At 41.2% G+C, this 144,179-nt stretch overlaps 3 protein-coding genes across 11 annotated transcripts; 1 reads left to right on the top strand and 2 right to left on the bottom strand.

Moving 5' to 3' along the window:
* Positions 1–37,931: 37,931 nt before the first annotated feature.
* LOC134419940 (astacin-like metalloendopeptidase) lies at positions 37,932–47,947 on the bottom strand. Its single transcript, XM_063159542.1, has 13 exons — positions 47,879–47,947; positions 47,651–47,675; positions 45,393–45,409; positions 44,990–45,014; positions 44,068–44,139; positions 43,137–43,271; positions 42,394–42,511; positions 41,486–41,664; positions 41,274–41,358; positions 40,756–40,883; positions 39,666–39,781; positions 39,024–39,249; positions 37,932–38,034 (listed from the first exon to the last, which is right to left on the bottom strand). Exons 1-13 carry the CDS (start codon positions 47,945–47,947, stop codon positions 38,000–38,002), a joined length of 1,230 nt encoding a protein of 409 aa, XP_063015612.1. The 3' UTR covers positions 37,932–37,999.
* Positions 47,948–66,089: 18,142 nt separating this feature from the next.
* On the top strand, positions 66,090–86,689 carry SYT13 (synaptotagmin 13). Of its 3 annotated transcripts, XR_010028075.1 has the most exons (7): positions 66,090–66,629; positions 71,624–71,846; positions 73,769–73,909; positions 75,441–75,754; positions 79,975–80,104; positions 80,829–83,414; positions 84,471–86,689. XR_010028075.1 is itself a non-coding variant. In XM_063158859.1 (6 exons), exons 1-6 carry the CDS (start codon positions 66,447–66,449, stop codon positions 81,131–81,133), a joined length of 1,290 nt encoding a protein of 429 aa, XP_063014929.1. In that variant the 5' UTR covers positions 66,090–66,446; the 3' UTR covers positions 81,134–86,689. The 3 variants fall into 3 exon arrangements, 2 of the variants coding, with proteins under 2 accessions (XP_063014929.1, XP_063014928.1); XM_063158859.1 differs by having other exon boundaries at positions 73,775–73,909; positions 80,829–86,689; XM_063158858.1 differs by having other exon boundaries at positions 80,829–86,689.
* A 10,710-nt stretch (positions 86,690–97,399) lies between these two features.
* PRDM11 (PR/SET domain 11) lies at positions 97,400–139,447 on the bottom strand. Of its 7 annotated transcripts, XM_063158850.1 has the most exons (9): positions 139,372–139,447; positions 121,596–121,714; positions 121,118–121,221; positions 119,977–120,239; positions 119,113–119,180; positions 108,524–108,643; positions 104,479–104,666; positions 100,734–101,384; positions 97,400–99,897 (listed from the first exon to the last, which is right to left on the bottom strand). In XM_063158850.1, exons 2-9 carry the CDS (start codon positions 121,709–121,711, stop codon positions 97,733–97,735), a joined length of 3,675 nt encoding a protein of 1,224 aa, XP_063014920.1. In that variant the 5' UTR covers positions 121,712–121,714; positions 139,372–139,447; the 3' UTR covers positions 97,400–97,732. The 7 variants fall into 7 exon arrangements, with proteins under 7 accessions (XP_063014920.1, XP_063014921.1, XP_063014922.1 ...); XM_063158851.1 differs by lacking the exon at positions 108,524–108,643; XM_063158852.1 differs by lacking the exons at positions 121,118–121,221; positions 121,596–121,714; positions 139,372–139,447 and adding an exon at positions 117,273–117,336 and having other exon boundaries at positions 119,977–120,045.
* Between the last annotated feature and the right edge of the window lie 4,732 nt (positions 139,448–144,179).

Here is a 144,179-nt window from a genome sequence, read left to right as displayed (position 1 = left end):
TAGGCATTGTGCTGGAACATGCCACTTTCAGGCCTCCATGGCAGGACTGGGGCATGGCTCTCCCAGGGCCCTGAGCGAGCACATCTCGTGGGCTTGGGAGCTGAGTCTGAGCTCTGACAGGAACAAATGGGAGCATTTTCCCCTTTTGGTGCTCAGTCTCTTTCCTGAAAGATGCCTATTTCACGCTAATGTCTGACTTCAAATGGATGAATTTAATATTGTACAAAGAGGGAAAAAAAAACCATTGGCATTTAAGTCTCAGTGATTCCTAAGAGCAGGGAAAAAAAGGGATGCTAAAAAAGACAGAACACAATGACACACATAAAAAACATTTTCAATCCAAAATGAAGTGGAGAAAGAAGGTGTCTTACATCTGTGCTTAGGGAAGGTGGGGGTTATGAAGAGTATCTGGAACCAAGGAACATTTAATGGTGCCTGGGAGCCACATATGTTCTGCTTTATCTGTCACTACACAGGAAACAAAATGAATTGCAACAATTTTACAAATATATACCTAACAATATTAGGTTGTAACCTGACACTCTTAGGTTACAAAAAGCATTTTTATTTTAAACTCTCATGAAGCCAGAAAATTGACATGTAAAGATATATCTTACCATTCCCCTGATAAAATTGGGTCACTTATCTAGAGCTAAAAGCCTCTATTTTTTTTTTGTTTTGTTTTGTTTTTCTTATTTATTCAGTTGTTTTCATTTTATGATGGTTTCTGCTTATGGGAATAACAAAGAAAAAGAATTGCCTTTTCTTAAACCTATTCAGCAGAATCTAACCTTTCAACCTTTGTTTTTGTACTGTATTTCTTATTCCTCCACTGATACTACAAGCACTTTTCATTTTTCAAACAATAGTTGGTTAACCAAAATTAGAAAGCATCACACATTCACTGAAATATATACACAAAACTAAAATTCAGATGCAGTTTTGTTGTTTTACTAATACACAGCAAGAAAACTGGCATAAGATTTTCAGTCCTAATGATTCATTTTTAAAACACTGAACACAATCCAGCACTCAGACTTTTGTCTGATGCTATCGAATTCCAGTTCAATAACCTTTCTCCATTTGCATATTTCCTACATATGCATGAAGTTAAATATCAACAGGAAGCAATACTGCTGCTTGTTTCAATTTTACTTTATCTGAAGCTTACTACTGTTTTTCCACTTTTGAGAAACAAGTTGTCTTCTATTGGAATAAAAAGTACATGCTCTTTACCAAAGAAGAAATCTGAAATCTCTGCCAAAATTGAATGAATGAAGCTATATTGCAAATTATTTTCCTTAGTAAGTTTTCTCTACTGGGGTAATGTGATAAATATATATAACATATTGCTGTAAGAAAAAAAATAGTACTCATATTCAGACAACTTTCTCCAGTGCTAAAGTATCCTGTATGAATCTTGCACATACTTCCCCTAAGCAATTTGTGTTAGAAGCCAGGCTACAATAAAGACACATCTTTTCTTGACTGAAAGTGAGCATTGTGTAAACACAAATTCAATCAGCATATTTGGGTTTGTTGCTGAGACAATTGTGAATAACTTGTGTTACGCACTGCATCACAGCACATAAAATCCATATAACTGTCATTCAGAATTCCTCACATAAACACGGATTTACTGTGGCCCTGTAGATAAAATCTCCCAAGAAGTGCTGTAGCTTTTCAGGCCAGAAGACTCTTCGCCTCTCATAAACCACTAAATTTTATCAACTAAATCCTTAAAAAAAAGCTATGTCCTCCAGCAGAGCTATGTGAAGATCTTGTCTATATTTTAAGGCCTCAGGGAGACGAATTTAGCACATTCATAAAGAAGTTTTTCTAGCAGTTAATGAACTTTTTTAGTAAAAGTTTTAGTCTAATTACTGTCTGCAGTATAGCTCTCTCTGTTAGATTGCAGAGCTCTCTTATTCTAAGATCGTACATTTATAAGGCAGACAAGCCACCCAAAAAGTATTCATTTTGTTTCTTTTTGTCACACTAACAACACTGTATTTATGCTGGTTATTCCGCTGTAGATACGTTACAAATTGGATTTTTGCCTTCTTTGAGTTACACTGCATAGTTCTGAATCATGTTCTTCACTGCTTTCCAAAGCAGAGCTTCTCATTCTAGTAGTCTGTCCTGCATTCTTGAGTCCACAATTTACTGTCTGCTATTCTGGTGTATTAAATTCTGAGCTCAAGGGGACTCTGTTTATCAGGACATTCAGAAAACTGTAGAACTGCCTTGTGTCTAGAATTTAGTATGTCACAATATATTTTTGTCATGGATAACTTTCTGAAGCTTTCTGACTTGTACTTTTATTTTAGGACCTTCAGAGCTAAGAATGAATTAGCTAATCAGCAATGAATTTTGCTGTTATCCAGTATTATGTTCTAGAATTTTTGTCTAATATTTCTGTATACTGAGAGGTATTGAAATAGAACTTACAGCAAAAAAAAAATAGGCTTTCTCTTTGGAGAAATGTCTTTTGGTTTTACTTAGCAAAATTGGAATTCAGAAATAGAGAGGAATTTTGAAATAATTCAAAATGTACAATAAAAAAATTGTAATTATGACAGTAATAAGTAATAATCCTTCATTAATCAGAGGCATATCTGAGTAATTGGCTTGGTTTCACTTTTCCCTAATTTGTTTGATAAAGATTTCACTTTCTATTGAACTTTTGACATACCCTGGAGCAGAATATCACAACAAATATCACATCTGAGGAGCTTGCCTAGAGACTGCACTTAGAGACTTTGCATTCTCCATCTCCTGGAGTTTAGAGATTTTGCTTCTTCTCCTCTAGCTGTCCCTGGGATATCTCTCAGTAAGATTTCCAGTGGTAGAGAACAGACTGTTTTACAGTGATTGTCTTTCTCCTTGAACATGGGATAGGGACCATCAAGCTCTTTCCCTAGCTTGTTCTTTGCTTTTCATGGTCTTTTGTCTCCCTCTCCCTTTCTCTCTCATACTCCATGTTAGCCCATAGAATTAGGAGATCTGCAAAACACTGAGTGTTTCACTGATACACTCTGGACTAGTTACTGAGCAAAGAACAGCATAGTGGACTCCTGCAGCAGTTCCTCCAACAGCTGTTTCTGCATCCTGTTTGTCTGCAGAAACATGACAAACCCCAATAATTAAATGGATAATTGTCTTATGGGGAAAGGCAAATAAAAAATGTCAGGGAAAAACCTGCATGGGGATTAATTACTTCCAGTCATACAAGTCTCTCATCAAATCAGATTGTCCAACTATGCACTGGACGTTTCTAAATAGTAAAATGTTTGTACAAGTTGCTAAAAAAGGTTTTTCTCCTGACAGCCTTGAGTGGGATGGAAATGTGAGATAGATGTCTGAGCAAGCAATTAGCATCCTTATTGCTTCTGTCTTCCTCAATAACCTTAGCATCATTAAAGGGCAATAACAAAGCAGATGAGTGTTATCCTTTGAAGAGGCTTAAAATACAGGAAGAATAAAAGAGTGGTAGAGTGACTACTTTAGTTTGCTTTGCACAGAAATTTGTTTACACTGAATAATTCACATTTGGTGCAGTCACAACCTTTTCATCTCTCTGAAAGCCTGCACAGCCTGCAAACAAGCCCATTACATTAGAAATTCTTGACGCCTTGAAACTGAGAGGAAATCAATGCACTTGGGCAACTCATTGCATTACAAGATAAAAGTCATATATTTTATAAGCTCATTATTGGCACAAGACCCATTAAAACATTTAGTAAACTTATCATGAGTGCAGAATTTGCAGCTGACATTATTTCAAGTAACAGGCTATTTTTTATGCAAGGCCTAATTTCTCTTGACAAATTTGTCCTATTGCTACCTAGCAGTGAAGGATTTAGGGGAGTGAGCTTCACCATGAAGGTCCTTATGTATAAAAAGTGCCACAGTCAGTTTCTCTTATTTCTTAGGGCTTTTAATGGCTTTCCTGCTGTATCAGAATGCAATTCAGAAATGCTTCCACAGGACAAATTCTTCTGGGCAGTCCTCAAGTTTGCCAAGTGGACCTCTCAAGAATGACAACTTCCCATCCTATTCCCAAGTTTTTACTATGCTCCCACCCTTATGAATATTAAAAAATGCTCCTCTTTTAGTCCTATTCTCTGAAGTTTACTTAAAGCAATCTATGCCATGCCTAACTGAAATTCAGAGGTTTAGCAATTAACTGCTTGTTCATTCTAATTTTGATCTAGGTAGATTTGGACTGTGGTCTGGACAAGAATCATTCTCTGCAGTGCACATCATCACAGCGCAGTATTAGCTGGGACAATCCTGTGGGGAATGTTGAGCCATGTCCAGTATGAGGAGCAGAGCTAAGCATGAAAAGACAAAGTTCATCTGGACTGCAACATCATCTGTGAATGGAGAAAATTATGGGATTCTCAGTGATTGTCAAAACCCTTTAAAATGCCATATATCATAACTTGCTCCATTGGCAAGTGGCATAAATAGCTCAGGCAGCTTAAGGGGCTCAGTGACAAACTGTAGTCCCTTGAGTCTATATTTGATGAACTGAAGAGTTCAGGGAGATGGGAGGGTAAAGTGACAAGGTTTCAAGGAAATCACAGAATTTCATCTTCAGGCTAAGATGCACACTCCTAAGGAGGCTGAAAATCTCTTGGCAGAAAGCAATCAGGCTAGAAAGAGGGCAAACCTGACAGAAATGCCCAGTGAAGGTGTCCTCTCACATTAACTACAGCCCCCCAAAGGCTGAGATCCCTCAGAGTGCTCTGTTGGAGTCTGTGTCCCTTGGAGACACTGCACTCAAGGAAAACAGACAAATAGCACGTTTGTGATGGCAGAAACAAACATGAGGCACTGCCCCTGCCAAATTCTACACAGCAGTCTGGGGGTAGATTCAGCTTTTAAGGAATATGGGAATCTATATAAAAGAGAGAAGGGCACATCCTGTTCTAGACTCAGAATGAAAGCTGTTAGGAAGGCTCTAAAGACCAAGAGACATTCAGATTGAAGATGAGTACTCAGTGTTTATTTTTCTCAGAAGTGAGAATGGAAGAGACCTTCTGTGCTTTCCTAATCAAGCTGGGTAAGCTACAGCAAGTTGCCCAAGACTGCATCCACTTTGAATATTTGACTGCATTGAGTTTTGAATATTTCCAAGGATGGAGACTTCACAGCTTCCCTGGGAAACATGTTCCAATGTTCAGCTACAGCAGAAAAGTGTCACATTTTACTGTCTCAAGGTTTGTGCTCATTGCTTCTTGTCACTAGGCACTAAGAAGAGTCTGGATACATCCTTTTAACATCCTCCCTTCAGATATTTATACATTCTGATAAGAAGCTCCTTGAGTCTTCCCTTCTCCAGGCTAAACGTTCCTAGTTCCCCCTCCTCACATAGAATGCCCTTGGTCATTCTTGTGGCCCTGCATGGATAGCCCCAGGATGGCCATTTTCTGGCTGGTTGGATAATTCAGCTCATCACACCAGTGTCATCTTTACCTTTCCTGAAGCACTGACAATTATAAGCTGATGCTCCTACTAGTAGCAATTTCTTGGATGTTTAGCTCATGAACTTGAGATTTAACTCCTCCTCATGCTGATGGTTAGAAAGAAATTTTATCACTGGTCTGAGTGACCAGAAGATATTTATGGGGATATCTGTTGAACCAAGTATTTATATTGAAAATATCACATACACAGACAGGACTCAGAGAATTGTTCTCTTTCCTTTTAAAGAGAAGTTCAGGTTACATGGTAACACTGAATTTTAATCCTTGTTACTCTGTGGAAACCTGACAGTCAAATTATTCTATTTTCACAAAAGTAGGAGGTATTACTGTAATTCCTTTAAACTGTTTTTCTTCTGTAGCTAATGATAATTTTAAAGTAAAATTTATATAAATTTAAATAAAATTTATGCTAACAGCAGTTAATATCAAAGAAGAGAGCAAGACCATGAGCACTGCTGCAGGCAGTAAATCACATTTAAAGCTAAGTAATTGAAAGCAGGGCTAAGTGACCCCCCATGTAAAACATCAGCAACTGTCAGAACTCTGTTTATTCTAACTTTTTCTTCTCTGATGTTTCTAGCTGAGTTCCTATATTGGCTTGCCTATACTTAAAATTATTAAAATGGAAATGAATAACAATTGTTAATAATAATTGTTAGTATAAGCCAAGAGCTATCACAAGCCCAGATTCACACCAGGAATTATTCCATAATGTCTGTGTGGTGAGCTGAAGCTTGGAGACAAGACATGGCTAGGAAATTTAAACAAACAATTCTTAAAACACTCTCTCCAGTGTTTTCATTTCCTGGAATCTTGCTGAGGAAGATTTTGTTAAATAAGAAAAATGAACACTGCCAATTTACCTGCGAAGAAAGTAAAATAAAATAAACCCAAGAACCATTGCATATGTATTGACCACATATTTTATATATACTGCTGTAACACAGAGCTGCAACAGGATGCAAAGCTATGTCCAGTTTTCAGCAAATGACTCATTCCTGCACTACTGGAAAAGAGGAGTTAACTAAAATTACAAAAAAAAAAAAAAAGCTTAGCATCTCAGAAGCTTAATTATTAAGATACCCCAGAAACTGGTAGGTAGAGGAAAAAAATCTCAAGTGGAAGCATGGCTTGGAACTTAATATTTAGAGGCTGAACTGTAAGAAACTGAATGGTTAATATCAGTTTTGTGGGTTTTTTACATTTTCACCTTTCTGGTTAGAACCTGCCAAGGTAAAAAAAAATCACAAAACCAAAAGCTCAGTTTTAGAAATGTTCCTTTTCAGTTGCATAACTGCTTGTCTTATCTTGTCAGTTTTCTTGTCAGATTCAATCTCTTGGCACTAACGAGTCCCCATCTGAAAGCTGCAATGAAAAAAGCATCAAGTAACTGAGATGTGGATAGGAAATGGAGAATAGTATAAACTTGGACAGCAATTCCACAAAATCTATCTAGTGTTTCTTAGAAATATCTGAAGGACCAAAGAAAGACAAATTTACTTGGGAAAAAACCCAAAAAGACAACTAGAACAATACAAAGGACTGGTCTAACGCATCTGGGCAGTAAAAAGGCAGTAAAATCTTTGCCATCTGGTAATGAAGAAGACAACAAAGGATAGTGGAAATCAAGAGGAACAGCTTAGTTTTGAGACAGATAATCTCAAAAACTGACCAACAAAATAAAAACAAACAACCCCCCCAAATATCAAAGGAAATAAGGAAACCATTCTATAATAAGGAAACTGTTCCATAGCACCTGCATGAATCAGTATTTGGTGCCAGTTTGTCTGGCACACCCTTCAATAAGATTAATCACTAAGGTTCAGTATTAAGTTAAATCTGGTAAATTCAGCCATTTTGGGAACTTTTCTAGACTGACTAAAATCCTGAACATTTTGTCTAGGTTTGCACCACATACATTGTAAGACCTGGAATCAATTCTTCAAGAGTCTGCCTGCTGCAATTGTTCTAAAGCAGGGTTTAACAAAGGGGGGGAGCAGGGAAAGTACGTGTTCCTAAGGATAGCTAAATCCCTGAAAATTATGTAAAAGGATGAGATGTGTGAGAGAGGGAGGGAAGCATGCAATTAGCTGTTCTCTGAACGACCCTAAGCAGAACGATTGGAGCAAGAAGACCATCGAGCAGCACTTTATAGTTACCCTCAGCAGGCACAGGGCTGTGTTGTGCTACATTCCACTTACAGCTTGGCCCTCAGGACAGTGTCATGCTGTGCATGTCCCTGTGCCACAGAAAAACTCATCCAGCTAATGGTAACAGGGGCCTGCAGGCAGACCCAGCTCAGCAGCAGCCAGTGCACCACCTGCCTGTCCCTGCCTTTATCTGAAAAGTGCAGCAACAAGTTCTCATGAGAACTTTCTGTTTGACAGTAAAAGTGATGAATGGAGTTGTTTTCTTTTGAGGAAATCCGGCAAGAGCTCAAAGGCCAAAATGCTGTGTGCTCTTGCCATGGATGGGATCTGCACAGTGTGCCACGTTCTGATCACAGCTCTGTTGATGCTGTGCAGCTCAGCATCCCCAGCATCTAAGGGGATGTAAAATGATCTGTACCATCCTCTCTTTCCATGTTAGTGTAAATGAAAAGTGTTTTAAGAGGTATTTGGCAGAGTCTGAGTCCTTTTCCTACTGGGATCACACTGAAAACCAGCACCTCCCGGAGAAAAACCATAAGAATACATCAGTGAGAAGGTGATAGGTCAGCAGGGAAACAGGTTTGTCTAAGGAGTCAATGTAATATTTATTATAATGCCACATTACATTTTAATTAAAATTATCTGCCTTCTGGATAACTAAAATCACTTCAGGGAGGTGACAAGATGTCAACATTTCTGAGTTCCACATGGAAGCACTCATGTTTTTGCCAAACCTAAACCTCAAGTCTTGCTTTGCTTAAAAAAAACTTTATGAGAAACTTTTTACTAAAGTATCATTCACTGGAAGATTGATATTATCTCCATCAGGAAAACCACAATGCATACTCTCAAGAGAGAAGGAAGGAGGCAGCCAGCCTTTGTCTCTGCTGCTTGTGAACGACCAGCCCACTGTACTAGACTCCAGTGAGGATGGCACGTTAGGAATTAAAAAATACCATGTTTTACAACTGGCTTACAGGGCCATGTTCCATGCTTCTTTCTCAGTGGCTCTGTAACTTCCTGCCTGTGCCTTTTCTGCCCCAGGCCATATTATCCATTTTTCTTTTTTTGCAAAGTGATGATGTAAGACTCAGTCTTTTGATACTTGGAAACATTCTGTACATGCCTGCAGCAGCAAACCTGAATGTGTCTGCCAGAATATGCAAGGCAGAAATGCATCTGTTCCCCAGTTATGAAGTGGCTTCTTTCTGAAGGTATTCCCAGTACCAGCTCATTTCTGTGTCGGGTTTCACATTCCAAAACCTGAAGCACTTTTCTTCCCACCAGATATATTTTAAATAATTTTCAATTTCAACTGGCGTCACTTTGGCATGATGAATACTTTTTTCTGCTCAGAGTCATTAATTTCATTTTAAATGTTTTTCAGCCTGTCCACTTTTCCTTTTATACCAACACATTTTTTCATCAAAAGGCCCCATTAAATATTTAAGTGTCCTAATGATGCAAATGCAAGTCTAGGAAGATGTAGGCAATGCATTTGCTCAGAGCTGTACCAGAGCAGCATTTTAACTACATGGTTCAGATGAAATTTGCAGCCTTCCACTCAACAGTGCGCAGCTTTCAGAACAGAAGTCTGGGTCTACATCAGTTTTCTAAGTGGGAACATTACCAAACTTGGCCAGCATTTGGATACAGCAGTTTCTATTTCAGTATTGAATTCAGCAAAACTCTGGAAACACTAACTCATGAGCTTTGAGAAGTGCACATCAGGCCAACAGCCCAGTAATTTGTAATTCTGTATTTAGTGAGAGGTGATATGCCCTTAGTGAGTAACTTTATGCCCTTTCAGAAAGTGGAATCATCCACTGGATACAGCATTCCTCTTAACAATATTTACATTACAATATTATAAGGTCACTGTCAGGGTCACCTGTGTCCCTTGGGTTGGAAATGTACACCCAAAACTGCTTCCTCAATGGATTTTCCTTTCTCATTATTTAAACAGTCTATCTCCTGTCTGTGAAATCAGTTCCTTGACTACCTCACCAAAAAAAAAAATAGTAATTCACACACTTGCCCCAAAAAGCTTCTAAATATTCCCAGTCATTTAAAAGAATTACCAAATCACTCATCTATCAACAGTGTTGCTTCCTTGCCCAGCAATAATTTCCACAATATCTGTTGCTGTGCACACTAAATCGTGCTTCTGAGCTGGTGCACCCCTCAGATGTCACCAGTGTAATCTGGGAGGCTCTTCCCATAATTTTCAAAGTCCCAGATAAAGATATAGACCTTGATATTAAACTCTTGTTCTTCATTTCTTGATCTTAGCTTTGACTGTGATGCCCTTTGAGGCTGCTCCCAGTTATTCTACAAAATACCCAGTGGCAACGAAATCTCTCTATATTTGTGTGTAAGTATACACAAAACCACATATACACACCTATATATAAACACACTATGTGAATATTTAAAAGCCTATTTTCATATATATAAAAGCAAACCTCTGTACACCAACACCTAGCTGCAAAATTTGACGGCAAAAAGCTTTTCAAAGGCTGTTTCAGATCCTTCTCTGTTTAAATGCTCTTTCCCACACTGACAGGTGGTTTCAAATTAACATCTGCAGGCCTTGCATTACTACTGGTTACACTTGCAAAGTGTTTCATTTCCTCAGGATTAGATTAAACACTTGGTCCAGAGACAGTGCAAGCAAATTCTGCATCCTGTTGAAAGAATTCTGCTGTTGCCTTGATGCATCATGAATTTTTTGTTGCTCTGTACTTGTTTACTCAACTCCCCAGTGTAAAACTAACCAATCTATCTAGACTCCTTGTCTGCTCCTTCCACCTTTTCACGTGAAATGGGTTTTTACTTCTGCTATAAACTGCAACCACTTCCCAGTTCAGGCACCTGTTGTATGATTTCTTGATCACAGCATGCTTTTATTTGCAGGGGCCTCAAATTCTACAGTTTATCTAGTTTTGTATTAATTGACTGATTAATGGGTGAGTATTCAGTTTTTCCCAAAGGTTAGCTGTTGCTCAGAGGTGGCACTGATGCCTTCTTTTGGGTCATAATGCTGGTCCTTTGCAGATTTTTAACCACAATGAGCTTTTGTTTGTTTCTCCCTGCTAGATTCTGAGCAAAGTGGCTATGATATAGTGCAATGTTATATTCTCTGTCCTTTACTGTCTCTCACTGAACAGAAACAAGCTGGAAACAATTTTTCTGTGTGTTTGAATTACAGGATTCCAGAAAAAATAAGCTGTGCTACTTTTAAAATAATTATTAGTATTAATAGTAGTAGCATCCTACTTAGTCAGTAGTTTTGTCATATAATGGTATATTTCTTTTAGCAGCTTCTCCCTTCCTCTTTATCCTGTCCTCTTATATTGCTCCTGCAGTAAAAAGAAAAAAAAAAAAAAATCAAACCAGCTGGGAATGCCCAAGAGAGTCATGGCACCAATCCACCACTATGGGAGAAGAGATTTGCTGTAGGGCAAACAGACCTGTGGCAGGGATGAACCCACTCGCTCCAGTGATGATAACTGAAGTTATTTTCAGCACAGCTGTTTCTCACATTACTTCTTTGCTGTTTTGCCATCGGGGGTAGGCAGCCATTCAGAGACATGGCATCTTCTTTGGGTTGTTATGAAAGCAGCAGGTGCCACCACTGGTTCTCCACTGGGACTGAATGAAGTGTTCAGTAAACAGAATGGTCCTACCTAAGGCAAGTTATATATTATATTGAGAGGTAAGTGCCACTCCTTTCCTGTCTTTCATCAGTTCACACTGTATGAAATAGTAAAACTGCCAACAATTTACATAACACCTTCCATCTAGAAGCATCCCAAAGCCTTTACAGAGATCAGGTTTTCCCTGATCTGTTAAAACTGTTAAAACACAAGCATCTTTAGCATCCAGTAACATTATACAAAATTCCAGGATAGGAAATGGAGCACTAAAAAAATCCCACACTCAGACTAGGCAAATATTTACTGGTTTTGGAGAAATAAACCTTCTGAACAACCCAACAGTCCCATACATGTGTGTGCTTTAAAACTGCTCTTGAGAGATCTACATTTTGGAAACAAAAGCATATTCAAGCTTCATAGCCCTTGCTTACTTAGCCTGCCAGAAAACTATTTCATACTTTGTCTTTTTGATGAACCAGCCACAAAACCACACCAAAATAGACAGCCATTTGCTAAGAATCCATCATTCAGTCAAGGATGATATTCAGATACTTTATGTACGCAAAATAAGAAGACACTCATTGCCCTGAATAAATTACAATACAAGCACAGACATAAAGCAATGCCAGTGGAAACAGAGGAGGAATAGCCAAAATATTTAAATGCAGCAAAAATATAATGGGTACCAAACTATTCCTTAAAATTAGAGGGACTACCACAAAATACAGACATCATAAACATTTACCTGCACTAGGCTCTATTTGATCATTATTCTTGCGGATTGTTTCTATCTTATTAATATTGAAGGGTAGAAATTGAAAGGAGATGAAGATGTAAAGATTATCAATACAAACTACAAGAAGGATTAGCATCGGTGAGAAAAGGGGGGAAAAAGGAGATAAAGACATTTGAGCGAGGAAGAAATAGCCTATGACAGACTGAAGAAATCACCTTAGGACCACAGAGCTAGTAAAAGTAAGGGAAACAGTATTTCATATCCAGGAAGGGATACTTTTTCATGTGTTTGAACTCATCTGTTTATTCTGTTTCTGAGGTTGTGTCTTTAGAAATAGGTATTTGCCACCTGAAAGGCTTTTTTAACAGTCACTTAAATTTTGCTATGACTAAACTGGCTATTGTAGAGATATTAGTGGGCTATGCTATTCCAATTCAGCTAGGTTCACATTCTTGCTCTAAACCTAAAGGATGAAAAATACTGAAGAAAAAACCCCACCTGCAATACATGAAACAGAGTGGTAGGGAATGTCTGCATTGGGAAATTGGAGTGATTCCAAAAGGCACAAAAAACATCCTCCTAATATTTGATAATTATAAAAACTGTTTTTTTTTTTTTTTTCTTAAAAGGCATCAGTAACACGCGGCTGGCTACCAGCAAAACATCTCGCTGGAATAGTCTATGGAAATGGGAGTTTTCTTTAGGGCTGAAGTTTAAAGCTCTGCTGCCATCTGCAGGGTCTGTCCTTCCCGTCACTGCGAGCGTTCTCTGGAACCTTCCCCATCAGAATCACGCTGCAATCAGAATGTCAGACTCCATCACGACTGCTCTTTTGCTTATATGACCCCCACTTAAACCCAAGAAGGCCAAATAAATTCAAGGTTAAACCATAAAGATGTCAAAGATAAATTTGGTCTACACTTAGCAATTTATTGCAATTGCCTTTTTCTAGATTATGTCATTTCTGTAATCTTATTTCTAGCATGGCAAAATATATCATTACCAATTATGAAAATTCCACAAACTGATCAAAAAATTAATTTATTTGAACTTCTGCTCTATAAAGAGCGGTGATTGCTTAACATGGAACAATCCTGCTCTCAGCCAGGTGACCACCTTCAACAAGTATCAGTCCAATGTAGTCTTTAGACCTCCCTCTTGCTATTAGCATACTTCAGAAAGCCCTTCATATCTGACATAAAACTGACCAGTTTCAACTCTTACTGAGCTTTGGTTTTTTTATATCTTCTCCCTGTATGTACAAACCACAGCTCTGAACCTCATATTCCACAGATTTGTTGCTGGAAAGAAAAATAAAGATTTCAAATATAAAGATGAGACTGATTTTCAGACTTGATTCCTCTACATGGCAGTCCTAAGAGCAAAATAAATGAGATAGAGGGAGCACACTCTTGCATTTGCAGAGACTAGGAAAATTTCTTCCTTTCTTTTCACCTGAAAATGCTGGCTCTTGAGGTACCCTTTTACCAAAGGAGACAAATAGATTTAGTGCTGATTCCATCAAAGTTCTGACTTACCTTTGGCATCTAAGAGATTGATTTGTTTCTAATTTGGAGAGTTCAGTTTCAGGTCATTTTCTGATTCCTCCTAATTTTTTTTTTTGGCAGGGTTCTCTGTACTACATTCAGCATGAGATCACTTTGATAACAGTAATAATTAAATATTTAGGATAGCCAGACAAGATTTTTCCTTATGTGAACTAAAGGTAAGATTAAGTAGTCCTCACCTTCAAATTTGTTTTGTTTGGAAACTGCTTTGATTCTAAAATGACTGATTCCATGAACAGCAGCAACAGCAGCTTGTAGCTGATAAATGTCTGTCTTGAGAGCATTTGAGGTTTAAAAGAGCTAGAAACTAGCACTGATATTTTATTTCCAGATTTGTTTTTTTTTTGTTTTTTTTTTTTTGTGATACAATCATTAGACACTGCAGCCTTGAACCTGCTGTCAAAAAAAGAGACTGGAATCATAGTAAACCTCAGAATGTCTCCACTGTACTGGTGACATGGGCTACAGAGCTCCTGAGTGACTGAGTTGAGTCTCAAGGTGTCATTGTTTGGCTCTGAAGCCCTCAACCCTAAGAATGCACAAGTTTACAGAGAAACTGTTACCTGGTACTCTGGTTAAAAGTGAGCATGTGTTCTGACATGTGATCACCACAACCTGCAGTTCCTTCAGGAACTTCCAGCTGTTCTGCTGTGGGTCTTCCAAGCACAGCAGTGACTATTCTTCACAGAGCATCTCCTCCGATCTTGGTGTCCCGTCTTGTTCCTCACTCTTGTTGTTTCCTTCTCGTCCCTCCCTTTAACATCTTATACTCTTTCTAAAATACATTTCCACAGAGGTGCCACCAGCTTGGCTGCTGGCTCAGCTACACACAGATCCCACCAGAACACCATTTTCTCCATCTGGCTGTGCCCAGCGTGGGGCAGCCCCTGACCTCTTCCCACCGGGGCCACCGCTGCAGCCTCTCTCTGCACTGCTACCAAAACCTTGCCACCCACACACAGCATAAAGTGACATTATAAATGACATAAAATTAACTTTAGCTCATGTACTTTTTTGTTCCTGGTCCCTTCTCTCTAGAGACAGGCTAAGGTTATGCAGTGGAGGAACGACGGCAAGAGGGGCATTGCGTGACACTTGCTACAGAAAATGGCAAGCAGATAGTGCTGGAAATAGGGGGAAGAAAAAGTCTCATTATTTGCGCAATTGACATAAACGAGTGGTTTAGGTTGTTCCAAGAATCACCAGCAAAGCGTCAGCAAAAGCAGGCTTCATGTTAAAATGAAAGTACAACAAGGTTCATTGTGGCAAGGCCCACTCTACTAGTCAGTAGGTAGTTAAAGGACACAGAGGAAAATTGGACTGAAATCTTAAAAAAAAAAAAACCCAATCAATCTAAAGCTAAAATCAACCAAAAGTTGTCTATGAGTGTGGGATTCATTTTTTCTCTTTCCGGCTCTGTTTTATGGTGATTTATGTTTCCGGTTTTCTGTTCTCTGTTTCTCTCTGCTCGGCTGTTTTATGTCCTGTGATAGCTCAGGGATGCCACTTGCTCGGTTTCTTGTGCTGTTTAGGTGCTCTGGAAAGGCCCAGAGTGGCCTTGGGCAGCCCGGCGCTTCAAAGGACGAGGAGAGGCTTCTGATCTTGTTTCGGTCTCAGTGTTTATTAATTGTTTATCTAAAAGATTTTCTTTCAGCCTGACCGAGGTCCGCACAGCAAGTCAGCCATGGGCACACTCCCCAGCCTCTGGGCGGTCACTTATCTTTATACCCGAAGTTACGTGTACAATATTTATAATTTTTCCCCAATGCCTACTACTCTTATTAACCAGTGCACTTCTAGTAAAGACCAATCCTAAAGTGCCACCATCACCACAGAAGATGGAGGTTAAGAAGAAGAAGAAGAAGGACAGGACACGCCCCAATTCCTCCATCTTACTTCTTTAGACCCCCCTGTACAGAAATCCTAAACCCAGTGTTTTACACCTTATCTAACTTATCCCTTCACCATTCACCCAGTGAAATCCTCCCATCCTCATACAGGTGTCATCTCCTGTGTAGGATCAAAGTCCAGCCACCAGACACTTCTGGCAGCATTCCAGGACTCCCGAGCCCCCCAAGGGTGGTCTCGGCCACTCTGCACCCTCATCCTGAGGTGCTGAGATCCCACATATGAGGAGTCGGCACGTGGAAAAGTGTAAGGACAGAAATGCTGAAGGATGAAAAGGAACAAGGAGACCCTCCCATTGAGTCACAATGTTCAGGACAGACTCCTCGCTAAACCTCACCCGGAACTTGGCGAGTGGTTTAGGCCGAAAGGTTTTAACAGCAATCTCTCAATAGCTCAATTGAAACAATTTAGGAAAAATTAAAAAATTAAAAAAAAAACATACAAAAACATATAAAAACATACAAAAAGATACAAAAACATACAAAAACATATATATGAAAATGTATAAAAAATAAAAAATGTATAAAAGTATATGTATAAAAAATTATATATAAAAATATACAGAAAAAATGTTTAAAAATAAAAATTAAACAATATATAAATAATATAAAAAAGTATAAAAATTAATAAAAAAATAATATAAAAATATAAAAAATAATAAAAATATAATAAATATATAATAAATAATATAAAAATATATAAAAATATTAAAAGAAATTAAAAAAATATAAAAAATTATAAAATTTATATAAAATTTATATAAAATTGATATCAAATTTATATCAAATTTATATCAAATTTATATCAAATTTATATCAAATTTATATCAAATTGATATTAAATTTATATCAAATTTATATAAAATTGATATCAAATTGATATCAAATTGATATCAAATTTATATAAAATTGATAAAAAATTTATATAAAATTTACATAAAATTAATATAAAATTGATATCAAATTTATATAAAATTTATATAAAATTAATATAAAATTAATATAAATTTTATATCAAATTTATATCAAATTTATATAAAATTGATATCAAATTGATATCAAATTGATATCAAATTGATATCAAATTTATATAAAATTGATATCAAATTGATATTAAATTGATATAAAATTGATATCAAATTTATTTTAAATTTATATCAAATTTATATCAAATTTATATTAAATTGATATCAAATTGATATCAAATTGATATCAAATTGATATTAAATTTATATCAAATTTATATAAAATGGATATCAAATTGATATCAAATTGATATGAAATTGATATCAAATTTATATTAAATTTATATTAAATTTATATCAAATTTATATCAAACTGATATCAAATTTATATCAAATTGATATCAAATTTACATAAAATTGATATCAAATTGATATCAAATTGATATCAAATTGATATCAAATTTATATCAACTTTATATCAAATTTATATCAGATTTATATAAAATTGATATCAAATTGATATTAAATTGATATCAAATTGATATTAAATTGATATTAAATTGATATAAAATTGATATCAAATTTATATCAAACTGATATTAAATTTATATAAAATTTATATAAAATTGATATCAAATTTATATAAAATTGATATAAAATTGATATCAAATTGATATTAAATTGATATCAAATTTTTATCAAATTGATATCAAATTCATAAAAAAATTATATAAAATTTATATAAAATTGATATCAAATTTATATCAAACTGATATAAAATTTATATAAAATTGATATCAAATTTATATAAAATTGATATCAAATTGATATCAAATTTATATCAAATTGATATCAAATTTATATTAAATTGATATCAAATTTATATTAAATTGATATAAAATTGATATCAAATTGATATCAAATTTATATCAAATTGATATCAAATTTATATCAAATTGATATCAATTTGATATCAAATTGATATTAAATTGATATTAAATTTATATCAAATTTATATAAAATTGATATCAAATTGATATCAAATTGATATTAAATTTATATTAAATTTATATCAAATTTATATCAAACTGATATCAAATTTATATTAAATTGATATCAAATTTATATCAAATTGATATCAAATTTATATAAAATTGATATCAAATTGATATCAAATTTATATAAAATTGATATCAAATTGATATCAAATTAATATCAAATTGATATCAAATTTATATCAGATTTATATAAAATTGATATCAAATTGATATTAAATTGATATTTAATTGATATAAAATTCATATCAAATTTATATCAAACTGATATCAAAATTATATAAAATTTATAAAAAATTGATATAAAATTGATATCAAATTTATATCAAATTGATATCAAATTTATATCAAATTGATATCAAATTGATATCAAATTGATATCAAATTTATATTAAATTGATATTAAATTGATATCAAATTGATATTAAATTGATATCAAATTTATATATATAATTGATATCAAATTGATATCAAATTGATATCAAATTTATATCAAATTTATATAAAATTGATAGCAAATTGATATCAAATTGATATCAAATTTATATAAAATTTATATAAAATTTATATAAAATTTATATAAAATTGATATCAAATTTATATCAAATTTATATCAAATTTATATAAAATTGATATCAAATTGATATATAATTGATATCAAATTTATATAAAATTAATATCAAATTTATATAAAATTGATATCAAATTGATATCAAATTGATATCAAATTGATATCAAATTTATATCAAATTTATATAAAATTGATATCAAATTGATATCAAATTTATATCAAACTGATATCAAATTTATATCAAATTTATATCAAATTTATATCAGATTTATATAAAATTGATATCAAATTTATATCAAATTGATATCAAATTTATATCAAATTGATATTAAATTTATATTAAATTTATATCAAATTTATATCAAATTGATATCAAATTGATATTAAATTGATATCAAATTTATATAAAATTGATATCAAATTGATATCAAATTCATATCAAATTGATATCAAATTTATATCAAATTTATATCAGATTTATATAAAATTGATATCAAATTTATATCAAATTTATATAAAATTTATATAAAATTTATATAAAATTGATATCAAATTGATATTAAATTGATATCAAATTGATATCAAATTGATATCAAATTTATATAAAATTGATATCAAATTGATATCAAATTCATATCAAATTGATATCAAATTTATATCAAATTTATATCAGATTTATATAAAATTGATATCAAATTTATATCAAATTTATATAAAATTTATATCAAATTTATATAAAATTGATATCAAATTGATATTAAATTGATATTAAATTGATATCAAATTGATATCAAATTGATATCAAATTTATATAAAATTGATATCAAATTGATATCAAATTTATATCAAACTGATATCAAATTGATATCAAATTTATATAAAATTTATATAAAATTGATATCAAATTGATATCAAATTCATATCAAATTGATATCAAATTTATATCAAATTTATATCAGATTTATATAAAATTGATATCAAATTTATATCAAATTGATATCAAATTTATATCAAATTTATATCAAATTTATATAAAATTGATATCAAATTTATATAAAATTGATATCAAATTGATATTAAAGTGATATTAAATTTATATCAAATTTATATCAAATTTATATAAAATTGATATAAAATTGATATCAAATTGATATAAAATTTATATAAAATTTATATAAAATTGATATCAAATTGATATCAAATTGATATTAAATTGATATAAAATTTATATAAAATTTATATAAAATTGATATCAAATTGATATCAAATTTATATCAAACTGATATCAAATTTATATCAAATTTATATCAAATTTATATCAGATTTATATAAAATTGATATCAAATTTATATCAAATTGATATCAAATTTATATAAAATTGATATCAAATTTATATAAAATTGATATCAAATTGATATTAAATTTATATTAAATTTATATCAAATTTATATCAAATTGATATCAAATTGATATTAGATTGATATCAAATTTATATAAAATTGATATCAAATTGATATCAAATTCATATCAAATTGATATCAAATTTATATCAAATTTATATCAGATTTATATAAAATTGATATCAAATTTATATCAAATTTATATAAAATTTATATAAAATTTATATAAAATTGATATCAAATTGATATTAAATTGATATTAAATTGATATCAAATTCATATCAAATTGATATCAAATTTATATCAGATTGATATCAAATTTATATCAAATTTATATAAAATTGATATCAAATTGATATCAAATTTATATCAAACTGATATCAAATTGATATCAAATTTATATAAAATTTATATAAAATTGATATCAAATTGATATCAAATTGATATCAAATTGATATCAAATTTATATCAAATTGATATCAAATTTATATCAAATTGATATCAAATTTATATAAAATTGATATCAAATTGATATCAAATTTATATCAAATTTATATAAAATTGATATCAAATTGATATCAAATTCATATCAAATTGATATCAAATTGATATCAAATTTATATCAAATTTATATAAAATTGATATCAAATTGATATCAAATTGATATTAAATTTATATCAAATTTATATCAAACTGATATCAAATTTATATAAAATTTATATAAAATTTATATCAAATTTATATAAAATTGATATCAAATTGATATAAAATTGATATTAAATTTATATCAAATTTATATCAAACTGATATCAAATTGATATCAAATTTATATCAAATTTATATCAGATTTATATAAAATTGATATCAAATTTATATCAAATTGATATCAAATTGATATCAAATTTATATCAAATTGATATCAGATTGATATTAAATTGATATAAAATTTATATCAAATTGATATCAAATTGATATCAAATTTATATAAAATTTATATAAAATTGATATCAAACTTATATCAAATTGATATCAAATTGATATCAAATTGATATTAAATTGATATAAAATTTATATCAAATTGATATCAAATTGATATCAAATTGATATCAAATTGATATCAAATTTATATCAAATTGATATCAAATTTATATAAAATTTATATAAAATTTATATAAAATTGATATCAAATTTATATCAAATTTATATCAAATTGATATAAAATTTATATAAAATTTATATAAAATTGATATCAAATTGATATTAAATTGATATCAAATTGATATCAAATTGATATCAAATTTATATAAAATTGATATCAAATTGATATCAAATTCATATCAAATTGATATCAAATTTATATCAGATTGATATCAAATTTATATCAAATTTATATAAAATTGATATCAAATTGATATCAAATTTATATAAAATTGATATCAAATTGATATTAAAGTGATATTAAATTTATATCAAATTTATATCAAATTTATATAAAATTGATATAAAATTGATATCAAATTGATATAAAATTTATATAAAATTGATATCAAATTGATATCAAATTGATATCAAATTTATATCAAATTGATATCAAATTTATATAAAATTGATATCAAATTGATATCAAATTTATATCAAATTTATATAAAATTGATATCAAATTGATATCAAATTCATATCAAATTGATATCAAATTTATATCAAATTTATATCAAATTTATATAAAATTGATATCAAATTTATATCAAATTGATATCAAATTGATATCAAATTGATATTAAATTGATATCAAATTTATATCAAATTGATATCAAATTTATATCAAATTTATATCAAATTGATATAAAATTTATATAAAATTTATATAAAATTGATATCAAATTGATATTAAATTGATATTAAATTGATATCAAATTGATATCAAATTTATATAAAATTGATATCAAATTGATATCAAATTCATATCAAATTGATATCAAATTTATATCAAATTTATATCAGATTTATATAAAATTGATATCAAATTTATATCAAATTTATATAAAATTTATATCAAATTTATATAAAATTGATATCAAATTGATATTAAATTGATATTAAATTGATATCAAATTGATATCAAATTGATATTAAATTGATATAAAATTTATATAAAATTTATATAAAATTGATATCAAATTGATATCAAATTGATATTAAATTGATATAAAATTGATATTAAATTGATATCAAATTTATATCAAATTTATATAAAATTGATATCAAATTGATATCAAATTGATATTAAATTTATATCAAATTTATATCAAACTGATATCAAATTTATATAAAATTTATATAAAATTTATATCAAATTTATATAAAATTGATATAAAATTTATATCAAATTTATATCAAATTTATATCAAACTGATATCAAATTGATATCAAATTTATATCAAATTTATATCAGATTTATATAAAATTGATATCAAATTTATATCAAATTTATATAAAATTTATATCAAATTTATATAAAATTGATATCAAATTGATATTAAATTGATATTAAATTGATATCAAATTGACATCAAATTGATATCAAATTTATATGAAATTGATATCAAATTGATATCAAATTCATATCAAATTGATATCAAATTTATATCAAATTTATATCAGATTTATATAAAATTGATATCAAATTTATATCAAATTTATATAAAATTTATATCAAATTTATATAAAATTGATATCAAATTGATATTAAATTGATATTAAATTGATATCAAATTGATATCAAATTGATATCAAATTTATATGAAATTGATATCAAATTGATATCAAATTCATATCAAATTGATATCAAATTTATATCAAATTTATATCAGATTTATATAAAATTGATATGAAATTGATATAAAATTTATATAAAATTGATATCAAATTGATATCAAATTGATATCAAATTGATATTAAATTGATATCAAATTTATATAAAATTGATATCAAATTGATATCAAATTGATATTAAATTTATATCAAATTTATATCAAACTGATATCAAATTTATATAAAATTGATATCAAATTTATATCAAATTTATATAAAATTGATATAAAATTTATATAAAATTTATATAAAATTGATATCAAATTGATATAAAATTGATATCAAATTTATATCAAATTGATATCAAATTGATATTAAATTGATATAAAATTTATATCAAATTGATATCAAATTGATATAAAATTTATATCAAATTTATATAAAATTGATATCAAATTTATATAAAATTGATATCAAATTGATATTAAATTTATATTAAATTTATATCAAATTTATATCAAATTGATATCAAATTGATATTAAATTGATATCAAATTTATATAAAATTGATATCAAATTGATATCAAATTCATATCAAATTGATATCAAATTTATATCAAATTTATATCAGATTTATATAAAATTGATATCAAATTCATATCAAATTGATATCAAATTGATATCAAATTTATATCAAATTTATATAAAATTGATATCAAATTGATATCAAATTGATATTAAATTTATATCAAATTTATATCAAACTGATATCAAATTTATATAAAATTTATATAAAATTTATATCAAATTTATATAAAATTGATATCAAATTGATATCAAATTGATATAAAATTGATATTAAATTTATATCAAATTTATATCAAACTGATATCAAATTGATATCAAATTTATATCAAATTTATATCAGATTTATATAAAATTGATATCAAATTTATATCAAATTGATATCAAATTGATATCAAATTTATATCAAATTGATATCAGATTGATATTAAATTGATATAAAATTTATATCAAATTGATATCAAATTGATATCAAATTTATATAAAATTTATATAAAATTGATATCAAACTTATATCAAATTGATATCAAATTGATATCAAATTGATATTAAATTGATATAAAATTTATATAAAATTTATATAAAATTGATATCAAATTGATATCAAATTGATATCAAATTTATATCAAATTGATATCAAATTTATATAAAATTTATATAAAATTTATATAAAATTGATATCAAATTTATATCAAATTTATATCAAATTGATATAAAATTTATATAAAATTTATATAAAATTTATATAAAATTGATATCAAATTGATATTAAATTGATATTAAATTGATATCAAATTGATATCAAATTGATATTAAATTGATATAAAATTGATATTAAATTGATATCAAATTTATATAAAATTGATATCAAATTGATATCAAATTGATATTAAATTTATATCAAATTTATATCAAACTGATATCAAATTTATATCAAATTGATATCAAATTTATATCAAATTGATATAAAATTTATATACAATTTATATAAAATTGATATCAAATTGATATAAAATTGATATAAAATTTATATCAAATTGATATCAAATTGATATAAAATTTATATAAAATTTATATAAAATTGATATCAAATTGATATCAAACTGATATAAAATTTATATAAAATTGATATCAAATTTATATCAAATTGATATCAAATTGATATCAAATTGATATCAAATTTATATCAAATTTATATCAGATTTATATAAAATTGATATCAAATTTATATCAAATTTATATAAAATTTATATAAAATTTATATAAAATTGATATCAAATTGATATTAAATTGATATCAAATTGATATCAAATTGATATCAAATTTATATAAAATTGATATCAAATTGATATCAAATTCATATCAAATTGATATCAAATTTATATCAGATTGATATCAAATTTATATCAAATTTATATAAAATTGATATCAAATTGATATCAAATTTATATCAAACTGATATCAAATTGATATCAAATTTATATCAAATTTATATCAGATTTATATAAAATTGATATCAAATTTATATCAAATTGATATCAAATTTATATCAAATTTATATCAAATTTATATAAAATTGATATCAAATTTATATAAAATTGATATCAAATTGATATTAAAGTGATATTAAATTTATATCAAATTTATATCAAATTTATAAGAAATTGATATAAAATTGATATCAAATTGATATCAAATTTATATCAAATTTATATCAAATTTATATAAAATTGATATCAAATTTATATAAAATTGATATCAAATTGATATTAAAGTGATATTAAATTTATATCAAATTTATATCAAATTTATATAAAATTGATATAAAATTGATATCAAATTTATATCAAATTTATATAAAATTGATATCAAATTGATATCAAATTGATATAAAATTGATATTAAATTTATATCAAATTTATATCAAAATGATATCAAATTGATATCAAATTTATATCAAATTTATATCAGATTTATATAAAATTGATATCAAATTTATATCAAATTGATATCAAATTGATATCAAATTGATATTAAATTGATATCAAATTTATATCAAATTTATATAAAATTGATATCAAATTGATATCAAATTGATATTAAATTTATATCAAATTTATATCAAACTGATATCAAATTTATATAAAATTTATATAAAATTTATATCAAATTTATATAAAATTGATATAAAATTTATATAAAATTTATATAAAATTTATATCAAATTTATATCAAATTTATATCAAACTGATATCAAATTGATATCAAATTTATATCAAATTTATATCAGATTTATATAAAATTGATATCAAATTTATATCAAATTTATATAAAATTTATATCAAATTTATATAAAATTGATATCAAATTGATATTAAATTGATATTAAATTGATATCAAATTGATATCAAATTGATATCAAATTTATATGAAATTGATATCAAATTGATATCAAATTCATATCAAATTGATATCAAATTTATATCAAATTTATATCAGATTTATATAAAATTGATATGAAATTGATATAAAATTTATATAAAATTGATATCAAATTGATATCAAATTGATATCAAATTGATATTAAATTGATATAAAATTTATATAAAATTGATATCAAATTGATATCAAATTGATATTAAATTGATATAAAATTGATATTAAATTGATATCAAATTTATATAAAATTGATATCAAATTGATATCAAATTGATATTAAATTTATATCAAATTTATATCAAACTGATATCAAATTTATATAAAATTGATATCAAATTTATATCAAATTTATATAAAATTGATATAAAATTTATATAAAATTTATATAAAATTGATATCAAATTGATATAAAATTGATATCAAATTTATATCAAATTGATATCAAATTGATATTAAATTGATATAAAATTTATATCAAATTGATATCAAATTGATATAAAATTTATATAAAATTTATATAAAATTGATATCAAATTTATATCAAATTGATATCAAATTGATATCAAATTGATATAAAATTTATATCAAATTTATATAAAATTGATATCAAATTGATATTAAATTGATATCAAATTGATATCAAATTCATATCAAATTGATATCAAATTTATATCAAATTTATATCAGATTTATATGAAATTGATATCAAATTTATATCAAATTTATATAAAATTGATATCAAATTGATATCAAATTGATATTAAATTGATATCAAATTGATATCAAATTGATATAAAATTTATATAAAATTTATATAAAATTGATATCAAATTGATATCAAATTGATATTAAATTGATATAAAATTGATATTAAATTGATATCAAATTTATATCAAATTGATATCAAATTGATATTAAATTGATATCAAATTTATATCAAATTGATATCAAATTGATATCAAATTTATATCAAATTTATATCAAATTGATATCAAATTTATATAAAATTCATATCAAATTGATATCAAATTTATATCAAACTGATATCGAATTTATACAAAATTGATATCAAATTTATATAAAACTGATATCGAATTTATATAAAATTGATATCAAATTTATATCAAATTGATATCAAATTTATATCAAATTGATATAAAATTTATATAAAATTGATATCAAATTTATAACAAATTGATATCAAATTGATATAAAATTTATATAAAATTGATATTAAATTTATATAAAATTTATATAAAATTGATATCAAATTGATATCAAATTGATATCAAATTTATATAAAATTGGTATCAAATTGCTATCAAATTGATATCAAATTGATATCAAATTTATATAAAATTGATATGAAATTGATATCAAATTGATATCAAATTGATATCAAATTTATATCAAATTTATATCAAATTTATATCAAATTTATATCAAATTTATATCAAATAAATATAGAATTTATATAAAATTTATATAAAATAAATATAAAATTTATATAAAATTTATATAAAATTGATATCAAATTGATACCAAATTTATATGAAATTTATATAAAATTGATATCAAATTTATATGAAATTTATATAAAATTGATATCAAATTTATATAAAATTTATATAAAATAAATATAAAATTTATATAAAATTTATATTTTAAAAATATCAAATTTATATCAAATTTATATCAAATTTATATCAAAAGTATATCAAATTTATATCAAATTTATATATCTTGACACTGATCTTGTGTCTCTGCTTCCTCAGCCTCATTAATTTGCAACCCAGATAAATCCTCCATACATCATTAACAACTGCACATCCAAGGAGGCTCAATTTGTTTCCATATCCAGGTCCCTTTTCCCTGATTTTTCATTTTTCTACACTCTCTCTGCTGCACAAAATATATCCACACTCTCCCCTCCATGCCCCAACTTGAGACTACATTTTCTACTACCATATCCAAATTGGCAACTAAAAGGTACTTGTCCAACCTTATGCACATCTTCTCTTGGACAAGACTGAGCATTTAAAATTCAAGATTTAGTAGGTGAGATTTTTCTCACTCTTACTCTGGAGAATTTGCTTAAGTTTTCCAGTGTGTTCTTTAAAAGCTGTAATGCTATTAAAGCATTTTTCCATTTTGCAAGTCAGTAGCCAGGACATCTTCAAAATGTTAAATGATTTGTTTAAATTAAAGCACTTGTTCTATGCTTGAGTTTAATGCCTTATACCAAAATCAATAGGAGCACAATGCAAATCAGGTCAGAGAACTTAAACAACTGAAGAATTTAGTTCTGCTTTTCAAGAGTTCAGATTATTTAATAATAATTTTCTTCTAAAGAGTAAATAATATTTTTACTATCCATACATTCTACACTAGCAATCCAACGAAAAATAGATCACTCACCAATCTCTGCAACTGGAACAAGCCCTGTCTATTTTAAGCAGCAGTACCTTGAGAATGTTAGGCAGATGTTGCAGTAAGGTAGAAAAATCATAAAGAAAGGTTTCAGAAAAATCAAGACTGCTCTCCTGGAATCAGTGACTGGCCTTGTCAAGCTAGCACTTTGCAAGTTCCCATTTGAAAGCAATCCTAGCATGAGCAGTTGGTTAACATAACAATCTATTCCTGGGTGAAAAACAACTAGCACCTGTATAAACTGTTTTTACACCGTTGGATAGAAAAATGACAACTATCTCTCACAAAGAACTTTTCCTGCACATACACACTGGGGGTTTGAGTGACCAATATAGGGTGGCAACTACTAGCCAATAAAGTAGTTGGCAAGAAACCTGCTAACCAGCTGGAGTTACACATGAGGTCCGTAAAACCCTATAAAAAGGAGTTACATGAATAAAGAATGGGCTTTTTCCACCCAAGAAAACTGAGTCCAGTGTGATTTATTCTCATAGGCCAATTTCCCAAATTTTCAGTTTCTGAAATAGTATCACCTATTGGCTCAATAGGTGATAAAAAGTGCAGTGTTATTTAAGTTACTTTCGAACACAAATGGCAATGCCTCTTACTGAAAATTGATTCCAAATCTGAAATCACTTACCACTTTCAATCAACTAAAACAAGCATGCTTTTCAGGAAACTCAGTTGCTCATTGAAATCTAGGTCTGGATGAATGATTTCAGGGCAGTTTCCCATTCCCAGACACTAACATTCAGATACTCATACATGTTGCCATTATAGTGCGAGGGTTCAATATTGCTAGTTTCCTACCTCCTTGATGTTTCTTGTAGGCAGCTCCTCTCAGCACAGGCTCTGCCTCATCCTCACAGCAGCCAACTAACTCCAGTTCCCCTCAACAAATCAATCCACTCTTTTATAACACTCTTCTTATTGGCAAAAGGTGTGGCCTGTTAAAATCAGGCCTGCTCCTAATCCTCAATAATTGGCTCAGCTGCAACTCTTTAGAGGGTAAGATTAATTTCTATTATACCTTTATTTACTTATTTACTTATGTTCTATCCTCCTTGCACATACATGCTACAAGCCATAATTTTTCAGCAAGTGTCAAGCTAATTTCACCGGCCACATTCACAACAAAACCCAAATGAACACGTGGCAGCACTTTACTAACCCCTCCCTGCTGCCTGTTTTTTCCATCAGGGTGGTCCTGCTTCGACGCTTCTTGTCACTGTGTAGCTTAACTTGCTGCACATGAAGAATGTCCATCATTTGTTCTACATGCCAAGATTACTGTAAATGTACTGCAGTAAATCCATTAAGAAACTCAATTTGTACTCCTTTTTGCGTAGCAGGTGCGGTGTCTCGGCAACAGTCATGCCTACTTTTCCCTCTGCAGATGCTTTGCTGACTCACCTCCTCATTGATACAGCAGCTTTCTTTGGCTGTGCAGCGCCAGTGCATACCTAAATACAGTATTTACTTCTCCTTCTGTGGAGCACTGAGCTATGCAGCTTCCAGAGGATGAAATATGATGGGTGGGTTTGCCTTTTGCTGGGTATGTGCTGCTACGGGCCCTGGAGGTAGAATTAAGGTACAGCAAGAAAATGCATGCCAGCTGTCAAGTCAATAACCTATGAAGAAATTTTTGGTTTTGTTTCACTTCTGTCAGTTGATGTTCTATACTTTTCTCCATAAACAAGCAAAATTTCCATGAATTCTTTAAAGATCATGCCATGCCAAGCACCAATAACCATATAAGCTGTTATTTGAAAAAGAGTTATGGGCAGTAAAACACTGTAAAATAACCTACATGGATTTTAGTAAAAATGTATAGATTTTAAGCTGTAAGTTGAGAAAAAAAGAGCTGTCTCAAGCTTTTAAAAATACTACTTTTATTGGAGTGCCTTTTTAAAGGCACATAACATCAGTCACTAAAAGAGAAATAGTTCTGCCAGACAGACCACATGAAAATGCAAGAACAGTCAAAGTTATACAATACAAATGCAAAACAGTAAGTAGAATGCATATCCTATTCTAATTTTCACCTTTTTTTTTAGGTTACTTCCACTTTCACTGTATGTATTGCTTCTGCTACTTCCAATCCTTCATTGCTTCTGGTAATATCAATAATCCTTACCTTGACTTAATAATCAGTTCAGTCAATAGAAAAATCAAAACAAAACAAAACAATTTATTGAATCAACTGCAGAACATTTTTCAGACTGCAGTGAACTGAAACAAGAAATAGCAGATTTAAGAGGTTAAATATAACTAATTAAATACCTCCTTATCTTTTAGTTCTGTTCACTTGTAAATTTGACTTATTAGGTATATTGTCTTTATTCATCAGATGGCACTTACCAATTCCAATAGCATAACCATTAATATGACACTCTAATACAGCTGTCAGCTTCTCTCTCTCTGACCTCAGTTTTTCTCTCAATATAAAGGGTGATGAAAATGTCTGGAATATTTTCTCATCCCCTGAAGAAATGTAAGAACTGCTCTCCCAAATGGCAAACTAAACTGCCCAGTGACATCACTATTTGGATGGAATTGCTCTGGACAACAAGACCCAGGAAACCACATTTGAGCCAGTGCTGGAGAACACTAACGTGGGGCCAATATTGCACCAGCTGTGGTATAAAGAGGTATATCCAATGCTGAATAAATGAGTAACAGATGTAGTGAATGTACTGATTTATCTCTAGAACCAGGAGAATCAGTTCTTGTACGTCAGTTCTTCATACACTGTTGTTTCAATTTCATATAATACTCCTATAAAGAGCATGAGACTTAGGGATTTCAACAAATATCTGAGAAGAAGTTGTGTGTAAATGATTGTTACAGAATGGCTTGTAATTAAAATCCTAACTCCTAAAAATGGCGTTAAAAATTGAGTCATATCATTCTGTAAATACAGCTAAATGGTTTCCTAAAAGGGCTATGGAGATCACCAAAAAACCCCCTTCTCTCTACGAGCACATAATTTTCTGTGGTGGCTCACCTGTTTACTATTCTGGATACCGATGGCAAACCTATGATGAATTTTGGAATTCAGTCAATATCCCAGTATTCTGCCCATTAAAGTTGGCTGTGAAACAATTCTCAGAGTCTAGGTTTTTAGATTAAGAGAAAAAGAAAGTGCTCCCTCGAGAAAATGGGTATTGGATAGTGTCACTTTGGTTTTGCCCAACGGGAGTGTGAGATACTTGTTCTTCCTCAAAAAATTGATCCTTTTCAGACATTGTAGAACCTCTGCAGTAAGATTAGCTCTGTCTCTGGAAAAAGAAGGTGGATCTCATCAAAAAAAAAACCAGTGTATTTCTACGTGTTCAGGAGAAGAATACACAACTTCTGTACTTATAGAAAATGTTACAGAGAGAAATTGCTCCCACAGTAATGGAATAAATAATAAGCCAATTAAAATAAGTGAAATTATGTATTTGTGTGGAGCTTGGCAACATGCCCATCTCTGCTGTATAGATGTGAGATTCATAAACAGCTCTTTCATCAAACTGACATTATCCCCCCAAATTACAAGAAGAGACAGTTAATATGTCAATTGAGATGTCACGAGAAGAGATTTTGATCAAGGATTAAAAACCCCATTTATCTACTCTACAACAGTGCTGGTAGGACTCTCAGATGGTTTTGCGGCCAAAATTTCCAAAGTGAAGTAATCAATAACTAAATCAAGTAATCAATCTCTCCAAATCATATTATACAGAAAGAAAACATTTTCAGTTACTGGACACCATAGAAGTCTAGAAAATGAAGTGAAGGGGAAAGGCTCTACTCAACTGAAACTGCTGAAACTACAGGGGAAATCTAGGTCAGCAAAATTCAATTACAAGAGTTGTGTAAGCAATTGAAAAAAACCACGCTAATGTTCATTAGAAGAAAATAGGGCTTACTTAAACTTTCAAAAATAAATTTAAATTTGAAAGCTTAAATAGTCACAAAATATATGTTTGGATGTGATTATTCACACTTTAAATTCTAAATGGGAAATGTGTGGGTAAGCTGCACAAGTGACAATTACAATGCAGAAACCATACTACTTAGGCACTGAATTAATGTTATAATTTGAATCAAGAATATCCACAACAAACTGTTCATGAAATATTCACGGAAAAACGTTTACCAAATAAATTTACAAACTCAGGCAATATTGTGAGGATTTTTCTGAGCATTTTGTCAACAGAAGAAAGAAATTAATGTATTGAATAAATTATCCTCCAGAAATAACCTCTTATTTTGTGATTACTGTGTAGATTGGCAAAAGTAACAAAAACTTTAATGAAACTGAGTATTTACATTATTGTACAATTTATTTAAATAGGAGAATTTAAGGATTTTTAAATTGCTATAACTTGGAAGCCTATCTCATTTTACACAGTTGATTTGGTCATATTATTACTACACCGAGATAGCCTTGTCACAAATAATGTTCTAGGGAGAGAAGAACTGTATATCCTCTAAAGAAGGGGGTGTTTTTTATGTTTCAAAAACTACTTGAATGCTCTTATCAATATTGCAATAGATTTTCTCACATGTCAGTTGAGGTAATATATTGTGTGAAATCTAAATGTAGGTCACCCTATCAGAAACTGGTAGAAACAGAACCAGATAGCAGAGTTCAGACAAAAGCGGACTAATGCATTTCATTTTGCAAAGATATTTACTGGCAGCTCCATTTTATTATGCAAAGCATAACTTAAAAAGTTTTGGGGTAATACCAAAAGATTTGAGGGCTGAGTATAAGTAGACGGTTACTTTTCTTTCATTTACATTATTTTATAAATATTTATTCTCAAACCAAACAATGCTAGAAATCTGTTTCCCATATATCTGGTGTAACACGCACATATCCAGCACATACATATGGTAAAAATAAATATTACTAGCTGATAGACTCTGGAACACTTTAAACTGGAGTGCTGTCCATCAGCTGAGATATTAGTATTCCTTAGGTACAAAAAACAACTCTAGACTGCTGTTAGAAATGGTATATATTTGGTTAAAAACAATGTCTTCTTGAACCAATGCAAAGAGGAGTCTGAATCCTATGGTATCAAACACACTTTGAGTTATAGCTGTAAAAATATCTTGCTAAATACCATGGAAAGAGGCAGGATCAAAACTAGAGCAGATTTAATGGACTATTTATCCTGTTTGTAAAAAGACCAGTGACTTTACTGTCTATAAAAATTGCAACTAGGTTTCATTCAGAAATGAATATTTTAAGCTCTGTTGCACATCTTCATTCCTGTGAACAGCTGTTTTAATTCCAGGAGATTAAAAGGAGTACATTTGGGAGTTTAAGTGTAACTGCAGCATCCATTTGTTTCTCCCTTTGGGGCATTCAGTGCTGCCCTCCTGTGAGCGAGTCATGCTTCAGGTTCTAATAGTAGATCTCCAGTCTAACCAGTAGCACCTTACTTGAGTCAGGTTTTGGGGTTTCATACAGCTTTTCGTGTTCCTGTAAGCAGCTTCTCTCATCTTTTACTCCTCTCATGTGATATAACCCTGAGATTGCAGTTTAATGTGGAGTTGATGGTGGGTTTCCACAAGCCAGGTCCATCAGTTACCCCTAACTCAATACTACCCTAACTTCTACTCCACAGTCCTATGTCCTCATGCCATTTCACTTCAAGTGGTAGTTTAAAAATGTGGTAAATTACATCTAAATATATTAGGAAATCTAATTACCAACACTTATACGTGGATTTGAGAGGTGGATCTATACAAGTTAGTGAAGGCAAAGTTTAAGACAATGAAGAACCATTGATGTTTAGAAGCTGAGGTCTTTCTGCCAGTTTTGGACTGCTTACTGCTAAAAATCAAATTACTTTTGAATCTTTATGTTAAAGTGATCATGCATCTTCCTAAAACCCAGAAGATTCTTAACTCCCTGTGGCTAAATCCAATAGAAATTTTTCTCCAAGTTTGCCATGGACAAGAACAACAATAAAATATATAGCAAGTGGAAGCTTAAAAGTAAACCAAAAATAATTATAAACATATATCTCCTTGTGTGAATATTCTCTCTGAGTTTCTTTCAGTTTAAATTGATTATGCACAGACAATAAAACTGAATTCAATCATTACAATCTCGTAACACTGTGAAGTAAAAGGTAATAGCTATATATTAAAAACATCCACAAAGATGTTTTTCAAGACAACTATGTAATGGAAGTACATATCCTGCACCAAGACAAAGGACTGGAAAGAAAAGCAAAAGATTCTTCCATCAAGTGCCTTGAGATAAAAGTCAAAACAGATAAGATTGATTGGGACACAAACTGCCAGCAGGACAAGGCAGCAGCAAGATCATGGAAGAAATCCTTTGACCTTGGATCTCCTTTGTCACTGGGAACTTCCCCTGATGATCACTGGGCTGTATCTGCCTATTCCTTCTGATACTGGCTTCACAATTTTCCTGAAAGAGATATGAAACAGGAAAATTCAGGCAACACCTATTTTGCCCATTAATGACAAATAAAAATGCTTTCTTTTAATTTCCATTGTTTGGTCTCTCACTCTTATATCCATCACTTCGTGTAAAAGGACAAGCATTCACTGAAGATGGAGAATGATATTACTGTTTAATGAACTTCTGATTCTGCTTTGAGTTGTAACTATTTTCTTGGATTCTCCGGGTGAAGGATGATGCCAATAGCTTTGAACCTTGAATGAGATTCAGAAGAGTTGTTATGAATGACTGTATGTGCTACAATTGAAGGGGAAAAGGGAATGTTGGGGGTTTTGGTACTTTTTTTTAACAAGTCAAAGTAGTCGAAAAGTCAGACTACAAGTTACTACTTTTCTTTAAAACAAAAAAAAATTGTTATCCCTCATATAATTGCCTGAGTCTGTGCAGTGCCTAGTGATAAAGAATTCAGACCATGAGGGGGAGACATACTAAAATATGCATGGGAATTAGAGCCTTCTGCCTCCTCATAGAAAAACCTCTCAGGTTCAAACAACCTGTTTGTCATTGCTGAGAGGATACATCTCTTTTCCTGCTGTGGTTTTGGGAAAAAGGGAAGGCACACGCAGTAGCTGCAAACTTGCTGGCACGTGAGTGTGGGATTTTCCACTGACAGGTCTTCTGTGCTGCTGCTGAATGGGGTATGGACCCTGTGGTCGTGCCATAAACACTACATTCCTCCATGATCCTCCTGAGTGCTGTGTCATGGGAATTATGTCCTTTGTTATCAATACAGGCTGTTCTTGTAACCCTTGTTTGGCTGCTTCTTCCAGTGATTTCCCACACGTGCACATTTCCATCCCTGCGGCATTCCTGGAAATCTTTGTATTTCATTCCACAAAGACTGGCCCGGCAGGATTGCTATGGATGTAGTTTGGGGGGAAAGACAGAGTCCTAAAAGAGATGTTCTGCTGCATCCCTGGGAGGCTTTGCATACATGAAGTTTTCCACATTCCCAAAGTGGTTTTGGTTCAGAAGTCTCAGCTTCACATCTCCTGGGTAGCAGCTCAGAAGTATAAACTTGTAGAGGAGCCTCAAAATGTGCCTAGGGCTCTGTCCTGCCACTATAGCTTCCAGACCAGGACTGCCTGAGGGAGATGCCCACTTCTCTCCCAGAGCAAACTGAGCACATATCTGCATATGGGTCCAGGACAATTCTGATCATTATTTGTGATGCTGCTCTCCCTGCTGAAACATTCTCTTGCTCAGCAGGTGTTTCCTTCAGCAAGATGGTGTCTCTGAAGATGTTGGTGCTGCACTACCTGGTATTTCTTCTGGAGATAGCCAAGGATGAGGAAGAGCATGCAGGTATAACTGTATGTTTGTGAGTGTGTGACAACGAGTGTTTGGAGTGAACTGGGCCAGTTCAGTGGTAGCCTTGTGAAACCACGCCTAGGCTGACACTCAGGTGTCCTGCAGCCCTGTCTGTGGGGTTCTGCATGTCCCTAGAGCTGGAGAGAGACCCCCACTTGTATGAGGGAAATGCTACACTTTGCTATAGGGCAGTAAGTAGAGATGTGATCCTACTGAACAGGGCGGCTTCTACCCTCGAGCTGGAATCGGGACAAGGGGCATTTATGGTCACAGCAAGGGGATGTTAAAGTCCTCAGGACAGAAATGGCTTTCAGACACAAACAGTGTCTGAAAAGTGATTGCCTGGGCTGCTCACCACACCCTGAGCTAATGGTATTTCAGGAGTTGTCCTGGGACAACTGGGTGGCCACATCCTTGGGTTGAACCTCGCTCTGTCCCTGTGACCACCTTTAGCCTTTTTCAGCCTGTACAATAAGGATCAGACCAACTTCACACAGACCTGGACTTTGCATCTTGGCAGGGAAGTGCCTCCTCTTCCCCTGGAATTAAAAGAAGAAACTGCAGGCTCTTAACATCAACTGGGTCTAATATTTTCTTGGCACAGATTGCTTGGTTTTCCTTAAAAAAAAGCTTCTTAACTATTGTAGCAATTTCAGCAATACACAGATGATCACAACTTTATTAATTTCTCAGCCATTGCCAACAATATTTCCAAACTCTTATCAAAATCATTATTCCCCCTTCAAGGGTAAGTACCTGAATCACCTGAGCCTGCCTTTTCACCGTTGTGTAGAACACATTATTCACAACCGAAATTCCTCTCAAAAGTAATGCTAGGATGTTAGTCCTCACCCTCTGGCTTTGCAGTATTATTTCCTCTATTTTGTTTTGCAGGAACTTAGGAATCAAAACTGGCAAAAAATTTTTCTAGACCTGCATTTTTAACAGCATTTTAGAAGGACTATTCCTTTAATGATGTGTTGATAGCAGCACTTGATTGCTCAGAGTAACTCAAACAACACGTCAGAAGCTGAACCCATCTTGCAGTGTCTGAAGAGCTGAAGAAATGCCTCTTCTAAAGCAGCTTCAGGATTGCTGTGTTCAGAGGCATTTGCACAGCCACTGTGGGTAAGGAAACAATCTTCAATGGAACTAAAGCTTCTCTCAAGAGCTGACTGTTTCTTCATCTGACAATATAAACACAGACAGGCCTTTGAGCAAATTCTTTCAGATTAAGCCTTTTGGTGCCTTCTTTAACAAAATAAAAGAATTTTTTAAAAATTCATTTTCCATGTAAATTTCACTCTGAAATTCAAATTAATTTCCCATTTGTTTTTCTAGAAATGTATTTCTCTGAGAACAATTTCAAGTTTTCTAGTGTTACAAAGTAAGAATAGGAAAAGTGTTTCCTTTTTTTCAGCCTTAAAAATACAAGTATTAAATACTCAGGTTAGTAATATATTTAACTATCTGTCTATACTACAAATTAAAATAGCAGTCTATTTTTTTCTCAGATCTCTTACAGGCTTGTCTTGGTCAAGAGAATATAATTTTAAAAGTGTGATTGCGTGCAAGGCTATAAAATGAACACTCCAGGAGTTGTGACACTCTTGCAGATCGCTTATGAGATCAGAAGAGAAGAGCTTGGATATTTTCTTGACAAAAAAGATTTCTTCTCTGAACATGTGCATGAACTCTGGCAGCATTATCTTGTCCTGTGATAGGCTTAATCATCTCTGCGGGATCAAAAATGGCTTGTGGCTAAACGAGCACCCTTAGCTGTCCCCTGCCTGCCAGAACTGTACAAGGAAAACTGCAGTAGGAAGTACCAGTCCTTTCCTGGAAGTAGATTTGTCTTGTCCACCTTTCTTGTGATTTAGGGATATAAGAGAATTTTGAAGAGAGAAGTCATTTTGAGAAGTGGAAATATTAGGCGGGTGTGGGACTCTGTCTGTCCAAGACCTTTTCATGCTCAAGACTGTGAATACCATAAAATGATTTTTTAAAGTTTGGAGCTGGTCTCTTCAGCCAACTAACTAAACCCATGATGATGTCAGTGGTATAATTAAGAGACATCCCTATGACTGAACAAAGGGGCTAAGAAGTCAGACCACATTGATGGTGTGTTTGGCTGGAAGTGACTACTGGAAAAGAGAAGCGGAAACTTCTTTTTTAATGAAGCTTTTTATTCAATTGTTAAATAGAAAGAGGTAATAACTTAACTGTGCAGACAAAAGGAGAAGTACACCAGATGTATAGAATTTGTACATTTGTATGGCTTGGTGAATAAACGTTTTCATGAAGATGTAAACTTTGATTCTTAATAGAATTAAATTTCATACTGAACCAAGCCAAGATAGGAACGAAGTAGGAAACACATAATTTCAATATTCACAGAATAGGTTCTTCTTCATTAAGTCAGTTGTGGATGCTAGATCTTCTTTGGGTCCTCACTGTAAAAGAAATGAGGGAACACTTAGCTTTCAGAAGTCTCTGGACAAACTGTAGCATCTCTGAAATACGTATATGCTAAATCACATATTATCTGGCAGCTAAGATTGCTTTATATTTGTGGACACAGCAAAGTGGCACACGCAGTTTCTTAATTTTTCTTTCCTTCCATAGCAACAGTGGACAGATATAGATATTACAAAGAGACAATGCAAAATTTCTGGTTTGGTTTGGCTATATGGTCAAGTTAGTGCATTTCAGTGGATTCGTGCAAACTCTACATGCTTGTTCTTATCCCATGGCAGATACAAGGCTGCATGACACAGCTGAGCTTCCTTTCCCCCCAACACAAGCTGCACTGCTGTGCAGTTGCCATAGGCTGCAGATACACACACAGGAATTCCTTTATTCCAGCTGGTACACGCTAAGTAGAAAGCCTGTGGTCACATAATTGTTTAGTTGCGCCCTTAGTTCTTAATTAAATGGGACTGAAGCAAATGTGTTCTAGCTGGAAAGGTTCCAGGAATCCTGACCATGGAAATGCTGCCTCTCTTCTTGTCAAGGGCCTGGGTGACTTCATTCACTGTAGATCTGTCTCACCACCTGAACCGTGTGATTGAAAACTGCACCTTTTCCAGGGGAATGATATATTCAAGTGCTGCATTACGATTTCTTATCTTTCTACTGTGCTAGTAACACTTGTAGTGTCATTAAATTGATTGGCCTTATTGACACATGCTTTGGAATGGCACATATCTGAGAGGGAAGGGGAACAGTGAATCACCTGGCTAACACCACTTAACCTGAGTGTGGCCCCATCTGCATGAATGAATGAATGGGGTCAGTGTAGAACTAATCTCTTATGTCAAAAGCAAGGAAGGATGTGATGACCCTCATGGAGAGCAGTTCTTCAATGTTTTTCCTGAGTGAATAGAAAGGTTGATTTGGCATTGACTATTTTCCTTGCCATTCCTCTTGCTCTCAGACTTACCAGCAGTAAAGGTGGCTTGGAAACCAGAAGCTGTCTGGGCACCATCTGTGATGAACTCTACGAGCATAAGATTACTGGAAGCAACTATGCCACTGGGGATCTTTGATCCACAGGTCTTGTCCATTAGAACTGGAGAAGACTTGCTGGATCCATCATAAACCTTAACATAATCACCCTGACAGCCTTTAGTTATTTGCAGCTGAAAGGCTTGAAAGTGCAGGGAAACCTGGAAGGGAAGAGAAAATTAATTTTTAATACAAAAGTATACTTCTTTCATGGAATGTCCTTTAAAACAGACAGAACCTAAACTGTAGCCAAGCACAGACTCAGAGACCAGAGCTGCTTATCCAGCTTTGTCTCTCTTCCCCTGAAGTTGCAGGGTTCAGATCTAATCACTGAATGCTCCCATGCTCAAGGAGCTTTGTCCTGACTTTTCAAACCTGAAGCCCAATTTGTGGAGATTTTTCAAAATCACAACTCTTTGAATTGTCTTTGTCTATACCTGGCTTTAGCACGTACCTCTCTAGAAGTAGAAACTATTCTGAAATTTTTCTCATCTGGTAACTGCTGTACAGAGCACAAGATGCTTAACGTTGAAAGAAGCTCAGCCATCTTTCCAGACCACTATTAACCTGTGTTTACCTTTCTGGCTCGGGTTCGGATGAGCCAGACACAGTTGGTGTTATCTGAGTAATTCCTTGGGTAGTTGGCTGATCTCAGTGACCCAGAAGGTCCATCAAGAATAGTGCTGCAGTGACCTGAGGGAAAAATGCTTGCTTTAGGATTGCAGAAGATTTCATAATAGTAGCTCATTCACAACTACAATCTCTTCAGAATGGACTGATCTCTGTTTTCTGGTCTATCACCCTTCATTTCAGAGTACTGGTACATCTTGATTAAAAGGAGCATTCATGTTGTCCTAATTTCACATAATGCATCAAAGAGGAAAGTAAAGTAGTGCTCTGAAAATCATTCAATTTATTGATTAGCTCTGTCATTTAGCAAGAGATCTCCTTCTGCACCTCTGTAAAGAGAGGTTTCAATTCACTGCAGATGGTGCCACTGTTTTCCATTGAGAAGGGGAAGTTAAGTGATGTCAGAAGAGTCAAGCACAAATACGATGCTTCTACAATGCTTAAATTCTAAGCCTAGGAGGAGCACTTGGGGTGCAAGAGGTAATAGTTTCATAATTTTTTTTCCTCTGATTGAATAAATTTCTGTGATTGTATATAAAAAATTCTTCTGGCAGAGGGTACACATAAAGAGTTTAAACATACAAACTTAGATTGACAAACTTTTGAAAACTGGACAAGGTAACATGAAACTGTTCAAGTTAAAAGGAGCATAAAACTGTTTTGTTTTGGATCAGGTCTTAAATACTAGCTGACATGAGGAGTGGTGTTATCTGGCTCTTTTGGGATTTATAGTTGTCTGCTGAACTGTAAGAAATCAAATTATTCTATTTAAGTTTAAGATGTGGTATGCAGTTAGTCTAGTTGCACAGCAGCCACTCATGCTAATAGCAAATGTGTTTGATTTAATTTAGAGGCAGTTTCCATTTTCTCACTAATCACAACGTGCCTCCGGCTTTACCTTTGCATTCCCTCCCAGAGTAACCCTAGTGGGTACCAGGAATTCATGAGAATAGTCTCACAGTCTGATGAAAAACTGCTGTCTCTGCCACGTGCCCAGATCTGAGTTGAAGATAACAGGGAAGTCTGGACATACTTACTGCAGTTGTAAAGTTTGTTGATTTTGGCCACATCCAAGTTGCTCATCCCTTGTCTCTGTCCAATATGTACTGATCTATCAGGAATTGGTACAATAGTTGCTTTCCCAGTGGTATTGCTAAATGTGTATCTGAAAAAAACCCATGAGAAACAATGCTCTCTAAGCACCATAACTTCTTTCAGGATTCAGTAGGATGCTTTGGAGGGAGAACAAGAATTGTACATAAGCTATTGCTGTGACTAATAGTGCTGTTTAAACAGGCCTCATTGAGATGTCCACCAGTAAGCAGAGTCAATGTCCAGATGGCCTCCTTTGCTCCCAAGCCCAGCAGTGGAGGGCTCCCCAATGGAAAGCCCAGGGACAGTGTATCCCAGCCCTAGTGAGCAGCTGGTCTGAACTGACTCACACTGTTTTTCTCAGAAGGGGAATTGGGGAAACTGATAGGAAAGAGTTATGATAGAAACTAATTCTGATATAAGATTTGAGTTCCTGAAATAGTAATGCCATGCTGCTACTTACGGGCCATAGTGCATTACTGAGGAATAGTCATACGGAAGATCCAGGTTATTGGAGTTTTCAAATTTCTTGAAGTCTGGTCTGTCAGCTGCAATATATGATAATGTTTTTAGAGTGTGCTTCCTCCCTTCTCCCTTCAGGGGAAAAGGGAGAGCAGGGAGCAGTAGGATGTGTCTACACCACTTCCTACATTGAGGAGTTCAAAGTGTACTTACGAGGACTGATGTACTCCCACATGATCTTTACGTGTTCATCTCTGTCACTTCGAGAGTGCTCGTGCAAAAAGCCCAAAGCATGCTCCAGTTCATGCTGAATTACTCCTTTCCACATGCAGCCTCCTTTCATCACAGAGACAGTCTGTCCACCTCCTACTCTCCCATAGTTGGACCAGCAGCTGAGAGAGGCATTGAACAATAATACTTACGGGATTTTTATTGGCAAGCAGGCAAAGAAGCAGAACAGAGAACCTCACTTCACACACCTCTTGTGGGAGTGGAATGATTCCTCTCTCCACTGTGATAGCCAGAGTGCAAAAGTGACTATGGCATATAAAGGAACAAAGTGTATGATCATTGCTAAATGGAAGACTTTTGTTAGCACAGAGGCTCCTAAATTCTGACTTCACCGTGACTTGAACTCTCTTGAAATAACAATTCTTTTTTTTTTTTTTCAAAATACTAAAGACAGTATCAGAGCTGGAGATAAGATGGAGATAACACTTCCAAGCTAAGTTTTGAACAACTTTCTCACAAGCTCTAATTCTGAGCTTGATGATCAATAGTGTGATTCAAAGAACTGTTTATTTCATATGTTGGTCTACTTTTGTAGATAGGACCTACAGTATTCAATATACGTTGTGCTGAAGTGTGCACTGTACCACACAGAAAACATGAGCTTAGACATTCTTTCCCCCTTAATGGTGCTTTTCCATGGTTTGTATTATTTCAGTGTCTGTAGTGAGTTCCTGATGTGCCTGATGAGCCCTTGCTCTAGTAAGGTACCCAAGGAAGATACCTTGGCACTGCGATAAAACAAAAGCTTTTTCGGAGGTCACACAGAATCAGTGGAGGGAAGGACTGAAAAATAGAGTAGAAGTAACTTGCTAATTTATCATTCAACTCACCCATCAACAGATCTAATACTGAGGTAGTCACGTTCTGCCTTGCGCTCCACAAAATTAATACAAGTCAGTGCTTCAAATTCTGCCATGGCATCATGAATCCCTTTTACATGGCTCTCCTCTGGGGAAGAAAGGGTTAATTTAGGGGTCACAAGCACAGATTAGCAGATGCCATTAAAATCTCACATAGTCTCAAAAACAGGATAAATGAGGGACAGAAACATTAGCCTAGGTTCTTAGGTTCCTTTTTTGCTCAGTACTGAATTTTGTTTAAGATTTTAACAGCCTGCCACAAGACCCTCTTTATCCGGATATTTGTCCAAATGTATTCAGGTGCCTCTTTTTTCAATGACTTGTTCTTAATTATAGTGGCCATTTTGATGTATCTCATTGGACACTTGGAGACAATTAAGGGAAGCTGTTTTGCTTTTGAAAAGCATATCATTGAAGCTCTACTGTAATAGCCATGAACCTTATAAAGGAAGGCATTCTGGAAGACAACATTAGAGGGAATGGTTATTGTTGTCTCCAAGAGATCAGTCCCAAAACATGATGCAGGCAAAATGCCTCAATGAATATTTCTGGTTCAGGCCCTTGTAACTTAAAATTTATCTGTGCTTGCACAGCACAAGTAAATCCTTAGAACTGATCTATTCAGCTGTTTCTTCGTGCTCACTCAATGTAAGTTTCTCTCGGAAGAACATTGGACAAAACCCATTTAAAAAATAATTTCTATTCAAACCCACCATAAGCAGGATCCAGTTCATAGGGAATACGAACAATCCCATCACTGGACTGGGGCCAGTGGCAATGGCGACAGTTGATGGCACTGCGGCTCCTCCGTGGAACTATGTCACCTTCCTGCAGGAACTGGGAGCTGTCTGGGGACAGAGAAAGGGTGGGAACATTTCAGCCATAAATTGCTGGACACCTGCTAAGCACACTTGAAAAAACAAGCAGTCTCAATAGTAAGAATGATGTTTTATTTTGGTACTATTTAATTATCCATCATGAGACACTGAGTGAATGGCATCAAATATCTCCCCAGGAAGGTGCTGGGCAAAATCAGAAGGTGCCAATAAGGAAACCCAATAAGGCGGGCAAACCAAGAAGAGGAGAGTTGTCAGGAGAAAACTGTAAGAATATTTGGTGTCTCTCTCTACAGACTACTTAAAGTCACTTGAATGACTCTTGGAGGAGAAAATGTGAGGAAAACAAGCTGATAGATCAGGGAATGTTTGGAAGGATCAGGGAAGAGGAAGTTGGGAGCAGTGAGAATGGAACTGACTGCAGCTTATCTAGGAGACTGCACTGCAAAGCCATACGATGGCTGAATGCCATTCTTCATTCCAAAAAAAGGCTGTTAAATAAGCATACAAATGCCCACATTTTCTCTTTATGTCAAAGATGACAAAGACGTTGAAAGCTAAAGATGAAGATACTGTCTGAAGTTTTCAGTTGCCTCCACACCTGGGAGCATCAGTACTGACTCAATAGTTTGAGATTCTATAGGGCTTCAGCAGACCACACCATAATCCCAGTGGTATCTCTTACATGGTTGTGTGTAAGATGGGAAAAACATTTGCACAGATTGTGGTAAGACATGGTACCTCCCACATCACCCTAAAAAAAGCAAAAAGGACAGCTCCTTTATAGACAGGAATTTGGTGGCATTACCTTTGTTAACATTCAGAATTTTGTTAAAAATGTCTTCGTCCTCCTCATCAGTCTCTGTAGGTGAAGGAGACTCTGTGCAGAAACACAAGAGTATCACTTTCTCATTCCCAGAGGAAATATGAATCCTGATTTTTTACCCTGATGATGCATGATTTTTCCAGTGACGCATGTAAAGCTTACAGAGTCTATTTAGGGACTGGAGGGATGTTCACTCATGTAGATGTTTGTTCACTGACAACCTTGAGAACTTCCTAGCTGTGGTTATTTTGGCATTAATCTAGTCCCAAGAGCCATTCTCCTTCAATTATTTCATTCTCTCCTTTTTCCTTTTCCTAGCCATCATATTTTTAGGTCTGAGATGGCACAGTTTTACTTCTTTATGAACAACTCACACTCAGATCCCCAACAGAAGATACCAGAAACAAAAATGGATGGAGAGCAGTCCTGCTACTTCTTGCTGGACATGATGACCTCCTGAAAAACCCTCAAAATCAATGACACTGGAACTGCATTCCTGTTCCACGGGTCGGACTGATGTACCCATCTAAGCCCAGCATTGGGGACTCATAGGCCTTGCTAGCAAAGTCAGCCAACTCTGTGCATTATGCAGCAAGTCTTGACATCAGTAAAAAGCAGAAACACGTGACCTCTGTGCTTCTAACCTTTAGAAGTGGCTTAATTCAGGACATGAATTAAGCAGAGCTATTTTAGCAATATAACAGCTGAGGTTTTTAGCAAGGAGAAGCAATTGGCCAAAACCAAGTGACTTTGCTTTGCATGAAACATTGTGGCGACTGCATTTATTTGAAATTCCTCATAAAGGTTAATTTGTATCAAGCCTACGTTATTTTCTGAAGTAACTGAGTAGACAACAATCAGTACATCCCCTCAAATATGTATTTGTAGATGGAGTAGTACATACCATATGTATTCTCCTGTGTAGTAACCTGCAAAGACAATATATTAATATTATCTCATAATTTATAATGTAACATTAAATTAAATAATAAAACATTTAAATTATCAACAGCATCATGCTACCATTGTCATCTTTCATCAATGCAACTTTCATGTACTTTGCCATGTGCAAAGAAGTACCATGGGGTGGTAGATACTCTTCTTTGGTACCCTGGCAACTAGGGGTATCATAAAGGCAAGTGCAATATGAAGTGTGGAATAAGGTTCAGATACACTCTGATGCACGGTTGAGCAGAGAAAACTTTGCTACACAGATGTAGATGAAAGGGGAGTCCAAGAGTCCTGGCCTTACTTTCCGCAATATTGAAGCCCAAAACGATCAGAAGGGCCGAGTTAGCTTTCCTTACCTCAGCAGGCTCTGTTGCTGCAAAAAGACAAAAAGACAAGCATCAGACTCTGAATGCAACTTCTCGGTGTGTAACAGCATGGATGCACCTCCTCAGCCATGGGAATGCCTTTGGCAGATCCCTTGGAGGAGTGCAGGAGAATGGAGAGCACCAGCTAATGCATAGGCACAGAAATTAAAAAGATACTTAATCAAACAACTATGAAAATTCCTAGTAGATTGTGCTGAGGAACAGAATCCTAAGAATTTACCATCTCAGAATCAGCAAAGCATTTTATCAGTTTCAGTGTAGAAAATTGCAAAAGAAATCAGTGACAAAAAAAATGCTTTGTCCCAAGCTTTCTCTGCAACAGGTGCAGGCTAATCAGCTCAACAATATCCCCTGGTTTCAAAGTGTCAAACAATAAGGTTATAACATGTGATGGGGGCTATAATTTAGCATGGGGAAAATAATCTCAGCTTTAGTATGCACCTGACAGCAGCTTGGTACCATTCTGAGTTCTAAGGTGCCTTTCTACTGTGATGTCTTCTGATTTTTACCAAATATGAGATTCTAGATACAAACCAGAAGTGAAAATCTGACCTGATGTATACATTTTTATCTTCATTTTTATAATATCAAAAAAGTTTAAAAGTTGGAAGGGTCTTCAAAGGTCGTCAGTTTGTCTGCTTTCCCTAAGGCAGAAACAGTGTTATCTGTATTATTCCTGACCACAGTTTGTTTGACCTGTTCTTAAGTATGATGGATATGTTGCAAGCCTATCTGGCAATCTCTTCCAGTTTCCTAATAATTGCAGTCTTCCTTGTCAAAGTATGAAACAATTTTGTTTTTCCTAGTTAACACTGAAACAGAGAACACTCATGTAAACAGTCATTATTTCTAAGCCCTTCTGTGCCCCAAATTTTACTATAATTTTTCTCAGTAAAAGATATACCAAGCTCTATCACCCCTTGCAGCACCATTCCTTTTTCATAATTATTGCTCAAAGGTAATGAGGAGATGTCTTCCTTTTCAGACTCCATCTAGCACCCGCAACAGAATCACTTTTATTGAGCCAAAAAGACTTCAAGTCTGTGTTTTCAGGCTGTTACTTCTGTTATATGGCAATGGAAGTCCACGGCAATGATGGCGGTTTATTATAGAAAAATTTGGTCAGTTCCCACCAGCTGCATCAGAGAGATCCATGGCATCTAAAAACATTCTGCAGGGAAGAACATTTTTGAGATGGGTTGACCAGATCCAGAATTTATGTACCCAAGAGGCACTAGATTAATTGAGTAGTCAAAATCAGTGGAAATTAGGCTCCAGTTTCCTAGGCACATAAAGCCTGCAACTTCTTTTTAAAACCCAAATGAGACACCACAGAAGGCGTCTGCCATCTCCTTGATGAAATGAACATCTGGTGTGATAGGGCTCTCAAAATTATACAGATCACATTTTCCCTACACTCTAAATACTGAAAGATGTCTCAAAAGGCACAAAAAGCAGTAACAACGATAAATTAAAATTCATTGCATGCATTTGTCCCAATAAACCTGCAACTTTGAGTCTGAGCAACTGACTGCCTTGAACTTGAGCAAGAGTGTCCCTTGGTCCCTTCTAAATATACTGAGCAGTAATTTTACAACATCCCTTTTTCCCCATGCCATTAATGACAGTTCAAAAGCAGAAATTGTCAATGTTCTTTTGTCACTGACTTGCTCTATGTCAAGCAAATTTTTCCAAGGTGTCTTCTTTTTGTACACATTACGCTCAGCCTGCTCTTGCTGTAGTTAGTCTGCCTACAGTTTTCTTTCCACTGACCTCTGAAGGCCTGCAATTATCTCCTTGTATTTTGCAAGTTAACAAAAGCTGTTCAGCTAAGCCTGTTCCAAACCAGAACAAAGCAAATCTTTCTTTGATGCCTGACATCTTTGTCATACAGCTGAACCCAGGTAGAAAAGGAGGGAAATGATTAGGAGTCTTATTATAACATTCAACTTAATGAAAAGGTATCAGGATGTCTAATTAAAATTTTATTTTCAAGCCTGTGAAAGCACATCCAAATTAACCTAATAAACCATGCCCCAAAGTCTGTGTAAAGCACATCTTTGTAAAAACACATCTGCATTCAGCTCAATAACAAGTTATGAAACATAGCCTTATTAAAAAGGCCTGTCAGTGCTTTCACATGCTCTAAAAACAAGTCAAAACCAAGAATGTAATAAACAGTCAAGAAATAACAGGTGCTTTTAAAATACAGTATAAATCCTACTTACTTGTTGTGCTGTTTTCATAGTTGTCCTGCAAAACCAACAGGTAAAAGGCATTATTCTTCCATAGCTGACAAACACAGCGACAAAACCAGGATGAATGGAGGAGCCAAATCATTATGTTGCCTTTATTTATTATGATATTGCTAATATTTTCTGGCAGAAAAATTTATCACAGTGGGCCTCCACAGCTGCACTCCAGGAAGACCATCCCAGCTGGAGAGCGGCTCTCACCTGAATGGGGAAGGCCCGGGCGGCGGGCAGCAGGAGCGCGGCGAGGAGCAGGCAGCCCTGTGGCCCCATGGCGCGGCGTGCGGGCCCTGCGCCCTGCCCCGGCAGATATAGCGGCCGGGAGCCCTGCCCCAGCCAATGGGAACCCCAGCAGGAAGCAAACTAGCAAACTTCTGCTGCTGCCTCAACAGCAGGTTTAGCCCCTGGGCATCTCCCGGTGCTGCGCTATCGCCGCCGCCGTGAGCATCCCTGGGCCGCCCGGGGCCATTCGTGCCGCTCTCCAGAGCTGGCTCGGCCTCATGCTTGGGCTGCCACGCATTTCCTCTGCTTCTTAGAGGATCTTTCCTGAAATGTTCGGCTTGACTGTTACTACCCTTGTTCCTGGATAACTCTCCAGAGAACTGGATTGTTAGGATTTCAGAGGGTAGGTGACTTTTTTCTTTATGTGGCTGAGATTACAGAAAGCCATGACACTATTGTGTTGCTTTGAAACATAGAACATGTCTACCCAGTGAGCTTATCAATGTGTCTTCCCTGAGACAGCTTATGGTTCTATACGTACAGATTTTTGTTTTTTCCTGTGCGTTTCTTGATGTTTCATCACACCAGGAGCATTTCCTGTGCCCCATTGTTTCTGCAGTCTGACAATTATAGGTGCGCTTATGAGTTTTGTGACCAGCAATCAGAGAAGGGGAAAAGAGAACAGCAGCATAAGCAGCACTTACTCATTTTGAGAATGATTAACAGAATTTGCTTTGCTGGAGTGCACTTGTCCAGAAGCAGAGTGCCGTTGTCTAGAGGAAGCAGTGAGCAGATGTAGCAAGAAATGCTTGTAGGAGGAAAACCAGCAACCACTGAGCTTCTTATCACAGCAACCTCTTCTCACAGCAAAGCTCTCTTACTGAACCATTTGCTGAAGCTGCTGTAGCTGGGAAAGCGTCTGGTCTCTGACACACTTTTGGTTTGTGTCAGAGCACATTTTCCATGCATGGAAAAGGAAACTGAATTATAAAACGCACTGATTCTGTCTCTAGACCATGTTGGTGCTCAGATTCCTTCAGAGTAAGTTTTAAACCCACTTATTCCTTATTTCTGTGCTGAATGAGAGGTTCTGGATACTCTCCATATTGGTCAATCAAGAAGCAACAGAAGGCTTTCCATCTATTTTTCTCCAAATCATACCCAGTCAAGAGTAGGAATTAGATATAAATGAAATCTGAATTGTGTTTGAGGCGTCCATTACTCTTTCATTTAGTGATGTAAAGTTGTGGTGCACACTGCTGACTATTTTAAGAAAGTCTGGATTGGCAAAGTCCAGGGATAAGCTTTGAGCACCCCCACAGGAAGGCAGCACAGGGGGATGTTACTTTTCCTTTTCTGTGTCTGCACACCGGCTGAAGGAAGGGCTGCCCCAGGCACCGGTTAATAAACAGCAGGGTGGCACACGGCCCTTGTGACCATGAAAGAGCATCAACATCAGCCATTGTCAGCACGTTAATCCTGTTGTGTGTCCTTTGTACACATAAATGTTCTCAATGTGCAATGCTAAGTGTCTTTTTTTAATATTTGTCTTTCAGAGGGATGAAAATCTTCCGTTTGCTAAAGCAAAGCTGTGCAGCTCTGGTCTGCAGTGGGAGAATGTTTCTCCATGTTTCTCACTCAATGTAAGGACAAAACAAAGGTCCATGATTCCAAATACTTTGGCATGCGAAACCATACCAAAACCACACTGCAACATGGAACTTGAATATAATCTGCTTTCATTAGAATTTAGGAGGAAAAAAAGAAAAATCAGACCACTCTCAGGTGGGAAAACCAGTCCAGGAGAAAAAGGAAGGATCAGAGGTAGTGAGGGGATTAAACAAACTTAAAAAGCAAGATAGGAAGGTTGGTAACCTCAGCATCTTTGTAGCATGTTACTGGGAAGATACTACTCCTGAATGTGTGATTACCTGCCTGTGCTCAGGAAAGAGTGAGGCAAAAAGGATGCAGCATGTTTTATCTTGGGTGTGTTACTATGCTGACAAACTAAACAGCTCATGAAATAGATTGCTGCATGCCATGCTTTCCATAACCTAACAAATAGTGCTGAGGGGGGGAGGTGGCTTTTTGGGCTTAAGAATGTGGCTGTAAATGCTGCAGCTGGCAAAAAAAAAAAAAAAAAAACAAAAAAACCACATAAGAGAGCGAGAGGGAGCGCTGGTACTCATGGTTCCTACCAGTTCTGAAGATCTTATCACCTCGTGCCTCTTATTTAGATTCAATATTTGGTTATTTTCCAATACTCATGGGGGAGGCATTGTCAGCAGACCTGTTTTCACTAATCAAAATACACACTAATTTATTGGGATATTGCATTAACAGGACACAGTTTTACTAGATTCAATGAAGCTGATATCTCTAGTAAAGAAAATGCCACAGAAATTGTTTCAAACCCTTAGGAGCCAAACAAGGACTTTCCAAAGAGAATCTGTCTTTGAATTTATACAAGAAAAGCCTGTGGGAAGTTTTGTCAGACCCAAGTTCTCTTCTTAGTATATCCTAGTTTCTGGTGGACAGTAGGGATTCTACAGATTTTGAACATGTGAATAATTATTAGCAGACGTCCAAAACCAACATCAGAATCTCAAGAAGTACTCGAACAGTGTCATAGTCCACAAGAAGTCTCTCAGCAAAAAATAGCACTGCTCCTAAATGAACACCACAAAACCTGGAGTTATGCCTGTTAGACTTGTTTGCAGAAATCTGTAGGCATAACCAAGAAAATAATATACAGACACACCAATTTAAAAAAAAATGTTTTCTCTTTTGATATGGGAATTCACTGCAAGTATATATAGTCAAAATCAAAACAGCAGATGCATGAAAGATAAAACAACTCTGCAAAAATCTTTCAGATTTTGCTCAGTCATATGTCATTTAGTCATATGTGTTATTCTCTTTGGAGTCTTTCACTGTAAACAGCTCCCAAAGTATAACGTAAACCATCACAATTTAATTATGGAAAGAAATTGCACTAATTGCTACTAATTGCTGTGCCATGAAATGCAGGGAAAAAATAATTCCAGGAACTAATAGAAACCTTTAGGCCAAACAGCATGTGGAAGTTATGTGATAGCTACCATAACTGATTTGTGGTAATATACTAACTAATCTTGAAAGTTTAAAATCATCTGGCTTTACTAAAACCAACCATTGAAGCAATGGTATAGACCACAACACATAACTGAAATTGCTGTGGATTGGCATCACATGAATAAACACCACACAATTACATCTGCAATCTGGGGTTAATGACAAATCTGAAGCAGGAATATATTATTTTAGGTACAATTGCTCAGTATCATTTTCCAAGAATGTCTGCTTTGTGCAACATTTCAATATTTTGGCTCACTTTCATTTGGAAAAGGAATTCTGGTTTCCACTGAGCTCTTGGTTCATGGATTCTGAACTCCCATGCTCTGGCCAGTAAACCTGCTCCTGTGCAGTGCTTTCAGCTCAGTGCTTTTTGTCTTCCTCTCACTAATTCCAAGTTCCCTAATCACACAGAAATCACTTCCTTTTCTGCGTTGTCTTTATGATCTGACACTTTTCAGATATAAATCAGTCCCCACACAAGCTTTCTCTGTGCTGGCTTAAAGGACTTTCAGCCCTTTAGTCTAATGATTCCACTCTTCTTGATTCTGCAGTTATATTTTCATTCCTTCCAAGTTGCCTGTGCCTTTTTGGAGTGCAGTGATTAGGAGTGGGCAATTTCAGAGGAATTAATGCCAGCCAGTACTGCACTTTGCTGGTTGAGAGTATTACTGAAGTGCTGGCAGCTCCTGTGGGTTTCACAAGTAACCAGCACAGACTTCAATCCCCTGTGTTGGAGACTGACGTGTGTTACGAAAGACATCTCTAGACAAGTCAAAGTGGAGTTAGAAGCTGTTTCCCAGTGCTCACAGCCATACTTGCTGCATTCATAGATTTACTTGTCCTTCGTGTCCCTCTCCACATTTCTACTTTGGATCCTACCTCCCAGAGGAGACCTGGAGTTGTTTGGGTTCCCGTTCCACTTTCTGTTTTGCTTTCCATTTTTGGGGGTTTCCATGTCATTGCCAACACCATCTGAAGCAATGAATCCACATGATTTGCAGGTTCTTTAGCAGAACACTGACACATCCTCCATGATATTAATGACTAGCTCCAGCTGCAGTCCTAGCCCTGACTGTTTATTGAAAGAATTCAAACCTAAAATGTTGAACATTGGCTTGATATTGGTTAGTCACTTCTCTATTCAAAGAGCCAAACCTAGAAACTTTGAACTTTAGTCTGTTGTCAGAAGGAGGACAATGAAGAAAAAGTTTTTTTTTGATGGGTTTCTCTTTTCAAAAGAAAAATATGGAGATAGAAAAAAAAATTAGTAAAGAAACAAGTTGGAATAGTAAAAACATTGTAACTTCTAAAATGAAAGTTGAAAACATGTTGATTTTAATTTCAAAATCAGATTTCAAGGCCAAATTTAGCAAAGCATAATTCAGCAATTAAACTAGCATTTTTAACGATATGTAATCCAATGGCTATTTGGGCTGAGGGAAGGAGAATGGAAACTGGAACTTTAATTTGGACAATTCTAATAATGAACTTCTGATTGCCTTGAAAAAAACCAAATTCCTTTCTTTTATCAGGAGAAGCCATCTGATTTGTCTGCTGCCCTTAGGTGAAGAAAGGATGGATCAAAGGGTTTACCCTGTGTTTCCAGCCTGCAGAGCAATGTTATGCTGATTACAAAGGAATCCATGTGATGGGGTAAGGTGCAAGCTGTTTGAGCAGAGCCTGGGGTCATTTTTGGTCCCTCTGCCCTCTGAAGGGAGACACCCAGTGCTGCCCCAGCTGGGGAGATCTCCTTGTGACAGATTATGCAATGCCAGACAGCTTCCCTGCTTGGTTTGATCTCCTGGGAGCAGAAGCGTCCTTTTGCCTACCGGGAAATTTTTGCTTACAGTAACCATGCCATGAAAGTTATCCTTGTGAGTGCTTGTTTGGCAGTTTAACTAAGGCAATGTCTCATGTCTGCCTCTCAGATGAGTGCATGGGAGCTGCCTGTGTGTGCTGCAAGTGGAAAGCACATCTCTGCCTCTACAGTACACAGATCTGCCCGATAAAGAATCCATTAGGGAATGGGCATTGTCCCTCACTCAAATATCACTGCACTGACTTCTGCTTCCTTTGTCCCTCATCAGAAAGGCTGTGCTCTCTGACTTTCCTGCTTGTCTCAGTACCTGTCTCAATACCTTTGTTTGTTATCCACATATTTCCTTCCCAACTGTCTCTAAGCAGGATTTTTTAATATTTCAGTGGGAGTATTGAGAAGTGGGAGTATTCACTCTTGCGGTTCTTTTCTGATGCACCAGGTTAGCTGATGGATTTGCTTCCTCTTCTGGGAGGATAATTTGTAGCTCCTCTCATGTCTCCTGAACAGGTGAGTTTGGACACTGCTACTTCTGACTTTATCTGGATCCACAGAGAAGTACTTCAGGAAAAGTTAAAGCTCAGCTCTTCCAGCCTGTCTTCTTTTAAGCGAGCTGCTATCCAGGCAGATACTAGTGGCTAAATATTAACATTGGAAAGATTAATAACAAACCTTAAAGTTATTGAAACAAAGAATCCACTTGCATGTTCCAGGAGTCTTTTGCCAAAGAGAGCATTTGCCTCCAAAGAAGCAGCCAATGATCTCTGAAGCTCTGACCACAACAATTGATGCAGTGTGGAGGATTCCTGGGCATGCAGGGCAGCCAGCAGTGTGTTTTGTCCCGTGTCTGCTGTGAGCATGTAACCAAAGCCTGGTGGGCTTCAGAGAGCCACACTGAGGGGCATGGTCTGGCCTGGGGGCCGAGGGTCCAGACTGGACCAGCAGGGTCTGCCACCCCACCAGGTGGGACAGCAGCAGAGCTGGGGACAGCAGGGAGAGTGACTGGACAAGCAGGTTTGATGCAGGGGATGCTGGACCAGCACCAGCAGAGCTGCAGCGGGCAGGGAGGAAGGGAGGAAGGGTGGGAGGCCGAAGGCTTTCCTGCTTTGTGCTGTCAAACACTCACTGGGTGGTTTGCACAGCAGAGCCTCGGCCAGGGCTAACCACCCTGCCACCTCTCATTGCTGGGCTTTAGTTTTTACAAGGAAAACAATCTACCACTGCCACTCATGATTTAACCATTTAATCTGAAAACCACCCTTAATCCCCTCTCAGTTTCTGAGGGATACCCATTTCTGCCTCTTTCTCTGTGCCATGCTAGGGCTCCTGTTAAAAGCACATCCAAAAAAAAAAAAAATGTGCCATCATGGATTTACCCTTCCACCAATTCCATCTGGAAAGGAAATAACTTTTTTCCCTATTTTGCAGCAGGAGGAGCTGAACGTGTACATTTATGTCTGCGTCTCTCTCCCCCTTCCACTAGTGATTTTATTTGGGTCTCCAGGAATTGCAGGATTTTTACCATAGGGTCTGAAAGGATCCTGGAGCATGAGTGTGCCAGTCTGTTGCTTTCACCATTCCTTCAGGGAAGAGCGGACCTAACAGGAACAGAGGGGGCTGCTACCCAGCCCATGAATTATCTATCCGTGATGCTTCCCAAGGGAGCTGTGGCTACATTAACCTTGGCTCACAGCTGCCATTACATTAAAGAAAAAGCTTCCACAGGGGCCTTTCTTTTCCACTCATCTGCAGCAACTATCCCATTAGTTACTGAACACATTAAAGGCACATTGACACATTACCTACAATTACAATTTCTGAAGTCCTTATCAGGGTTCCCTTTGTTGCTCAGTGAACACATCCCTCTCCTCAGAGCAAGTGCAGTTGAAACAAATTAGAGAGGCTGCCTTGAGATCTTCAACTAAAGAGAAAAGCCTAACTATGTTTTCATATATCATTTATTTTAAATTTATCTAACTAGCTGATAGAAACATGCATGGCCAAACTTTAATGTTAGGGCCTTCGAGCCTAGCCTTTTTGCTTTAGAGTAATCTTTTTAATTCTCCTCAGTGAACTCAGATTTGGCTCTCAGTTCACTGGTTTGTATGCAGGAAAACCATTTATTTGTACTGTAAGATTTGAACTGCAGCTTTTTTCTTACAGGGATAGTTCTGTTGTAAATCTGCACATGATGCAGTATGAGTTCAACAACAAATCAAGGTCAAGGCATTCTGAGAAATCTTCTACTTAGAGGTCTGCTTCCATCCTTTGCACATGTATTTGCCTTCTATCTCTGATAAGAATGTCATAAACAGGTTCTGTGTGGGTATTTGTATTTCTCCTTTAAATAAATAAATTCTTTTTGTAGGAAATTGAAGTAGTGAATGATGTGAAATATTCAAAGTGGTTAGTCTCTGCAAATGAGAGAAGGCTGGGGTATTTATTACTTTCTTTATTCTGATAATCTCTTTTGATCTTCAAGAGAGAGAGGCCCATGTAATACTTGTTTTGGACCATCATAAAAAGGAGAAGAGAATGTAGAGCTCGTCTCTCCAAGAATTTATGAGGGCCATAGAGGCAGTCTCTGTGGCCTGCCATTAAATGAATTATGGCTATAGCCTCGTACCATTGCAATTCTGATATCTTAAGATCTGTTGAAAGAAAAAGGACTAAGGGGCTGGTTTGTGCAATGACATAACTGAAAAGAACAGTAAAATGCAAATAGAAAAAGAAATACATATATCAAATAGTCAAGTCAACCTTTTAACCCAATAAATGAGAAAAACTCTCATTCCTTGCCCAGTCATTAAACTAAGTGGGCAGCTGACCTACTGGTCCTCACAGGAGCAGGACCACATGTGTGTCTCCTCATGGGTGTGTTTGATTAAAGCACCCACAAACTGAAATGAATGGGGATGTTCTTTGCTGTCACTGAAGACACTTGTCCTAAATTACAAGCCCTTAGGAGACAATGATATTTTTTCCATACTCCAGTGTATGGTTACTGCAGCCCATGGTTATCCTAGGGTGATTTAAAGAAGCCTTTCATTAAGCAGTATTTCCTAAATTGCCATGCGTGTGTTTGTGGCACCACATTTGGCAGGGACTGGGGTCATGTGCCTTGTCTTTTCTCTGGCTGTGACATGACACAAAGCGGGTTTGGGAGCTTCCTCATGGGGCCATTAGTATGACCCAGTAGGCCCTGTGCATTCCACTGTGTCTGGAACAAAGTTACATAGATTTTCAGGATGTTTATACCATCTACATGGTTGTTATAAAAAAAAAGGTTAGATATGACTCACAGTGTGATTTCCATGCCCTCATCATTTCCTGATCTGTGCAGAGAAAGCCAGACTGGGTAAGATGTTGTAGGCAGCCATCTCTCCTACACACCTGCCATGCAACTGCTGAAGATTACACAACTGTCCCTGTTCCACAGACAGGGGCCGACCTTTCCCTCCTACGGTCTGGTACCAAGTGTGTCACAACTTTGAACAGAAATTTTGACACAAGATTCATGTATTTTGCCACAATTTAGGTGAAATGCAAAATTTAAACTTTATTGGAACAAAACCTCTTTCTCTTCTAAAGCCTCTAAAGCACAGCTTCAGCATGATTTAAGCTTTATCAACTTTATTTTTGCCCGATATTGCCATGAAACTCCTTCAGTGGAACTTCAGAGGTACTTCAGAGGAGTTAGGCTGTACAGACAAGAGCCTGACAGTGATGAAGAAAGTGCAAACTGCTGCTGATGCGACAAGTGTGTGCCGTGTTGGGGACATCCAAGATGTACGGGCTTGAGTGATGAGGGCTTTTGATACACAGTGGTGTGAGACAAGATGTTGGATGGTAAAGGCAACTTGCGTGGGAATATCGTGATTTTTAATATGACCATGTTAGGCTTAAGCTCATTTGAAGTCTCTTGGGAAAAGACATCAGCATCAGCCTGAGATTTCAGATTGTAAGAAAATAGATCAACCAAATGTTGGTATGGGATCTGTAATCTATTTATGAAACATGACAGTGGGAATGGATCAGGAAAAGACTAAGTGGAGATAAGGTAGAGAGAAAGAAGAATCATCTATCCTCTCAATAGATAGTGGATTCTCACATGGTGAAGAAAAGGGAAGACCTACAAAATGAATAGATAAAAGGGAAAAGAGAAGGAGGGGGGAAAGGTTTATAAAAGCAGAGGGAGGATGAAACTGAGTTTTGAACGCCATAGTTGTGCTCAGGAAAAAAAGACAGTGAGCTGGCCAGTGTAAGCATGGCAGTGAAGTAGAGACTGTGGAAACCAGCATGGAAACAACTGAGTCAAGTAAGGGAATTTGCACTAAGAGTTTTACTCTTCATTGCTGTGTCAGGTTTCCTCCTACCGGACCCAGGGAAGAGCCTCTGACCCACTTTGCAGATTTGCAGCTTGCAGATTATTTACTCCAGAGTTTTGACAGCAGCTAGGGAACAGCTGAAGACACAGGGCTTCAAGTCAGTGAGCCCACTGGGGAGAGGACAGTCTTCTGAAGCATAATTTGGGCAGTTGAGAAAATTAAGGAAGCAATTTCCTAGAGTTACTGAAAGGAGCATATATGGGAGGGCTCCTTTCAAATTTGGATGTAACTTTTTATGTTGTTTTATGTTTTTTTTTGGATGTAACTTTTATGTTAGGGGAAGGTTTTGCCCCAATGTCTTTGAAGATTGTGTGCACTAAGCAAGTACAGCCCTCTGGGGCAATCACAGGCAATGCCCCTGTGATTTCTACCACGGAAGTGCCTAAATCCTGAAGGTGGTGGCTATCTCAAGATCATTTAGATTGGGCCTGACTGCAAAGCTGTCAATAAATGTGCTGGCAGTAGTGTGAAATGTGAGAGACGTATGGCTCTGTTCCTCTCTGGACAACATCAATTATGAGCAGCAAACACCTATCAAACTTGTCCAGGATGAAGTCAGATCTCATTGTGATCTCAATCTGAAAAGCTAAACATAGCATATATTTCTGCAAAAACCAAAACCAACTCCCTACCTAAACTCTTTCAAAGGAAGAAGGCATGGAGGCCAGAGGGATCAGAGCAGTAGAGGAGTAAGGATACTGTAAGCACAGATCCATGCCACTCCTGCAGTTTACTGGGTGAAAGGCATCTATCCTGATAGCTGGAGGCTGTTTTCTGAAAAGGCTGTTTTTGTAGAGGGTGTTTTTCTCTGACTGGAAGGTCTGGCTTCATGATTTTTTGTGCCAACTCATTTTATCAGAGTACTGGCTGAAATTTGTATAATAGCAGTGTCATGGAAAATATTTCAAAGCCTGACAAAATCTTATGGGTCACAAGGAATGGCTAGAGGTGAACATGAACAGAATATAATTTCTCAAGTTCAGAACTAGAAGATGCGATTCTTTCTTATCTTCACTTATTTCCTCCTCTTTGTTCTCTGCCTCTTATGTCAAGGAACAGGATCAAACAATGTCATCTTAGGGAAAAATACTCCTGTACTGTTCTTGATATTATAAGGACTAAAAGTGATTCGCCATTAGATGTTAAGAATTACCACTGCTGAGGTGCTTGCTGCTTCTACTGATTGAGGTAGCCAGCCAAAGACCCCAGTAAACATATGGAGTGACTACGTGGAGCAGCTCAGTTCCCAGTCTGTTCGCTGTGCCTTCCTGCCTGTGCCTCTTTGGCAGATGGAGGGGATACATGAAAACTTTCACCGAGACTCAAAGGAAACAGGGAAAGAAACAATGAGAGACCAACTTTACATGAGTCAGTGAGTCAAAATGCTTCCAAAAACCAAGCTGATTCTCAGAGTTTTTCCTAAAAGATGTAGGAAATAAAATTTATATGGCATGTAACATCTGCTAGAATAACCACAGGTCTCTCTGACCCTGTGGCCTCTGTCTGGCATGGGCCAAAAGTGGCTGCCTAGAAAAGCACATAAGAAAAGGGGAAACAAGTAGGATACTTCCCCCTTGTTTTGAATGTGAGTCCTACTTTAATTTTCCCTGTAGTTCTTATACTGGAATTGGGAAGCTGATCCCCAGCCAGTTTCTCCCCTACACTCAGGATCTGAGAGACCTCTGTCCTCTTCCCTTGCAGTATCTCTTTTCCAGGCTGAGGAGCTGTAATTTGCTCTTTCATTCCTTTACACAACCAGTTCCACACCTTGAGTCATCTGTTCTGATCCATCTATAAGCTTGATTTTGTTTGGTGACACTCTATTTTAGACTGGAAAGGCAAGAGCTGTATGTAACTCTTAAAGGAAAAGCAATCTGCTCTAGAACTGGAATTAACTGACACAAAAGCAGATGTTGCTTTGACCATTTTGCTGCTAGTTTGATTCTTGAAGTGCAGTGAAAGATAAGACAGCATTTTTTGATGGGTCTTCCCTATCTTTCTCTGGAAGTATTTCTGCAGTGACAGTGGAATCTGCAGTCAGAGAGGCAGTGGGATGAGGAGCCAGATGTGGAAGGCAGAGCCTCCAGGTTCTGCTGCCAGTCCTGAAGGGCTGCTTGCCTGCTTGGGCTTTCTCACACAGTGGTACCCCCTAAAGAACAGTTGTAGGTGACTTTTTTTTCAGCTTAATGCCACACAGTGCTGCTCATGTTCCAATGCAACTTCCATAGAATTTTGCCATGGAAATTAGCACACAGATCTTGCCACAAGTGCCAGGTTGGGTGTAAATTAAATGAGAAAACCCCCATGTAATTATGGTCCATATTGCTAGCTGCTTAAACTGTAATATCAGCCAGTAATTTGGAATAATATTTTTCTTTATCTACTCCTTCTTTGGGAGACACATATAAAACCCAGATGCGTTCAGTATATAACCCTGATTCATTATCAGAGTGCATCTTATCAGCAAACTATTCTCAGTTCATTTTCAAATAAAATGGTGTTGTCCTGTACTTGAAGGTTTAAAGACAAGGCTGAGATTAAAGTGGATAGAGCTAAGGCTTTACAAGTAACCATAATTCTTGAACTTTTTGGCTTTGCAGCCTTAACACAGCTGGAGATATAATTTTAACTAAAGGTACAAGATCCAAAGACTTTCTCTGCAAAGTATCCTTTACAGCATTGGTGTTGCAAAAGGTTGAAACTCTGGCAGGTTATAAACGCTAAACAGAAACTGTAAGAAAAATATTGTCACCTCTAGGAGGCAGCCGTATATTGCAAATACACAATGTGCACTCTGCTGTCTGGCACTTCGGAAGGCTTTGAAGTTTCTCAAATCTCCTGTGGTTATAAAAAAAAAATCTAGTGGAAATAAACGTACATTTGCAGTGGAAATATCTGCCCAGAAATAAGCTCTGCCTCTCCAGTCAATCAAGAGCCAGTTCTCACATTAAAATGAGTTAGACACAAAACAAGTTCTATTTTCCTGCATTTTCAATAGCAAATTAGCAGAGTTCAATGGAGAAACAGGAAATCTATCTGTGTGTTATCTGCTCTCAGCAAGATACCCTCCCCATATAGGAAAGCATTTACTCATTTGCTTAACTTCACCTGCTAACTGGCCTCACACTTAACCTTTTGTCCGCCACTTTACCAAACAACACTCCTTTCAGTTGCATTTCCAGTGATACATTCTTTCTTTCTTTCTTTCTTTCTTTCTTTCTTTCTTTCTTTCTTTCTTTCTTTCTTTCTTTCTTTCTTTCTTTCTTTCTTTCTTTCTTTCTTTCTTTCTTTCTTTCTTTCTTTCTTTCTTTCTTTCTTTCTTTCTTTCTTCTTTCTTTCTTTCTTTCTTTCTTTCTTTCTTTCTTTCTTTCTTTCTTTCTTTCTTTCTTTCTTTCTTTCTTTCTTTCTTTCTTTCTTTCTTTCTTTCTTTCTTTCTTTCTTTCTTTCTTTCTTTCTTTCTTTCTTTCTTTCTTTCTTTCTTTCTTTCTTTCTTTCTTTCTTTCTTTCTTTCTTTCTTTCTTTCTTTCTTTCTTTCTTTCTTTCTTTCTTTCTTTCTTTCTTTCTTTCTTTCTTTCTTTCTTTCTTTCTTTCTTTCTTTCTTTCTTTCTTTCTTTCTTTCTTTCTTTCTTTCTTTCTTTCTTTCTTTCTTTCTTTCTTTCTTTCTTTCTTTCTTTCTTTCTTTCTTTCTTTCTTTCACTTGGGTCTGTCCTGAGCTGGAGCTGACATTTTCTTTCTCAATCTGCATTACTGAGGTGCTGAGACCTCACCTAAAGCAATTCACATGGTAAGGCAGAGATGCAGTTTTTTTGCTGGACTATGTGGTATGATGTGACCTTCTAAAGCTACTTTTCTCTTTGCAGCTGGCCCCTTGATGCTCTCAGAGGAATTGTGATTTTTTTGAAAACTTGCCTTATACAATAATATTCTCTTCACATCCCACATGCTCCCCCATATACATATGGAACAACACAGGATAGCACATCGTGTATAACTGGTGGCTCAACTTCAGTGTAGACCACAACTGAACAAAAATAGACCAATAAAAACAATCTGCACAACTCTAATCTTGATTTCAAAACCACCTGTGATGGACAACCCTGCGCAATCCCCTAGAGACTGCTCCCACAGAAATTATGCTGGCTGTTGGAAATCTGCAACGTTTCCACTCTGAGTTTATCTGCATCAGCTTCTGGCCATTAGCTCCTGGTAACACAGTGTTTGCTCAGCAGGAGAGAACCTCTGTCATCAAAGGTTTATTTCACAACTGGGTGCTTAAGGATTTTGACCAAGACACCCCTTAGCCTTTTCATCAATAAAGAGACTCTCCTTCTTGAGGCACACTTTGATCCACTGTCTCACACCCCTTAATTCATTCATGTGGTGCTTTCCTGAACTCCCTCTAATTTTCCTACTTTTCTTATAGTGTAGCATCTCTAATAGCATCCTGCTACAGCAGTCACACCAATGCCCAATTCTCATACTACAGACCTTTCCTATTCCTCCCCAGTTTTTGCCTTTTGGCCCTTTCTCTCTACTTTCTAGTACTGAGTCTTCCACCCTCTGGCAGTATTCATCCAATGTTGCTGCAAGGGATGGAAGAGACGTACAACAGTCAGGTTTACAGTGGTTGTAGGTGACAGGAGGTACATGGCAGCCTCCTGAAACAGGTACACAGCCATATTTTTCCCACAGATCTCCTGATTCAACAGATTTTAATCTCAGGACAGTGTGGTGTCCCAGTACAGAATCATTAACCACAAACTCCACACTGCACTAGCTGGACCCTCCACGGTGCTAAATCCTTATCATCATCCTGAGGGTAGAACTGTGGCAAAAGACTACACAGACAGCTGGCAGGTGCTCCTGTAAGTCTGGAGGTTCCAGGAGTTCTACATCTCTTAACATCAGATGAAGCACCACACCCTGAAGCTCATTTTGTTGAGGCTGATTGTCTTATAGCTTCCTTTTAGAAACTGAGTCTTTGTTCTTCCCTTATTTACTTAATTTACTTGATTTATATCTATAGGTCTGCTTCAGTGACAGTGATGGAAGGACCAAGCCCACATTCCTCTCACAGATCTTCCTTCTTTATTTTCTTTTTGCATATGAATATGCAGAGACAGCTGCTTTGTCTTAGTAGTGCTGCAAAGGATTATTTCAGCGGTTTGTTAATACTTAACCATCTGGGGGAGGAACACTTCACCACTTGGAGGAAGACAGAATCTCTTTCTTAAAGATTTTACAACCTGGGGTAACAGCACACAATGGCATAAGGAGTCAGATGCAGTCATTGCAAGCACAAGCCCTTTACCTTCACTTTTGTTTTCACAATATTTCATTTCCTTATACAAAACGCATGGCAGCCTTATGTGGTCTTCTCTTACTAACTGACTATTTCAGTGCCCAAAATGGATGATGTAAACACCTTGCTATGATCTGGAAAGTTATTTTAGAGCACCGTTCTGTTCAAACTGTTCCATTTCTGAAGCACAGAATCGCATAACAAGTCAATACAAGTGAAAACATGAGCTTACACCTTCAGGCTAAATCTGGCTGTCACAAGGGTTTCCCCCCCAAAAAAAAAAAAAAAAAAAGCCTGAACAACTTTCCCATTTCCATCTGTTAACTCACACTTCTGCTTGGTGAAATGCCTCAGTGAGAAACAGAGTATCTCTGATACCAGCCCCTGATGGAGTGGAGTAGGCTGAGTCAGGGAAAGTAGTGTGCAAACATCTTTCATTCAGATGTATATCAGCTTTTCCTTCGGGATTCTGGCACTTTAATTTGTGTCTTCAGTTGTCAAAATAAAGGTTGAAAATCCCACCTGCTTATTCAAGTTGTTGGCAGTTATATTAAAGGGCTTCTTTTTTTTCCTTTTTTTTTTTTTTTTTTTTTCTGTTAAAGCATGAACTACAGCTAGGCAATGCAAAAGCTCTTGTAATTCTCCATGTGATCTGTACTACCAAGTCTTCATTCAGAGTAAGCCTCTTTTATACAGCCAATGAACAGAAAGGCCCAAAATGTCAGCAGAAGAGCTCACAGCAGGAACAAAGATTCTATAGGCACCAAAGGTTTACTGATACCTTCTGTTTTGCCATCGCAGAGTACTCCTGTCTGAAATACCAGAAGCTGAAAACCATGTATGTGCTTTTGTCATTCTTATACATACCTTACATCAGAATCTAGAGAAAATATGTGGATAGGATGACTGTGAAATATGTTGTCAGGCCTGAACCTGTCCCTAAAACCTGGATTCCAGAAACAAGCTTTCATCTTTCTGCCTTGGCAAGTCTCTTTCTTATGGCAGATGTGACAGATAAAAAAGCTATGTGATTCTGGACAGTATCAGTGTGAATGGCCAGTGAGAAAGGTTCCAATTTTATTCTACTACTGCTTTAAAGAAAAATAAGCAATTTAATTATTAGCTGTTGAAACAAGCAAAGATGACTTTGAAACACACTTCTGGCCCATTTTTTTTAGAACAGAATGTGCTAAAAATAAGCAACCATGCAGTGGCAGTACATGCCAAAGCTACAGTTAAATTATGTATCTGTACATGCATCAGTGCACACACAAAAATCTGAAATCTTTGGCCTGTCACTTGTAGAAGCTGATAATACTGATAATATTCAATGTCTGGGGAGAGCTTCTTTGTTTTCCTAGCAATAGCAGCAGAAGGCTGTTGGCTGTCTGTTACTATTAAAAAATGATATTTGACAATGGTTCTGTATCTATTGCATTTCACATCAAATACAATTTCTGGGAAGGAAAATTTAATCTGCCTATATAAGCAGGCAGAAAATATTTCAGAGATTTTGCTATTAAATTATTGTCTTGCAGAGATACTTTGCTGTGACCTTACTTCTGCAACATGTTGTAAGCAGTCTTTGCATAATTCTCAGAACAGCTTGTGGGAAACACATCAAGATTGCATTTCATGAATGGACTGAATGCCTTCTTCACTCCAAATCTCTCTCACTGTATTCTACCCTTAACAGAACCTTCTTCCTTTCCATTTGGCTTCCAAATCTCTGGGGTCTCTGACCTAGCTGTGTGAGATTTCATTGGCATTTCTAGGAAGAACCCGTCCTGTGGAGGAAATCAAAGGCATCTGAAGAGTGTGTCCATCTTTTTTGTCATCTTTCAGATTCTTCTCACTTTTGCTTCTGTTGAGTGGTGGTAGAAGTCCATAACAGCTTGGTTCAATCTCTAAACTCTAGATGAGACCTCATGGCACCATGATTACAATGTCAACTGTTCACTGTGGGCTGAATGAAACAGCTGTTAGATAAGTCAGCAAATTGTTGGAACAGTGTTCTTGTGGCAGAGAAAATTCACATCAGAAGAGGTAAGCACAAGGATGCTACTTAAGGCTATGGAATCTCCTGAGATACAAAAAACAAGAAACAAGGAGATTGTTTAGTCAGATTTCTCAGCCTCCTCTGTGTGATGTTCTTCCCACTGCTGAGCACAGGGAGAGGTGTGCCAGTGGTCCAGCCTGGTGCACACAACTTTTGTTCTTGTAGACAGAGGACAAAGCTCTAGGTTTTCCCTCTGTGGGCTGAGCTGAGAGACCATTTCCACAGGCTCAGCAGTTTGTTAGGGAACTGCCTCTGCCTAAGGAGTCCATTGGGATTTGATTCTTGATGGGGGGTCAGGGGGCTTGGAAGCGAGGGGTGAGACATGTCTGACAAGCCAGGTAGGGTGAGGAGAAGGGGAATGTTCACTGCAGCCATTAGCATGCTGCAGCGCTACAGAGGAATCTAACAATTGAAGTGAGGGAAGATGTGCGAGGGAAGTTTTGTTCCAGGGAGGTGAACATGTCATCAAGGAACAAAGGCTGCGTGAGTTGTCATGAATAAGATGCGAAGCATCAAAGAAAGAAAAAAATTAAGAACAATCTATGCAAAACCTGAGCTACAGAAGGATCAAAACACCTGAATTTCTAGACAATTCTCTGTACATAGGTAATTTGTTTTCCTGATCCATGGGCATCAGCTATATTCCAAAATAGAATTACAAACTCCTAGTAGAATCAGTAGAACTGGGTATTTTTGGAATATTTTGCATTTTGCTGACTATTTTCACTCTGGCTGAGAGATATAGTGACCAGAATTATAATCACCTTCTGGCCACTAGATCCTCCCTGTGAAGTACCCAGAAAAGGGTAGTACATGTCATGGGAAATACATCAAATGGTGGCATTTATTATCCTCCTCCCCAAGCTGGGCATTTTGAGAAATAAGGCACAAATAAATGAGTCAGAGGAAGATAATCACTCCATCACCTCAAGAGAAAACTGGGACGGACATCTAGCTCTTTAAGTCTATTCATGCAGGTTCTTCTGTGCTCAGCAGCCCACTGCCTGACACCAGTGTGGTAAGCACTATGACTAATATCTAGCATATGTTGTTTGCTTTCTCATTTTCTCCAGAGGAAGCAGCATATGCACTAGTGCATCTTGTTTGGTAGGATTTTCTGCTCTCTTTTTAAACAGAGGTGCTGCTCTGCATTTATCCTGCAGAAGCAGCTCCAAAAGGTTCAGACCCTGTGCTTTGAGGTGGTGAGGCATGGGACAGTGCCTAATTCTTGCCTGTGTTTGTTCTGCAGCCTCTGAAGGATGAGAAAGTTTTGCCTGACTTGTACAGAGGCTTTACTGTGACTACAGAGTTATTGTGCAGTGCTATCATAACACAGCTTCTCAGGCCAGCAGCTTTTGGCAGTCACTATCTTTGCCTTAAGACAGAAAAATGCAACCTCTTGAGCATATCAGCAAGCCAACCCCGAGAAATATTGCTAGAGAGATGATCAAACACTTGGATGCACTTTCTGTGAGTTAGCTAGCAAGGCCAGCCCCTTCTGCTGACGTCTTTCCTTTCTATCACACATCAGACTTTTCCCAGTGGAGCTGGAGAACAGGCTTCAATGAAAACTGCCTGTTTGCAGCTATATGGAGATTGCAGGCACCACAATTACTATTTCCTCTCCCTGACCTGGAGCAGCAACTCCATCAGCAGGATAGAAAGGTAGCCTTGTTGCCTAGCAAAGGTGGGGTGATTTATCTGTGTGTCTAGATTGGTCCCTTTGCTGCAAAGAGAATTGCTTTCAGACTTCCAAGGAGAATGAAGCCAGGCTAGAATTCGGAGTGGATGTGAGAGAGCTCCTCTCCCAGGGAGTAGAACGAGCCACAGGGGTCTCTGTGCTTTCTGTTCCTGTGCAGCACAGGACAATGGTTTTGTCTGCTCCAGTTATAGCCCTGGGGGCTACCTTAGGGACTGCAACTAGCATCCTTGCCCTCTGCGGCCTCACCTGCTTCTGCAAATGCAAGCAACCTGGGAAAGGACTCTCAGAAAAGGACCAAGAGGACGAGACGGAAAATACTAAGCCCAGTGTGCTTCAGCCAGTCCAGCAAGTAAGACACAGTCTCTAATTTACTCTGTGATTTTTCTTTAAAGGCAGAGGGTGGGAGTGCAACTTCCCTGTTAGGCTACTCAGCATGTGATTTATGCTGCCTGTTTATCTGCTTACTGTGTTTGGGATATAACAACATGCCAGTGGGAGGAGGAGTGAAGGAAAAACAGAGATGAGCTGGGTACCAGAGAATTACTGGAGCAGCTGCCACGGAGCCAGAGAGAAAGCTGCTAATGGCAGAAACAGGGGATGAGGACTGGAAATGCTGCTTAGTTGTTAAAATAGATCAAAAGAGAAATAATTTCCTAAGAACAGAAGACTGGACTGTACCAGGTGGCACGCAGCATTGTGAAGAGGAGATGGCTTCTGCTGAGATCTCATGTAGCAGCTATTTAATTCTATTCACAATATCTCATAGTTCCCTGTCAACAGCTGGTTTCTCGTGAAAACCTTCCCTCCTCCTCCTTCTGCCCTTCCAACTGAGGGGATTAATTATGTGTGAAGTTAAAACAAGGCATTGAAATCATAATAAAAAGCAAATGAGAATCTAGATTGTGATGACTGGACAGTCTCATCACATTGTGAATTTCTTTTTCAGTTATTGTAAAAGCAATGTGGAGTATGGATAGTGTCAGGGATCCCTGTGTGCTCTTTCATTTTTGTTAGAATCCAAACAGACTGATTTACTCCTGAGCCCAGGGCAAGAGGGAGTTAGGGGAATTATAGAACACTTTTAATATACTTATTAATGGGAATCTCTTCTTCAAAGGGAAGTGTTTGATGATTTCCTCGGTTCAATGTGGTCTTTAGAATAAGCTATAGCACTGGTCAGTGTCTCTGAAAGTATTGCCTGTTTGCTGTTGCTCCTGATATTTGTTTGTGCCTGTGTCCTTTCCACTTTGACCTAGCCATTCAACCAAGCGTTGTGCCATAGTAGCCCATTCCAAAGACCCATGCTCCATTGTATAACAGTCTTTGTTTGCCTTTTAATTATTTGAGCTGACTGTTATTTTTGGATTCTTAAAGAGTGTAGCTGGAGTCCTAATTGAACTCCTCTGTAATGTTTGTAATTAAATATTCAGTCTTTCTCTGGCTTCCACTCTTACCCTCAAAGCACAAAAGAACCTTGGCACCCTCGTGTTCTTGTTGCAGTTTATGCTGAGGAAAGACGACCAAATCTGTAAACAATATTGTGAGAACTGGTGCAGATTCAGAGAATGGCATTAGCAGACCTTGTGGTTGCTGGAGGGGGGAGGAGAGCTGTGAGACCATGGCTCCATTGACCATGGATTAACTTCTGCATGGAGTTTAGGACAAGAGATTGCTGCTAATTCTGAGCCTCCCTCCATGACCATGGTGAATAACTCCTAGTACCTGTTTGCATTTTCCTAGGATGAATTTCATCTGCTATTCTGTTTGATAGCTTAGTCATGTCCCTTTCATGCTCCTTTCTTGTCTTTTCTACCCCATACAGGGCATTTGCTAACACCTGTATACAAGAATGTACAATGATGCAGAGATTTTTCCAAGTTTAATGTTAATGTGAATGAAAAATGTGTAACTTTGACAGCCACATCACTTTCCAAAGCAATTTTCCTAGCTGTTGTCTGCAGCAACACAACCCACAGATAACTTTACCATCAGGCTCTTTCTATGAGAGTTTGATGTTGTAATCTCCAAGCCCAGAAACATCTCAAATCCTCCTTTTAACTCAATTCTTAAACTGGGCTTTTTTATTTTATACAGCTTTTTGGGAAACATCTTGGGAAAGTGTTAATCCATCCTGAATCTTGTCCATGGGGGTGCTATCCTGTTTGCAGGACTGAAATAAGCACTGTGTCTCCATATTGTTCAGTTAAGCTTCCAGTACTCAGCAGCTTACAGTTGTGGTCCTCAAAATACGTCTACATTCATAAGTTTTGCCATGACTTAATCCAGTATTTGACCAACAGGGGATAAAATTATTCAATCTGCCCTACTATTACCTGAGTGATTGCATTATTTCAGCATTGTAGACTGTTTAATTTGAAGTATTATTTCCAATGTTACTGGCTTTATGTTTTTTTTAAAGAAATCTGGACATATTATAGCAGCCGAGTGAACATTCTCTCACAGAAAGTGCAAAATGTTCTTAGTTTGCATATTCCATATGTTTAGCAATTCTTTCCAATTAAAATAATTTTCTTGCCAGGAACATGAATTCTCCTGTGCTGTCACTGAATCAGAATCAGTCTCTATATCTCCAAGAAATGAATTTCAGTTTGAGTTCTGAGCTTGTGAAATTTTATTATCTCTATGTTTATAAATTGTTCTGTAGGGACTTTTTTTTCTGACTGCATTAGTACACAGTATGTCCTAGTCAGTGTTGGACACATTTAATTATTGAAACCTGTCAGGGCCACTGATTCTGATAAACACAGATGACAAAAGAAAGATGTAGCAAGTCTGCATTTTATTCACTTGGCATGTCTCCCATGACAGTGATGCTTGTATTTGCTATAGACAGAGGCTCCCCATGGACATGCCCTGCATACATAAGAAGGAGAAGTTCAAACACAAACATACATCTGCAAAAATCTGCAAAACAATGAGAAATTGCTGTAAATTTGCAAAGTCTCAGCAAAGCCTGCATAATGAAGATTCCTAAACACATCTAACAATGGCAACAGTCTGGTGCTTTGAGTGACACTGGACAGGGACACAGAAGGATCATTTGCAGCCTCCTTGCTCCTTTTGGTTCACTTGCTTTCATGCATTTTTGCAGAACTCTCTGAACTCCTCTGCACTTGTCTTTATTTAAGACACAACTGCTGAGTTGCAAAGGAAGCTTCCATAGGGCACTGCTATGTAACTGGATTAGCACACAGCGCTTGGGAAAAGAGCTGGCAGCAACATAATAAACAGAGGCAGATGCAGTTGGAAGAGGGGGTGGGCTAGTCCCACTGTGCTTGCATATGTCTCTCGTCTCTAATTCTGCAGAGCAGACAGACAAGAGGAATATTTAGACCCAACAGAGTTCTTAGATGCTGTGTGCTGACGGATTTACCTGGCAAGGTATTTAGCAAGAGGAAGAAGAGATTGTACTAACAATAGCTCAAATTTGTGCGGTGTTTTTCATCCCAAAGGATCTGGAAGTGCTTTGTGTGCTGTCAGCACAGAGCAATACAGACAGGAAGCTCCAGTGTGTGGCCAGTGAGTGGTAGGACAGCAACTCCACACACTGCGTATGTGCTGGCTGTAATGCTTCTGCACAACAAAAGCAACCTGCCTTTTCTAGCTGCTGTCGGTGATTCCTCATGTGTTCTGCTTGGTTGGTTTGCTTTAATTTTAGAAGAATGGAAAACTGTATTTAAAGTTTGCATGAGTAACTTCACATTTCCTAGGTATTTTAGGACTGATGAGGCTCACATCTCTATAAGAGGGTTCTCACTTACAGCCCCACACCGTGTAATTTACATAATAGCTAAACTCAACTGCATGCTAGGTGAGGATGGCACACAATGACGTCTTTCCTTCTCAGCCCACTTCTCTTTCAAAGCCCTTAAAATCAGACAAGGCAAGATGCTATGTTGCACAGTAGACTTCCTAAACACTGGTGCACTGGCTGCCTTGAGAAGATGGAGTCACTGACCTAATTAGTTCCCTACCACTGCCGAGTGTATGCAACCAGGATCTCCATAAGCAGGATATGACTAGGCTAACATGCCAGACAGCCCTCTTTCTTCAGCTCTGTTTCTTGAGAGGTAGGTGTGCTTCCTCTGGACATACAAGCTGGGACCAGGAAATCCCAACACAGACAAGAGAATTCAGGGCACCATCTACATTCATTATTAATAGGAAACAATAAGACTAATTAAAAACTTTAATTACAGTTATGCACCTTTTCTGTCTTGCCCTCAATCTTTAGCAAAAATAGGTTAGCAGGCAGTAGGTTAGAGATAATCCCACTGCACAATAATCAACCAAAATGGCTATTTTATTTGTGGTTTTTGTCTTCCATGTTTTGGAAACATTAATAACATCTGTTGCAAGGGCTGGGGTCACTTGCTAGTCAGCTTTGGTTCTTCCCCATCAATGAATCCAACTATAAATGAATCATGAATGATTTCAATTTTAAGAAAGGCAGGATCCTTTCTTGGGACATAAGCAGAAGAGAACTGTTCTATTCCACTAACATTTTTTTTGTTGTTTTGGGAGAACAGTAATGCCTTTTCTGCCAGCCTTTGCTTGGACTACCCGAGCGTCTTGCAGGTTCTTCTGCTCATCCCATGTTCATGATTCAGCAGGGAATTGAAGTGTTAAAAACAAAATCAGACATCAATCCAAATTTCAGTGCTGGTATAATAAAGGGGGAATGTGTGTCTGATGGTCAGATGGAGCTCTGGTCCACAGAACCAAGAGCCTGAGATGACCACTGAATCAACTTCTCTTGGTTTGCCTGTCCAGGGCTCATTTGTTCAACAGCTCTCCTTAGTCTTGTTGCATCATGGTCATACTTGCTCCATGTTTGATTTATATCTTTCCACTCTTAATGCTATATACTCACATAAAATATTCTGGATTCTGGGAGATGTCTGTAGCCTCTTGCTCTTGGATTTGAATTCAAACATCAAGTAAAAACTGCCATATCTTAATCAAAGCAAAATTAACTTTGTGGTCAATTTCTTTACTAAAATGAAAGGATTAACTTACGAAAATATTAACTGATACCAGAACAGAGGAAAAATCAAATTATAAGAAACATATCTTTTTCTTATAGTAATCAAACATCTGTAGAGGAATAAATCTGAAAAGAAACACACCAAGTACAAGGTATGAGTGTTGGCAAGAAAGTCTCCAGACATACAGGCAGTGGTTTCTACAAGCCAAGAAAAAAATGATGGTAGGACTGACCAGAGGCCCTGCTTTTTTCCTGTCTCAGCTCATCTAACGTTAAGAGAATTGGAGGAGTTAATGTAATTTGTGCAAAGTAATAAACAAAGTTTAAATTTTCAGTTCAACATTAAGAAAACTGCAGAGCCAGTCCAGCCTCGAGCACTTCTGAAGTTTCCCAACATTTATGGCCCCAAACCAGAAGTAACTTCACCTGAAATTGTTAACTACACGCAGTACTCTCTGAAGACAACTGAAGAACCAGCTCCTGGGAAACATACTGCTTTGGATGAGAATAGGATGAAGATACAAGTCAATGAAGAGCTGTTTGTTCTCCCTCAAAACGGTAGGAGCTTTTGGTCTTCAAACTAACAATTGCTTTAGTGGGTATGGATCTGTAATACTTCTAAGCATAATGTGATTATTGTCAGATAAATAATGTGGAATTTATCAGATGATTTTCACTTTCTTATCATGAGCATTCTGAGTTTTGCTTTCAACACATTTATTTAGTAGAAGGTAGTAATGGAGCTCATAAGGACATTCTGATAACAAAGCTGTAGCTGTATCTTGTTGCAATTTTCGATTCTTTTTTTTTTTTCTTTTTTACCTAAACATTTTTTGTTTTGAAAAATCTGTCTCCCTGGTAGCAGACATTTTGTAGAAAAGCACATTTAGTGCAGTTGTGCTGCAAGCAGTAGCCAGAGTATGTGTGAAATATCTGGACAAAATTAGGCAGAGTATCTCCTCCAGGTCAAATGCTAGCTGTCCAACAACTGTCCTTGTCAGGGATAGTGGAGATCAAAGCTTCTGATTTTCTCTCCTCCTTTATTTCCTTGGTTTGGTAAGATGTTCTTGGCTTATTGTAATGTGCAGTGAAACTGAAGGCTGACACCTCAAAGGCTTTTGCCAAACAGAGTTCCTGTTTCCCAGCCAGCCCAAAGGGTAACACTCCCAATCCTGAAACATAAAATTTCTAGAGCCTGAGAGAAAATGCAATCTTAATTATATGCATCTGGCAACATGTTTGGATTTCTTCCATACTGATTTTTAACTTCACAGCCATATTTTAACAGGGTAATTTACTCTTATGGTTACCACTTTAATAAAACCTTCCTGAAGATTTGCCAGAGAGACAATGCCATCTGCCATTATTTTTGCAGAGTATTATTTTTAGTTGTTTTTAATTTTTTGAGATTACATTTTTGCCCTTCAGGAAGGACAATTGCTAGCTTCAACCCTCCAACCTGAGGCTTGTGAGTACAGAAAAGAAAGTGCCAAGGCAAGCAGATGCATTGGAGGAAGAGACTGTCTGAGCCACATCCTTAGGTGTCAGGGAAAAGATTATAAGGGTGGAAAGGATGAAAGATGATGGCTGCATTTAGGCTAAAGCTTTATATAAGTGTTGGTGTAAGAGCCTCTCTGCACTGCTAATGGCACAAGCAAGTTTCCTTCCTGCTCTGCCTGATTATATAGCTCAAGTGTTGCTAAAATTAAACAAGAATTGTTGCGTTCTCCTTTTGATGCCACAGTGACCTGGTCTGAACTGTGGCTGAGATTTTTAGGAGGAAGTGTGCTGGTCCCACTATTGTTTTCTGTGTGAATTGGAACTGACCTTGCAGATAACAGCTTTGGATGACAAAAATCTCTGGCTTTCTTTTAGTCTTGCAACTTGCTTTATTTCAGTATGAAATACATACTCAGCTCCAACTTTATGCATGGAGAAACTGCCTTATGGATTCCAAAGTTCATTGCCTTTAACCTGGTCAGGTGCTATGGAAATGGATGTTTTTTGCATGACAAAGACTTCATTGTTAAAATTAAAAGAGGAACAAAACGAAATGTTTAGAGAAGTCTGACCTAATGCAGAGTTGCACAGCAGTTCAAAAGCAGACTCACAGTCTCACTGCAGAGAACATAAGATTTAATTTAATAATGCCAGTTGACAGAATATAAAACAATATAACAAGTAATGGGTGTTGTTCAGACACTTTGGCCTAGTCATAAGGTAAAAGAGCAAGTGTGTGAACCATCATAGAGCACAAGGTGGTGGAGAGCAGAAGTCTTGTCCAAATGCTGTAGAAAGAGCTGAAAGTGCAAGAAAACAGAACAAAAAGGATGCATTACGATGGACGAAGAAGGAAAATAAATTATAGTCCTGCATACAAAGTGCAGAAAAAGTGTGACATTTTGAAAAGTCAAGTCAAGAGGAAGTGGATTTGCTGTCTTGGGAAGGGGAAGAGCTGCTCGCTAAAGGGTTTATTTCAGTTCCAGGTGTGGTGAAGGACGTGTGCGTCACGGAGCCCCTGAGGCCCGAGCGGGCAGGCGGCGCGCAGCAGGCCCCCGAGCTGCACTACTCCCTGCTCTACGAGCCCCAGCGCGCACAGCTGCGCGTGGCCCTCCTCCAAGGTAAGGGCCACGGCCCAACACACACGGTGACTACACTTAGAGGCACTTGGAGACACTTCCCCTCCTGTCTGAAGGCCAGCTGGTGCCCTCAGGACCACTGGAGGTGTCACTGGTGCTGGGCTTGCGGAACAGGAATAGCTGTCAATGTCACTGCTTGAAGAGAGGGTGTAGCTTGGGGAGAGTTGTTCGCACAGCTTTGTCAGGAAACAGGATGGGCTCCTCCAGTCCAAGACATGGTACAAAGAAACCTCCTCTTTTTATTTTTTCCTTTTGGGGGAAGAGGAACGGGGTTACTATCTCCTTCCTCTCCATACCTTTCATTCTTCAACCTGGTCCACTCCCTACTGCCCTTTCCTCAAGTCAAGTCAAAGCCTGAGCTGGAGATACCAGACTTATTTTAAGTCCCTGTGGCAGCGCCTGGTCAGGCAGCCAGGCTCTGTGTCTCTCTCTGACAACTGCAACAGCTTCTCCACTCAGGGCTGGAGCATCATCAGTTCCTCTGGGAGGGTAAAATAAGCTGACTGAATAATTCATGCACAGTGTAGATCTCTGTGGAAACCTAATCAAATCACACCCTCTGAGGCGAGAATTGAAAGGGTGCTGAATGGCAGCCACTGCCGCAGGCCTCCTGCCAGCAGCAAGCCCACAGCTGCCCCTCAGGATGGACACCCACGCTGGCTGGCTGCCACCCTGGCTGCCCCCTGTGCACAGGACCCGCTTGCCAGTGCTGCTCCCCTGAGAAGCCAGGAGAGCCCTGTGACCCACAGGTCCTGGCAGCTCAGGAGCAGCTGTCCTTGGACTGTCTGCAGCAAGGACAAGTTTTTCCCTCAAAGCCGTGATATTCAATGACCCCTTGGAGGAGGGTGTGTTCCTCTTGCTGCTGGAGAAGGCAGTGCAGCTCTGTTGCTGCAACTGAAGAGGAGTGTGAAATGCCATTCTCACTCTAGACTTTTCAAAATAAAGGGGATATAAAATTAGGGATGAATGTCTCTTGATGCAGGTCTTTTGGGCTGTGGAGTAGCTTCTGATGGATTCATTTACCAGAGGTTGGACCAACAGAATGCAATAACCCTTAGACATTACATTGGCCTGGAGGGATGGATGTGTGCCAAGGGAAGCTCTATCCTATCTCTGATGTCTGTGACTGACCTTCCTGCTTTTAAAGTCATTGTAAGAAGCTTTTTTTGTGTGCCAAGGTAAAAGTAAATGTGAACTGCCAACCCCTGTTTCATGCTGCCTCGCTTCAGTGCAGTTCTGCATCTTTCAACAAATGTGTTTCCTTGAACTCAGCTGTTGCTGTCCCAAACACTGGCAGCATCCTTCTGCACTGGCACTAGGACAGGGACATTGTGCAGCCTGAGGAAAACGCCACAGCATGGACTCACAGCTTAATCTGCCCCCACGCAGGCAGGAACAGGGGTCAATGTCTATGCAGCTGTTTTATTTTATGGCTGTCATGAAACAAGCAATTCAGCCACGGATATTTCAGGACTGTCTTTTGTGAGAGGTCCTTACTATCCATCTTTTCCAGCTATGCATGACGGAATGAGCGGGGACCAAGACACTGGCTGCCATTGCTACATACTGGGCACCCTGGAGAGCAAGTCTGGCATTGCTGAGGCCCAGACAGAGCTGAAGAAGAAGGTGCTTCACACCCTTTGGGAGGAGGTGCTGCAATTCCCATTAACAGAGGAGGAGATGCCAGGAGGAACACTGACTCTCACCCTGAGAAACTGTGACAAGTTCTCCAGGCACAGCATTGTGGGGGAACTGAAACTGAACCTTGCTGAAATGGAGGAATCCTTTGGGAAGGCCCAGTGGGAAAGGCTGAAGAGCCCAGAGAAGGTATGGACTCCATCTGTCGGTAGCTCAGAAACCCTAATGATTAAGAGTTTGGACAAGAGAAACCCTTTTTCTAGAGAGCTGCATGTGAGTGGGTGGCTTTATTTGTTTGGAGCAGGTTTAGAGGGCTGATGTGTGACTGCAGAGATCACTCAGCACAGCTCTGGGCTGGTCTGTAGCTCATCATATCAGAAGCCCTTCTCTCTAATGCTCCCAGCTGTTAATGTGTCGCAACTCCCTCAGCTCCTCCCCAAGTACATGACAATCTGACATTGGCATTTGTAATGCTCTGTCTAGGAAAAAGCGTGTGAGCTGCTGAGAATTACTGATACAGGACCAGAGTGGCAAGAGCTGAAGTATCAGAGTGCCTGCAGAGGAACTCTGCAAAGCTGGGTGTGGTAGGGCACCTGGTGGCACCCCATGGAGCCTTAATCTAGGAGTGAAATACATTGTTGGGACTGGAATGCTGGATTGAAGGACACTTACCAGAATCAATCCAGTGCTATTTGTTCTGGGAGATATCAAAATATCATTCATTGTATTATGTTGGTTTCCTTAAACATCAAAACCTTCCTTTCTTCCCTTACCCACATTTTGCCAGTTGCACAGATGGGAAAAAATGGAGGGAAGAATTCCAACAGTTCTTGAAGCCGGTACAGGGGATGCTTCATGCGCACATTATAATTTCTTGCACGTTTCCTCAGGAGCCTTTTCCCAGCCATGAGCTAGGTTGCTCTTGTAGCAGCAGCAATTCACTTGACATGGCAGCAGGATGCTGCTACTGCTGCTGCTCACTCATCACAACAAGTGGTTCCTCTTGTAGTCTGCTGTGGTGCGGCTGAGCAATGCAAAACAACACCAGCACCACCACTAAGCACGATGAAACAAATTATTGCCTGTCACCATCAGGGGTGAGTGCTCTCCACTGTGAGCCGGCCACAGACACAGAGTACACTGTTAGCATTCCTGATTTCCAATAGGGCTGATTTATCTGATAACCACTTGAAAATTAACAGGACTGTCCACTCTAAAAAAACATCTGTCAGGGACAGAGGCAGCAGAAACAAACGGGTGGTCTGAATGAGTTTAATAAACTTCAAGCACAGGACTCACTATTTGTCTAATAGATGTAACCCTCCCCTTCTCCCCCCAAACTGAAGTATTTGCTTATTTAGCAATACACAAGGAACAGCCTGTTCACAGCAATGATAAGTTGTTACTCCAGTGCACCTGATGGAGTCCTGGTATAGAGGGAATTCTGCCTTGGTCCAGCTTCACAACCACACACAGAAACAGTACAGCATTCATTTCTTCTCCAGGCTGACAGCAGAAGGTTAACACCAGCAGTACTGCTGAACAGTGCCCCAGTTTGAGCTGAGGATGTGCACTGAAAGCTGAATTTGCGTCATCTGGGACCTGAGAGAGCCAACCATTGCACAGATAGCTTATGTATACAGATCCTGAATCATTCGTTGAGAACCAGAGAGGGAGGGAGGGAGGAAGAGCTGATCAAAAAAGAGGAGCTATTTTTGACAGCATTCATCCAGGAACAAAGTTACTGAGCTTTGTCAAAAGTGTGACATTTCCTTGAAATGCCGGGAAGGGCAGAAATTTTGTTCTTACCTTCCCAGTAATTCTCCCACACACAAGGGAAGGAGCCCAGAGTGGAGCTTACAGCTAACCAGGTAATGCAATTAGCATTCAGGAATTCATTGAGTCCTGTGAGCAATGCAAAGAGTAGATACTGTAGACTGATATCCTTATCTTGTCTTCCTTCCCTCCCACTGCTTTGCTAATGACAGTAATGATAGTGGCTTGATGATAGTGTGTCCTTGCATAGCAACTTCCCTTTTGTGATTTCGTGGTGCCCTGCACGTAAATCATTGATGAGCCCTTGTTGCTTTTTATTCATTTTGTATAGAAAGAAAGACTGAAGCTCTGATGGTTGTATGAATTTTCAGGATTTCAGCACAAAATGTAGGTTATGGATTTAATAGGAAAAAAGAAACAAAGAAAACAAAGCCCAGAAGGGGAAGTACCTCTGGTTTGGTCTGTTCAAACAAAACTCCAGCAGAGACCAACCATTGCAGGTTTTGTTTTCATGTGGATACAGGCTGGCCAAAAACTTGATCAGCACACTAGGAGCTAGAAAGTCATAGGTACAAGATGTGATCCGAGTACAATGCGTGTGTTTGTGTGTGTGTGCACGTCTACAGAGCCCCACCCCCTGCCAATCTCCACTGCATCTATCTGTGCCTGCAGCTACAGGAACCAAATTCTAGCCAACAGCTACAGAACGGGACCTGCTGAGATGTCGTGGGGGTAAATAAACAAAAGCAGCTTGTGACAAGCCTAAACGCTGGGTTTGCATTGAGCTGGTGTTTGGGTTTGTCCCTGAGTGTACAATTCTTTTGTAGTGGGCATACAGGCATTTGAAACTGCTTTTTTTTTATGTGTGGGCTTTTCTAAGTTCCACTTCAGTTTAAGACAGGATTCATATGAGTGAAATGCATACAAGCCCTTCATTGCTACCTGAGTGCATGAAAAACATATTTACTTGGGCTGACTTGGGATTGAATTTCAGGCTTCCTTGCTAATGCCCTTCCACCTGATTTGTGCAGGACAAATTAGTCATTCGAAGCAGACAGTGATGACAGCCATGTTTTCTGGAGAGTCAATCAGCTCATGGAGAGCATACAGGGGCCTGTCCTTGCCTGTTTCGAGAAACTGGTTGAAAACTTAATTTGAAATATTTATGGCTCACTTAGTAGCGACACTGCAGAGCACAGAAATAGCCTGGAGAGAAGGGCTGTCTATCCTCGAGGATGTAGAACACGCTAAGGAGCCCAGAATGAGTCTGTTGAATTGGCATTGGCTTTCTGGGACTCTTCTGGGTCATTAACCTCACACTAAACCAGATTTCTGTCACAAGCTCCCACTCACTGAGAGAATAACTACTCCCTTTTTGTTCCTTGCCATGGGCTGTCAGCTCTGCACACAATGGTGTGGGATTTTTCTCCTTCCCTGCTGGCTCCTGAGAAGGAAATGGCATTACTCTCTTATAGGAGAGCAGGGGTGGTGTGACTGTGTCCCTAGGCTTTTCCCCCAAGGGCTGCTTATCCAGGGCAAATGGAAGTAAGGTGAAAAGGAAAGGGAAAGGGAAAGGGAAAAGGGGAGAGTCTCCCACAGGGGAAGCAGGGAGAGCTGCTCACAGTCCTGATGGAAGGCAGGTGGGAAGGAAGAGTGTGGGAATTCATAGAATCAGAGGGTTTTGGGAAAGCTGCAAAAGGCAGGCCTGAGAGACAGTAGAACTGTGATTAGAGCTAAGCAATAGCCGTGAGATAGGTCAGCAGAAAAATTATGTAAAACATGGAAAAGTAAGGACAAATAGAACAATGGTCTGTGTATTAACGCTTGTCTAGAACAACTCCCTAAGCTACAGAAAAGTTTATCTAGCAAGATATTAGGAAGTTTTAAGCTTAATAATGGAGCTCTGTGCATTGCGTTTTAAGGCTTACAAGCAGGTATTGTATTTGAAATAAGCAAGCAGTGTTGTAACTGAAGGTATGTGTGCTTATTGGTTGGATAGAACTACTGTCAATGTGCTTTTGCTTTGTGTGATTGGTCAAAAAACTTTTAAAGTAAGTTGTAGCATTAAGTTCTTGGTCTGCTGCCTGGGATGTGAGCTGATGGTATCTTTCCATTGTCATAACCATGTAATGAGACTGATGCTGAAAAATAAAACAGCTCAAGGCACGTTCTGAGCAGTTCTGTCCTGTTTGTGATTTGTACTGTGCCCAGCTTGCGGAGGATTTCAGCTGGGCTAGGTTTTTCCTCATACAAAATAGGGTGTCAGGTAAGGTGTAGTCCAGCTCCAGGTCAGACATAAATACAGAGCAGTTAGGGGGTCTCTCAAAATAGGAATTTCTGACTATTTGCACTGCATGTCAGCCCCAGATCTTCTTCTGATTAAATATTGCACTAAAAGTTGATGTCCAGAAGCAGTTACTTCCGGTGCCATAAGGATTATGTAACTCACATTATGGGAGCCTTATGAGCCTCAGGCATCTTTGCCAGGTTTATTCTCATCCAGGGTAACTGGAAAGATCTCCTGTACAGAGAGAAAACTTGGTTGGTCCATGACCTTCCACCCATCAGTTGCTTTCCTAATGTTCTGGCCAAGATTACATAAAAATTAACCCTTTCTGTGTCTCCATTTCCAGGAGCCATCCACAGGCCATGGGGAGGTTCTGCTCTCTATTAGCTACCTGCCAGCAGCTAACCGCCTGCTGGTGGTGATTATTAAGGCTAAAAACCTCCATTCCAAGCAGCTGAAAGATCTCCTCGGAAGTGGTGAGTGTTATAGCAAGGAAACAGGTACTGTTCATTCTGCTATTAGGTAAATCTAGAAAGAAAGTGGGAAGGGTGAAGTCTAGCAGGAAAAAAAAGAAGTCTGGCTTAGAAAGCCAAAGAGATCTGAATAATTTCTAAGAAGTGAAAACCAAATGCCCCCTGACCAATATTTCTACTGTGCTGTCTCAGTCTGATGTCACCAGTGTAAATTCTCTTGCAATTTTTTTGATTTTTGGGTGCAGATTCAGGCATCACAATATAAAAAATTATTAAGATATTAGAGTGTCCAAAGGGGGGCCATAAGGATGGTGAAGGGCCTGGAGTGGAAGCCTTAGGAAGAGTGGCTGAGGTCACTTGCTCTGTTCAGTTGGGAGAAGAGGGAAGGGAGCCCCTCTTCATGGTCTTCAACATCCACAAAAGGGGAAGTGAAAGGGGAGGCACTGATCTCCTCTCTTGTGGACAGGGACAGGGCCTGAGGACATAGCATGGAGCTGAGTCAAGGGAGACTTAGCTTGGTCACAGCACCGGCCTGACTGATTGAGTTCAAAAAGCATTTGGACAACACTCTTGGGCACACGACATGATTTTTGGGGTGTTCTGTGCAGGGTCCGGAGTTGAACTCCATGATCCTGATGGGTCCCTTCCAACTCAGCCTCTTCTAGTCTAGTCTAGTCTATTTGTTGCATGCCCATTAACATGATGTCTCTCTCCCCTCCTTATACAGATGTTTCTGTCAAAGTGACACTGAGGCATCAGTCACTGAAGCTGAAGAAGAAGCAGACCAAACGTGCAAAACACAAGATCAACCCTGTGTGGAACGAGATGATCATGTTTGAGGTGCCTCATGAGCTCCTGCGTGCCTCCAGCGTGGAGCTGGAAATGCTGAGCCAGGATGGAGCTGGCCAGAGCCATGTGCTTGGCAAGTGCAGTCTGGGCTTACATGTCACAGGCACAGAGAGGAGCCACTGGGAAGAAATGCTGAGGAACCCCAGGAAACAGATAGCCATGTGGCACCAGCTCCACATGTAGGCTCATCATGATTCTGACAAGATTCCCACCAGGCCACAGAGCCTGGGAGAATAAGCTGGGTTTCCTCTTCCACCTTCACCGCCATGAAATTGCTCAGCACAGCATTCTTAGTATTCCACCCTTTGCTGATCTTCCTGACCATTCTAGCCCAGGAAACTGTCTGGAAATGTATTTAATGGGCAGTCTCTCACCTAATCAAGTGGTTGTCTCAAACAATGGGTTGGCTGCCTGGATGATTTGAATTCGTTTTATTTACCTGCCCACTTTCTCTTCTGAGAGGTCGCTGTTTCTGTAGAGGAGCAGAGGGAAGGAAAGAAGAGCAAAGTTATCATGGAAATGTAAGCCCTTCATTGGCATCTAGTGCTGTCACCCAAGTCTCTTGATGAGTGTTGTGGCTCCATAATCACAAACACACAACTGTTATATCAATCACTGCTTTTCATAATGCTCCACAAGACTGAGAAATGAAGATCAGAGAACTGACTGTCGTGGCAGGCACAAAGAATGAGTATGAAAAAGAGAGTGAAGCCAAAGTGCAGTAAATGAATTCCTAAAAAAATACACAGAATGAAGGGACAGAACAGAGGAAGAAGAAAGGGAGAGACAGTCAACACCCTCATCCTGTGCAGCCTTTGAAGCAAACACTGCCGAGCAAGAAGTCAAATACCTTCCTTTACTTTAGTTTCCTGGAGAGTTTGATACCTTGTGCTTAAGATTCATGAAAACTGCTGAAAATATGAGTGTTTCAGGACCCCTTATCAGCATACCTGCACCATTTATCTTTCTATGGTGTCATCCAGGAAGATCCTAAATATGGACAAAAAGTTATTGTTGATGTTACCTCCTAAAACTTGGACCAAAACTTTCTGTTTACTGCCATATTTTCTGTCTGGGTTTATCGCAAATTTCAAATATGCTATTTATATTCCAGGCAACATCTAAAATTGGGCAAAAGAAGTGGGATCATTCCATACCTTAGCAACTGATAGATGGTTTTGGTTTGACAGTTAACTATTGCACTCAAATTCTCATACCAGCATTACTCAAAGACAACCCTTATTAACTGCCATGTATTTCATCACTTCCAGACAGAAGGAATTCACCAACCAGACAGACTCTCCAGGGCTTGTTTTTTGTGTGCAGTTTAAAGATTTGATGTGGCTTAAATGTTACTTCTGACTGTCCTTTTTTTTTTGTGTTTCCAGATGGACTGAAAGTCTGGCATTGGCAGTGATAATGTCATGACCCTATAAGCACACTGCTTGTCTTACTACTTTTTTTCAAGTAGTAGACACAACTATAGGGGACTTCCATGGGGACAAGGCATCCAAAAATCTGGAAACAGAATCATATAATTTGTAGCCCTGAAAATCTCAGAGAGCTTCATATTTGCAGGGTCAGATTGCTTCTTGTTTAAATCAAAATATTAAGCTAACCTTTAACTAGTATCCATCCCATTCTGATGGTGCAGTCTAGCAGCTTGTCAAGGGAAGGCTGCCATCCTGTTGGCAAAGAGAAAACAACAGAACCAGTGTCTGAAAACTGGCTGAAGCCCAGGCACAATGGGTTATGAACTGGGAAATGAAGTTCAGCTGGAAGTCAGTAACTAGGGGTGACTGGGACTGGTCAGGAGACTGACAGAGTTTAGCACCTTCAAAAATGACCTAGACAATGGTGCAGAGCATGGCCTCGGCAGGTTTGTACGTGATGCAAAACTTGAGTAGTGATTGATACACAAGGCAGTTGTGCTGACATTCAGCGGGATGCTGAGAGAAATGCTGGGCTAACAGGAACCTCCTGAAATTCAACAAGGAGAAGTGGCACCTGAGGAAGAACAACCTTACAGTGCACGGGTGAAGGCTGACAATCTGCAAAGGAGCTTTCCAGAAAAGGACCTGGGTGTCCTGGTGGACACCAAGTTGAACATGAGCCAGCAGTGTGGTCTTGCAGCAGAGAAGGACAACAGTGCCTTGTGCTGCGTTAAGCAATGCCAGCAGGTCAAAGGAGGGTGAGCACCATTGAGGGCACTTCTGGAATGCTGTGTCTGTTGCTGGACTTCCCCGGGCAAAAAGATACGGAGATTCTGGGAAGAGTGCAGCAAATGGCCATGAAGATGTTTAAGAGACTGGATCATCTTCTATACAACAAGAGTCTGAGAGAGCTGAAACTGTTTAGATCAATGAGTACAGATACCTGATCTGGGAGAGGACAAAAGAAGACGGAGAGAGACTCTTCACTGGTGGCCAGTGACAGGACAAGAGTCAAGATCACAAGTTGCAATGTAGGTAATTCCATTTGAACACATGAAAAATACCAAAAATAAACCCGCTTTTTTACTGTGAGTATAATAAAATACTGGAACAAGAAGAGGTTGTTGGGGGTCCCCATGCTTGGAGACAGTGAAATTTTGATGAGATACAGCGTGAACAACCTGCTTTAGTTTATCCCACTTTGAGCAGGGGTGAGTTTGGACAATATGATCTCCAGAGGCCATTTATATCCTCAGCAATGCTATGATTCTGTGAAGAAACTGACAAGGTTGATGCACACTGAAAACTGTTGTCTTTACGCCACTATTTCTTTTGTGGGTGGTGTAGCCAGGAGTTACACGATCATTTTGAAGAGAGCAATAAAATCTTCTTTGAGCAACCAGACAGACAGAAAAGCTAAGTATGCCCATGAGTTTTGCACCCAATATTTTAATCTCTGATATTGATCTGTTGGCTAGAGGGCATGCAAATGAAAAGAAAATTGGTTTCTTGTTTTGCTCTTCTTGTATAGGGTTTTGTTTACGAACAAAAAGCTGTAGGACACCGTGAGTAAACTGGACTGTGAGTGAACAGGGGTCTAGTTGATAGTGAATTCTTAATGCTTACTGTGATCCTGATTTGTCTGTATATGTACCTATAGGTATGGAGTAATCATTTCCATATAAGTGCAGAAATTATTGGAATGTTGGCCTAATTCACGTATAGGTTCCAGGCAGCACTGTTATTTTTGAAGGCTAATGATAAGAAGGATAACTTCACACAATGATGCTATTTGGCTGGCAAGGGAAAGCCTGAAGGGCCAAATATTTGCCTTGCTGCCAACTCCTCTAGTTCTGCATCCTGCTTGTTTCACTGAGCCTTTTATAACATCTTGATGACTGATTGTAAACAGCATTATCTGCCTGTGCCCTGGTGATTCTGGCACACCCTGTAATAGATATCAATCAATCCTATGGCATTTAAAAGAATAGCTCCTCAGAATCTGACTTAGCTGTGCAAAACAATGTCCTCTTTTACAGCAGACAAATACTGTGTATACACACTACTTAACCACGAATCTGTCTTAGGAGCCAAGCGGTGCCATCAGTGTTAATGAACGGCATTGTTTCCTCCTTTGCTGCGGTGGGATTTAATGGGAAAGAGAGAAAGAGTGAAAATGCATACATCTGCCCCGGATGGATCATTCTTCTTGTCCGGCATCTTAGCCTGCAAAGAATGCTCCTGGCCATCAGCACAGCCCGAACAAAGGCTGCCAGGAGCCCCAGGCTGGGAGGAGGCGGCCGCTCGCCGGGGCTGACAGCGGGCACGTAACGGGACGGGGAATGCTGCGGACGTGTGGTACCCGAGGGGCAGGGGCGCCCAGCCCGGCCCTTTGAACTCTGCTGGCGGGGGCTGTGTGTCACCCATCGCATTCCAGCGTCTGCCCTCATCCCTCACAGCAGCCTGAGCAGCAGTACCTGGCTGTGCCTGAGCCTCAGCACCCCAAGGGCCGAGGTGCGACACTGTCCCGGCAGACGAAGGGCTGGAATGGTTGTGGTAGCTGACAAAGTCATGAAGATAAATCCGAAGTATTTGGAAATGCCATTGTATCAAGCAGCTTCAGCAACTTGAGCTGCCAAAGTATCACTGAAGTGCACTAAGGACAGAGCCAGATAGACCCTCTGTTTTCAGCTCCTGAAGCTGAAAATGCAGGAGCATCAGCAAGCACTACTGTGTATTAAATTAAAGGATGCTGCTTATAAATTGTGTCATAAGAGAAGAAGCAAAAAACCCCAGTTATGGCAATTAATGTTCCTAAGACATATGTGTGACCAAAAGCAGCCACAAGAGTCCCCAGTGGCTAGTTAGTGGCTGGACTGATTATTTTGCCTGTTATAAGAATGAACATGAAGCTGGAAGCTAAGAGACTATAGGGAATAGGGAAGGAGAAAACAAACAAACAAACAAACAAAAAAACCATGGTGGGAGGCAGTCTACCTGGTTAGAATGAATTATCCTTTTCACTAAAGGTCAGAATTGTGAGTTTAAGGACAGGGATTCACAGTCCCTCATCCAGTGACAAAGCACAAACAAGCAGATTACTGTAAAAAAGCCTGAGAAACGCAGCTCCCAGTATATTACCCAGCTTTGCCTGGGAAAGGTGACCTCTGCTCAGAGGAGGGGGCTAAGAGGCCAGAGGAAATGACTTGTGACTACGTTGAGTTCCTTTGTTACAATACAGACTGTAGTCATCTGTTGTTTTGCCTCAACCTGCCCTCAGAGCTAGATCTTCCTCCCTAAAAACGATCTAGTTTGATTTTAAGCAATTTTCCTACAGTAGAAGGATTAATAAGCACAAATCATCAATAGTCACTAAAATATCTGGGATGTTTTAGACTCATTACTACTCTCAGCACCCTTCCCCAGTTGTAAGGGGAGTGGTTACAGCTGGTACCCTGTAAGGGTAATATTTTTTCCGTGCAGGGTTTTCTCCTCAATTATTGTCCCAAATATCCTTGCATGCTAATAAGAAACATGTTTGCTTTGCAAAGAGGTAATACATCAGAAAGCAATGGAAAATTCCTTTCAGCAGGACTGGGAAAATTTTCAGGCTCAATTATTTTCTGCCAGGTACTGATGGGCTTTCAATACCTTGAACGGCTGTAACTTGTATTTTGCTAATGTCTGTCTTCATTATTATCTGGCAGTAGCATTCAAAACCACTTTTTTTTTTTTTTTTTTTCCCCAGAATGAAGTAGGTTGTCATTTGGGCCCTAGAATTATAGCACAAGGTTTGCCCAAATTTTCCTAATGTCTAAGGTGAGTTGACTACAATGAGATTTATTAAGAACTGGAAGCTAAAGTGGCTTGGACCATGCTTCTTGAACTCTTTTGAAGGTCAGTTTGAAGTCTGATTGAATTAAAGGACAGAGCTTTGACAGCATTTTTATGTGTATCAGAATTTAACTAGGTATTAAAATGTATTTGGTTAATTTGTTGAAAGATAAGCATGATGAGCAAATAGTAACACTCAACACATAATATTATTTCTTCTGTTTTCAATATGCACAAGAAAAGTAGCAAAGTGAAATAGTGATTTGTGGCCTTCCAGCATGAGGGGGCTTTTCTGCTTACTTGTTCCTTTGGTGTCCCAGTGCGTTTATTGTACAAGGCCAGATATTGTTTGTCAAGACTTTATATTATTCTCACAATCCAATGCACAAAATCAGAGCATGATGCTCAGCCATTGTGTCTTATATTACAGCACAACATGTAAAACACTGCAAGTAAATAATTCCAAGCTGTACCAGTGCTGTGTCTGCATTGTTTACTCTACAGTAAGCCCCCTCTGCTTGCAGCTCATGTCAGGGTCACGGAGTGCTGGCATGAGTCTACAGAAGATGCTCTGAAGGGTGTCATCAAAGGATGGGTGTACGAAGAGAAGAGGAGGAGTCAGCAATAGAGTCCTGTCCTGGGCAAGCACAAGAAATCTATTGGCCTTTTCAGCAAGGTGGCAGCAAAACAAAGCTCTAAAGGAGCTACAAGAAGATTAGAGAATGGGATCTGGGAACCAGTTTCTTCCCAGACACTGGCTCCATCTCTGAAACAAAACTAAGAAGTGAATTTAGAGTTTTTTTTTTTTTTTTTAATTATTATTTTGTTTTTTGCCAGTCTCAGTACTTTCAAGTTGGTGTTGATGATACTCTGTAAACCATGCATTCATTAGGAGGAAATCATGCTTGGCTGACCTAATACCATCACCAGAATTAGCTGGTTCCTAACAAGACACACAGATCAAAAACCTGCACATAAAAGTAAAAGAAAAGAGATTTTTTGAGCAGGAGCAGGAAGTATTTACCTCACTGACAGTTTGGGGGCACTCACACCCATCACAGTCAGCGTTAAAGCACAAGGAGAGAAAACAAAGCCAGTCTGCAGAGCCCCAGGCTGTTGCTAGCTTTGCAAAGAGGGGTGCCTGTCAGCTGCACAGCGAGGCAGATGGCACTGAAGAATTTACTGTAGAGATGAAGGCAAAAGCTGTATTTTTGCTGCACAGTGAGCTGAATACGGGTGGTGCATCTGCCAGGGACAATCCTTCCCACCTGGGGGATTTGCACAGGGTTACTCAGTAATTCCCAGCTCAGCATATTGAACAGCAACAATAACTGCCACAGAACCATTCTTCTCTTAACCCTGCTGTTCATTGTCACTTCAGATTTATTAGAAGCTTTTTTTCCCCCCTACAGTATTTAAAATTAAACTGGGATTGTCCTGTAATCCTCTGTCTGCCAAGAGAGAGTAGCACCTAATCCAGCATCTATATCACAGTATTGCCAGTGCTAGTGAAGGTCTGCAGTCGGCTCCTCCACTTCCCTGAACCCTTAGTGATCACTGAATGTGGAATGAACCCAGAGAGGACAGAGCTCCGAGATGCCCCTGAGAAAACAAGTCACACCTAAATCCAACACACCACCCAGTTCTCCAGACAGCTCTCCTGGACACCAACAAAGTGCAGTGGTGGCCTGGAGGGCAGCTCTGCCACTGCTGACACTCTGCTGCACATGGCTCCCCATCCCAGCCCTGGCACCTCTGCGAGGCACTCCCCCCCATGTGTCTGCAGAGGTACCACCAGTGTCCCCAGAAACAGGGTGTCTGGCAGCCGTGCAGACAGCACACTTGTTTTTCTCCTTGATCAAAACAACTTCAAATAGAGGACTTCAGAGAACCAAAAAGTCTAGCTAGCACATACGCTGTGCTGTGGGAGCCTTTGATTATCCAGCAGATATTTTTAGAGCCCTTTGTAAATGAGCTGTGGCTCCATTTGTGTGGTGTATGGCAACAGCTCTGCCAGAAACAGCCTCTGGTCCTCTGTGCCACTGCAGAGCTGGACCTGGCACTGCCCAGATATCTGCCCTATGATTTAAACATCTTGGGGGCCACCTGTTTAAACCCACCCATGTGCTCCGCTGCCTGTGCTTTTCCCTCTGCCTCAGGAGAGTAAGATAGCGAAGATGGACCCCTGGAAGTGCTGCAAACCTGCTCTTGGCATCATAGGCCCCACACCTCCTGCTTCCAGGAAGAAACATGTCCAGTTTTTTTTGCTAAATGATGTTTCTAGCACCAGCTGCTAACAACAGTCAGCTCCATGGAGCATATCCAGTACACCAACAGAGCTGGGGAAGTGCGTGGCAGGCTTTAGTGCTATGACAACCATCACTAAGGAATTTTTCAATTTCCTTTTCACTCATATTGACATGAGAATCACTGCTCCTAAAAGTGAAGGGCACCTTTAGGCCTAGATCAGATTAATTTTGTGCAAGCTTCCATTCCTGATAAAAGCTCAGATAGTGCACTTTGCTTGCAGGGATCTTGCTTTTAAGTCGTTGGTTTGAAGTTACCAGCAAGGAGGCCGATCACTGCCAAGGTTGACTAACTAGAGTCCATAGCACAAAATTGCCTGTAGGAAATGAATTACAATGCAGCAATGCATTTCACAAGCAGTTCTGATTCTTTACACATGGTTGAGCTGCTGAAAGTGAAGTATTGTCCTGCCTTCATGCTGTCAATTGACTAGCAAAAGCAAAAGCCCCAGAGATGAGGCTTTCACTGCTGACTGACAGGTGCCCAGGTTCCCAACTGAAGCTAAGCCCCACCAACCACCAGGATTTTGCTGGGCTTGCTTACTGCTCAAAAATAAGCAATTTCAAATCACTACAGTGAAAGCTACCAGAAAATTACAAACTGTGTGTAATTACACTGTGTGTAACATGTGGTCTGTTCAATGAAGTGGACTTTGAGGAAGTCACTAAAACAGCCTTTCCTATTAGACCTATTGGATGACTAATTTGGGGCTATTTTCACTTCTCAGATGAGAAACTGCCACTCACTTCCAGCCCCAGGGTCTACTCTCCATTAAAATTTGGAGGCATTCACTCTGAACCCAAAATTTCTGCACAGCCCTTCACTTGTGGGAATTGATGGGTCTACATGCACAGTTCCCCTGTGCTAATTGGAAAACCAGAATTCCTTCAGACAGGATTAAAGAGCCAGTCCTGTTGATGCTTCCATCCCTACACACTGAAGCTCAGCAATACTATCAGTATCAACACTCAACAGTATGCAGTGCCACACCCAGGATCTACACCCTCAGCTGCACAGCTTGCTCCTTGTTTTCTGCTTCCCTCCACTGCCACATGGACACATTTACAGCTGAGCCAGCAACTGTTTGTGCTGGAATGGCTTTGTTTTCTGCCTGTGTTTCTCTCTAGCTATACCTGTCACCCAGGGGTGGACTAAACCTTTGCAAGGTTGTCCCTGCTTGTACTGCCGTGCAAATCTGAACCATAGTCCCTGTGGTGCCTTTGCTGCAAGGTGTATCCTTTGCTGTGAGGTGTATCCACAGCAGCAGCCAGACTCAGCCCATGGAAGCAATGTTTTCAGCTGTTTGGACAACAAACAATCCACAGCCCAGGACTAACCCATGGACCCATGTACTCATTTCAGATATTGGCTCTCTTCCCATTTTGTACATGGAAGATCTTGGGTTCAGATCTTCCATGTACAAAAATACTCTTAATACATCGAACTGTTTTAAAAGTTGCACTTTTAAAAGCCCAGTGTCCAAAAATTCAAAGTCAGCCCTCTCTTTTAAGGATAGAACAAACCTAGCTTCCCCTGGATTTAGAGCATTTAGAGATCAAGAAAAGTCTCCCCGTCCTTCAATCCAAACCAGGCACATACGTACAGCTTTGTCAATCCACTTGACAAGCCCAGCCCACCACAGCAAAGCTAAAGGTAATACCACTGTACCTGACTAGAAAGGGTGTGAGAAGCCTCAAGGGCACCCACTCTGCATCCCTACCCAAAAAGAGCATGTGCTGATGTAGCTGCCAGGGCTGACCCAGAGCAGCCCTGAGCTGCTGGGAGGTGCCAGCTCCTGGTCTGCCTGCTGCAGCCCTGGCACAGCATTGGGATAACCCAGCCCATGGGGAAACAAGGCAACTCCATCACAGGACATGCTGGACCTGCTCACCAAGGTGAGGACTTCAAAGGGCCGCAGTGGCACTCAGCATGTCAGGAGCCAGTCACTCAGGAGGGAGAACAACCAGCAGCACCCCAGGGGGCTGCAACTGACCCTTCTGGATTAATCAGCACTGGATCTGCTCTTTATAGCCCTGGGCTGAGGGAAACGGGAGTGCATCAGCTTAGATGCCCTTCATCTGTCAAAATGACATTAACCTCCAAGAACAATTCAAATAACTGGCAACCCAACTTGATAAATTTAAATGCTTTTTTTCTTTTTATTAACAATCATTTTACATTACAAGGATAATATGACAAAAGGAAAGTTCTTGTGTACATACCATGATATATCAACATAGCTCTATTCGTATCCAGTGTCCTAGGTCCTTTCACACAGGTACTATAAAGCATAGTCTGTAAAGTAATAACATTTTAATATCTCCAAAAGAGTGATATTAACATATTAATACATATATAGTAATAGACGTCTAGATATTTTTCTCTCATTTCATATGTGTGTGTGGTGGGTGAGTGGGTGGGTGAGAGATCGCTTGAAACAGTTCAGCAGGGCTGTGCTTGGACGTGGATACAGAGAGGTTTGAGACAAAACCTCATTTTCTGGAAGTAGAAATGCATTTTTGCTAACTGTCGGGTGAGTCTATGAGGATGCCATGACTGGCAGAAAACTCCGTACCCCTCCCGTAGCATTTGGGACATTACAGCATATGAGACGTGGTTCCCCGCGTAGCCCAGCGAGCTTATTCGACATGAGGTGCAGTGCATGGGAGCCCCTCGCCGGGCGGCAGCACCACCAGCAGGGCGGCTGGGAGGCGAGGCCGCGGGCCGGGCTGGCGCGGGTGTCAGTGGCTTCGGAAGGAGGGGGCTGGAGCGAGAAAACTGTCTCTGAGGTTTGTGAGGAACAGGTGCTGAGAGCTCCCCGCCGCTGAGGGGCTGCGGCAGAGCGGGGAGCCGCCGCCGGGCAGGGGCGGCTGAGGTGGATTACCAGTTGTGTGGAGGAGAGAGGCCTGGGAGAGGGCACTGAGGTGTGTGACAGGGCCTGGGGACAGCTTGCACAGCATCTGCTCATGCAAAACCAGTGTAATGATCCATTCGGATGTCGGAATTACAACTCACCCTCCTCCCAACCAAAGTCAACAAATAAAACAAACGGCAAGGAGTGCAGTGGTTGCCAGGCCTGGTGTGGAGCTGCAAAGGCAAACCTCCATGCTTTCCCTCCAACCCTTGTGGGGAAGCAGCTCGCTGACTGACCACCTGCTGTTGGACCGGCCAGAGGCACCTCTCAGATCCTCTCAGGTGTCAGCCAAAGGCTTCAGGATGCAGCAGGGCCAGAGTCCTACGTGTGGCTGAGTGAAGGGAGGGATGGAGGGATGAGAGAGCTGCCCATCCCACAGGCATCAGCAGATACTCAGGGAGGGCTGATCCACCCCCACCCCAGCACAGAAATGCTGGTCATGGGAAAGCAGGTGTCTCTTTGCAGGGGCAGGGTAAGAGGGCTGCGCCCTTTGGTGCTTCAGCCTGGCAAGGTCCGAACGCTGTGTCCTGGGGCCCAAAGGCACACGTGTGACACTGACCATGTCTTCCATACAATCACATCATTCCCCTTCCTCCAGAAAGCCTCCCTGGGCCCCTGGCCAGGCAGGCTGCTCACAGGCTGAGGAGCAGCTGTGAGACCTGAGGGAGCAGAGTGGCTCCAGCAGCAGAACAGCAGCCAGCCTGACCCAACAGAGCTGGGTGTGCCTTCCCAACCGGGATCGGGCACTCTTATCCCTATTCTGCTCTGACTTCACGATTCCTTCTCGTTTGCACTGTTCCAGCTCCATACACTATCCCTGCCAGCACCACCTGTGTGGCTGTAACCTTTCCTCTGCTCAAATCCGCCTTGGCTCTCCTGCCGCCTTTATCCCAGCGCCACGGCTGTGTCGCTGACCGTCGCCTGCAAGTGCACCCACACTCTCGCTGGGGCCGCATGAGTGCTGGCCAGCGCAGGGTCTCCCTGGCAGAGTGCTGGCAACTGCTGAAGAATGCCAGGAGGAACTGCAAAAAGCCACGTTTCCTCAGCACCAGTGCCCGCAGTTGCCAACCGTGTCCATGCAGAGAGACAAAAGTGCATGTGAGGGTGGATATGTGTCCAAGAGTGAACACACAGGCTCCCAGCAAGAGGCTTTCTTGGGAGGACACTCAAGCATTTTCCCCTACCAAGACATTCCATTATTAAACAAACCTTATTTATCACTTGGTTAACATGCCAGCAAGGAAACCCCTTGGCCTAAACACAGCCAAGCCCCTCTCCATAGAGTACTATACATGTAAATGTAGGCCTCAGTGTATGGCTAAAACCATCCCATAGTCCAAAGTCTTCAGTGTTACGTGCCTTGTGCTAGAACACAGGGCCAGCCTTACACAAGGGTGGTTGAGTCTATCTCTATATTATATTTTTATATCTATTGAAAACATAGAAATATATAAATATATAGGATTTCATTTATAGATATATAAGCATGTGATTTTAATCTTTTGTACTGTGTGTATATGTACTGGGATGTGCGTATATACAATATATAGACCATATGCATATGTACTGTATACATACACTAGCTTACATGCACACACATCATACGTGTCTCCAAGGGAGACAGGAATTGCATAGGCATTACTGCATTGGATACAATGGCTGGGGGATTAACGTACCATTTCTCTGCTTTTAAGACCTCTTTTAACAGGGGTGAATGGGGAATCTGCAAAAGCAGAGGCTGTTGCTGCTTATTTGCAAGCCAGCTGTCTAGGCACTGGTCAAAACAAACAGCAATCCTCATGACATAAGAAAGGAGGGGAACTCCAAAGACCCTGCGGGCCATCTGGTTGAGTTTGTGCTGTGAGAAAGAGATGGACTGAGCCTGAATCATGTCTGAACAATCATACCAGCAAGAGCGTCACCAGTACAGGGGACATGGGCGCAGTTGGCTCAAGACCCAAGGCAAACACCACACGAGGACCCTGCCCACTGTGTCCCCTCACAGCCCCTGTAACTTCCGTGTGCTTTTGCTGGCATGGGAAGAGCTTTGGTTTCCTGTGAGGATTATCCCTGCTGAGGTCGGTCTCGTGGCTGGAGGGCCTGGATCCCTGTGGACACAAGGTGAGCCCTGCAGAAGGACACGTCTAAATGTGCTTCACAGATTTCTGCTTCACAGCAGGGTAAAAGAGGCAAGGAGCCTGAGCAAAAAGTGGGGAAGGGAAATTGGCAACCAAAAATCCCATGGGCTAGAAATACACACCTGAGGGTTTGGAGAAGTGTGCATTATTCACAGTCAGATGCCATAGCTAAGATGCAGGGAAAGGAGACAAAAAAGAGCTCATTCAAGAAAAACTGAATCCTCTGTCTTTGTAGCCTAACCAGTTCAAGACACTGTGAGCAACACATTCAAAACAGCTCCTCTCGCTCTCTCAGCACAGCAGGAAAGGCATTGATTAAACTCGAGGCATGGCAAACTTGGAGCCACGGAGGCCTCCCTCAGCACCCTGCTAAGCCCTCCCCATTCCTGCTGCTGCCTCCTGGCCTCACTGCCACCAGGCTGGGCCCAGAAATACAGGCACAGAGTTGCACCTAGGAAAGGCTTGGGAGCCCTAGGAAGCCAGGGGTGCTCTGCATTGATATTCCTTCCTCCCCCCTATCTTGTCTATGCTGGTAGTCAAGTTTCCATCCACAGACTATCCATGAAAGTAAGAGCTACAGATCTGAGATAGGCAGGCTAACCTGGAGAAAAAGCTTGCAAAGCACCTGCATTACCCTAGGACAAAGGCCAGGTTTATTTTCTGATGTGTGGGTAACAGGGAATTGTGTTGGAGGAGCTGGGCTGGGCTGGGCCAGCTGCTCTACCAAGCTCTTGTCTATCCTCATTACCAAGGTAAAGGGTCTCTGACCTTTCCTATCACGGGTAACCACAACATCCAGTGGCAGGAAATCACTGTTTTGCAAGCAGTTATTTGCTAAAGGAACAAGTGCTCTGCCTGTGTCAGCTGGATGCCAGAGAATATCACCACATGCTGCACATTTCACTGCACCATTAGAAATAAAAGCTGCCAGTGAAAGGTGTCACTGATGAAAGCAGGATTTGCAAGTGAACCAAAGGGAAGGAGTGACAAATAGGAAGAATAATTTCTGAACAGGCCACTGGCAACTTTCACCTTGCCATTTCCTCCCCAGTAGCAAAAGTTAGGAGGCTTGGATCGAGAGTTGTAAACAGGCCTCTTGGGCTGCTCAACACAAGCCCTGGGGGAGCATTCCTCTCTCCAAAGGTGTCTGGAGACTGGAGACTGTCCCCCAATGTTCCTTCCCTCCATGTGGGCCAGGCACTTTGATGGGCCTCTATGCCAAGGAGCTTTTGCTGCTGCAAACAGAAAGGCAGGTAATTTTTCCTCTCTACCCATGAAGAGCTATGGAGTTCTATGGATTCTGTGACCTATGCTCACCTTGCCCATCTCCAGTCAGAAACTAAAGGAGCAGCAGTTTTTCTATCTTTTTACATCTCCTCAAGTTTAAAAAGGAAGGGAACCTGCCACCTCCCTAGTAGGTAGCAGCTCCAGAGCTTTGTGGCAGCACCCTGAGCAGAGCCAATTCAAACCATGCCTGGAGAGCTACGAGCCCCTTGTGTGGAGAGATCCCTACTTCATGGTCAGGCCAACAACCACCCAAGGCTGTACAGCTAGCAGGGGGTTTCCAGTTTAATTTTCACTGCTCTGGATGAATGGATCAACTTGATCATAAAATTTGTAAGAAAATACAGGAAAGCATGAAAACAAAGCCATTTTTCATGCTTCCTGGGTGTGTCATATCAATGCCCCTGTGCTGCAACTGTGGGACGCCCTGACCTAGCTTGTGCCATTTCCATGAGGCACACATGGAAGAGCACCCAGCGCCTGCACCCCTGGCGGCAGTTTGGCAGCAGCTGGGTGGCCCTGGTGCAGCTGCCCTCTCCTGCCCGAGCCAGCCTCAGGCTGCACGTGCTGTCAGAGGTAAGGCAAGGGGTAAGTGCTACAGAGGGTGCTGACCAGCCCTCACTGCTACATTCACAGGGTCCACTCTGCTCCACTCGGACCATCTGACTGGAAGGCCCTGTTTTACAGCGAAGGGGCAGTGTCAGGACACAAGGACAGGCCACCACTCATGTTTTGGGTGGGCTCAGTCCCTCCTCAGTCCGACAGGGACAGAGGCAAACACTTCCAAAACCCTGACCAACACCAGCCTGGCTGTTCCTGTGTGGTCTGAAAGTTGAACCACTCCATAGTGGCTTGGCTGCACACCTCTGCCAGTGCTGGCTGTGAAGTTCTGCTGAAGGCAAAGGGGTTAGCAGGAGGTGAGTGAGACCTAGGTAGAAGTGTGTGTTTTCCTGGGGAAGACAGTGCGTGAACCCTGGCAGTGAAAGTGACTCAGAGAGAGATCAGTTCCAAACATGCTACATCTCCATTGAAAACAAACAAAAAAGTTTAAAAAATAAAATAATATTATATATATATATATATATATATATTTATATAAATGAAAAGCTATTAACTAGCAGCAACGGTTCTAGAGATATCTTAGCACCAAGACCAAGGGCAGGGGGGTAACAGGAGAAAGGAAAGGTTCAGTGTTGCTGATACCACCATCATGTTTCCAAACAACACAGCTTGGCACAAAGCTCATCCCTCTGGGAAGTGAGAACATGTTGGCTTGGACACCTTTTGGACAACACGTCTCACTCCCACAATGGTCTGGTCAGGTTGGTGCTGTCCATGCCACATCAGCAGGGCAAGGCACTAGCATCTGTGGAGTTTTTGCACCTTTTTTGTTTGTGTGGGGTTTTTTTGGTAGGTTGGGGATTTTTTTGTGTTTTTTGTGTTTTTTTTTTTCTCTTTTCTAACCTGAAGTGATATTGTGTGGATGGAGCTTGTTTACTTCAAAAAAAAAATAAAACAAAGAAGAGCCCCAAGCCCACAGAACAATCTCTTTGTGATGGAAGGTGCAAGTCCCCCAATTCACATTTCAGCTGGACTCTGTATTCCTTCAAGAAAGGAAGAAATATTTTGCAGGAAGAAGCAGAGCATTCCTTCCTCCTGCTGTCATCAGTCTGCTGTGCTGTGGAACATGTTACCTTGGTCACAAGAGAGTAAGTGAACCTTTGTAGGACATCACACATGATTATAATCCAAGATAATCTTGCATTGATAGCTCCTGCCACCAAACTGCAGCAGGTTTTTCTTTCAGTCATTCCAAACAAAACAAAACAAAACAAAACAAAACAAAACAAAAACCCCACAACAATCTAGGATTATAAAGACATGGTATAAATAATGTAAATTAGAATATAATTTTTCAGCCTTTGAATCTCCGCCCAGAGATGGCTCTCGACTCATTGGCTGTCTAGCTTCCACAGCAGCCCTGGTTTTGAATGAATAGTTGTATATATATATATATATTTATCTCATACAATATAAAAATATAAATGCAAAAATTTCCCCCTGCCTTCTCTATTTTGCTATTTTATAGTCTGCACATGACATCATGTTATAACATATGTATGATAGACTGGTACTACGGTTATCATAAAAGGAGCTGAAAGCCAAGTATTACTCTACAGCCCAAAGGTAGGGAGAACTGAGAAAGGGGCATCACAGTTTAGTGGAGGCATTTGTTTCTAAATCAGAATAAAAACCCAAAATAATGCCCCCAGCCCTCCTCTCCTGTCGGTAATTTTTTGATTGAAAAAAGTTTCCACTCAGCTGAAGAGAACTGGGGGCAACAAAACACACGGGTTGCTCTGTCAGAAATTAGAAATCTGATGGTTGCCAACAAAAGGCTCAAATGGCTCAATAACTGGGCTGAACAATGGAAAGAGAGGCAGAGATTGAAACCGAGGGAAAAACAAACAAACAAACAAACAAACCCCAAAATGAAACAAAACAAAACAAAAAACAACCCAGCAAACTGGCAACACACATACAAAGGAAACTGCTGGGAGGATGAGGCTGACAAAGACCCGTTGTCTAGCTTATAGGTTGTTAGGTTTGAACATGTAGAGTATGGCCCCAGCACATGCTTCTAAAGAATGAAATGTTGCCACCTACATTGCAGCTGCCATGGTTGGAGACACCAGTAAATGTCTAAACATTGTCTCAATCTTTAAAATTCTGCTTAGCTTCTATCAGACGCACATCGTCTTAAATTTTCAGTGTGGGTTTTTCCTTAATATAGATAATATATATATTTTATATAATATATCAAAGTTTAGAGTATAGATTAAAAAAATTATCTGATCTGAGGCATTCCTTCCTAAATATCAGGGTAAAACTCAGAGCCGTGGTCCATGCTCTGCAACATCGGCTTCTGGTCAAGAGATGACATCCTGCTCAGCATTTCGGCCGAGAGCGCGTAACTGTTGCCTGACTTCTCCTCGAACCAGCTATCGAGAGCCCTTTTGCAATCGAAGTTGGCAATGGGCGGCCCGTTAACAGCAATCGTCAACAGGTCACTGAGCTGCTCCAGCGTCAGCCGGGAGCGGTTGTTCTTGCGCACCCTCTGCAGGGCGGTGCGCCCCTTCTCACAGCAGGCTGAAGAGGTGGGAAGGACTTTGAGGATCTGGACTATTTTATTTAGGAGGGGAAATCTCTGTTTGTATTTACAAATGTGACTGAGCAAATCTTTAAAACCATTTTTGGTATAATAATCCACCTTGAGTTCCCGCCACTCCATCAGCAGACTCCCTCGAGTGTCCATCCCTTCTCGGCAAACTTCTCTGGAAAATGATGGGACTGTCTCCAGATGTTCAAATATTTGTACCATATCCTCCTTCCCATAGCTCATGAGCTCATCAGTGCTTCTGGGCCAAGCTGCAAGGTCAAATACCTGACAGGCCTTCACAAATGTCCGGCTGCGGGAATCAAACCTTTGGGCTAGGATCACCTGGGTCTTCTGGCAGATCTTTTCTCTGATCGACTGGAATTTGGCTTCAGCCACCCGTAGATTTTTCACAGCAATGCCATTAAAGCTTTCACGGAAGTTTTCCTCAAACTCCTGCAAGTACTCCCCAGGGGAGTCTGCTAGCCGGCTGATCTCCTGGATGGCCTCCTCTATTTTATCATCCACCTGTGACACAAGAAGGTACTCCCCTTGGAAGACGTAGGCAAGGCGTGAAAGCACAGCGATCACATCCAGCAGGAAGTAGATGAGCTTAATCGACTGGTAGTCCATCAGGAACTGCAGGAGGGCCAAGGCAATGGCAGAAGCATCTGCCCTTTGGGTTTGGCCACTGACATCTTTGAGATGGGCCACAACCTCAAGGTAATCCTTGATGAGAGCGTTGAGCACGTTCTGCTCCCCAATGATCCACTTCACTGCTCGAATGTCCCCCAGGAACTCAGTCTCCTCACACAGAGTGGCAGCAGTAACCCTTAACTCGCACATGAGTCGGGGAGAATAACGATAGAAACTGAGCAGTTGCTTCAAATTGTTTTCTAGCTCCTCCAGACATGGTAGTTCCTTCCCACTAATGGCATCCAAAATTTCCAAGTGGGGCCTATGCACCATAAAGGGAAGACAGAGAAGCCAGGGCAAGGTCTTTCTGATTGTCATGAACAAGTTGGCTCTCAGGCTGGCGGTAATGTTAGCACCATCAACTCCCAAGCCGATAGTTGGCTTCTCATCCTGCAATCGTATTCCCAGGCTGGAAAAAGCCCGATCTAATGCTTGAAGGTAACTGTCTGTTGTAGAAAAGCCGAGCTCCTGAAGAGACAGGAATTCAGTTGCTGGAGGCCCATCGCTGCTGGTGTACTGCACATAGACTGCAACTGTATCTGCAAGCAAGTCGTCGCTCTGCCCATCCAGAATGATGCTGAGGAAGGGAGACTGCCGGATGCGCTCAACCAGGTCCTCTCGGAGAGCGCGGGCAATATGGTGAATTAAGATCTGGCAGTCTCCCTCATTCATGTACTGATCCACCACCTTCAGTTCACACTTTCTCAGTAGTTCTGCCAGAGGCCGAAAGTCGTAGTAGGGCCTGCCCTCCAGGGCCAGGTGGTAGGCTGTGTTGAAGAGCAGGGTCATATTTCGGCACATCTCTTCTGTCTTCTCTGGGTGCATCCTGAGCTTGTAAAGCTGCAGGCACTTCTTGTGGAGGTTGCTCTGGCTGTGAAGCTTTATCGTGTGTATCTTGAACTGCTTAGAGCCAATGATGAAGGCTGAAGTCCGAGAAGATTGCACTGTGTACTGCCTACAGACGTGGCACCACATCTCATTCAGTGTCGGGGAGTACCGCAGAAACCAAAACTTTTTAAGCCACTCTTGCTTGAACCGCCGTATCCTCCGTCCTGTTGCAGAAGACATCTTAGAAGGCTCATCTGTAGCAGCAATCATATCATTGGAAACTGATTCATCAGCAGAATCCACCTCTTGGTCATCGTCCTCCATGATGGTGGGAACTGAGATGATACTTTCTGAAGCTGTAACAAAAAAAGGAAAAAAAGGAAAAAATATGGTATTTACAAAGTTGCTGAGCTAGAGAAGCATCCTGTTGGTGACAGTAAGAGCACTGCCCAAAGAGCTGGCCACAACGTCTCTTCTCCTTCCCACAATACATTATAGATAGAATTTTAATAATGACTTTAAAAGGAAAAGAAATCAATATCTCTGCATAAGAACTTTGTCTCCAACATGCCACAATGAACAGCAAAAAAGGACACTAGATCCTGGCCACTTGAACAATACACTGTGTGACCCAAATATTCCTTTTATTGAAGGCTCCTGGCTGCTTGACAGCATGTTCCTGGAGGAAATTAAATGTATCTTCAAAAAGGCAAACGTGGTTGTGTTAAGGCAGTGGAGGAAACAAAGAGTGATTTCCAACAAGGGACACAGCAGGACATAATTTCATACACAAAGAGAGCACATTTCAGCAATACAACAGAGTCATTCATACTTTCTTGGTAGCATATGAGGCATTGTGGAAGGTCTTCCGCTGAAAGAGAATGCATCAAAAATACAGCAAACAAACTGTCTGCAATGGAATGTCTTTTTTATTGGCAGTGAATTATCAATTACAATGGCAACAAATAGAGCAAATTGTCATACAGAGTCTTTCCCAAACAGTTTTCCACTGTACCCACAGCATCAGCTCCTGGCCCACCCAGTCACAAAACCTGACAAAGAACCTTCCATGGAACCACAGGTTCACCTGAATACTCAGAGCAAAATGCTTTAGATGGGTACACAGCACACAGGCATCTCACTACTCTCCTTAGGCAGGGTTTGGAGAATGCTCTAACTCGGCAAGGCTTACCTGTGGGGTCTGAGAACTCTTGGAGCTCGGGTACCTGGGGCGGTAACACGGGTGCCTCGGGTAACTTCCCAGATCTCAGCATGTCTAACTCAGCCTGCAGCTCCCGGATTTTCTTCTTCAGCCGGATGCAGTTGGGGCAGAAGGACGTGGTGGGGATTTCATGGGAATTGCCTTGTGCAGAGGCCAGTGACAGCTCAGTGGGGCTGTCTGCTTTAAGTGACAGGGGCTCTTCTTCCTCATCTTCAAGGATGCTCATCTCCTTGGCTGAGATAAAAGAGGAACTGTGAGGGACCCTCCATTCGCTCTCCCTCTGGTTTCTGCTGAGGCTCAGGGAGCCGTGCTGCATGGCACTGCCACACTGCTCAAAGATGTCTTCAGCCTGGTATTTAGATGCTCTTCTGAGGGGAAGTGGTGTACTTGTTGTTAACTGGTTGTCTTCAAACTTGGCAGACTCCAAAGAAGCCTCCAAGACATCTTTGAAGATGAGGTCAATTTTTTTTTTCTTTGTTTGGGAGTGGGATTCCCCTTCGTCACAGCTGCGCTTGTAGGGGCTCTTCCCCTGCTTTAAGGTAGTGAACTGGAGTGCTCCTCTTGCATCCTCTTGGTTTTCTACATTCTTTTCTGAGTTTTCATTCTGTAACATTTTGTCTCCTAGAATGGAAAATGAGGGGTGGGGATTATCACTGGGAACAGAGCAACATCCCTCAATCTAAAACTCAAACAAATAAGAACAAAAAGGCAGACTGAATCCCTGCAGGTCTGCATATTATGTTACAAGCCAGGGAACTGACACAACTCTGGAAATTGAGGCTTGCAAGAGGAGAAGCCCCGCTAATGGGCATGTCTGCAAAAACAGAGACAGTCCTGGGTAACCACAGCAGAGTAGAACCCACACACTTCAGAGAAGAGAAACTACAGGCAGCTTGTTTAACCTAAAGGTATAACCAACCTGCGTTGGAAGAGGACTATGAGGTGAATGACTGATCATAGTGGAAACTATACCCAGAGCCTAAGTGCTATTTTGGCTGGCTGGAAGTCCTGTGCCTGTTTTGACTTGGTAAAAGGTATCAAGCGTACAGCAGTGCAGCGAGAGATTTACACCATTTCATGACAACCCCAGTGTCTGTGCACGCCATGGCACAAAGTTTGCAAGCCCCTTTACTCTTGTTCAGTTTGGAGGCTGCTCCAGAAATGCAAAGGTAAAGGAGTAAAAACAACTTGCACACTTAAAACCTAAGGTACACATTGCCAACTGAGCTACAACAGGTGAATGCCCTCCAAGGATGGGACATCTAGCTTGTCCTGGTGGAGTCTGAGAGCATGACCATTCAGTAATTGAAAAAAAAAATATCAAAAGTAACCTCATATAAATTATTAATTGCTTATAATAAAGGGAATAGCCAGATTTCCTTACCTGGAAATTCAAAAGACGATACGTTTGGCTCAATTTCCATCACTCTTCTATCTTGTAAATAACTTCAAGCATTGATGGCTTCCCAAACAAGACGCTGCTTTATGCTGATTTTTGATTTTGTTTGCTTAAAGTGTATTCATGCTTTCATAAGAGTTATGGAGCAAAAGCTACCATTCCCTCTCTAAGGAGAGCAATGCTAAGAATGCAGAAAAGATGCAAGACTCGAAACAGAGTAAGGCACTGTAAAAAGGGCTGGCCTGAATGGATGGGATTTTGCACTGAGTTTGGATGCTGGCTGGGAAACCCAGACACTTCTTTAGGGAATCCATAACAACAGATCTCATTTTCAACACATTGATGAGAATTTCTATGGACAAAGCTTTTACTCTCTCTCTTAGCATTTCCCCTGTTATGGACCACAGCAACTATTGTGAGAGGTAGTGATTTAGAGAACCGGTTCTTCTTTCTTGGTGATTTTGTCCCCCAGCCAGGTGAGTGCTCCAGCCCTATTGAAAAGCTAGAAATCACAAGATGATCCCTCATATTATGGTCTCAACTCCAATGATGAGGCGGCTCAAAAACAATCAGCAGAAGCAAAACCCAGGAACCATGTTATTTTTCTGTGAGTTCGTAAAGTGTGCCACTTCCTTTGACAGACTCATCTGCAAGGATTTGAAATCTTTTAAATAGAAAGTGACTCAGCAGATTTTTGTGCTGCTTTCTGACCACTTCCCAGTGCCCTCCCAGTGGAGGCTTTGATGTCTCTTGCAAGTCTAGCAATGGCCCAGGTGATGCTCCATTTTAACATCTCTGTGCCCCTTCTGTGAATGCAGGCTGAGCCCAGCTTGCAGCAGGATGAGCTCACCAAGATGTCAGGGGGTTTCTGGAATGGTCTCTGTAGCCACATGAGTCTCTACCTGAAGGTGCATTAGGCTGTGGCAGGTTCTGGAGAGTCCTGAAGCAGATCTTCACCACACTTGTAGCACAGAGCAGGCTGTGAGTTACCATTTCAGCTCCCACAAACCATGACACCATGACAATCCAGGACTAAAGGCATGTCTGCATGACAGGGCAATAGCTCGTAGCCTTGGTGGCCCTGTAGAGCAGCTGCTTCAAGGGCACAGATTGTCTCTTGCTGTACTTTCAGAAAGCACTAGGCCATCTGGATGACTAATGTGTGCATGTTACAGCAGCAAAATCACTGCAGCCTGTACCTAATCACTCACTGGTGTTCATTAACATAAAAAAGCAAATTCATACCAATGTTAATTCAGAAGTGGGAATTACCCAAGTACAGCCACCACAATGTAACACTGCAAGTGCATAACAACCCTAAGGTGATAGAGATAACCAGCTTTTTCAGGACAACTTGTCCACCCCATGACTGAAGAGGAGACACCTTTTACCAAGTCAAGGCAGCAACAGCAGCTGTGTAATAATATACTCAGGAATGATAATTACAAATTATATTTAGTGTGGCTGCCCCTCTGAGGCCCTGCCATTCTGCATCTAGCCTGGAAAGAAATGTTCCTAATTAACTTCAGGTATCAGCACTGTACAGATGAACAGATGCATTAAGAATTTTTGCTTTCCTCTAAAGCTTCCTGTATTGCTGACAATACGTGGGCCCAAAGAACTGCTGGGTTTGATTCAACATTGCTACTTTTTAGACAAGATAACAATTTTTATCCAAGGAAGAATCAGTCTGACAAGTACAAAGCCTCCTGTACGTTGTACACACATTCTAAGGTTGTGAGACTAAGGAGCTGATGTCGCGCTGATCCCAAATTATCTTTCTGAAGAAAGAGGAGATAAATTAAACGAGGAAAATGGACATACAAACACACCAAGGAAATCTCATTCATATGGACAGAAAACCAGCCACAGCTGCCTCAAACAGGGGCTGCTCACAGGAGCCAGAGAGAGCAGCATGTTCAGAGGAAAAACCTAACTCTGTCTTGTAGGATCATCAGCTTGGCAATCTTCGGGCCAAAAAGTCTTGTGACAGGGGTGCTCTGTATCCCTGGGCATTGCATCAGGCCCTTCCAGCACACACACACACAGCATGGCACAACACAACACACGACGTGACACATCACAGCACAAATCTTTCTTTCATGATCTCCATGACTGTGGGTATCTTACTCTTCTTGTACACCCATCCATCTGTGCCAGACAGAGCTGGGGGCTCTCACCCGGAGGTGCTCTGCTTCTAGAAATGCAGTTCTCCTCACACAGCCTCTGCAAAACCTACTTCACCCACCACACTTGGCCCAGCTGTGGGGCAGCCTGAGGGGATCAGGAGAGAGGATGGAAAGGGAAGGGACTCACCACTTGTGCAATTTCTGTTCATGGTTTCCTGGGACATACTGTGCAACCGCTTCATGTAATCCTCACTGTACCAGACCCGCAGCTTCTCCCCAGGGTGGATGTCGCGGCAGGCACGGAAGTAAATCCTCTCGCTGTGCTGGAAGGCCATCAGGTTCTGCTCCCTCTCCTCCCGGGAGATGATGACGTACCTGAGGGCAAGGGGACAAGGCAGGTGTGAAGCACAAACTTCTCTCCTGTGCCCCCCCTTGCATCAGAATGACAACCATGAAGAAGCCAGAATGACCTCTGGAGAGAGAACATCAACACAGCCAGGCTGGAAAGCATGGAGTTATAAGCAATGGTGTGCAAACGAGCATGGACACCCAGGGAACACTAAGCCAGTGGGGCTGTTTTTTGCTGGGGAAGGGATGACACAAATGCACATCCAGTCTGAAGGGATGTCTGCCAGCAAGGGTGACAGACTCTACCAGTCAGAAATATCTTTGCCTAGTGATGGAAACAAGGACTTCTGGACTCCTACCATCACTTCACGTCCCAGGGCTCCCTCCCTCGTTCTCAGGAATACCTGCAATACAGAAGGGTTCCTCTGCCTGCCTGCTTCCCAAAAACACTGCCTTCCTTTTTTGGTTGGTAACAGATTTGCTTGCTTCTGTCCTTTTAGGCAAGCAGAATTAAGATTCTAAGGACAGAAACATGGATACCTAATGGGCATGGGAGTACATGCTGGTTGTCCAAGGACATACCAGTATTGGAAGGTTTTGCACTTCAGAGTTCAGCAGGGTGCGACAAAAAATACCAATTCAGCTCTGCAAGTGGAAACCCCAACACCACATTGTGGGGATCTCCTGGCAGTGCTAACAAAAAGATCACTTCCAGAGCATGGGATTTATTTTCCTGATTTAAAACAGCTTCATGTCAGCTCAGCAGAAATGTATTTATTCCTACTGCAAGCAACTGGCCCTCTGTGCAATTTGCTAAGACAACGATCTATCACTAAGGTCATATTACTTGCTCTCACACTCCTCATATTCCTGCTAGAGGACATGAAAAAGGCTTGGTAATACTGGTTCCAGTTGCCACCAGCATGAGCTCACAACAGCTACCCAGGAAAGAGGCCCCATCACAGCATGTGTAGACCCCAAATCAGACATGAACAGCTCATAGCTAAAACTTATTTTTCTCTTATGCTATTTGCCTCTGTTGCTCAGCACACCCTGCTGCAGCAACCTCAGCAAAGGCAAGGAGCCTGCAGGGGAGCATATGGCTCCTCTGACATCTGCTGCAATTAGTCCTTGCCTAAGTTCCCTAATGTATATACAGGTATTTCTTTGGCTTAAGAAATCTGTCAAATGTTTTGAATTTTCTACCTTCTCTAGCCATGTGAATGCATAGATAAAGACACAAGTCCACCTGCCCGTGATCCCACTAACCCACACATATAAGGTCACAAACTTGGTGAAACTTCCCACAAAACACAGAAAAGAAGTCTGCAGTGGCAGTGTCTCAGACTGCCTGAGGCTCTGGTTTTAATGTTAAGCAACTGTGCATGTGCCTGCAAGCAGTTGTATTTTTCCTAATGTCTGCTACCCAGGATTCTCTGCCATCTTCAGTAATTATTTAAACACCAGACTGGTACTGCCAACATTGGCTTTTCTTAACCTTTATTTACTTCTGATCACAAAACAAAGGAACTTGTTTGTGTATTTGAGAAGGAAGAGAGACCTGGACCAGTGGGGTGGGAAGGAGGTCCTGCAACAGCACACAGCTGTCAGGCTATTGCTTTTGTGTGTTAGCTATCACTATTCAAAAGGTGTATGCATGCCTTCAGCCAGCCATGAGATCCACAACCCTTGAGACTGACCAGTGTGCTGATGCCTTGCAGCACAGGAGATCCTAGAGGATGCTCTCTCCAGTCCAAGCAAAATGTTAGGATGCTTCCTACCACCAGCTAAGGAGAGACCCTGCTTTGCATCCCACCATCCACAACACATCAGGCTGCCCCTGTGAAGATTTACTAATCTGAAGTCACTCAGAGATCCTTAATATAACATACATGACCTTTACATCCACAGCCAGTGGCACCAAGGAATTCAAGCAGCAGTGGCAGTATGGTATAGTGCATTTTCAGTAAACTGTGTTTGACAGTGACATGTAGAAAATACTTTGAATGGGAAGTTAACTATTCCCACAAGGGCTCACTTTTATTATGAAGTATTTTGTTAAGCATGAGCTTTTCTGTTCACTGTTCTCCTTCTGCTTCTCCATGTTTCTGCTGGAGTATCCTTCAGTTCTGCTGCCCGCATCCTGTGGCTCTGGCCACCTGCTGGAGCAACAAGGGGCTGGGAGGAGAGTGCAGGCAGGAGGGCATGAGCTGCAGCACTGCTGCAACACTGCAGCAAATGCTGCCTGGCTGCTCATCCAGCCTCCTGCAGCCACTGGCACAGCCACTCCCATCAGAAGGCCCCAACAGAGATTTCTGGGATAATCCAGTCACAAACATGTTTCTTCTCAGCTGCACCCAGCTAGCAAGTGGTTCACACTCCTAGTGAGGAAGCTTTCCATCTGTGATACTTCCCTGAGGTAAGGTAAATGGGATGAGATCATCCACACAGAAGACACAGTTTTGAATCAGTGCTGCCCAGCCCCAGGCTCCAGTTTCTCCAGAGGCACAAAAGACACAGGTTACAAAGGACTGCATAAACCCCACATTCCAGCTGTTGGTCTGAGACACTTAGTGCCACCACCGCACACCACAGCTAAGAGGCAGATACTTTCCAAGGATGGAGAAAATCATTCCACAAAAGTGCAGCCAGCTTGGTGACCCAGGGGCACAAACCACCTGCTGAGGAGAGGCTGCATGATCAGCCTTCACTGACACACATCCCAAGGCCAAAGTGCTCACACCCTGAAAAACCCAGCCCTTCCTGCAAAGGCTGCGCAGTGTCCAGTCCCCTTCCCAATGCCAAATACTCCATTTGGACTGAAGCAAGGAGGCTACCTTGGTTTGGACACCCAGGACAGGCATGGTTAGGCTGACCCAAGCACTGCATACTGATGGGCAAGGCCCTGCTTGCAGAGCAGGTGTCCCAAGGGAGGATCCTGTGATCCTGAGAGGAGGAGCAGTCATACTGCTCCTTCAGCAGACCCAGACATCCTCAGCTGCACCTGGTCCTGCAGAGAGGCATTGCCACCACAAATCCATCATTTCATGTCCTGGCTAGTCCTTGGGACAGGCCAGCCTCCAGAATACCACAGTTCCTGACCAGGCTACTCAGGACCAAACATAGCACCAATGGAGACTACTTCTGACCCACCTGCAGCTATTGGGGCTGGCATCACCCCCACAGCTGTCAGAGGCACAGCTCCTTGCTCTGCAGGACCACCTTTCCCACAGGCTCTCTAGATAGCAGCAAATAAAAATCATTGTTTCATTTTTACTCAGGCCCAGCCCACTCAGGACACCAAATTCCCAAGTTCTGGGATGGGAAGTAAGCACACCCAGAAAAAAAGTCAAGTTATTTTTCTGCAGCTGGGATCATTCCTCCCCAGGAGGGAACAGAGCGTCTGGTGAGGATCCAAAGAGACGGTGAGGATGGAGGAGACTTCTGCAGCTGGAGGAAGGCTCAGGCTTCTCCCCTTTTCCTCACCACTATTGCCCTGGACTTGCCTCATGGCTTTCTGCTGCCACTCCATAGCCACTGGCCTTTCCCAAACCGACTCTGGGCACAGAGCCGGGGCAGGAGATCCCATGCAAGACAGCAGCCACCAGCCCAGCTGATGCCATGGGATGCCATACCTGTGAACCCTGCCTCCGTGCTCTGATGCCAAGTGCCTCCAGGAGAGCCACACCTGTGACAGGCTAGTTACCAGCTCAGGCAAAAATTGTGGAGAGAAACAAACGACTCAACAGCAGCTGTGTTAAAAGTGTTATATATTTATTGCATTCTTAATAAAAATACTTTTAAAGAAAGAATTTTTTCAGCATGTACAAGGCATGGAGATACGAGGGTTGAGCACAGTAGTTTGCTTTGACACAGACACTTACTTCAACAGCCAGTTAACATGACAGGTGCAGGAAGAAGTATCCTTTGCGAGCCAGTACAGAAAAGCCACTCCACCGAGGGGTCTACACAGGGCAGGAGACATGTCCCCAGATCTGGCCAATCTGTAATAGTCCACAGAGGAAACTAGGGGAGACATCAGGCAGTTTATAGTAAAAAGTCCTTTCTCCTGACCAGTACCCAGCCTTTGGGGATTTGCATTAAGGGCTGTGCACCCTGCACCAGGATGCTCTCTGTAAATACATCTGTGTGGTCAAACTGATGGCAGTAATAATGTTAACTCCCTCCAGTGCCCAGCACCTGCAGAAGTCTCCTCCTTTGCAGACCTGAGGGTTCCCACAAGGGATCCCCCTGGACAACATCAAAGGAGCTAATCTTACCGCTATACCCATGGGAGAGCATCAGTAGGGACCAAATATTATAAAAATATAAAATACTAATATTAATATATAGCAGCAGCACTATATTGACTCAGAAAGCCTTTAAAACATATCACCCTTTCAGCTCTCACTGATTCATAAATTAGATCCACTTCTGTCAGATTTCCCAACCTGCCCTTCATCTGAAGAGAGGCCGTGACTTTTGCAAAATACGAATGTTTCAAAAGAAGTAAAAGTACATCCTCAGTGGAAGGTGAGCAAGTTCTGCCCTGGTCTGGCACCAGCACTAAAGGGAATGTCACCTGCATGAAACCAGTTGGGTCATTCCTCAGGAATGAGGTTTTTTTCCTTGCCAGACCACTACTTCCTTGAGCAATCTTTTATTGCACCACTAAAAATAAATTACTTGAATTAGAATTACGGAACATCTTAAAAAAACCCCAAAAAACAAAAAAGGAAAAGCATGTAATGAATGCCTGACACAGCAGATAGACAATGGACGTTTCAGGAAAGAAGCTAGTGCACTATACTTTGAAAGGAGGCCAGACAGGCTAAAGATGGCCCTTGAAGATCACACAAAACGAGCCATCCTTCTGCTACACCGCGCTGCCTATGTTGAATTCCACAGAAGTTTCCGTAACTTTTTTGCCAAGTCTGTAGCCCACCCATGGCATGATGATGCACACTCATTTTAACTGGAATAGTGCCCTGCAACCAACCTCCAAATACAGTAGAAGAGCCTGGAGAGCACGGTGTGCTGTGTGTTTAACACCTTGACCCTTTTCCCTGCTGAAGCTTATCAGGATAATGGTCTGGGTTTTTCCAGACATCGGGGCAGCATGCTAGACGCAGAGGTGAAAATTAAGGAGAAAACAGACATATTATAAAAGAGCTGCCACATACATGATCACCACCTGAAGTGACACTATTAAAGCCTAGCTCCAGAATCAGTGTTTTACATGGGAACCTCACACAGCTCTGGAGCAATTCAAATAACATAGTTCTTTCTTGCATGCATATGGGAAAAAAAGCAGTATAAAATCAAGATGTTTAAGATTTTAACCTATGTAGCTGTGAATTTAGACTGTAAACTCTTCATGACTGGAAAACACAGTACAGACCCCACCCTAAATAAAACTAATTGCAAAGTAACTGTACTGAATCTGACAGAATTACAGTAAAACAAAATCAAACTGCATTGATGTAAGTAGCAGGCCCTACGTCTTTTCTGGTTTCTGTTCAGTCTCCCACATTTTGAAGAGGTGAGGTCATTCAAAACTGAAGATTTGACAACATTCAAGAAAATAATATGATACAATTATATTTAAATGTTGTCATATGATGAAATAATTGTATTTTAACTGCAATTGTAAAAGGTAGGGGTTTCAGACTGGAGCAAACAAAAGTTGAACTCTTTAACACGAGTGCATGTGGCACTGCAGGATCCTTGCAAAGGCCTACGCCTTTGCAACCCTTTTCAGCAGTCTAAAACCCCATGGTGCTCAGATCTGTCCTCAGAATCATGCCTTCTTCCCTTCCCTGCACAAGCTCTGCTTTTACACTCCTCTTCCCAAAGCTGTGTATTAGTCACAGTAAGCCCCAGACAGCCCACTACTGCTGAATGAAAGATAAAAGCAATGATCAATAAGAGTTTTTATCGCCATAAGTCTGTATTTCTGCACATACTGCATATATTAATATTGAGGAAGATAATGGAAATGCAGTAGTAGGATAAATTTGTGAGTTGATTACAAAGGGATCTCTGTAGCACGCTGTTTCAGTAAAAAATATTTCACAGGCATGGGAAGATATCCAGATAATGACTTCTATTGCATCTCTTAGTTTATACAGCATTTAAAGCATGGGGAAGACAGTGAAAACTCTTAATCTCTATGAACCCAAAGATGTCCTACATTCCAAGCTCTATAGTATCTGAGATTCCTCTTTGCCATTGCAGAGGGCCAGTCCTACAATTAGCTGCCATATTCATACTGCTCTGTTAGCCAACAGGGGGATGGATGGGTCGGGTCAGCTGTTGACCCTCTCCACAGAATACTGATACACGTGGGAAGCCACGTGAACATGCGGCAGCTCAGGAAGGGGCATCCTTCTTTACTTTATGTGAAACAGACTAAAAATGATGTTTTCTTTTTCGTGACCTGGTGGCCCGTGCAGGAGTGAGTTTTAGAGAGTTTTGGTTAGACTCTGCCCTGGGCCTGGGGGGCTGTTTAGAGCAAGCTGCTTGCAGACAGGACCCTGGCGTGGCACTAGGATCTCGTATCCTCTGGAAAGCACGGACCCCATCACGTATTTCTGTCAGTGTCTGACACATCTGGCCGACCTGGCTGGTGAGGTCAGCCACGCTCTGGCTGACAGCATGCATGCTATGTGCCATGTCCCTGTGAATGGCCACCAGCTCCTGGCAGAACTGCCTGAACAGGTCTGTTTGCTGCGCATGGGAATGGAGAAGCTGGCGGTCGAAGCTGGCGAGGGGCGGGCTCCTTGTGCGGGGGTGTGGGGGTCTGCAGGCCGAGGTGGCGCGTGGGGATGGACAGCGCAGCTCCTGCCTTTGGCTGGCAGCTTCCGAGGGCTCTGATGAGGAAGAGGAGCGAAGGAAGGAGGGCCTGGAGAACAGATTGACACCTGCACCAGCCCTCGGCAGCGAAGAGAAGCGGTGTTCCTGAGAAGTGCCTGGCATCCCTTCATCTTCATCAGCTTAAACAGAAGAGGAAGCATGAATTATTAATGTGAAATCCCTCTCAACACTGGCTTCTGTTTCAAGATATCTCAATGAACATGGAAAAAGGGTTTTCCCCTCCCCCCAGCCTGCCAGTTCAGACAAGCCTGTAGCTTCTGATGCATAACTCAACATGCAATGTTAGCATCTGACAAGCTTAGCCATGAGAAACCTGAGAACGGGTGAACCCAAGCGATTGTGGTATTCTGTACAGCGCACTGTTCATTACTAGAATATGAATCCATTTTAGACAGTAGCAATGATTTCTCTTCCCCAAACCCATAGGTAGCTAGCACAAATATTCTGGAGGGACACAGACTTCACATGTAAAAATCCTGCTCCCCCATCACTTCTTACATCCTATGCACTAAGAAGACTGTAGATGTTGTATTTGCTTCTCTCAAAGCGTGTTCTGCAAAGCCACTACGTGGCTTGGCATCACTAAGACAATGAGGCAACCAGACAAAGCAGCAAAAGACTTTCTATGTTCATCAGGCAAATACAATTGATGCAAAATCAAAACTAAAGCAAAATGCCACAGGAAAACTATAATCAGTCTGATAAATATCTAGTGATGTGCCAGTTCACAGGTACAGGCATGTGAAGAGTAAGAAGAGACAAGGTTTCACCTGGTGCAGCTGCCCACTATTTCCTTGTATAACCTGTATTCTTTTTACCCCTAAAATAGTGCAACTGGCTTCCAAGATAGATGCAAAGAATGACCAAGTCCCACCTTGTCAGTTCTGGAAGATTTTGTTCTTGCTTTCCCACTAACAATTTCAGATATAGGATCAGACCAAGTGTGGTAGGACAGCGCCACCCATGAGGTGTCAGTGGACTCACTTCCAAAGAAGCTACCATCTCCTTCTCTTCTTTGTATCCCTAAAAGCTCACAAAGAAGAAGCCGCACCACCACAAAAGCAAACTGCGTACAAAACTATGGAAAGGACCTGCACAAAGCAGCTTGTGGTTTAGCACTGGAAGGGGTCTGAGAATTGTGGTGTAAGAAGATTAACTTCAAAAGCAGGGCCAGCAGTTTCTTTAGAACCAGTGAAGAAGGAGTCATTATTGTCTACCTTTTTCACAGTGTTCATACTGATCCTTCAGACCACTACTGAGAGAAATCATTAGTGGCCCAGCCTCAGCAATGAACACCAGTGATCACTGAGACCCCCAAACCTCTCTTGGAAGTGATCCATCGGGAACAGGCAGATGCCTTTCAGTTTGGTAGCATTGCTGTTTTATCAGGGTGAAGATATTCCAATCCTTTACAAGTACTTTTTCCGCAGACCGGAGGCAATCATACTCCAACTACAGATTCTCCCTCACTTGCAGGATTAATTAATACTTATAATCTATTATGTACTCTCAGATGACAGTATGGAAAAGAACTAGACAAACACATAAAGATGACTTTAAGTTGGAAACAATCCATCTCAACACTCCACAATCACCAGAGCAGAAAACAACCACAGAAGAAGGACAGGCAACCCAGCCATCTCACACAACACACAGTGCTCTTCTGGTGTCAAACCGAGATATGCAAGCATGAGACAAAGAGGTGTTAAGGCAGTGATACTTACAGCTCGTTGTCAGGCTGTCAACCACATCCAGATCCACTCTCCTGCGGCCGTGCCTCTGGTGGGAGGAATGCAGCGCTGACTGGATGGCTCTGTCGTGCGCGGTCAGGACGATGGCTGAGGGCTGCCCCGCACTGCTGGGGCTGGAGAGGGACCTCTGCATGAGTGCCAGTTTGTCCTTGGTCCTTCTCTTCATGTCGTCCCATCTGTGCTTAATGTCTTTTACAGACCTGGGGACCCGGCTGACTGATGTGATCTGCCTGGCTATGCCTTCCCAGATCTTGTCCCTGTCGGCATGGGACAGACGCATTGTCTCCCTCCCAAACAGCATGGCTTCATTTCGGGTCACCTCAGTGACCAGAATGTCCAGTTCTTCCTTGGAAAACTTGGGCTTCCTCTTTCGCTCAGCCATGTTCCTTGGGTTGAACATCCCGCAAAGCATAATTGGGTAAAAGGAAATCAGCGCAAAGCAACCCCCTGCATCCAACCACTTGGCCAGTGCAGTACTGGGGCAGAGGAGTTTGGTGGGATCCAGCTCCCCCAACCCACAACAACCTCTCACCAGGAAAAGGCAGCTGTTTTGTTTTTAGAAGGCAATTTGCAAGCTTAAGAAAAAAAATACCAAGCAACACTAGTGTAAAGGAGCCTTCTCAGCTTTAAAGGTAAAATCAAATTTTATACATCATCTGATGCCCTGACTTATGCATAAGATTTTCAGTTCAGCCTCACATCACTTGCCACATTTTGTGCACAGAAAAAAAATGTGAGAACTTGCAATCAGAGCGGTGAATTAGCTTCTAATGTGACACTGCTTGAAACTTAGAGAAAATTTAGAGGCCTGAAACATATCTTATTGTTCTATCTGGCATAACATGCAATAGAAATTTTTACACCATCTTCTCTGTTACAACTTGCAGGATATCATGAAAAGGCTATATCAAATTTGGATTTTTTTTACAGTACATAGGACTTTTGACTAGACTGGTGGGCAATTTCTGCAACTTGCTTTCCCTAAGGAGAAACCTGTTTTTTCAGCACTGGGGTACTCTACATCCAGCATTTATCTGCTTCACAGCAAGCTCTTGTTTCACCCAGAAATGGCTGCCATTTCCCATTGTTCTCAAAAGGAATGAGGCCACCCACTTGATTTTCCTGGCTAGGCTTTCTGTCACTGCCACCAACATGAGCCTGCATCCAGTTTCTGATGCTTCAGATGAACAACTTGCAGCCTCAGCCCATTGAGAAAAAGAGGTAGCTATCCTGAGAACAAGCAGTTTTGTCCAAATGAGATTTGTGTTAATTTCTCCAGCCACAGTCAAAGAAAACTACAAAATAAACAAAACATTAGTGCTAACTATGTTTTGTTATTGGGAAAAAAAAAAAGAAGGCAGTAGATCTATTCAATAAGGAAACAGAAAACAGACTGTCTGAACCTACAGAAAGGTGCTGACCCACGGCATTCTAGTTCCTTCCTAGTGTCGTTAATTCCCGTAATTGTTGTTTAATCAATCTCACTGACACTGCAGCCTGCCATCAGGGCAAGTGTCAGTTTGGTTTAAGCTGGAAAACCAGTGGGAGAAGCTGCTCAAATCCAGGCCACATCAGGGAGAGAGTTGGGACCTAAGTGCACAGAGGCATTTCACAGGAACAAACATAAATGAATGCATGAGATACTCTCTTGGTGAAGTTTCGTTTATAGAAAGAAAGAGCGTTTAGAGAAGATGGTAATGAAACGATGGAGAGCCAGCAAAGCACTTGTTACCCTGAATCTCAAAAAACCCCAACAGAAATCTTGCCAAACTTAAAAGGAAAAAGGAGTTCTCCCAGCTGAACACAAGAAAAAGGGAAAAGGCTACATGAAACATTGAATAAGGGGATATTTACAGTTTGACTTTTATGGCATTCAGCAAAACTGGGCTTGGTGTATGCCCTCATCAGGTAAGCATGACTGCACAGTATCATCAGTGCCTCCATGAGGTGGCAACAAACCTCCACTGACAAGCTGCTCTGGTGAAAAAGTGTAACAGCATTCTGCAAAGTGCTCTGGGTAGGGGTGAGCTTGCAGAACAGAACAGCACTCTTTGGAGACGGAGAGTCACAAAACCTGGAGCCCCTCTTCTCTGCCAAACTCACAGCTGCTGTCACCAGCAAAGCTGCCTCTGGGGAATTAGAGCCCTGTCTGCTCTCCCCAGACAGGATATCTCACCAAGTGCACTTAGCACAGCTTATGGTAGGCCTGGATATTCAGATTTTAGTGTTTCCACTCATATGCTCTGGCACAACTTGGGTCAAAACAATCTTACTTACATATTCCAATAGCAAACTTGCCACACATCGAGTAATGAGCTCTGGCCAGTTTTAATCACAAATTCAATTAACCTTAGGTTCCTAAGAGGCACATCAACTTCCTCCTAATAAAAATGCAGACAGTGTTACTGTCAGAGGGATCCTTTTCTCCTCTAGCACGCCAGATGTCCCTAGAGGCAGTCACTGATATCTACAAGTACCTCTCTGGTGATGCCATGAGGGTTTCAGCAAGCTCCAGAGCAGCCCCAGCTGCGAGGTTGTGAATTCACACCTCAGCCCAGGTTAATCTGAAAGTGCAAGACACACTGAACAGTAGGCACTTAATGATAACCCCACAAATATATCAATCAACTCCACTTTTCTTGGCCTCTAAGAAGCAAGCACGTAATTTTTCCCAGGGCTTTGTGAGGATCACAGACCCACAGTAATTTAGGATTCCTTCACTCTGCATAAATTTGACTCTGTAATAGATAAGAGTATTTGCTCCACTTGCTGCAAGGTAGCAGAAATCAGTTTATGATGTTCAACAAAATGATGTTCATAGGCTGGTGGCTTTTACTCACCCTGAACACAAGGGCAGTCACAGTAACCCTGCCTGTTTTTTAAATGCTTATGTTTAAAAGGTCCTGCAAAGTTGAAACAGGAGCTCCGTACTAAACAGATCTACTAGTCAAAGCTGGTCCTGCTTTGGGCAGGTTACTGGAACACATGACCAGAGCTCCCTTCCAAGCTATATTATTATATGAAAATCAAATCAGAGATGCCTCCATTATAAGGAGATACAGGAAGATTTACAGGACAGTCTGGCTCCCCATGATCTCTGTCACTATGTTTGGAGAGGAAAGGGGGCAGAAAGGAAGGCAAAGGAGAAAGCAGCGAGAAAGTCTTGCTTCAGCCTTTTCACATTGGCTAAGGCAAATGATGAATTTATATTGTGTCAAAAGCCAAAGACCTCACAAACTCACATGCAAGAAGGGTTACAGACTATAAATATTCAAAATATCCTGGAAACCTCAAACATGAGGTCCTACACTTCAACAGTTCAGTCAGGCACTGCCAGTTTCTATCCTACATCTGGCTCTGGGCCAAGTGATACATACACTGAATTACTTCTGGTTTTTTGTCAGATCCATTATTTTTAGAGGACACTGGCAACTAAGAGAATTTCCTTAGAAGCTACCAGGAAAATGGATGGTCCTCTGGAGAGGACCTTCAGAATCCCCAAGAACTGCCATTAGCAGCAATTTACAGTTTGTGTCCAAGACAGCATTTATTTTATTTGCTGCAATCCACAGTCAACAGCCACCAGAAAAAAAAAAAAAGGAGGAAGATGTTTGCATATGTTGGAGGTTCCTGAAGTATTGCAAACAGCAGGGATTTACTCTGGACAGAGATGAAGGGTGCATTAGCCATGTGCCAGCAGCCAGGAGAACACACTCCCAGCATCAGGAGTTTCTCTTGACTAACTAACTGATGAGGGAAAGGGCAAGAGGATGTTACCATTGCCATGCCATCTGCTGCACTTGTTACTCCTTCCTACCTGTCATCCATTGCCTTGGGTAAACAGGCACTTGAAATTAAACCAGCAAGTGCTGCAGTGTATATATTGTCCTCAGGCAACACGAAAATGGACTCAGGTGTGGTATTCAAACAACAGAAGCAATAGCCAGATCTACAAGAAGAGAGAGGAGTCAGCCCAAGCTGCCCTCCCAATGCCATACCCACCTACCCAGCAGGTGAGTAGATCAGCTTTGCAAAGCACTCCATCTGTGAGTGATAGCAAAGAGCACCATCTGAAAAACAAAAAGAGCGCTGTCTACAGCGTCCTGGAAGTCAAGTGTGGTTTCTGTATGTGATCTCAGTGTCAGGTGATGTTCTAGCACAGAATATTGAGCACACCTTAGTCTAAAAGGTGCTAACAAACAAAATCAAGGCTTTTTGAGGACTCCCATTGCCACTCGAACTGTCAGACACTATATAATACTACTGGTTATATGCACTTTTCAAGAGTAAAATTAGAAGGTCAGTAAGACTGGTATAGCCTGCAGAGACCCTTTGATACACTCTTCCCATGAGGGGTCACAAACATCCCCTTTCCACAAAGCCATAACCTCCATGTCTTTCAAGGCTGTACACAATGGCCCAGACCACACTCATACTGAGACTGAACCATAGCAAATACAAGTTTAGGCAAGAATAATCTGCTCTTTGGTGTTAGCATCACGAGTAATGCCTATTTAAATCCAGAAATGAAACTTATGTTCATGGCAGTAGGAAGAAGAGCTCATCATAGAATTTTTGCTTTCCAAGACTGTTTTTCCCCAGCTTCACCCTCATGCAGATCACAAAGATGCAAATCTATGCAGATTTTTGAACTTTGCATACTTTACTTCGAGATATATGTCTGCATACCTGTATCTCTTCAGTGTATCACTGCTTCTTTTTGAAGTGATGACTCCACCCTCAGCCCTGGTCTAGTATTTTATCTCATCCAGCAGTGAACAACTGTAACAGCTAGAATCCTTACAGCAAAATGAAATCCTCTGCTGAACTTTATGAAGATAAATGTCAGAAAAGCTGCTATCCGTGTGAAGACTGAAATGGCCAAAAGTGGTGCAACCAGATAGGACCAGATAGGTCAATCTTGCATTTACCTGTACTTCACACTTTTTATTCCCGAAACGAGGGACAACTGAACATCCTAGACACCCAGGCCAACAAACCAGGTAATCCCACGCTGCCTTACTCTTGCAGGAAATGCCTTCCTGATAATAACCACTTCCAAAGCTCCCCACAGAAGCAGCACTGCTCTGACGGGCCTCACCACGCAGCAATGCCCCGTTCTGGTGACTCGCCACACGTACGAGGCCCCAGTGACCGACGCTGTGCGGATTTATGCCGACCCCAGAGACGCTGCCCCACGGCCACACACGGTCCCTCCCTGCCGCAGCTGCCGGCTGCTCTGCCGAGGCGCGGGGCCTGCAGAGGGAGCGCAAGCACACGCCTCAGCTCTGCCTCCATCGCCCGGCTCGCCCTCCTCCTCGCACAGGACAGCTGGCACTGCCAACCCGCAGCCAGCGCCGACAGCTGCTGCAAATGAGGCCCAGAAAGAAAGCAAAAAAAAAAAAGCACCTCTTTTAGTATCTGTCAAATGAGCAGGGACAAAAAGAAAAAAAAAACCCAAACAGAATAAAATGGTACCTCGGGGGCAATGCAAAGCATTTTGCAAATACTTGAACATAACAGAAAAAAATGAGTAAAAAAAATGGAGTGAGACCTATCAGTGCTTGCAAGAGTGGATAAATAGGATCATCTTTAACATTTATTCTCATTCCAGAAAATAGCAATCCTCCATATACACATTCTTGTCTTTTTTCACACCCTTTCTTTGAATCTGATGTCAAAGATACTAATTACAATAAATACTGAAACAGTACAAGCATACCATTTGCAAAATGAGGTGACATTTTGGTTTGGTATTCCAACACACAAAACAGTAAGGAGCATTTGATGACCTCTCTCTGGAAGACAGAGTCCCAAAAGGGAACGCAGAAGAGAACTGGACTCACCTCATCCAGTTTGCTTTGGTTTCATCTGTCCCATCAATGGATTTGTAGCGGTTGTTCTTATCAACGATCTGTGGAACAAGAGAATGGATGCAGCACATCAATGAGCTGGTCCAGGCAGGAGAAGGTCTATAATCTCAAATCACTGCTTCAGTTCCAGCCTTGCGTCATGGTGTGAAACTCTATTATGTGAATCTCCACTATCCCAGTACTACAGGCTGCTGACCTGAGTGCACAGAGGCTACTCTGAACTGACTGAGAGCCATTTTTCTATGTACAGATATCTGTAACTATGGATGCGGCTGACAAAATCATTAACAATCCTGGGATAAAAAATACTAACTTCCCTTTTGGGACAGGGCTGAGACACACATTTATTTTACAGACAGAAAATTGTGAGGAGCATTTCACATCAGCAGGTCTCAATTTTTCCCATTAATAACTTAAGTCCTACATTGCAAGTCTCATATTTAACATGAGTTGATCCAGTGATCTCTCTATCTCATATGCTAATCAAGTCATGTAGTATGAGGGGAAAAGAGTTTTGGTGCTCGAATCTGCATGTAGATCAGTTCCTGATGGACTGGATCTTTTTTCTGGCTTCTTGGACACCTCCTCAGCTCAGGCAGGCTGGGAGGGAGTGCTAGGGGCCCATGAGAGAACTCTGCAATCTCTAGATCATCTATCTATACCCTTAAGCTGCTAATATTTATGGCAGGCCGATGCTGATGTAGTGCCCATGTGGCCAGTGAAAGACCTTCAGAGAAGGGGGAAGATGGCTAAGGTTTGGCTCCACAAGCCCGTGACTCCCCCAGCTCTGAACTGCATGGCTGAGGTGTCACTTAGTTGGGGAAATTTGTCACTCACCAGCCACGAGAAGAATCCTGCAGACCTGTCCTGGCTAGAGATCTGTCCCTCATAGGGCCCAAAGATGTGACCTTTGGGGATCACCTCGTTCATACAGCGCACGTCGTTCTCCCCACTGGGCTCTTTAACCACCTCCATTCCAGGCGGGATGGTCAGTGCTGCCCGGTCCGGAATGCCAACGGGCACTGGCGTGTCAGACACGAACACCGGGGGGCCATGGTTTGGACACTCATCCACAAAGTACTCCTGGCAGGACTCACAGACTGCAGATGTGAAGGAAACAGGGGTTAGGTATGGCAGACATGATGCACAGCACTCAGGACAGCTCCCTGTCCTCTCCTGGGCCCAGCTGAGCCCCCTCCCCAGACTGCAGCCTACACACACACAGATGTTTCACTGATGCTCTCCCTTGTTCTGCCACACCTCTCAACATGGGCTCTGCCCCAACCCACACCTCCCGTACCAACACCTGCACCTGCCTGAGCCCTGGTGCCCTGCATGCATTTGCCACTGATGGCTGAACACACGTGGAAAGGCCCATCACCACCGGCAGAGACAGAGGCTGAGGGCTCCCTGCACATCCCTGCTTAGCAGCAAGTCCTCTAGCCAAAAGGTTTGATTCCCCACACACCAGAGGGCAGCTAAAACAAGCATCCCTGAAAACAAATACTCTCATCATATAGCGTTCATTCTGTGCTTGGGAGAGAGACAGCATCCCAGGCACTGTCCCGTCCCCAGACAGAGACGCAGGTCTGCCAGTTGATAATCTGTAGGTATGCCAACATAAATGGTACCAGTTTTCTTTCCAGAATAGGAGGGAAACAGTTGTCATCTGCCCAATGCTCCCTCTGAAGTTTCTGAATTCAAGTAATTGTGTTTTCCAGACTCTCAGGGTTTTCCAATGTGCATTTTCATTTGCAACTTTCATGTTTCCTCCTACCTCCCTACTTCTGCCTAGCCCCTTCAGGGACAAGCTGCTTCTGTGCAACAATTTCCCTACCAACCATGCCAGTCTTTTCAGATAAGAATGTAAATTTGCCCTTGGCTTTTTCCCTCCCCTGCTTCCTGCCCCTAACTGACGGGAAGACCAAAGTCTACACAAGCAGCAGTGGTTCTTTTCCCTCACTCATAAGACACTTACACCAGAAATCCACTTGCTGAAAGCTCTTGGTCATGATTACATCCCGTTTCCCTTTCAGTTTCTTGGGTTCCATCTCCATGGACTGTGGGTCAGGCCTTCCAGAGCTGAGGAGGGAATGACAGATGATGTTAACCTAGCAAGATACTGGGACTGCAAACAGAGAGAAGCTGAAGCAATGGGGCCTGACCAACTCCTTCAGTCCCACCACTGTAGCAGAGAAATAACTAAACTTGCCACCCAACCTGCCAAAAGCTGCTGTATCAGATCCTTAAGGCTAAAGCCCACAGCAGGAAATGGCTTCAGCTACAGTAGGTGCACATGAGTAGGCAACCACCCCTGTCAAACACCCAAAGGCAGAAGTCATAAGGAAGAGCTTTAATAACTTCAAGCAGCTCAAGTATATTCCTCAAAACCACCTTTAAGCTGGAAGGTGGAGAGAAGGGGTTAGAGCACATCAGACCAAAGCTCGGCCACATACCAAGGCTGTCCATACTCCTGGTCCCGGTGTGGAGAGCAGGCCTCTGTTTTTATCGTCACCATCTCCCCTAAGGAAGCCTGGGTCTGTATCAAACAATCCTTCAAGTTCTCACTCATGTTCTGAAAAGGAATGAAGGAAGGGAGTAGAAATATGAGCAGCTGAGAAATGACAACCTTGCTCCCCCAGGAACCACGGCCCTCTCCCCCAGGCCGGGATGCAGCCAGTAGATCAGGCTCCCTCCTGGCACCAAGAGTTGCCATCACACACCACAGCACCCACACGTGCACGTGGAAACCTCTTCCTGCACTGGGGAGGGAAGAGCAGTTCACCTGCAGGTCAGGTGAAGAGCATGAGCCATGGAGAATCTGAAGTATGCTTCACAGAGCCCATTAAAAACACACATGGGATTTCCAATACACATGGAATTTATGAGTGATGGGTGTGATATGTTATGGGAACACGGAGCACCACTACCTCAGAGCAAGTCTTTGGGGGCAGAAGGACAAGAAAGGGGAATGCAGATTGGGGCATTGAACCAGGATCTGCCTACAGACCTGACATATGCCAGTCTCCATCTGAGAATAGAATATACTGTACTACACACCTGCAGACAGAGCTTTCTATGTGCTTGGGACACCTCTGAGGAACAGGTAGAGTGCCTACAGCACCCTTCAGGACTCCACCAAGACTAGACAAATCATGCTTGTGATGTTCCTTTACAGCAGCCAGAGCTGAGCCACCACCACCCTTCTGGCATGCAAGGCTGCCATAGTGAAAATGCCTCTCCCTCTGCTCAACACAAGAGCCAGGAGACACTTCACAGAATCATCAATCACTTAACAATGTTTAAGGACAGCAAGCTCCAAAACAATAACACTTCCCTCCCCCTCCCCCTCCCATTGTGGGGTGGTGCTGAAGAGAAAATATACATATGCCAAGTGATAATAATTTGGAATAGATTTAGATTTTTGGAAGAGCCACTAAGCATAAGAGCATCTCAGTTTGAGAAAAGGAATAAATTAGCGTGCTGCTCATCTCTTCATTTGCATTCATCTTAAGACTTCCTCTAAGGCACACTAACTGCTCTCAGGTACCACTCCAGATTGGACAGATTTCACAGTTGCTCCCCAAAAATCCCCTGTGATGGCCCCTTCCATGTCCACTGCCCAATGACATGCTCTGTTATGCTGCATACTTGCAGTGCTGACAGAGGGGCCTCCACAGCTCATCAGATCACTTCCGTCAGGGAATCTGGTGGAAGAGCCCACCCCCATCATGGCTTGGTTCAGGGCATTTCTAAATTCATGTTCACAAACCCCTGAAGACAGGAATTTTTCTTATTCCACACATACTTGTATGGGCCTGAACACCATAGAAGTCTGGTCTGCATTTCTGCCCTATTTACCACAAGAAGGAATGCCATTCCCAACCTCTCTGGCTCTGCTTTGCGCCAAGGGACAAATGATTCGTTTTTCCAATCAAACTTCTCACATGCCAATGTGCAGCCTGAAAGACGTTTATCAAGCCTTTATCAAGGAGTGTTACTTAATACTCATGCAGTGGTCTGAAAGCAAAGCCCCAGCATAAGTACAACTAGACACAGGCAAACACATGCACTTTTAAGCCTTTACAGGATGTCCAAAACAAGACAGATTTTCTTTCAGAATTACCACAGCCATTCAGAAGGAAAGCGACAGTAACGCCAAAGAAGGGCTCATTATTTTGGCAGGCTGAGTCCCTTGTCTGCGCTCTCTGGAGCAAGAGGAAAGCTCTGCAATCCTGTACCCATTTACCAGCAAATGCTGCAATCAGGGCCTACCTGGCCTTCTCAGAGAAGAAAAAGTCTTTTCTGCAAAGTCTGCAGTACAGCAGCTGAAGAGGAAGAAATCTTGGGGAGCAGGAAAACGTTAAAAGACAAGAAGAGATAGGTGTTGCCTCAGAGCTGGTTAGCTGTGGGGCTGGCACTGTCACAGGAAAGGTGGATGCTGCCTGTGGGGCAGATGCTCTCAGTCAGAACAACCACCTGTGTTGGAAGCCTGGCAGACAGGACACCTCAAGTTGAAACACCCATATCCCCCAATCATTCCGTAGGAAGAGATGTGTATATTTGTTTCTGAAGATAAAATGACTTTTCCTTTCCCACTCTTGCCCCATGGAGTCTTACAGAGTGAGAAAAACCCTGTGATGATACAGTTTGACCTCCTGCCAAGAAGGTCACCTTGCTTCCTTCAGCTCTGGTTAAACTACTGCATAGCTCCAAATAAAGGGGAAAAAAGAAGAAAGAAACACTGTGTTTACTTCACACATGAAGCTCTGTGTTTTACTGTATAGCACATTATGCAGCCTGCCCCTCTCCTGGTCCTCCCTGGACTCCCTCCTACTTATCAGCAACATTCCTGTGCAGCACACTGGCAGGAGCAGCACCTTGCACTGAGATAACGCCCTCCCTGCCCCTGCTCAGGATTGCCGTGTTCGTGTCCAAGTGCTGCATTTACTTTCTGGTCACCGTGCCCAGCTGGGGTTCTGTTTTCAGCGAACCACCATGCTGCTGCAAGAGCCCTTGCTCCTGCAGGAGCTCCCAGGCCACCATGCATCCTGCCAGCCCCCCCACATGCTCTGAGTGTAGGTGACTGCTTTAAGAGCGTCACACCACACCTTGCTGTCCCACCCAGCACATACGCACAACCCAAGTTCACCACTAACTCACCTCTTTTCATTACTTGCAACTTGCTCAGATTTTATGTTGCCCACAAACACAATTCAAATTAACTTTGTGCTTTTTTTCCCAGGACACCAACGATCTTAGAACCAAGAGAATCATTTAGGCTGCAAGTGACCTTTAAGATCATCATGTCCAACATAAATCTAGCTCTGCCAAGTCCACCACTAAATCACAGAATCATTTGGGCTGAAAACGACCTTTAAAATCATAAAGTCCAACCATAAACTTAGCACTGCCAAGTCCACCACTAAACCATATCCCTAAGTGCCATAGCTACATCTCTTTTAAATAACTCCAAGAGCTGGGGACTCAACTACTTCTCTGGGTAATTTGTTTTAACACTTGATAACTCTTTTGTAATTTCCAATCTAAACTTACCCTGGTGCAACCTGGAGGCATCTCCTCTCATCCTATCACTTGTTAATAGGGAGAAGAGACCAATTTCTGCCTCTTGATTAGCATTGAGCCAAAAACCCAAAAATTCCCAGCTGAGACTACCACACTACAGCAATGGGGCTCCTTTTGTTGTCACACTGTGACCCTTTATTTAGTCAGGTTTCCTTTTACGTATTGAATCACAGAATGGCTTGGGTTGAAGGGGACCTTAAAGATCATCTAGTTCCAATACCACTGCAGAGGCAGCTTCCATTAGACCAAGCTGCTCAAAGTATCACCCAATTTGGCCTTGAACATTTCCAGGGATGGGCCAGCCACAGCTCCTCTGCGTTCCAATGCCACAACACCCTGACAGTAAATAAATTTTTTCTAATATCTAATCTAAATCTACCCTCTTTCAGTTTAAAGCCATTCCATTCCCCCTTGTACTACTGCCACAAGCCCAGTTAGTCTGTCCCTAGCTTTCTTAAAAATTCCCTTCAAGTACTGAAAGGCAGCAATCAGGTCTCCCTGGAGCCTTCCCTTCTCCAGGGTGAACAATCCCACGTCTCTAAGCCTGTCTTCACAGGAGAGGTGCTCCAGCCCTCTGATCATCTTCATGGCCCTCCCTCCTCTGGACTCACTCCAGTGCGTGTGTGACACAATGAATCATCCCACCTATTTATTCCCGTGACTTGTTGCACAATTCAGTGCATTAAACATGCCAGACTTACCAACAGTTTTACCTTTAGTAAAATTATAGCAACACCAGAAGATCATATTACATTAGAAAAGAACTACTAAAAAAAAAAACCTGTACAGACCGACTATTACAATTAATGCCCCTTAACTCACGACCAATCTAATCCCTATCAGCTGTTATGTTATTTTCTGGAAGCAAACATCAGACTACAGGTAGCCGAGTTTAATTTGCCCAGTTAAACTTAACATTGGCCTACTTGCTTATGAGTAACACACAACATTTTTTTTAAGTCTAACTCATTATACATGCTTTTATTTATTTTTTTTATTTATTTTTAAATTAGCATTCATGGCTCAGAGAGCACTGCTCAGCCAGGCCTTTTAAAACCCCTGGACGCAAGCAAGCCAGAATAGCAAACTTTAAAATGTACTGCTGTAGTAGCTGCTATTTGCTAATTTCCCAAGCTACTGTTACAACACAGAGCATTACACTGCTGCTGTAACACCTTCTAGCTTGTCTTCCAGGAAAAAAAAAAATGACATTTCTCCAGTTCCAGACCTCAGCAAATGACCGTGCTTTTAGGACTCTTAGCTTCTGATGTATTCAAAGTGGTGTTTAATTTTTCTCAATTTCACTGCTCATTAGTTTCTCTTTATTGTCATTTCTCCACCTCCTTTAGCTTTCTACAGCTATAAGAGTCTAGTACACATTCTGCAGTTTTCACTCCCTCCACTTCATTGTTTTGGGGTTTTCTTGGCATTTTTTACAAGTGTGTTTGTTCTAGCACCTAAATATGAAGAGCCTCTGAAGATTTCAGATGATGAGGAGAAGCGCCATGTAAGCACAAGAACAGCAGCTCCTTGGTTACTGCTGAGGGTATTCCCAGGGCGTACTTGGCCTCACCTGTGCATGTCTCTGTGCCTACCAGGACATTTAGCCCTCCCAATGTTCAGTGGGCACACAGCCTACTGCAACGTCCTAGCAGCATGTCAGCAAGGCCAATCCCTGGTCAGAGAGATGCTGTGATGATCCAGGTGCTGTCTGCACACAGCATCAAGTGCTTTGGATAGCAAAGGCAGTTGTGCACAGTGGTCCTTGGCAAATCCGGGACACCATTGTGACTGCTACAAATCCCAAGAGGCATCCCTGGATCATCCCTGGGTTCACAGGCAGTGCCACATAACCCCTCCTGTTTTCTTTACAAAGCAGGCACGTTTCTGGATGACACACATTAAGATCTCCAGTGGCTCTGCCATATTGCTCAAAATCAGGGAAGTAGAAAACACAAGAACATCTGAGCTATTAATCTCCAGTGCAGGACAAAACCTCCAAATGGGGTTAAGCATGAACAAACCTGTGAATTCCTGTCCTCAAGTATGCTGCCTTTATCACTGCCACTCTTGTAGTTATTAGTTAACAGTCACAGGCTCTTATCTGCATGGATCAGCCTCCAAAACAGAGCTTTAATTTTACATTTTACTGGCAGGTTTCCCAGACTGGGACATTCTTTCATGTGAAACAGCCATATAGGAATCCATCCCCTCCTCAGCACACAGCTCCTTCACTCAACTTCTCACTGCTGACCTTCTGGAGGTCATCCCCTCTTCTTTTAAGGCAGATCTTGCATAGCTCGTACCACATTTTAAAGGCCCACGGTGAAAAATGGACATGAGTTCGTATGCTTTTTCTACAGCTGCATATTATTACCAGAAATAGTAAACCAGAACAGTCAGCTACTGACAAGCTGAGAACAGGGAATAAAGCACAGCATTCAAGGCTCTGAGCTGCCCCCCACACAGCCACGGAAGACCCAGGCTGACCGTTCTCCTTGAGGTGAAAGCCCTTACCAAGGTCCTCGGCCATGCCAACCACTTCAGGTCACTTCATGAAGTACCAGTTGGCCATGCAGTTCATGCTTACAGCCAGCACAGACTGAAAGATCAAAGATCCCACAAAGCAAGAGGGACAACCAGCTTGCTCAGAGGATGACCACTGTCCACAGACAGATAAAAGCCAATGCTCTACTGGGAAAATTGGTTTTGCCTAGATGGTTGCCACAGCACTTTCCCCACAAAAGTACAACATTTTTGTGGGTGAGGCTGTCCTCCACCTGGGGGTGCAGGGGAGCAGTGCCCCGGCACAGCAAAGGTTGGTGGCAGCACGGCAAGACCCCATGACCTGTCCGCCAGCCTGCTGCAAGGCCAGGGCTCCTCTCTGATGGCCACAGAGCAAGGCTGAATGCAGCCAGCACATCTGACAACAAGCTGAAGCAGTCACAAATTCACACCTAATTAGTGAAAGTTATAGGTCACGCATGATGTAGGATTTGAGCAGCCATGGATTGTGACCAGGACTTGTTTAACTCATTGTCAATTACTCCACTACACTCAGAAGCCATAAATTTACCAGAAGTATGAAATATTTTGTTTGCGTTTCAGATTCTGAAAACACTTGAAGGAGGTCAGGACTACAAGATAGATACCTGCAAACGCCACCAGTTTTTCTGCAGCTTTCTGAAGAAGGTTGGAGAGTAAGCTTCAAAACAACAAAACCTAAACCTGTTATACAGCAGGGAAGGCTGAGAGTTTCCACTGGTTCTAACTTGCCCAAGATCAGTAACTGACATGACAAACAGAATGGGGTGCCACAACACCAAATTCCCACTGCCCTCCTCGCTGCAGATAAGTTGGGAAGAGGGAAATTCTGGTTTGGCAACCTGGAACTCCTCCTGTAGTCTCTAATGGATGTGAGATGAGTTCGCACTGTCACTCTTACATGATTCATTGGCAAAATGTTATCAAAACCTTCCATGATCTGCTTCATGACAGACGTATTTCAGAGGGGGAAGAAGACAGAAAAGCTCTGAAATAACCCCTGAACCAATCTTAAGTTTGTTTTATGATGGCTTCTAGTGAAGATGGAACATACTGATAAATACTTTACAAGATTTGTCACAAAATTCTGTGTTGTAGTCTCAGAGCATTTGCCCTTTGTTGATCTCAGAGAGAGTAAGAAAAGGATCCACGTGCTGGTCCATGCACTGTCATGCATCAGCACAGCCTATGCAAAGCAGGTATAACTTGATGCACCTTCTCCATGTTAAGTATTGAGTAAGGACTCAAACAAGCAGGATGCTGACAATGTAAAGCCCCCCTAAAAATGCAGCCTAAAAGCCTCTGAAACAGTGCAACATGCCACAGAACCAAGGCAGGTAGTTACTGCAGTTGAAATAATACAAAAGTGACTTGCATTTTTAAATCTCACAGAATCACAGTTTCAGGATAGAAATGAGAATTAGGACAATCTGACTGACACCCCTTATGTCCCACTCCTTTCCTTTTAGCCCTCAAAAAGGACAAAATCTCCATCTGAGACTAGCAAGAGGAAGAGAAGCCAACGTTCCATGAGTTTATCTCAGTTGTTAATCCTCATCACAGACAAGTCATATGTGATTCTTTTTAGTTCTGGGCACCAGGAAAGAGTTCTTTTAAAGGGCCCTGGAACCTGATGGGAAAGGGTGAAATACCCAGCATGCTGGGACACTGCTTTGAGCAACTGGAAAGAATTGCTTCCCAGGTTAATGGCTGTAATAAACTTCACCATCTTTGGTCAGAACCACCAGTTGCACTTCTTTGCCTCTGGCTTCAACATAAATATATACCTACATTTATAAAGTTAAAACAAACAGACACAAAGCCCCAGTACTAAAACTAGATGTTATTTTACCATTTTTCTCCCTAAGGACAGAATAAGAGTACAACTAAGTGGCAGCTGTGAGCCTTCTTCCTTAAGGCACTACTGAAAGGTGTTTGGATAGCAATAGTGATAAGGACTGAATAAAACCACATACAGAGCTGAGCCCTAGATATGTAGCCATGCAGTATCTTCTCAGCTTTCCAACAATTTGTATCATTCCTCTGTGTAACTCTTCCAATTTTCTCTGTATTACTTCAAGATGCTGGCACTAGAAAGCCACGCTGATGTAATACTGATTCTGAAGTAAATATAAAGTTTACAGATGTAAAACTACCTCCTTACCCTAATTCATTTCCACCCTGCTTGTGTCTGAAATCATGGCTGTCTTTTCTCGCTAGGACCTGGCACAGAAAGCTCCCCAGGGCTGCCTGCCCATTCTGATCCCCACGCTCTCACATGGGGACTGCTCAGGACACAGCCTCCCTTCAGAGATCACGTTCAGGACATGCCTTTCCAGGTTCATAAATCTCCACTTGTCTGCGTGAAAATGACTTGGTTTCAATAATCTCATTTACCAAACAAACTGTGTTACACTGTCCTGCCCCTATCAACAGCTACAATTCACCAAACATGTTTCATCTACCCAGTTTGCCAGTGATGAGTCATGTCTTCTGCATCACTGAGTAAGTGTCAGGCAGAACTGGCTTCTCCCTTCCCCTTATCTGAAGAGAAGGGTCATCAACTCTACTTCTTTGAAAACACAGCCTCCTCATATCATATTGCAGAGACTCTTCTGTAAAATGATCAAGCTCTAGCTTAAAATAGATGGATTATTTGCTCCCCTCATCTAAGCTGGCAATGCCAGAACCACGATCTTTTGATGTTGAGAAGGTATTTTCTACATTCATCTTAAAGTCAATTCTCAAACAGTTGATTTATTAGTGCGCTAGTACTGTCCTTCAGCTTATAGTATCCTTCATCCCCCTTACTCTTTATACTGCCACTTCAGCTTATTTATTGTATGCTGGTTCTCTGTCAGTCACTAACTTCACTTCCTAAGCCACATGTATTTTATTGATATTCTCTGGCATTGGATATTAATTGGGTTCTTACACACTGAATTAGCTGCCTTTTACATGTAATTATATATATCACATATAGAGACATGTCTTTAAACCAACAGTAAACTTCTCCAAGAACAAAATCAAACCGTTTTAAGAAGTACAAAACACTTTCCCCAACACCAATTTTCAGGCATGAATAACTTTATATTTTCCCAGGATTGGTGTCATGCTACCCAGCTTTTATTTTCCCAGGCCATCCACTTGGCAATTTTCAAAACTGTCCCAACACAATCACTCATTCAGTCTCCTGTATTTGCTGCGATCCACCAAGACTGATTAGAAGTGAACATGAGCAAGCTAGAGACCTCCTCTCACTCATCCAGTACTCACTATACTTCAAGGGAATGTGCTTTTATCCTTAGCACAGCTGCCAGCAAAACTGCTCACCAACAGGACCCCACGCTACGCAACTCCCATGTGGGTCCCTGGATTCTGACTTGTAGCCCTCAACTTCTGAATAATGAACTTATCCTTCCCTTGCCGCTGGCCCAGCTGTCACTCAAGGGCACACAGTTCAACAAAGGGAAGCAGAGATGTGAATTTACTGCCCAAATGACCTTTTACTCTCATTCATGGACAGACAGAAAAGCTGGAGAGAGGAAGTGTTTGGTAGGGACATAACAGGCTGGGCCACTCTCACACTCCTGCTCTTCTGCTGTGCTGGGAGAGGGAAAAGACACTGGAGTGTCTTTAATGTTTTATAAAGCACATGTAGGAAATTCAAAATGCCCTGGTGAGGTCCAGCCAGCATCACTGTGCACCTGGGACCCTGCCACATAGCACTGAGCCTGCCACCCCATCGCCCACAGGGAGGTCACATGCACCCAGAAGACCCCTGCACCTCTGCAGGCTGGTCAGCCTAAAAATTGTTGTAGATGAGCAACAGTAGTGATTCATGTATTTCAACAATGATGGAGGTAAAAAGGGAAAGGGAAGGTGTGGAGGTGGGCAGGAAACAAACCCCGGACATTAGTTTCTAAATAGCAGACGTGGCTATTCTGGCTAGCAAACTTCCACTTTAATTTCTAACCCACAGAGATGGGAAATGATTCATGAAAAATCAACAGGATAAAATTAGCTGGAAGGCAGAGGGATAATTCATGCAACCCAACCGTCATGGGCTGAAGTGCCAGCACTACCTGGCATTTCAGCCTCTGTTGCCCTTCAGTCACTGGCACCTGGCCAGCAATCAGCTCTACATCTATTTCCTTAGTGTCAAAATTAGCCCCTCTGAAAGCACATCCATCTTCTAACAAGATGGCCTTTCACTCAACACTTTTCCAGAAGTTCCAGCTTTTCCTTTCTTTTAGAAAGAAAGATTGCCTGCAGTATGCTGTCTCTTTCTTCCACTGGTGAATGTTTAGTGGTGTCAGAAGACCAAATGGATGAACAGGCTTGTGCACACGTCTATGAGCCATGGCCAAGCTATCCACTAAAATCAAACTGCCCCAGCAACTCAGAAAATTCAGCGCATTTTGCCAGAGCTCCTTTTTCCTGCACAAAACCAACAACCCACTCAGCAACAACAACCACATGCTGGTCTGCCTTTACATACACCAGTGTTTTTTTATAAGACTGCTGCTAAACTCTGTCAGGAATCACAAAACACGATTTCACTCTTGATACAGTCACATGACAGAAAGTTTCTTGAGCATACTGTTACTTACAAATCACAACCCAAAGCTCTTTACCCCAAAGGCTGATGAGAAACTTCCACTCCTACAAGAGACATCTGGACTTCCAGAAGGCAGCTGGTTATTGGACAATGCCCCCTCTCACCACCCAACTCAAAAGGTGAAATCGTAAAGCTTCTGGAGCACCAATACCTCTAGGCAGACAGTTTCAGGTGCAGGGGAATCTCCATTCCATTGGGACCTATGAGTACAGATGTAAAATAAAGCTAAAATCCTGCTTTGGCACCATTTATCTAGTTGGTGCCTGTTTCTGTGAAAGGATGTTACAGAACAGTTCCTCTCTGCTTGTTGCAGTAGTTTCACTCTATTTAGACTTCAGGACACAACAGGCAGCTCCTTTCTTTTTACTTGTTCAGCAAACAGGGAAAGAGTATGTGGGAGAAAATGAAAAGGTAGGAGGAGATCTTACTTTCACTCATTCCCAAAATTCTGACCAACTAACCCAGTCCTTTAAAAGCACTAACAAACACAGCAGGCAAAATGAGAACACATCAACTGTTCCACAAAATGCACAGGAAGCAAAAGCAAGAGCAGTATTTATTTCTCCTCATTTGTACCCTCTTGCAGGCCATTAGGAAGATAAGATCTCACAGCACAACAGACATTATTCAGAGCTGGTAAATCTGTCTACAGGTTAGGGACTCATGTTACACGGCTTGGATGAGCAGTGGTTGAGCATGGGTCACACCGACCCCCTTTTCCTTGGGGCAGGCAGCAGGCCAGATACTCCCAGTGTCAGATCTGCCAAGAAACCAGATATCCGTGTGCTGAATTCACCACCACCACGATTTGATCTGCACATTCCCTTCCATACAGAGAGAGGGGTGTTCAGACCGTGTATATCCTAACACAGCTAACCAGAAAAACATTTCAGCAGGGGCCAAGCACTTCTGGTCTATACGTGCAGTCTTCTACATAAAGGTACTGGGATGCACAAAAATACCTGGAGCTTTACACTACAGACATTTTTAAAACACTGATTATCAGAAGCACGGAAAGAGCCCAAGAACTCATTCAATTCCAGTCCAAAAAGCAGAGGGAGCATGTCAGAATGACTTCACATGTGCAAGTCACTAAGGGACTACAAACATTCACCAACTATCCTAGAAGAATTCAAAAGAAACATCTCAACACCTGACTAGTAATGAGAGCTGGATAATAAAAACACCCAGCCAATCACTAGTTAACTCCACCACAGCTAGAGAGGACACATTGGCATCTGTCTCAGCACATCCAGGAGATGCAGTAAGTGGATCTGCTGTTCTGGAGCTACCACCTTTAGAAAGCAATGCAGCATTAGCTGCTGGGACTTTGCGGTGAGGGTCAGGCACCTCTACACCCACACAGCGGCCGGCCCCGCTGGTGACATGTGGTAGAATTTTCTAGGAAAAAAGCAACTTAGAAACATACAATTCATAATAACGTTGTCTTTACAGTCACAAAGGGAAGAGAAAATTAGTAACTTAAAAGCTTCTAGTCTTCAAAAGCTGATTGAACTAATTTGGTCTTGGAAAAGATAATCAGCAAGCTTAGGTGTGAAACATGACAACTACAGAATATATTTTATTGCTCATAAAAGCATGCTTCTGTGTCATCAGTATGGATTTTTTCCTCAGTCAGTTTTCCAAGTGTTTTCAATAATTTCCCCTGAATTGATAAGAGGACTGTACTCTGCAAACTGTGGTGTATTTAGCATTCTCATTAGCATTTCCAAACAAGGAATCTCCAAGTCAAAGAAAGAGCAGACCACATGAAGTACCCCAGCAGCATCAGAAGAAAACAAATTAAAAAAACCCAAACAGCAAATCCCCTTGATATACATAGACATGAGGAAATCAAGTTTTATACAAATGAAAGGTGTAAAGAGGAACATACTGGGTCAAACTTAGGATGTCTTTCAAGGAAGATGCTGTGAACACTTAGTTTCAAGTCTGCAGTTGAAGGTACACATTTAACTCCACCCAGAATATTATGATGCAGTTTATATGATACATTTTCAAAATAAAGCTTCATTGTACTAAAAGAGGAAAGCACTAGAAAATATTTCATATTGATTATCAGCCTGCAAATGACTGATCGTCCTGACCAATACCAGCTCCAATTAGCAGCCTTCAACACTCTGAAAGGGTGTTAGTGGAGGACCACTGGAATTGTGTGTCCTAGGCGCCCTGATCCATAGTCAGGAGCCTGGAACCAGTGCCTGTAGCCCACAGAGATGACCTGGCTGGGGGACCAGCACAGGATGCTCAGTGCTCAGTGCGCAAGGCAGGAGCACTGCTGGCTCTCAGGGAAGCTAATTACAGCAACCCTAGAGCTGCTCCGTGAGTTAATCCCCCACATCACCTCCCATGAACTTTTACCACTCTGTCCTTATACATCTCGCCCACTACCCACAGCCAGGTTTCCACGGGCAGAAACCAGCCCCAGCTGACAGCAGCACAGGCAGCAAGGCAAGTGCTGGGAGTGGCAGCCCCAGCAGGGCTTGATGCCAAGGCTTTGGAACAGCAGCCGCTCCTCTGGGACAAGTCACTACAGGCGAAGGAAAACCAGCCTTGCTGAAAAGCCAATGCCTGAGGAAGGGAGAAGAAAGGGGCTAGAGAAAGGAATCCATTTATCAGAGCATGCTCAAATTGGACAACGTGGCTTATGACAGACCCTTCTGGTGGGCCCCTTACTGACGGCTGTCCATGAGCGAGGGACTGCATTGAAACAGTTCTGCAGTACACATTACTGATTGACTGCTGGAGGCTGCCAGTTTCTGCAGCTTAAACCTTAAATTATATCTATAATGCTTTTACCTTCTGACTGCAGAGGAACTGTCCTGAGCCTGAGTACTGCCTCCCAGTCTTGCAGAGAGAAGTGCCCTTTCAGCAACAGCTCTGAAGGATACAATTATCCTGCCCCCACAAATGGAGCCATGACCAAGAAACACAACAGCAAAGTTTTAAGTGTCAATATTTTGAATTGTTTGACTGTCTCTGCAAAAAACATATGTTCTTGCAATTATGTGAAGAGCTTGGGATGGAAGTTGGAAAAATGCCTGTGCTAGTACCACCACCTTCAATTCTAGCTGAACTTCAAAGCCCAGGTGCAGAGGACAGTGACCAGACATCTAAAAAACCAAATGGAAAATGTCTTTCTAGTTGCCAAGTCAAAATGTTCCCCTTCATCTCTGCTTTTTTACTCTCAATTCTCCCCGACTTTTCCATCAGTATTGTCCCTCATGTGGTGGGCATTAAAAGAAAAACTTCTCCAGCATGGGATACTTGTCCTGTTCCCCTCACCAGGTTTCCTTTCCATACACCTTGGTTACCTCTACTTTTCAAATATGCCACATGATTGCTGTATTTTCCATTGCTCTTTGGCCTCCTGTACCTGCAAAAGTCTTCCCTTCCAAAGCACTTTTTCCTCATCTTCTTTCCTAAGATGCCATACAGGACTGCATGAACCTCTCACCTTGTCCTCTGCTTTTCTTAGGGTGGTTGGACTTGCTACTGGAATCCACTTGCACAGACAAGTTTAACTAGCAGGAATTCCTGAAAAGCCACATTTTACTGTGTAGCTTTAGAAGGAACATTTCTCTAGAGACTTTATTTAAAAACACCTTTGGTAGCAGAGAAGAGGTCATAGGGAGAACAGAAAACCCTGTGAAATTAAAGCCTGATGATGCAGAGGCATCAGTGCAAGAGGAGGCACTAGAATTGTCTGCAGCTGCACAAGAGCTCAGCTCCAAGAAACTTCACCCGCTACGAGCAAGCCTCAGGCAGGAGCACTGTACAGCCACACTTAAAATGGGAAACGCCACGAGCATGACGAGGGGTGAACGTGAAGCAGTAAAGCCAGCATCCCACAGCAGGGCTGCCCACTTGCAGGCCAGCAGGAAATCAATGCCAGAGGATACTGCGTGTGCTGACTGCCCTTCACTGGCTATGCCTGTGCCTCAAGCTCCCAGCCCCGGGGTCTGAAGGCTCTGTGCTCAGGTGAGAGAACAGATCAGACAACTCAGCACTGATGCAATCATGCAAACCCTGATGCGTATCCAGCTGACTCCAGATTTCTTAAAAAGCCAGAAAGCTGCAATGCAAACTGAAGAATAAAAGTGGTATTTTCTTGTTTTTGCTTTACTTAGGAAAATCACAGATCTCGGGTACACATATTCCCAGTTCTGAGGAAGCATCAGAAGTTCCCACCTGCACTTACTCTACTGGAAACAACAGTCACTACTTCTCACTGGTGCTTCTTCAGATCAAGTTTTAGCACCTTATCTCTTTGTTCTAAAAGTCCCCAAGTTAACCTATACCATTACTATTTCGTTATCAAATAAAAAAACAAACGCAAACCATTCTTTTTTGGGATGTTCTCCATGCAAATCTTCACACCCAACACCACTGGATTGGCAGTAAGTATTTTAAATATGCTACCCCAAAATGTCACAAATATTAGGCAGCATTTTAAAAATGGGAATGGTTTAGTAGCACCAAGGGACAGGCCCTGCTAACAGCAACTTTAAAAATAGAGAGTTAGGTAAAAGCATATACTTCTCTTGCATAAATGAACATGGGAAAAAAAAAAAAACCCTTAAAACCCCACACTCCATTTGGGAATTAACCAGCATGAGAAACAAAAAAGAATATTTAAAAAAAACACTTAAAGATAAAGTGTACATGGCACTATCCATAAAACGACCAAACACCTCTCTTGCCTGGGCTTGTTGTATTTCTCATTGATATAGACACTTTGATTCCTGACTCAGAGTGGCAACTTCACTCCCCACAATGCCTGTATCCCCCTGATCGCAAAGCCAGCCAGCTGCAGAGCAGGAGCCCTCCTGCTTCAGGCTCCTCATGCAGTGTTCACCACCTTTACATCGCTCCTACCAATTTCAAGCAGTTCCATCACTTTCCAGCAAGCAATACGAGAAACAAGCTGCCCCCAGCCCATCCCAGTAAGATGGACCTTGCATCAGTTCATAAAATACCAGGTTTTAAAGAAGTCCTTGCTTTTGCCCTCATTATTTAAAATCAGGTACTATCCTCACAATAACCTTTACTTGTTAAAAAAATGGAAGTAATTGCTATCAGTGAGCAATAAGGCTCACAATAAGAATCCCCCACAAACTGCACTAGAATGCACCATGCTTCATGCGTGGTCCACAAAGATGCCAGAGGAACAACAGCCCAGTATCCCAAGACCCAAGTCTGCTCCAAAGCCAGCACTGAGTCAGGAGCCTCAGGACCTCCTTCATGCTCCACAAACAGCTGGAAGGAGCAGCAGCCTTTGACACGACTCCTGGGCAGGAAAGAAAAACAACGTGTCCCAGTACTGCTGCTCCACGCCACAGTGAGATCAGTCAATCCAGCATCTAGCCAAGAGCCAAACTTTGGCATCTCCCATGGCTACCTCAAATCCCCCCTCATGAGTGGTTCCAGCAGCCAACCCCTCCTTTGCCAAGGCAGTCCTTGGCCATATCAACATTTGAGCTCTTTGCAGGCTGCATGTATTTCAAGGGCTCCATGCCACTCAGCTCTGTGCTAAACTATTCCTTCCTTGGTCCAAAAGCACCCCTTGCAAGAAGCAAACACCCATCATCTCAATACTTTTGTTTCTGACTGCAGCTTGCACTTGAAAAGCAAAAGCAGTTTATACACAATTCATTAGACTCATTTCCCTTTCCACTTTCACTGCTTATAATCTGGGTCATTAGACAAACAGAAATTTAGGGGGTGTGAAGCACAACCCAGGCAGTGACCCTGTGCTCTGCCAGTCTCACAGGGAGTTAAACCTTGCTGGCAGGACTGGATCCAAGGGGCTGCTGGATATTTCAGGCTGGGGTTCCTCTGCTGCTCAACAAACCGCTGCACACACCTGCAGAACTGGAAAACAATCCTATCTTACAGTTAGGGTGGTGTTTTTTTAAGCTGGTTCTGCCAGTTCTCCTCCCACTAATGAGAGGCATTAATCACAGGAAAAAGAGGAAGCAACAGTGAGCCAACAGTTTTGCCCACAGGCCAGATTTTCTTTTTTTTTAAATGATCCGAAAAAGGGACTCTGGAGGCATCTTCCATTTCCCTCTGAAATATAAGCGCTATAGCACCATTTGCAAAGAAACTTGAGAAATTCTGTAACTTTAAAAAAAACCCCAAACCCACAGAGGGAAGAAGGCCCAAGAAGGTGCATCTGGAGTTTTTCAGCGCGAGTTAAGAGAGCATCCCGGCTGAGAGGTGCAAGGGCAGCTCAGCCCGAGCTCTGCGCAAGGGGCGTGAGCAATGCCACGAGGGTCGTGCCAGTGTCCCACGGGGTGTGCCCGCATCTCGCAGCCGGGGTGCCCGTGTCTCCGCGGGTGGAGGTGCCCGTGTCCCCAGGGGTGGGTGTGCCCGTGTCCCTGGCGGTGGGGGTGCCCGTGTCCCGCGGGTGGAGGTGCCCGTGTCCCCAGGGGTGGGTGTGCCCGTGTCCCCGGGGGTGGGGGTGCCCGTGTCCCCGGGGTTTGGGGTGCCCGTGTCCCCGGGGTTTGGGGTGCCCGTGTCCCCGGGGTTTGGGGTGCCCGTGTCCCCGGGGCTGTGCCCGTGTCCCCGGGGGTGGGGGTGCCCGTGTCCCGCGGGTGGAGGTGTCCGTGTCCCCGGGGGTGGAGGTGCCCGTGTCCCCGGGGCTGTGCCCGTGTCCCGCGGGTGGAGGTGTCCGTGTTCCCGGGGGTGGGGGTGCCCGTGTCCCGCGGGTGGAGGTGTCCGTGTCCCCGGGGCTGTGCTCGTGTCCCCGGGGGTTGGGGTGCCCGTGTCCCCGGGGCTGGAGGTGCCCGTGTCCCCGGGGCTGTGCCCGTGTTCCCGCGGGTGGAGGTACCCGTGTCCCCGGGGGTTGGGGTGCCCGTGTCCCCGGGGCTGTGCCCGTGTCCCCGGGGGTTGGGGTACCCGTGTCCCCGGGGGTTGGGGTGCCCGTGTCCCCGGGGCTGTGCCCGTGTCCCGCGGGTGGAGGTGTCCGTGTCCCCGGGGGTGGGGGTGCCCGTGTCCCCGGGGCTGTGCCCGTGTCCCCGGGGGTGGGGGTGCCCGTGTCCCCGGGGCTGTGCCCGTATCCCGCCGCCGCCGCCCGGGAGCGCCCCGCCCCCGCGTTCCAATGTGGCGCGCGCCCGCCCGCCCCCGCCGCCCATTGGCCGCCGGCCGCGTCAGTCGCGGCCCCGCTGGCGGCCGCGGGCGGGGCGGGGGGGCCGGGCGGGCGCAGCCGCGGCGCGGGCGGGAGCGGCGCGGCGGGAGCGGCGGGGACGGGCCGGGCCCCGCGCAGCCCGCCCCGAGGGGGGAAAAGCGGGGCGGGCGGGGAAGGGGGGGGCGATACCTGTGCCCGCGGGTCTTCGCCGCCGCCCCACCCGCTGCGGGCACCCCTCGGCCGGACCTCCCCCCCCGGGCTGGGACGGGTTTCCCCCCGCGCTCCGCAGCCATTTTCGTGGCCACCTTGGCTACCAGCGAGGCTGACTCACCTCGGCACTGCGGGCGCGGGGAGCCCGCCTCGGCGTCGGGGGGCCCGCTCCGCCCGGGAGGGGCGGGGGGAGCCCGGCTGGCTGCGCCCTCCCACCCCGCCGGCCCCGCTGGCTAGTCCCAGGCGAGGACGGGTCCCGGGGCCGGGCCGGGCTCGGCGGAGGCGGCAGCGGCGGCTCCCTCCCTCCCGGCCGTGACCACCATCTTATTAGCACAGGAAATGACATGGAGAACGGAAGAGAGGGGCGTTCGGGGGCCGAGCCCGGGGACCCCCCGAACCGGGGGGAGGCGCCGCCGGCCCGCCCGGCCCGGCCCGGCCCGGCCCGCGGAGGCTCTCCCGGGGCCGCGGCATTCCCGCTTTCCTTCCAAATACCCGCGGTGGGAAAAGAGGAGGGGAAAAAATAACAAAAAGAAACCCCAAAAGCCGCATACAGCTAGGGGGGGGGAAAGCACCAAAAAACAAACGCAGAAGAAGCCGAGCAAGCCCAAACCGCCCGCGGTTCCCACCTCCTGCTCTGGAGCCTGCGAGTTCCGCGCGGAGCTGCCGGCGATCAGCGCCCGCGGCCGGCCGGGGGCTCGGGGGGGCTCTGGAGGACAAAACCCGCCCGGACGGCCCGCGGGCACCGCGCGGGGGGAGTCGCCGACCGAGGGGGCCCGTCCCGGCGGAGCCGCCGGGCTACCCCCGGGCGCTGCCGCGGCCACCACCTGCCGCCGCCCGGCAGCCGCCGCGGCGCCCCGCGGAGGGGGACCCGGCCGCCCGCCCGCGCCCTCGGGGCCTCCCGCCTCCGGGGCACGGCGGCCAGACGTGACCCCCGCCCGCGGCCGTGCCCCGGGGCTCCCTCGCCGGCCGCGGCCGGAGGCGGAGTTGCCCCGGGGCGGGCGCCCGTTCCCCCGGCAGCACCCCGCGCCCCTGCCCGCCCGGCGGGAGCCTCATGCTCCTCCGCGGGAAAAAGTGAATGAGAAGACGCGCTGTTTCCCCGGCGCTCGGAGCTCGATCATATTTCAGATTACCCCCCCCCCAAAAAGTAACCCACCCAACAGCAGCAGTAACAACAAACCCTACCCTCGAGCTCTGCGCAGAAATTGCGGGCAACATGACGGATGACAAAAAGTAGGCACAATTTAATAAACAGAGGAAGCGTGTCTCACCAATAAAACAAAATCTAAATAAAAACCATCTGCAAGCATTAAATTTGAAACAATGCAAACTCTTCAGCTGCTTTGCCAAAAGAGGCACAACGGGGGGTAAAAAGAGGAATGGATAAATAGCCATAATTTTCCAGTTCCTTCAGTTGACAATGGACTTGTATGCAAACAGGGTTGTGGTGACAATGTGCCCGATTGGATTCTTGGAACTACTTCCCATTTTCTGTAGCCCTGAGAAACACCGTTTTCTGCGGTCCTGAGAAATAAATTCTCTCTTGATACTCTCCACTCTGAAGTGCCTACTATACTAAGTTGGTGTAAAGAAGAGAAAAATTGAGTGAGGACAAAACCCAAAAACGTTTATAGCCCAAGCAAAATAGAGGCCTGCTTCTGCCATCCTGGAGCTGCTTCCACTGCTCTCACTGGGCGTTGCGGGGTGGCAGAGCTTCAGGGTTAGGTCTTGACGTACCACTTAATTTAAATTGGCAAAACAACAAGGAAGGTAATCAACTCAGCTTCAAAATAAGCTCTTTGCAAAAGCAGCCAGTGTGGCACAGATGATTATTTGGGAGTTCAAATGAGTATCAGTCCTCAGATGTCCAACTCTAGTTTGCTTTTTGTTCCCCATTTCTAACCTCTGGGGAGAGGATTCGTTCTCAGAGGAGAAGCGTGCGGTGTCATTTTACCCCTTCCAGTAACTGCAGATAGATGGACTTTGAGGCACTTGCACTTGCCTTGGAAAGACCATAAGCTGTCAGCACCTTCAGACTCCTCAGAAATATTAGAGATCCTAATAGAGCTGCCCTAGTTTGCAGTTTCTGTCTGTGTGCTGAAATGTGTGAGAACACTCAACTGGCATTAAGTGCAACAATGGGTTTGTAAATATGATTGATGAATGAACCAAGAGGAAAAATAATTACTAAAAAAACCAATAAAAATCATGCGAGTAATACAAATGCACGCTGAATGCCAGGCTAATTTGGAGTAATAGTTTAGTTATAGCTATTGTAGTGAAAGGCTGAAGGGGAGGCTCAAAGGGAGGCATAAAGCTTTTATTTGTAAAGAAAATTAAATATGCAAGTGCAATATAAATAACAGCTATTATGTCTTCCTGTTAACACAGGCATGCTAATTTATTGAGAAGGAGTTGCCTTGTTTTAATGTGTGCAGTCGCCTTTATATGTTTAATAGTCAGGTGTGTTGGGTTTGTGTGGCAAGGTGTGGGTAGTGGGGAGGCTACAGGGGTGTTGTCTGTGAGAGGCTGCCAGAAATGTCCCCTGTGTCTGACAGGGCCAACTCCAGCCAGATCCAAGCTAAACTCACTGCTGGCCAAGGCCAAGCACATCAGAGACTGTGGAAGCACCACTGTGATAACACATTTAAAAGGGAAGGAGAAACAGCTCTCCAGACACCATTGTCAGTGGAAGAAGGAGGGGAGGAGGTGCTCCAGGTGCCAGAGCAGAGATTCCCTGGCAGCCTGAGGAGAACACTATGGTGAGACAAAGGTGTGTCCCTTCAGCTCATGGTGGTCCATGGTGTAGCTGATGTCTACTGTTGCCCTCTGAAGGACCCCACACCAGAGTGGGTGGATGCTCAAATCAGGCTGTGACCCTTTGGGAAGCCCATGCTGGAAACAGGCTCCTGGCAAGACCTGTGGACCTGTGGAGAGAAGAATCCACACTGAAGCAGGCATGCTGGCAGGACTTGAGACCCTGCAGGAGACCTGCACAACAGCAGTTTGTGAAGAACTGGAGCCTGTGGGAGGGACCCCACACAGCAGCAGAAGAAAGTGGGGAGTACTCCCCCTAAGAAGGAGGAGCAGAAGAGAAAATGTGTGATGAACTGACTGCAGCCCCCCTTCCCTGTCCCCCCTGAACTGCTGGAGGGGAGAAGTTAGAGAACTCAGGAGTAAAATTCAGCCCAGAAGAAGGGAGGGGTGAGGCAAGGTGTTTTAATATTTAGTATTAATTTCCCATTATCCTTCTCTGATTTGATTGGTAATAAGCTCATTTTATCAAGTTGGGTCAGTTTTTCCCAGGATGGTAATTGGTGAGTCATCCTTCCTTGTCTTATTTCAACCCATGAGCTTTTAGTTGTTTTATTTTCTTTCCATTTTGTGGTTGAGGAGGGGAGTGATGGGACCGCTCTGGTGGACAACTGGTGTCCGGCCAAGGTCAGCCCATCCCATCAGGAGATAAAATCCCCATAAAGAAGATTTTGTACCTTTTCTATATAACAACAAATTATGGAAGGAAGAGAGTGCAATTTGTGCTCTCTGCAAAAATATTACCTTTGGGGCTTAAAAAGGCTTCCCTTCTTCAACAAGCTGCCTCCTCACTTATTAAGAAGACGTAGGATTAATTTTTTTTCTAATAAGTACATTCAGCCCCCACTCCACCACCCACAGCAATTCTCCTCTGTCTAACAGGCTCTCATAATAAAACTTTACAAATGGCAACATCAGTTCAGAAGGACTGTCTGATTAGGTGTTGACAGAATGACTGTCTAATTAGGTGTTGACTTTCCAGTATTATACTGTCAAATCCATTCCTCCATGAAATGCTGGATATTCTCCTGCAGAGACAAAAAGTTTCTTCTGCTGACACTGAACTTTTAGCCAGTGGTATAAAAAATAATGCTTGCAAAAGTGGGTAAAACTGAATCAAGCTTCAGTTAAATGGTCTTCAAAGCTCCAGGTGCTGGGGGTTGGCAGGTACATCTGTCAACTGCAAAATCTGATCCCTGCACCAGAGAGTCTGGATGTATTTTGTGGAATGAGCTTACCTAAAAACACCCAGTGTCTTAGGCACAACACTGCAAAGAGGGTGGAAGTCAGGACCTGTGCTGGAGGTGGAGTACTGGGGGATGCCTGGCTGTCTTCAACAGGGTGCCTAAGGAAAGGTAGGAAAGTGTTCGGGTTCTTCTGCAAGCTGTAGCACACAGCAGCCTTGACATTACTGTGCTCTCTCCTTGTCAATATCATATGTAACCACATCAGTACCAAGAGGCAACTGCTTCCCAAGCTCTGAGAAACTAGTTGCTTGGGGCCAAACTTCATCTTCCTCCAGGAAAGGCTGCTCAGTTGCCAGCAGAAAGGAAAATCCTACTGCTATTACCCAGGCCACATTTCTCCAGCACACAGAAAAGATTCAAATTTACAGGACCACAGTGCTGATGCTCTCAGTCAGCATCTCGCTAGCTGATAAACATCTTTTAGCATTAAAAATTCTGTTAATAAGCCACACCAAAATCAGGGACATTTCCACATTCCTAGGTTATTGGATAGTGAAGCAGAACACAAACTTTTCCCTTTGAAAATCTGAGAATGGCCCACAAAAGAAAAGGAAATTACATGACTGAGAAGGAAACTTGGCCAGAAGCCCATAGTTACAAATGACTGTAGCAGGGTGGGACAGGCCCTGAATGAGGGGCGGGGGAAGAGCTCTTTGAAGAGCATATAACTGTGCAGAGCTGCAGCTTGTGTTTTTATTTCTGCTGTACAACAGAAGTGGTGATGACCTTCACCCAGTAGTGCTGGGTGTTTTTCCTCATCATGCTATATGGGTCTTCCACTGTTATTGGCAGAAGAATATGAATCCTTTAGCAATGCAGTGCTCTCCTTGAAGTTATGGGTTTCACTGGGTTAAGCCTAATGAACAACTCT

The sequence above is a fragment of the Melospiza melodia genome, chromosome 6 (genome assembly GCF_035770615.1).
Source record: "Melospiza melodia melodia isolate bMelMel2 chromosome 6, bMelMel2.pri, whole genome shotgun sequence".
NCBI lineage: Eukaryota > Metazoa > Chordata > Aves > Passeriformes > Passerellidae > Melospiza > Melospiza melodia.
This window is presented reverse-complemented; position numbering and strand designations above follow the sequence as displayed.

What these genes read in the sequence shown, in the direction of transcription:
- PRDM11 (XM_063158850.1), bottom strand. Translation starts at nt 121,711, where the DNA reads ATGAGTGAGAACTTGAAGGATTGTTTGATACAGACCCAGGCTTCCTTA. An exon ending in TCAGCAAGTGGATTTCTGGT is followed by an intron (nt 120,240 to 121,117) that starts GTAAGTGTCTTA and finishes TCACATCTGCAG; the next exon opens with TCTGTGAGTCCTGCCAGGAG. An exon ending in GAACAGAAATTGCACAAGTG is followed by an intron (nt 101,385 to 104,478) that starts GTGAGTCCCTTC and finishes TTTCCATTCTAG; the next exon opens with GAGACAAAATGTTACAGAAT.
- LOC134419940 (XM_063159542.1), bottom strand. Translation starts at nt 47,947, where the DNA reads ATGGGGCCACAGGGCTGCCTGCTCCTCGCCGCGCTCCTGCTGCCCGCC. An exon ending in AATTCTGAATGTTAACAAAG is followed by an intron (nt 43,272 to 44,067) that starts GTAATGCCACCA and finishes CTCTGTCCCCAG; the next exon opens with ACAGCTCCCAGTTCCTGCAG. An exon ending in TCAGTAATGCACTATGGCCC is followed by an intron (nt 40,884 to 41,273) that starts GTAAGTAGCAGC and finishes GGTTTTTTTCAG; the next exon opens with ATACACATTTAGCAATACCA.
- SYT13 (XM_063158858.1), top strand. Translation starts at nt 66,447, where the DNA reads ATGGTTTTGTCTGCTCCAGTTATAGCCCTGGGGGCTACCTTAGGGACT. An exon ending in GTTTGTTCTCCCTCAAAACG is followed by an intron (nt 71,847 to 73,768) that starts GTAGGAGCTTTT and finishes GGTTTATTTCAG; the next exon opens with TTCCAGGTGTGGTGAAGGAC. An exon ending in GAAAGATCTCCTCGGAAGTG is followed by an intron (nt 80,105 to 80,828) that starts GTGAGTGTTATA and finishes CTCCTTATACAG; the next exon opens with ATGTTTCTGTCAAAGTGACA.